At 41.4% G+C, this 144,179-nt stretch overlaps 5 protein-coding genes across 10 annotated transcripts in view; all 5 read right to left on the reverse strand.

Moving 5' to 3' along the window:
* The window catches only part of LOC133396109 (triple functional domain protein-like), a 59,991-nt gene extending 58,547 nt beyond the window's left edge, over window positions 1-1,444 (reverse strand). Inside the window, 1 exon segment of the mRNA XM_061665584.1 lies at window positions 1,203-1,444. Within this exon segment, the coding sequence (XP_061521568.1) occupies window positions 1,203-1,266 (64 nt within the window). The 5' untranslated portion in view covers window positions 1,267-1,444.
* Window positions 1,445-5,004: 3,560 nt separating this feature from the next.
* adcy2b (adenylate cyclase 2b (brain)) lies at window positions 5,005-58,091 on the reverse strand. 4 transcript variants are annotated; one of them, XM_061664272.1, is made up of 26 exons: window positions 58,075-58,091; window positions 47,110-47,637; window positions 38,442-38,639; window positions 34,764-34,925; window positions 32,604-32,753; window positions 30,562-30,710; window positions 29,514-29,625; window positions 27,875-28,002; window positions 27,093-27,251; window positions 26,631-26,763; window positions 25,127-25,297; window positions 25,006-25,046; window positions 24,852-24,932; window positions 24,590-24,659; window positions 22,586-22,683; window positions 21,090-21,174; window positions 17,650-17,790; window positions 16,931-17,083; window positions 16,258-16,442; window positions 14,954-15,038; window positions 9,948-10,106; window positions 8,740-8,886; window positions 8,486-8,593; window positions 7,431-7,545; window positions 7,227-7,351; window positions 5,005-6,696 (listed from the first exon to the last, which is right to left on the reverse strand). In XM_061664272.1, the coding sequence occupies exons 2-26, from the start codon at window positions 47,377-47,379 to the stop codon at window positions 6,544-6,546; spliced, it is 3,378 nt and encodes a 1,125-aa protein (XP_061520256.1). In that variant the 5' UTR covers window positions 47,380-47,637; window positions 58,075-58,091; the 3' UTR covers window positions 5,005-6,543. The 4 variants fall into 4 exon arrangements, with proteins under 4 accessions (XP_061520256.1, XP_061520255.1, XP_061520257.1 ...); XM_061664271.1 differs by lacking the exon at window positions 58,075-58,091 and adding an exon at window positions 48,252-48,305; XM_061664273.1 differs by lacking the exons at window positions 5,005-6,696; window positions 58,075-58,091 and adding an exon at window positions 48,252-48,305 and having other exon boundaries at window positions 7,261-7,351; window positions 8,496-8,593.
* A 198-nt stretch (window positions 58,092-58,289) lies between these two features.
* Window positions 58,290-74,942, reverse strand: LOC133395412 (terminal nucleotidyltransferase 4A-like). Its single transcript, XM_061664275.1, has 12 exons — window positions 74,004-74,942; window positions 69,986-70,109; window positions 69,314-69,360; window positions 69,076-69,196; window positions 68,168-68,275; window positions 66,119-66,247; window positions 65,734-65,941; window positions 65,514-65,640; window positions 65,315-65,418; window positions 64,380-64,564; window positions 61,561-61,719; window positions 58,290-61,471 (listed from the first exon to the last, which is right to left on the reverse strand). The coding sequence occupies exons 1-12, from the start codon at window positions 74,708-74,710 to the stop codon at window positions 61,217-61,219; spliced, it is 2,274 nt and encodes a 757-aa protein (XP_061520259.1). The 5' UTR covers window positions 74,711-74,942; the 3' UTR covers window positions 58,290-61,216.
* Window positions 74,943-77,678: 2,736 nt separating this feature from the next.
* Window positions 77,679-82,849, reverse strand: srd5a1 (steroid-5-alpha-reductase, alpha polypeptide 1 (3-oxo-5 alpha-steroid delta 4-dehydrogenase alpha 1)). Of its 2 annotated transcripts, none has more exons than XM_061664539.1 (5): window positions 82,402-82,849; window positions 81,797-81,873; window positions 81,038-81,139; window positions 80,269-80,419; window positions 77,679-80,188 (listed from the first exon to the last, which is right to left on the reverse strand). In XM_061664539.1, exons 1-5 carry the CDS (start codon window positions 82,710-82,712, stop codon window positions 80,122-80,124), a joined length of 708 nt encoding a protein of 235 aa, XP_061520523.1. In that variant the 5' UTR covers window positions 82,713-82,849; the 3' UTR covers window positions 77,679-80,121. The 2 variants fall into 2 exon arrangements, with proteins under 2 accessions (XP_061520523.1, XP_061520522.1); XM_061664538.1 differs by having other exon boundaries at window positions 81,797-81,963.
* A 397-nt stretch (window positions 82,850-83,246) lies between these two features.
* Window positions 83,247-94,100, reverse strand: LOC133395626 (importin subunit alpha-7). Of its 2 annotated transcripts, none has more exons than XM_061664698.1 (14): window positions 93,955-94,100; window positions 91,249-91,385; window positions 91,069-91,161; window positions 90,443-90,542; window positions 90,265-90,359; window positions 90,046-90,177; window positions 89,830-89,918; window positions 89,646-89,745; window positions 88,852-89,015; window positions 88,702-88,780; window positions 88,077-88,202; window positions 87,868-87,995; window positions 87,579-87,763; window positions 83,247-87,266 (listed from the first exon to the last, which is right to left on the reverse strand). In XM_061664698.1, exons 1-14 carry the CDS (start codon window positions 93,968-93,970, stop codon window positions 87,079-87,081), a joined length of 1,632 nt encoding a protein of 543 aa, XP_061520682.1. In that variant the 5' UTR covers window positions 93,971-94,100; the 3' UTR covers window positions 83,247-87,078. The 2 variants fall into 2 exon arrangements, with proteins under 2 accessions (XP_061520682.1, XP_061520681.1); XM_061664697.1 differs by having other exon boundaries at window positions 91,249-91,388.
* Between the last annotated feature and the right edge of the window lie 50,079 nt (window positions 94,101-144,179).

A 144,179-nucleotide genomic window follows, 5' to 3' on the forward strand; every position in this document is an offset into this window, starting at 1 on the left:
CTACCAATGCTCATTAAACCCCATGGAATTTACAGTTTATGGCCCATTGTTGTTGTCTTTTCCATCATTGCAGGCCTGTCAACACTTAACTGTTGTTACAACTGCAAAATCTTAGCATTCTTCTCAATGCCATGCAAGAGTGTAGCTGTGAAACAATAAATCAGCGCTCCGGATATCCTGTGGCTTCCCCTCATAAGTGACAGACCGTGATCTATTTTAAAAAGTCTGTTTTTAGCATCTTGTGCATTCTGTGCCACACTTATCTTATTAGCCTAACACACACCCAGGCTGCTGGATGTGCCACGCCATGTATTGTTTACATAGATCGCTCTGTTTGTGTTGTTTCGACAACACAAAAAGCAGCAAATTACCTATTTTGCGGAATGTTGAATTCAGACCAATCCCATTTCATCTGCGTTATTTGTTTCGCTTCGCAAAGAAGCGGTCGGTTCAGGGACATGCCGGCTTTGTCAACTCATTGGCGAGCTAGCCGTGCTACGTTAGCATGTGTTAGCCAGACAGGCTTGGCTGGCTTTTTAAGATGCTAACACCGAGCTGAAAAAGCTCCAGCATAGGAGTGCGTGTGTTGCCCTCGTCTCGTCGCCGCTTTCTGGGTTTTAAGCACAAACCAACTGTCAAGCGCGCACACAAAGCAAAAACGGGCGACTTAATAGTCGAGGCAGATGCTCGATTTCCTCCCCAATTTGTGGGTTTGGAAGGTGCATCGCACGCGGTTGCTTGCTGTACGCCCTCCAACTTGACTTGGGTCAAAACTCACATTGCTCACAATCTATTTCACACGTGTAACTTGTGTAAGTTTGGCTAGAGTGAAGCCAAACATGTTGGACGGCGTCTCCTTTTTGTAGCTGTTCGAGAAATGGTGCCACATCTTGGAAAAAGATGGGGCTCGGAACATTAGCACCCAAGCTAATGCATAGCTACACAGCCTTGATGTGGTTTAACACCGGAGAAAACTCGCCATGACAATAAAATAAAATAATAATAATAACACGTGAACATTTCTACGTTTTAAACAATGGTAGCCAATTGTTGTGTCAATGTATGACAGTGGTACCAGTCACTGTCGGCTTAAGTGCCCCCGTCAACCCCGCTCGATCAACTGTCTGGCACCTCCAAAATGACACCTCGGTCGGGGATAAATTGTCATTATCACCGGTGGAGCCCGTCCAGGTTGGGCATACCTGTTTTGAACGCGATGTCCCCGGCGTCCTTCGTCGTCTCCTCCGCTCCTTCCCCGGAGCTCATGGCTGCCACAACCCCGACCCCCGGAGCTCAATATGCCCCGATTAGATCCCCCCGAAATGGGTAAAAAGATGCGAGAAAATCCCCTCTGCTGCCAACCAAGGCGTCATTAAAGACACGCGGGCGGTATGATCGTATTTTACACGCTAATCTTGCCATCTGCGAGCCTCCATCTTAGGGGTAGCTGTTACCAAAAAAAAAAAAAAAAAAATTAAAAAAAAAAAAAAAAAGATGAACCGGGTGCACCGGGTTCTTACTCGAGAGTGAAGCCGAGTGGAGAGTCACTCGCACGGAGGAAAGGGGGCGGGAGGGGCCGCTGGCTGATCGCTCATCCGCGAACGACGTCAAAGCTACAATAAGGAGGACTTTAAAATAACCGGAACAATGGACGATTAAAATAATATATAGTCCATGCATATAGGACCCTAAAAAAAATGTCATTTGGGGCAAACTATAATAAAAGGAGAAAAGGTCAACAGTTTTGATTTACATTTTGTCTGTGGGCTTGCGCGCGCCTCTTTTGTCAACTGTGGGCTACTGCTGCCCCCTGCAGTAGTTCACTGGAACTGCAAAATCCATGAAATAAAATCGACACCCCATTTCTGACGTCATAATCCAAATGATGGACAGAAGTATTGGGACACACTGAGCACTTCATTAGGTGCACGTGGACACATAGCCACTAGATGGTGCTCAAGTACTTCCCCGTTTCCCTGGAGAAGAAAAGTGCCCAAAGAGTTGCCGTAATTATTGCTTTTATACGGAGTTTGCGACGGTTTCATAGACAGCGGCTCCGATTTACATAAATATTTAGTTGCGTCTCCGTCGTGAACCAAGGACCCTTTGTAAATTCGTTTTTGAATTGCATTAGCTTGCACTTTACAAAAATTCCACTAGGGGGGAGGCTAAGATAACTGACGCATCGCCACTACACGCCTCACCCTCATTCTTTCTTTTTTGCTTTTTTAATCTTTCTTTAAGCAGGTAAGGCAATTGAGAACAGATCCTTGTTGTATTAGTATCTATCTATACTCTCCAAAAAGAGAGAAAAAAAAGTTAAAAATCTATGGATACCAAAAAATATTGTATTGAATTGTATTAGTTTTTAATGTATGATTCTGTCATTTTTTTGGTCATTCCTATGATGATTAGGGATTTTTGAGGGTAGAAAGTGGGTCAAGGTTACTTTTTTTTATATACATACAGTAGTATATTATATATATATTTGGAAAAATAGTTAATTCAATCCGTCCATCCCTCCATTTTCTATTACTGTTTATTATTATAGGGTTGTGTGTGAGCCGGAGCCTATCCAAGCTGACTGTGAGCGAAGTCCGTGAAATATTCCGGGTTCGATTTTAATGTTCTCCCCTCTCTTGCTTGTGTTTTCTCCAGATACTCCGGCTTCCTCCCACAATTCCAAAAACATACATGTTAGGTCCTCCTCTCACCCAAAGTCAGCAGGGCTTCAGCTCACCCGTGACCCTAATTAGGACAAGCACTAGAGAAAATGGACGGTTGATTAACTGTACTCCTGCGTGTTGATTCCCATTTTGTCATTAGATTGAGCTCTTTTCTTTCTGTACCAATGACTCTTTCAATTCTTTTGACCGTTTTATTCTTCCGGTCCCCCCACAGGACTCGATTTGCCGAGACTGAGGCGAGTACCATTTTTAGTCAGTGGGGTTATTTATATCCCCAAGCCGAAGCAATTGGACTTCCTTGTCACCCATTACTGCAGAACCTATTCCTCACAGCGCTTCCAGGCAGGCACACTCTGTCGAGTGATCTCAATTGATTCCGCTGTCAGAGTTGTACGGAGAGAAGTCAGGAAGGCCTCCAAGGGATACGCGTTTATACACGACACTCCAGAAACTTTATCTGTGCTTTATTTTCATAGTACTGAATGTCAATTGCTATCAACAGGTTTCCTCAAGGATGTATTGTAACATCTCCTAATCTCCAATTAGGGTAGCGCTTCCTACTCGCAAGAGCAGAGCCCACAGAGGGGTGGGCGGGAGAAAGTGTCCATGAAGTCAATACAATTCTTTTCACCCGTGAAAAGCAGCACTTCAGACGCTACACTGTGTGTATGTGGCACATGAACACATCACACACACACACACACACACAAAAACTACCGTTGACATCTTCAACAAGCAATCAAGTAAGTGTCACTTATCATAAACTCATCTTTGCATCCAACAAAAGTCAATACAGCTCTGCTTACCTTTTGGCTTTGACACAACAGCAGATGGGGTGGGGGTGGGGGTGGGGGTGGGCGGTGGGGTGGAGGGGTTCTGTCTGATATTGTTTTCAACCAGTGTTTTACAATTCTTTATTGAGCCAAGGCACATATTTTACACAACAAAAGTTTCACTGAAAGTATGTATACTGAAATAATGTCATCTCAATTCGCAAATTCACTTTCTCAGTGCGAAACTAGGCCTGTTTAGCATTTAATTGTTCTGCCTGTCATAGATAGACTGAACAAAAATACATTATTTGTAGTAAATAGACTGTGGCACAGTGGTTGGGAACCATTGTTTTCAGTGTAGTCGGCTGTATAGTTATATTCCAATGGCATACCTCCTCCGTTGTTAGTCTGTTTATCTGTGGTTTTTGTGACAAATTTGGTGCCTCCTTGTGAGGGCAATCAGTCCATTTGGAGTAATCCTTGTGTGTCAAAATAAAGTAGCTCACACTGAGTTTCTGGGTAACACGCAAGCGCACACACACACAGCAGACAGCTCCACATTAGGACGTCTGTCTCTGCGCATTTAACCACTATTAAGAGCTTTTTGTCACATCTAAGTGTTTCACATGCAGGATGATGCCACACTGTTATTTATGCTAGTGGAAAATAAAGCCACCTGCGAATCAGTCACTGCGAGGCACAGACACAATGTGTTCTGCAGTGCAACACAGACAATGGCGCCCGTGCCTGCAACAAACAACACGCATTCTTCCATTGTTCACAAGTGAGACCTTTGAATGCAACATATTCCCAGCTGGAAATGAGCAAACATAACCTTTGGAAATAAAGACCGGGAACTGAATGGAAGTTGCGGTGAACAGTAGCATGGAAGTGTTTGCCTCGAATGTAATCATATTCCACATGCTTTCAGTAAAGTAAACAGAACATACTGTTGTTATCCAAGTCTGAAATTACTCATGTGGTCACGTGTGTGTCCCCCAAGTAGAACATGCCATAGCAATTTTTCCAGAGCTGAAAATAGGTAATCACGCATATTCCATACAATCATTCATTTGTGTTTGTGTCTGCTCCATGCACCACATGCACTGATCTGCTACACTAATTGTGTAATTCGGCAGCTTGGTGATGAATTGCTGTCTCCATGAGGGAAAATACAATGGAACATTTATGGGGGCTTTCCCAAACACATGCGGGAAAATGTTTTATGGTCCGATGAAACAAAAGTTAAACTTTTCGGCCAAATTTCCAAAAAGTTTGTTTGGCACAAAAAAAAACACACACAAAAAACAGCAACACACCTACATTGAAGCTTTAAAACTATTTTTCTTCTGCTGGAACCGGGGCCTTCGTCAGTGTGCAGGGAATTATGAACAGTTCCAAATACCAGACGGTGTTAGCAACAACAACCAAAAAAACCTTCATACTTCTGCTAGAAAGCAAAAAAAAAAAAAAAAAAACAGGTCAGGAAAAGCCTACTAGAACACCTGAACTTTATTTGGGTTACTCAGAGGCACTTAAAATGGTGGCAGGTCTGTGCTGACTCCTGTTTAAAATGAATTTGAATGTGATTGGTTAATTCAGAACACAGCCACATCACCAGTTATGAGGGACACTTATGCGACTACAATTATCTTTATTACTACTCCCCTACTCTTGAAAAACATACAAAAAATATCAATTGAGTTGTACAGGTTACATTAATGCTGGAAAAAGTTTTGAAACAATTTATCTTGGTCTCACTTTTTATACATGTATCACAAAGACCTGGTATTTGAATAGGGGTGTGTAGACTTTTCAGACCAAGATGATTATCTGATAAACCCCATGAAAACAAATGTTAGGTGTAAATATTACATATTGTGATTGTTTGAAGTGCCAAATACAAGTACATGTGCAATCAAATGTTATTTGACAATTATGAAAAGTATAATAAGCAACTACGAGGCATGTTATGTTATATACAAATATTTAATGAATACCAAAAGGGTGGCATGATGGGGTCATTAAAACACAGTGCAGCTGGTTTGCTTCGAGAGGGCAACAATCTACTTTTCTTCTCGAGCCAGCAACTCTTCCAACACGTCTCTAAAACTACTAACATTAATTCACATTCAAACTACCTGTCAGTGTGGGAATTTGTTGGCACCGTGACAACAAACTAATCTAACATTCAGTTGGAATAACAGTGAGCACACTGGTTCGGAGCAGACTGGGCTTCAATATACATTGCATGGACAAAAGTATTACTCCTACAGGAAGTGAACATGGAAGAATAAAATGGGGCTGGTCTCCCAGGTTTAAACGTAAAGGGTCCTATTTCCGTGACCGGTGTAAATCCAGCGCGGCGGGTGGCGCAACTGCGCGCCAGGGGTGGGTTAGACCGATGTTTTTAATTTCGTAGACCAGCGCAGCTCGGCGGATCTGAGAGTGGGCGGGGTGTGGCATTGTGATCAAAATCTGTATCGAATGTGCCAACATAGGGATTGAAATTAATCCAAAAAGACTGCTGCTATTTAAAATGTGCAAGGGTTCACTGTAGTCAATTTGAGCCCAGTTCAAAATTGGTGATTTACAGTTAAGTGTGACTCAAAGATGGGTCCATTCCAACCTTCCCAAAAATGAATGAGTGTCTCTCCTTGCTTTTGTCCATAAGAGTGTATACTATTTATAGAGCTGCCGTTGCTTGAGCACTGTGAAGCACTGCTCGCATCACTGGCATGTCTAATTAGCGCCGCACTACTTTTGTATGTTAACGCTTGACTGCGCCCCACGAGACCTGCAGTAATATAGCAAACATCTCTCCTCTCAAGCACTCCTCAATCCTCGGAGAGCTACCTGTCTTCTACACTCGAGTGGTGTGGGAGAGGGGGGGGGGGGGGGGCAAACACCCAGGGGTTGACCTCCAATGACATCGTACAATAGCGCAGTCTTCACAGTTGTTTGTCCAGTGAGACGACGGGGCCTCTGCTAATGACTTGTAGTTCCAGAGCATGACCAATGGTCGCTAATGCCACTTTGTGTTAAGTCTATTTGTGTTGTCCCCCCCCCCCCCACCCCCCCACTCAAGGCATGACAGTGCCTTGTGACAGCGATCGGGTCATCTCGGTGTGGACAAAGTAGGTTTTCAGCTCCCCTTTGCCCTTCACGTTGATGATGCCTCGACACGAGCACATGTAGCCGAGCGTGGATAAGATCTCGCTCGTCTCCTCCGTCACCTGCACGGACAACAAAAGAAGACGTTGGGAAAAAAACAAAAACCCCCAAAAACTGGTAAAAATCCACATAAATGGCAAACCGAATGAGCATTTATGTGATATCCTACTAGGGGCTCTTTTTCCTTACTAGTAAGACAATTCAGCACACTAGTAGAACAACTGTCTTAATAGTGATATTTTTTCCACTACTGCCTTCCAATGCAGTATGCACTAGTAGAATGATTACATATTACTAGTAAGACTAAGAATGTACACTTTTGTGTGCAGTGCACAGTTTGGCCACACTAGTAATGTAGTCATTTCACTAGTGCACTCTAGTTGTTTTACCAGTATGCAGAAATTATATTACAGGAGTGGAAGGCAGTAGTGGAAAAAAGACAGTTGTTCTACTAGTGCGCTGAATTGTCTTACTACTGAGGACAAAGAGCGTACAGTACTAGTACAAGAACAGTTCACTGCACTAGTAGGATATTGAATAACCGCTCAAACAGCTTGCTATGCACATAAGATTTTCAAAGAGGGGCTTCCACCTGGATTTTGCCCAGAACCCCCGTGGTCTCCATCCGACTGGCCACATTCACGCTGTTTCCCCAGATGTCATATTGAGGTTTCTGAGCTCCGATGACCCCCGCAATGACCGGTCCGTGATTTATCCCTGAACGGAAAAAAACAAACCTCGCAAATCAATACGTCGCAGGTAAGAAACGAGTGGCGCTCACGTGATATATTCTCACCGATTCTCAGTCGGAAGTCATTGAAGGAATGTTTGTTGATGACGTCGAGCTTGCCGACCAGAGCGAAGGCAAACTCCACCATGGTGCCGATGTGCATGTATTGTCTGTCATGTTCCTACGGGAAATAAAGCACATTATTCAAATACATCGTACATTTTTATTTTGCTTGAATCTTTATTCTGACCATAAAAATCTAACAACACATAACTCCAATGAAACACTTAACGTTAGTTTGCCATGTTCAAACAGGACTGGGAAGAAGTCCAGACTTATAAAATCCCACCCCCTCTCCATATTCTATTCATTTATATACCTACAGTATTATGCGTCCATGATAATAATACAATAATCATGATCATAATAATAATTACAATAATAAATAACATGATATATAAATGTAATTACTTAAATGTGACATTTAATGAAAATTTGAATGAAACTCACTCACGCGTCAATATTTCCTTAAAATGGCAATTTACTTTATGTAAACACATACACAGTGGAGATATTTCACTATTTTATATATTTCACCATGCTCGTGTTGTTGTTGTATCATATGCTATATTTGATAACTTTTAAAAATCAAATAGTAATAATGAAAATAATTTTACAAAATGACATGTAATGCAATAAAATCAAATAAAAATAATGGAATAAAATAAAATGCGACTGACTGGCGACCAGATCACGGTGTACCACGTCTCTCGCCCAGTCAATTGGGATAGACTCCAGTTTACCCCTGAACCATAATGAGAACAAAAAATAAGGAAACAAATCAATTAAAAGCCTTGCGACTAGTCCAGAGTGTAACCCACCTCTTTACATTTTTTTTTTAATTGTGAAATTCTTATCTTATGTTCGTTTTTCTATTTATACACAGTATTCTGTAAAGGTACTGCTGTTTATTAAATACTGTACACATATATATCTCTTAACAGAATATTAACCAAGTAGTCATAAAATGCCTCATTGTACCATTACGTCTATTTAGATATGCTGGTCAAGCATGAATCATTTGTGTGTGCGTGTGTAAAAAATGGAGTGCAAAAGCATGCCTGTGCGCACTCTGGTCCTGGCGTCAAGTTGAGTCCGGTGGCCGCCATGTAGGTGCTCCCGATGGTCTTAATCTTCTCCACTCCGCTGAACTTCGGCTTTGAAAGCAGCTGAGGAGGGCACAAGGTGGGTGGGAGTGGGGTTAAAGCGCGTCACATGACTTGGAGACAAACAGGAAGTCGCGCCACGCCGCTGTGTTTCCACACTCGGTCCCGAGAAGCTATTGTTTACTCTGGAAAAGCGGAACGCAGGTTACCTCATCAAAATCTGCTATGATCTCATTGAGGAGGCGGAGGCATTCGAGTCCTTCCTTGTTGACGTCCGACTCGGTGTAAAACTCTTTGAAGTCCGGGATGGAGGCGAACATCACGCACACGGAGTCGTACGACTGATGGTAAAGGTCCTGAAGACAAGTACGGCGCCTCTTAACACAGTGAACCCAGTGAGTGGCTGTGAGCTGTGGCTGACAGCAGCTCATGCGAGAGGGTGCTCATTGTGTTTACGTGCTTCACTGTTCTCCTGGAGTTCAATAAACGTCTAAGAAGTGCATTGGCAACTGTGGCTCTCCTTTCCCACAAGCGAGGGCATTATAGCATGTAAAGTGAACCAACGCTTTTCGTGGGCGGTGGTGAACGAGCCCTGCCGCGAATAACGCATATCCACTAGTAATTGGCGCCCCACCCCCTAAAAAGATTCATAATTGCTCATCAGTACCTTTTTCTAAATGAAACTGCTCAAGTCACTTCAACATAGTTCCGTGGAACCAAGATGGCGAAAAAGCACTTTGGTCTCAATTCAATTCTTCAAATAACTTCAACATAGTTTGTTGGCAGCGCCATGCCACTAAATGGAGACAAAAATAATACTTTGTTTTTCCACAAAGAACAGATAGGTTCCCCCAAAATGATCTATGGATAGGTGAATTTGCCAAACTTCTAATATGTGGGTGCTCACCGTATAATGTGATACAAAAATAAAACAAATACAACAAAATTTCAAACATCGAATGCAATCACACACATTGAAATGAAGCTTGTATGAATACAGCCATTAAACCTCTCTATAGTACCTTTTTACAGTTCAGTTGTCATTAACTTTTAAGTACATTTATACATTCACAGTGCATTTAAACTAACTTCTTGTTATTGATGTAATTTTTTTGGGTCAACTTTTTGTGCTATGTTTTTAAATGCATTATTTAAGTAGTTTTCATTCACCGGTAGGACCCCCTTTATTGTGTTAATGTTCAAAAAAAGAAAAAGAAAATTAGGAATACAATGAAGCCTCCTCATCTTCATTTTTTTGATTAACATTTAGGCCTACTATGTCACTGTATTTAAATGTTTGTCATTGTGGTGGTACTTGGAGAGCTAAGTATTTTTCAAGGTGGTACTTAGTGTACAAACTTTGAGCACAAGAAGTGCTGTAGCGCAAGAAGTGAGAACGACCAAGTCATCGGCTGACCTCGTTCTTCCAGTTGCGTCCCAGGAAGTGTTCGGCCACGTGGGCGGGCAGGACGTTCTCCAGCAGGACTCGGTTGAGATTCTCCATGGTTTCGATCTCCTCGCACTCCCGCTTGAACTTGTCCCTCCACAGGAAGTCCAACCTACAGTAATATTCATTCTGTTACAGGAGGACACAAGAGTAAAGAGACACCTGTGTCATTCCCAGACAGCACTCGGCTATGGATCACCATACCACACACAAAAAAAAAGTTAGGTGCATTGGTCTCCTGCATCGGAACGTCATGCTTTTTTTTTTTTTTTTTTTTTATAAATACGGGACTAGTTCGTTTTTATGGTTTGCCTAGTGGTAAGCACATCTGCTTTATAGATCTGAGGTTCTGGGTTTGATTCTTGTTTGCATGTTCTCCCTGTGTTTCCCCCTCCCCCCCCAGGTAGTCCAGCTTCCGCTCACATCCCAAAAATAGGATGTGTGTTAACTTCTTGGGTTAATTGAAGACTAAATTGTCCTAAGTGCGATTGTGAGTGTGTACACACATACGCTGTTTAGAAAAAAATAATAATAATCAGCACAAGATAAATAATTTCAAAACATTTTGAACCGTTAATGTAATCAATAACATGTACAACTCAATAGAAAAAAAACAAAAAAAACATGACATTTTTTCAAGAGGGGAAGTAAAAATAAACAACTACGATAATGTGGTTGCACAATTGTGCACACCCTCTTATAACTGGGGTTGTGGTCAGAATTGGCCTGCCACCAATATAAAGTGCCCTCTGATTAACCCCAAATAAACTTCTGTTGTTTTAATAGGTTTTTCATTACTTTTTTTTTTTTTTTTTGCTTTTCTAGTGCAAGAAAATTTCATCAGTTTACGGATTTAATTTACAACCCCAATTCCAATGAAGTTGGGACGTTGTGTTAAACAAATAAAAACAGAATACAATGATTTGCAAATCAGGTTCAACCTATATTTAATTGAATACACTACAAAGACAAGATATTTAATGTTCAAACTGATCAACTTGACTGTTTTTAGCAAATAATCATTAACTTAGAATTTTTATGGCTGCAACACATTCCAAAAAAGCTGGGACAGGTGGCAAAAAATGACTGAGAAAGTTGAGGAATGCTCATCAAACACCTGTTTGGAACATCCCACAGGGAACAGGTGGGTGCCATGATTGGGTACAAAAGGAGCTTCCCTGAATTGCTCAGTCATTCACAAGCAAAGATGGGGCGAGGTTCACCTCTTTGTGAACAAGTGCGTGAGAAAATAATCGAAGAGTTTAAGGACAATGTTCCTCAACGTACAATTGAAAGGAATTTAGGGATTTCATCATCTACGGTCCATAATATCATCAAAAGGTTCAGAGAATCTGGAGAAATCACTGCACGTAAGCGGCAAGGCCGAAAACCAACATTGAATGCCCGTGACCTTCGATCCCTCAGCCGGCGCTGCATCAAAAACCGACATCAATGTGTAAAGGATATCACCACATGGGACTCAGGAACACTTCAGAAAACCAATGTCAGTAAATACAGTTCGGCGCTACATCCGTAAGTGCAACTTGAAACTCTACTATGCAAAGCAAAAGCCATTTATCAACAACACCGAGAAACGCCACTGCCTTCTCTGGGCCCGAGCTCATCTAAGATGGAGTGATGCAAAGTGGAAAAGTTTTCTGTGGTCCGACGAGTCCACATTTCAAATTGTTTTTGGAAATTGTGGACGTCGTGTCCTCCGGGCCAAAGAGGAAAAGAACCATCCGGACTTATGGAGGCAAGGTTCAAAAGCCAGCATCTGTGATGCTATGGGGCTGTGTTAGTGCCAATGGCATGGATAACTTACACATCTGTAAAGGCGCCATTCATGCTGAAAGGTACATACAGGTTTTGGAGAAAGATATGCTGCCATCCAAGCAACGTATTTTTCATGGACGCCCCTGCTTATTTCAGCAAGACAATGCCAAACCACATTCTGCACGTGTTACAACAGCGTGGCTTCGTAGTAAAAGAGTGCGGGTAATAGACTGGCCTGCCTGCAGTCCAGACCTGTCTCCCATTGAAAATGTGTGGCGCATTATGATGCGTAAAATATGACAACGGAGACCCCGGACTGTTGAACAGTTGAAGCTGTACATCAAGCAAGAATGGGAAAGAATTCCACCTACAAAGCTTCAACATATAGTGTCCTCAGTTCCCAAACGGTTATTGAATGTTGTTAAAAGAAAAGGTGATGTAACACAGTGGTAAACATGACTCTGTCCCATCTTTTTTGGAATGTGTTGCAGCCATAAAATTCCAAGTTAATGATTATTTGCTAAAAACAATCAATCAGTTTGAACATTAAATATCTTGTCGTTGTAGTGTATTCAATTAAATATAGGTTGAACATGTTTTGCAAATCATTGTATTCTGTTTTTATTTATGTTTACCACAACGTCCCAACTTCAATGGAATTGGGGTTGTAATATGCAGAAAAAAAACATGCACCTAAATGTATTTGAGGATTAAGTTAGATTATATTTTATGTGTAATTTTTACATTTTATTTCTCCGTTTATACTTTGTGTATCTAATGGTTTCAGGGTGTATCCCACATCTCTTGGCCAAAGTCAGCTGGGATAAGCTCGAGCTCACCCGCAACCCTAACGAGGACAAGCTCTATTGAAAATTGATGGAAGGGCTTGTCTGGAGTCATGTTCTCTCGAAAAAACTATATAAAAGTGAATGAAACCCAAGAGCGTGCAATGTAGTTGTAGTAAATGAGCCTCCCAATAAGAAATAATGCACAAGCTCTTCTCTCATCGCTCGTGAAAACAGCGAGCGGGCCCATTTTGCATAAAAGGCAAGCCAATATTTCCTCATCCTTCACGCTTGAGGGACTTTTGTCTACATTTATACACCAGCAAGCGTCACCTATCCAGGTCAAAACCTCCCCGCAGTGTGTGTGTTTGTGTTGGAGACAGGGGTCCCCAGCTCCCACCGCCGTTGCGCTCACATATCGGGAGCTCCAGGCTACCCGCTGGCCGGCCCCCGCAGATTGCGTGATTGTTGTTAGCGCTCAATATGATGTATGTAAGCAGCGCAGGTTCTTCCCCCATTGTGATTCGAGTATGCCGCCAATTTAGCAGACAGGGAGAGTTTAAGCGCTGAGATATCAACATAGAGCATGTGTCTTGTCCAAGGGGAGAAAAAGTGGGCCAGTCCAAGGGTGGGGTGGGGGGGGGGACTGCAAACTGCTCATTGTAGATGCAGTTTCGAAAGCAGCTAACATGATTGTCAATAAGTTTTGCTCTAAATCGATGGAAAATGGCTCATTTGAGCTGACGGTGGAGTTTTGCAATGCAAATGATCTAAATTTGGCGATTAAAATGGATGCACTGCGTCCACAATATGCAGGATTAGTTTACGCATGACTCGGCGACACCATATTTTTTCTTTTTTTTCTTTTGCTTAACATCCATAATTACGTGGGCGATGTTCAAGTGCCAGACACCAGACAAGAGTTTATTTTGCATTCAGGGTTGTTCTCATCTACTTCATGCTAAAAAGCCAAGGGGGGGAAAAAAAAGATATACATTCAGTATATATAGTGGTATCTTATATTTATTCATATATTTTTTTATGTGTTTTTAAGTCTAAACACCCCTGTTCAAATGCCAGGTTTTTGTGACAAAAAATGAGACCAAGATAATCATTACAAAACACTGTTAATGTGACTATAACCTGTACAACTCAAATGGAAATGCAAAAAAAAAAAACAACAACCAAAAAAAATCTTTTTGAGAGCAGAAGTAAAAATAACAATTGACATGTGGTTGCACAAGTGTGCACACCCGCTTATAACTAGGGATGTATGTGGCTGTGTTCAGAATTAACCAATCGCATTCAAACACACATTAAATGGGAGTCAGCACACACACGCCAACATTTTAAGTGCTTCGGATGAAACCCCAAATAAGGTTCAGATGTTCCAGTGGGATTTTCCTACTTTTTCTGGTAACCCTTACTGCTGTTTCAACTGTTCATAATTTCCCTCACCTTGACTAAGGCCCCAGGTCCCAGCTGAAGAAAAACAGCCTCAAAGCACGATGCTGTCACCATCATGCTTCACAGTAGGCATGGTGTTCTTTAGGTGATGAGTAATGCCATGTTTGCAAACATACCTTTTGGAAAAAGTTCAACCTCGGTTTGATTGCACCATAACAAAATCTCCCAAATGACACGTGGGAGAAAATGTGTTGTAGTTCGATGAAACCAAATAAAAAGCTCCAACTTTCTCACGTACACCGTTACACTACACTGGTACTGTTCTTAAGTTGGTGGAGATGGTTCAACCCCAAACAGCATGCAGGTAGGACAACCCTAATTATAGGATAGTCTGTAGTCACACTACACATTTTGTTTCCAAAACAGAATGTCCTCCTCCCATCTGTTGACAGCGAATCAGAGAATGAGGACACGCTGAGCTGTCTGGACCAACTGTGGCTCTCCGAGGAGACTGTGCGCCTTCCTGGTACTCTGATACTCTGGAGGGTGCCCTCCCATCTGCAACATCTGCTCTGGAGTCAGCGCTGATGGATAGCACCCCCAAAATAAAAATGAAAATGTGTGTCATCTGAGCTTTTTATGTCTCACTCAATGTGGTGGATGTGGAGGAAGATGGAGGAAAGTGGGTCACACAAGCAACTCCAAAGCTACACTAAGATTTCATAGTATTTTGCGGATTTGTATGCTAAGCAATCCTGATTGACCATATAATTTTCACTTTAAAAATGTCTTAAGACACACCTCTTAATCCAGTGATTTCTAACTACTTGTTGAACCAAATTTTTTTAATCACCACTTAAATCTTAATCATATCTAATTATTTTGGCTTCCCACTTTGGCGTAAGGCGCAGTTGGTCTGACTTTGGTGTAGAAAAATCTGAGAGCCCTGACCTAAACCATGTCAAACACAATTGGGGTGAAGTATGACGTTTAAGAGCCGTTACTGACCTGTCTAGCCAACACCAGCAGCGTGATGAAGAAGATAAAGAGGGAAACAGAGCCCATGGTCTTTAGGTCCTTCAGGATTCCTGGTCTAATCAGGAAGAAACACAGTAACAGCATAGAGTCGATATCAATTCGTACAACTGACTTCAACACAGTTCCTTGGCACCAAGGTGCCAAAAGACGGCGCCACAGCACTTACATATGAAGCTCCTCAGCTCACTTCTACATAGTTCCTTGGCACTTCCAAAGCACTGCATGACGCTCTTCAACTTACTTCAATGTAGTTCCTTGGCACCAAAACCCACAAGATGGTGCCAAAACACTACTTGGAGCGCCTCAACTCACTTCAAGCTAGTGCCTTGACAGCAAGATACCATAAGATCATGCCAAAGCACTACATGGAGCTCCTCAACTCACTTCATTGGCACCCAAATGTCAAAAGATAGCACCAAAGCAATACATGACACTCCTGAACTCACTTCAACAAAATTCCTTGGCACCACATACATGGCAGGGTTGTCCAAACGTTTTCCTCCAAAGATCGCATGTCGACAAATGGAAGGATGAAATTATTTGAAATTTAATTCATCCATCAAGCAATTACGGTTGTTAAAAATGTCTACACACCCCTGTTCATATGCCAGGTTTTTGAGATATAAAAAACAAGACCTAGATAAATCATTTCAATATCTTTGTCACTTATAATGTGACCCATAACCTGAACAACTCAACTGAAAAAAACAAAGCTTTTCAAGTAAAAATAAACAAATGAGATAATGTTATTGCACAGGTGTGGACACCCTCACGTAACATTTAAACTAATTGTAGATTGAAGTCAGCACACACCTGCCACCATTTAAAGTGCCTTTGATTAACCCCAAATAATGTCCAGCTGTTCTAGTCGGCTTTAGGAGGATAGGTTCCCAAGCAAAATCTGGAAATCCACAAGTAGCAAATCGTGAATATGGGAGGGGTTATTGGACATGTCTGCGACTGTCTGGCAACCAGTTCAGGGTGTACCCCGCCTCCTGCCTGATGATAGCTGGGATTGGCTCCAGGAGAAGCGGCTCAGAAAATGGATGGATGGATGGATGGATATATAAAACCCTACTTTTAATTTGGATTATTTCCTTCTACAGCCTCAGTATAAACGTCCATAAAATAAAAAGTTAAGGTGAGGTGAGAGAGGAAGAACATCGATTATCTGTCTCAGCAGTGACAATACCAACTGTCAATGAAAAGTGAAAACCGCCTGTGTGAAAACCCTGTATGCGGCTGTCTCAGCTCGAGAGAGCACGCTCAGGTACCTGTCCAGCACTTGGGTGGTATACAGAGCTTTGCTAAAGCCGTCGAGCAGCGAGGCGTGCGTCTGGAGGATGATGATGTTGTAGATCACCAAGGCGACCAGCATCACCACCATCTTCAGCTCGTAGTTGATCCTCAGGAACACAGAGCACGACACCAGGCCCAGAATACAGCAGTAGATGAAGTACTGGGGTGGGGATAGAGGTACAAAACGTGTATTCGTTCCCTTGCTCAGTTATGACTGACAGTGAAACAGGCATTATTTTAACAAAAACTCTCACATTCTACAATTGGCTTGATCCTCTGTGGTTCTTATTAAAGGTACTTTTACCCCCCCCCCCACACACACACACAGAATCCCAGTTGACATTCAAATGCAGGAAACCTATTTTGTTTATTTGACATTAAAGAGTACAGTAAATAACTGTTACGTGCTACTCGGGATAGGCATCTTGTGTGCACATTATGAATTAATCAGACAGAAAGGGAAGCTTTTGATCTATAAGAATTCCCCTTGCATGTGAGACAAATGGGGGGGCCGGGGAGGGGGGATCTTATGACGCGAATCAACATCTCTGGGGTGAGTGAGTCTATTTCTTTCTTGCTTGCTGAGAATAAAGATCTAAATGATCACGACTGAAGCAAGCAAGCTGCTGTCTTCCTCAGAATACTTACTGGTAGATAAAACCGGCTTTCTCTTGCCAATTGAGACTGGAAGTCAGGCATGGAGCCATTGGTTAGATTCCCAGGGGGGCCGGCCACGACGCCTTCAGTTGAAGCCAATGCTGAAACTTCATCCTTGGATCTCCCAGGATCTTCTACGAAGAACTGCAAGCAATTCCAGAAGAAAAGCAGTAAAATCGGGCTCAAACCACCCAAAAAAATAGTAATATCAACAAGGCAGAAAGAATGAAATGTGACACGGTTTGAAGGCACCAATAAATTCGTTTTGGGTTGGGGATATCTTTTCACATGTGATAGCATTCTACTGTGAATTCCAAAATACATGACCATTTTTTGTACTTTCTATTCAAATAACGATGGCCACATCATCTAATTTAATTTCATTAAAGTGTTTATGAAGTGGCTGGCGAGTGAATTTCTTTCCCAAACTCATTTGTTCATTCATATTTTCTTACATGGTAATGAGGAAAAAATAAATAAATAAAAAAGCGAAACACACATCAGGCCTAATCCAAATGTACAACTTAATGGTGTTCTGGTTTTCACATGTGATTGAAGAACAAAGTAGTCGCTGCCGTCACACGTCATCATGCTGTTCGCCGATTCGCGACGGCAATTACAAGGGAAATGTGATTATGAACATCGCGAAGGAGGACAATTTAGCCGTCTCACAAACACGCAACAAGGTCCCATGCGTACGACGTTCTCACCATGTTGAAGACGGCCATTACAAGGATGAGAGCGGTGGTCGTCATGGTGAGGACCAATCGCAGCCAGGGATTGTTGGTGACGATGATGCGAGACGAAGTGTTCAACCAGGGGAAAGAACACACCGATCCCTTTCGTCCTTGCTGGAGACGCAAACAAACCATGACATGGAGGTGTGAAATCACATTTTATTGGTTAACTTGAAATGAGACGTATTTTATTGTCATTGTCGGGCTGAATCCTCGCATCTACAAAACCACAACTTTTCAGGAAATACAAAAACTTTTTTATGTTACCAAACACTGCATCGTTCAAGTTGGTATTATATAGTACCTTAAATGAATCATATACCGTTGTGTGCCAACGTAAACACAACACCACCCTCAAATAAAAAATTTTTAATCTAATTTATTACGCTGTCATTGATAAAATGGCAGGACACGTTGTAAGCACCAGCTGTCCACCGACGATACAAAATGCCTTCAATACTTCAAAAAAAAGCAAATTCCCAAAGTATTTTTCAATGAGTGATGTAAGAAATAAAATGAGCAAATAAGCAAGCAGTGTAATAAGCAAAAAGGAATCGGTACGCACTTACCTTTGGGCTGACGTGCTTCCTTCTGCATTGAGGCATTACGATGCTATCCATTTTTGACACAACAGGCTCACTCAAATTGATGTATTTTCTCTCAAAACATCCAGACTTTCAAACTTAAGGCGACATAATACCGCACAGCTCCCCCAGAGTGAGTTTTACAAGAGTTCTCGGACAGCTCAAGTGTCCAAGACAGTTCATGTTTCTTCTATTGAAGCTATTTCAATGCTTTAAATTGGTTAATGTTATAATGTGTAAAAATAACAGACGATATGGGGACAGACTAGTAGTTCTGGTTTGTGAAAAAATATGAATTGACCCGATTTGGACATACAGGGCTTCCACCCGGCAGTGACAATATATTTTTATACAATCTAAAACATTTCCCATGTTTCTTAACAATGGGGCTGTGACATTTTTGTCAAAATACCAAGGATCAAGAATCCTACTTTACACCCTATTTTTTGTCTTGCTGAAATCAGCCTGTTTTAAGAGCGAATGAGCCACTGCTCACTCCGCCCCATATACAGTTGGCTAATATTGTTACCATGACAACTAGGGGTGGCTGCATGTTGAGCCCCGAGTCTAAAAAAGTGAATGCGAACTGCGAAACCCCAATAAAGACAGCACGGATTGTATTTTCCCTTGTGGAGTCATCGCTTCATGTCAATAACTGTGCATATCCGCGCATGTGGTGCCCTGTTATGTCACAATCTGGTGAAATTCAGATCAACTTGTTCACAAGACACCCATCCATCCATCCATCCATTTTCTACCGCTTATCCGGGTCGTGTCGCGGGGGCAGTAGCTTTAGCAGGGACGCCCAGACTTCCCTCTCCACAGCCACTTCATCCAGCTCTTCCGGGGGGATCCCGAGGCGTTCCCAGGCCAGCCGAAGGACGTAGTCTCTCAAGCGTGTCCGGGGTCGTGTCCGGGGTCTCCTCCCGGTGGGACGTGCCCGGAACACCTCACCAGGGAGGCGTCCGGGAGGCATCTGAATCAGATGCCCCAGCCACCTCATCTGGCTCCTCTCAATGCGGAGGAGCAGCAGCTCTACTCTGAGATCCTCCCAGATGACCAAGCTTCTCACCCTATCTCTAAGGGAGAGCCCGGACACCCTGCGGATGAAACTCATCTCGGCCGGTTGTATCCGGGATCTTGTTCTTTCGGTCACGACCCACAGCTCATGACCATAGGTGAGGGTAGGAACGAAGATCGACCGGTAAATTGAGCGCTTCGCCTTTTTTCGGTGTGTTCACAAGACACGTTTTGAGAAATACATTTACTTGGTTGATTAATTTCACACGTCACGGGTCAGCAGGCACTCCAGAAAGTAATTCAGGTGACTAATACCTTTCAATTTGACACAGCTGACAGTTTTCAGTAGAAAGGAATTGCTTTTAAATTGTGTTCCGATCTCACAACCAGAACAGAACAAAAAAAGCAAGAAAGCAAATGTCTGGACTATTCTCACCCACTAATTTTACTTTGTTAATCTTCATTTATTTGTATTCCTATTGTAAGGTACCATATCAAGTCCCTCTTTTAACAATGGACAAAAGATTTCCAATTTCTATGACAACCTCATTGAGGATTCCCGTGAACGCCTTCTCAGCTTTTATTGAGAAAAACGTACTGAATTAATGACCTCTGAAAACCCATTAAAAACGATCCACTTCTAAGTGACATCTGGGTCACGCGTCAAGGTTATTGATAAACATTGGTGGAATGGAGGCGACCCACTTGCTGGTGGACTATAAACTCCCCAGAGAGAGAACTAGGAGAGTGATGAGTTCTTAAGGGTGTGTGTGTGTGTGTGTGTGGGGGGGGGGGGGGGGATGTGAGGGGTGTAAAGATCGTTCATAAAACATTCCGAACTGTTTGTAGCGTGGAAGTAAAAATGACTTGATTGTGATGACAAAAGAATCTAAATAAACTCATGATTTGGATCACTCGTATTACATGAAAAATACACAGAATTCTGTCGTAATTATCAACTCAGCAGTAGAACATTTTGTTTCATTCATGATCAAACAGTTTAAATTTGACTACAATACTCAGATCAAATGTCATTTACTGGCCAGTTAATCTCAGTCCGTCAGCGAAATTAAATATGTCCAAAAGTCCCATTAGGCCTTGTTGAAAAGCTTAAATTAGACTTCAATGGGGTGATGAGCTCTTTAGCGGTTAAATGAATACAAGTCACCAGCCACAACCTTAGGTGCACCTCTAATGTGATCCATTACAGACAACAATTCTGCCAACTATGCTCGATGTATGAATAGGTGTAGTCAGACAGGAATTAACTTAGCAATATGTTTATTATTGTGTTTTAAAATTGCGCTGCATCATATTGCTAGACATTGTTTAGCTTCTTGGGGAATTTGATCATAAATATTGTGCAGCATATTTTCATTTCTTTATTAGAAAGAGACCAAATTGGGATATTTGCAGTAGTCAACACTTCATTCTGCTGGTCCCAAGCCCAGAGGGGAAAACAAATAAATAAATAAAGAAAAACGCTTCTGTCAAAAGAAAACCCTTGATGGGACAACCCAAATGTCGTAATATAATCATTATAAGACCTCAAAGGGACATTCATTGTACACACTGCTGTATATTTTTAAGATTGTATATACAGTGCATCTGTAACTTACAGTATATACTATACATGTGATTTCTGAAAGAAAACCTTTCCATATTGTCATTATGGGGTGTTGTGTGCAAATGTTTAAAGAAAAAATGATGTCAAACTATTATGGAATAAGGCTGGAACACAAAATGGGGAAAAAGTCAGGCACTGCGAGTGCTTTTCAGATGTTCATTGAGAAAAGCTTGCATACCCACCAGAACGTGACCGGCAAAGCAAAGAACCAAGATCAGAGCCAACAGCAGGAAGGCCAGGCCGAAGGATATCCCCAGCACTGCAGTTCTACAGCACACACAAACACACACGTATGGAAAGAAGTTTGAGCATTTATTCGATAACCTTGATATCCAGCTTAAGCCCATGTACTAGTACGCTCTTTGTCCTCACTCGTAAGACAGTACAGCACACTAGCAGACTGACTGTGTCTTACTATCATGTTTTTTTTTTCCAACACCGGTGCCTTTTTTGCCTACTAGTACGCAATTCAACCTTACTAGTAGTGTGCTTCATGACTAAGACTACTAGGCACAACCAGTAGGCATGTGTCATGCACTAGTATCCTCCAGGACCCTACTAGTAGCACCAAAATGCCTCAATATTAACATGCAGTTGCTCTACTGGTATGCTGAAGTTATCCTACTAGGGGGCAGAAATTTCATAAAGTTGTGGAAAAAAACATTACTGCTAAGACACAGTCATTTAACTAGTGCACCCTAGAAATGCTAATAGAATGCTGAATATTCTTACTAGTGAGGACAAATAGCATACTGGTACTGGATATCAAGGATATCAATAAACGCTCAAACAAATTTATGGAAAGAAGACAACTTTGTCATACTGTACTCGTAGGACAAGTACATGTTAGCAGTGAGGCAAAACTGAATACTAGCTGACAACTGCTTCCTATCAGCACATTGAGAGACATTGTAAAATTCTACCAGTTAACATCTTGTGCTGCACTAGTAGTACTATTGGAGCAAATGTCAATTCATGCACGCTTGCCTAGTAATATGCAGTTGACAGAAATATCGTACGGTAGTGGAAAAAACATTACTAGTAAAATAGTCATTCTACTAGTGCGCTGAATTGTCTTACTATTGAGGACAGAGCGTTTTAGTACATAGACCTTAAGCTGGATTTCAAAGATGCTTTCCATACACACACATGCATACAGACACACACACATTCACAGCAGCCAATAAATGTAATGAAGATTTCTAATGTATTCCGCCCAGCAATCCATTTAGCAGAGGTAAGCATTTATCAGATTGTACTGAGGATCTATGCCTTGTTGTAATGGAGTTACTCCAACGAAACAGTCAGCCTGATTTAAGGAAGACCATCATAAAAGGGAATGATGTCACACCCTGGCCCTGCCACAAACAGAACAAAGGTTACAAAAAAAAAGAGAACGCCAAAGAGGGCCGAATTAGAAAATCGATAGCCGTTCAGATGCTGAATTACCCTGTTGGGCCGCCCAGGCAATAAATTAGCATGACTCGCTCTCCTCGCCGCCACATTTTGATTTACCTGATCTATAATCACCAGCAGCACGGCGTCATTTCATCCCAGTCTGTATTTTAACATCCGTCCTCCTGCTCCCCCCACCACCCGGCCTCTTTAATGAGTCGACTGGCGTCAAATGAGTTTTCTAACATCAATCTGCCGCCACAGTGTCGCCTCCAGAACTTACTTGGGCAAGACGAGGACTTGCACGATGAATATGCAGGAGAATATGAGGCAGGCGCACGTGATGTAGTACTTGAACGCAGGCAGGGTTGTTGATCTGTACTGTTGAGAGGGGATGGATGTGGTCAATTCAGGACAGACGCATGACTGAGAGGAAAATACTGTACGCCCGCTGGGGTAACGTTTACGGCCACATCGAAGTTATGGTTGCTCTCAAGGGGCTGGTTAGAATGTGGAAACCACATAAATGTACATTGACTTGGATTTCAATCATTTCGTGACCAAGCTCATAACTTAAATTTAATTGTATATAAAATATATTTCCATATTAAAAAAATGCTATTACAGTAATCCCTTGCTATATCGTGGTTCACTTATTGTGGATTCATTGCAGCTTGGATTTTTCTTTTTCTTAAGTCAGTATAGTGCAATTTCTCACCTTCACATCTATGACACAGTTAGCTTTATTGGTTATATAATTTTGATGTGGCAGCAATGACTCACAAAAGGTCAATTGGGCTCTTATTCATAGCAGAAAAATAAACCTTACCGAGTCATCTCAACTCATACATTTGGCAAGTTACCAAATTGTTTGAGGATTTAAAAAAAAAAAAAAAAAAAAAAAAATCATGACTGGAAAGTCACTGTTTGAAATACAAGCCACAGTTTTATGAAACAAATTCACAAATGCTGACCTTAGCCTGACAAAGCACACACTCATAACACCACCGACAGGAACAAATGCAAGTAAAGAGCAACAGTTAACTTCATTTTCTACAACTACAGTACTGTATTTAAAAACATCATCTGCTGTTGTTGTTCACATCACTCAAGCAGAGCTCAAAGGCATGTGCTTGTGTAGCGTGTGTGGATGTTGACTTCATTGAATTGCATATATGACCTCATTAAATTGCAAATATGAAACATTAATTTATATAATAAATAATTGGTCACTGCATCGCAGAATCAAATTATTGAGCGGTTTTCTAGAATGTCACCCCCACAATAAACAAGGGTGTACCGTAATCCGTTCCATCCCCTACATGTTTGTAATAAAGAAAAATAGAACTGCAAATTAAAATATATACATTAAAAAATTAATAAATCATAATAAACGGTAAATTAACTGGTTTTATAGAGTGTAATTAAGCCTAAAGTTACGCACATACACTCACACTGTAGTATTTGTGTGTTGATGTGTGCCTTTAAGGCGCGTGGCCTGCTGAGCGACCTCAGATTCCAGTTCGGGTTGTACGTTTACCACACGTTTAATTCTGTGTAACTAACAACCTGCTCCACGCTCTATGTGAGTGTTTTCATTTTGTATTTGCATGTTTGGCTGTTTGTCCCATTTAATAACTGGCTGACAATGAATCGGCCACTGCAGCGGCATAGCTCGCTTGTAACTCAAATTGTGGCTTGCAAACACAGAACTCTACATTTTCTACCAGGCTCACATCCTGTAGGTGAGATAGCCGCATGTCCCGATACTTTTGTTCATTTAGTGTATTTATCAAACTGGTTGCAGTGTGTCAAGTGGTCATTAAGAGGCTGCGGATTGCGGTGCCGTGAATTACACCGCTTCAGAGCCAAACCCACAAAAACAGACTTTTAATTACATCTGGGCACATCTGCCACATCCCGCCAAAGCAGATTCAACACCAATTTGTTATTTTCTTTTAATTGGCTGCACAGCTGTTGCATGAGTTAGTCATCGTGAATCGGGATGTATGGTTTTGCTTCGGAAGCAAAAACAACTCTTAACTACTTCGAAGACACTCATTAAACCCGAGGCAATTATCCAAGTACAGTACAAAACAAGACTTTTTAATTTAAATCCTTGATAAACACTTAAAGAGGATACAAGGGGAGGTGCAATGTTGGATATTCAGCATGTTGTTGGCAACTGGAATAGGTCTTTTTAATGCCCTCATTTCCACAAGAACCAATAATTGATTGACTGTGAGAACAATGGTGACTGTTGGTGTTTTATATGCATTGGCCTTACCTCTGTCTCCAGGGCTTTGTTGTGAAAGAACAATGAGATCCTCTGGATGTCCTCTGACTTCAGCCACTGTCTGGAGAGCAAAAGAACACAGTATCTATAAGGTAGTAAAGCCACACAACCTGGCTGCAAGTCATGCTTGGGATTTTAAATTGCTTAAAGGGTACACAAATGACGCTATTGTTCAATGTAGAACCATTAAAGACTTATGTCAGTACGGAATTACGACCGGGCAGAGATTCAAGGCTGGTACACGGTTGCTTACTTCTGTGAGTTGATGCCGTCAATGGTACGAATCATCCGCTCGTTGAGCTCTTCCTCAAACCTCCTCCTCTGCGACTTGGACCTTATTGAGCAAAGGGGGGTTAAATTAAACACCAAAAGTGAAAACGGAACCCCAAAATGCAATTCCACCTCACCTCTCCCGTCGCTGGAAGTGGTACAGCCCCATAGGAACATCCTGGCAAGACGAATAACACATTTGACACGTTTAAACCAAATAATGAGTATTAAGAGTAGTGACGGCATCACTGTACTGACGGTGGTGTTGATCTTGCCGTTGTCCGTGCTCATGCGGTGGTGGAGGTTGGCGAAGGGCTTGGCGGCGCCCCACGACTCCAGGTAGCGGGTCATGCGTACGGACGCCCGCATCTTGCCGCCGTCCAGAGACGGGCGAGAGCGCAAGCCCAGCAGAGGGCTGTGCTTCTCGCTCTGATGCCAAAAAAACAGAAATATCGCTTTTGTTAAATAGAGAAGAGCATTTTAGGGGTAATATTGCTGTTTCTATAGTCATGCTGCAACAGTTCCAGCAGGCGCTGTTGTGATCGAAAAAGCCTCATCGATGTGTAGGTGGATGGAAACAAGGAATAACAGAATATTAAGATGTTGCTTGTCGGTAAGTAATGTCGCTAACTGTGCTACAGTAATATTTGTACAATTGATGCAAAGTGAGAAGTATAGTGTTATTGACAGTGATGTATAATAGCATATTGATTAATTATAACACACATATGTACAGTGTTAAACATCTGTTAATATGCATACGATGCATGCATAATTGTATTATTGCACATTGAAACTTGAGAGGAATAAAACGTTTAAAGAATGAAATGTAAAGGTTTTAGTAATATTGTCTATATACCGTAATATAGACCCAACTATTTGTGTACAAACCAAGTTTGAAACCGATCCCTATAGGAATTAAAAGCGACACAGCCCTTAATGGCTGCGTTAATGCCAATCCGGGCGCAATGACAGTGACATTCAATAACAATGACTGGGGAGACTGCAAATCTCGTCAGCCAGTGGCCCCTATATGGCCTTCATCCATTCAGAGCTTCTTGAAAATGTCATCAAACGCTCGCCTCCCTTTTTTTTTTTTTTTTTTTTTTTAAATGTGTGACAGGATATTAAAGAGCTCATAAATGTGAATAGTGAGGCTGCAAAGTGGAGGTCCTGTCATATTCTGTAAGGAAATCATGTGAAATAATCATTTTGCCTGCTCTTTGCTACTTTTATGTGCATTCAGCCGATGAATAGACATGACGACAATAAAAAGACCAGATAGCTAAAAAGGACTTTACAGTAAATTGATACAGTGATGCTCTTCATATGCAGTGTGTGTGTGTGTGTGTGTGTGTGTGATATATATTTTATGATTTGTTTTTATTGATACGGGTGACTGTCACTGAAAGCTAAGATCATGTTTTGCAAATTTTTCTTTGCTTTTTAAAGTCATAACACCATTGAAGGATGAAGCCAGTGAGTCGAAACCTTAAATATGGTTTGTTGTGCTCATCAGGCATGGACGCTTGTGGTTGGCATCACAACAAAACGTATGTTCGCTTAAAAATAACAAAAAACAGCATTTTGGGTGTGACTTGACCACATCTAAATTTAATTGAATTAAAAAGAAGTAGTTACCTAAAATGAAGCCATAACAACCTATATGCAGTGCCTATCCAGTCAAGATTTGTAAAATCAATGTATGATGTGGAACGACAATTCCAGAACCATTCACAGACTTCCACGTGCTTTCCCTCACCTTAGGGTTGATGACCAGAAAGGTGACCACTCCATGTTCTTTCAGGTAAGAGTCTCGACTCTGTCCATCTCCTGGCTCCACCTTATAGGAGCCCTTCAGGTACTCCAGAGTCACCGACGAGATGTGCACCCTCCTGCAGAAGAGAAGCTCACATTTGGTATCCCTGACAACTTCTATTGTCATTTCTAGCTTTTGTAACCACCAGAAAAAGTCAATATTGTTTCCCTTAAAACAGAAACAGATGATGGTGATGCCAGGGTTATTTTTCAGATTCCTGTCCTCAGGCACCAAAGGGAACAAAACATTAGCAGCCCAGTGAAACAATGTCTTGGCACAGTCTGTACAATGGTAGAGTGGCAGAACCAAATTCTGTTCGAAAAGGCATGTATTAAAAACACAAATGCCACTTTCCATGTCTTCAGTATGCCTACGGCGCCTAATGTAGCGTGACTTGTGTCATACCCTGGCACACCTCCCGCCTCCATGTGATTGGCGAGCGTCACGTCATGTGACCACACGTCGTACTGCCACTTGCGGAGGCCGATCACGCCGCATAGGACGTTCCCGGAGTGAACGCCGACGCGCATGTTGATGTCGACCCTGGTGGCATCTCGAACCTTCCTGAAGGTGCGACGAACAATTTTTAGAGGGGAACTTCTCCCACATTCAGAAAACATGCATATTAGGTTCATTGAACACTGTCAATTGTCCATAGATGTGAACGTGCGGGTGAATGGCTGTTTGTCTACATGCGCCCTGTGATTGACAGGCGGCCAGTTGAGGGTGTACACAATTAGCTGGGATAGACTCCAGCCCACCCGCGTGCGAAATGCGGACAAGTGTTATAGAAAATGGATGTTTGGGGTACAAATGATTGTTGCCCACAAGTCTGCAAAGTGACCAGGAAAAATTTTCTGTGGCATACACAGAAAACACTTTAAAAAAAATTATATATATATATATATATATAAATCTATTGACCAAATCCTTTGTATAATCAGATTTATAATGCCACAGAATGTTTGTTTGAAGTAATTCATATTTGTTCGGACCAGGCCGAGGCTTATCATAATGAATTCACATTTTGTTTACTTGAGAGTTCACACAGAGCTCAAATCAACTCTGGCTTTCTTCCTGCTCTGACTGCCGTGTGTGTGTCTATGTGTGTGTGTGAGAGAGAGAGAGATGGGGGAAAGAGAACGAGAGCACAATAGAGAAAGGGAGAGAGAGATTTGGTATTTTACTTGATGGCCTCACACATATCCAAGCCCATCTTCACACAGTTCCTTGCGTGGTGAGGCAGAGATTCTGGCAGACCAGACACACAATAATAACAGTCTCCCAGGATCTTGATTCGCATGCACTCGTTTTCCTATTGGAAAGAAAGAGACAAAATGAAAGAAATGACTTGGAAGAAATTGTGCAGCTTTCTGATAAAGCTGTGCATATTTTTTTCTGCTCTTTTTCTTCCTATAGACCAGTGGTTCTCAACATTATTACACAAAGTCTTCAAAAAATATTTGTTTCCCAAGTAATACTATAATGGCTATTAAGATACAGTTGCATAGTAGGCCCAAGTGTTTATCAAAAACAAGGCAGGGGGTTTATTCCTAAAAAGTCCAATATTTTTGTTAGCCACTGTGACATTATGCAGTTTGAACGGCAACACTGCGTTTTATATATTGGAAAATAAACTGCACTTAAATAAATAATAGTAATTGTCTAATATGTTTTGTTGTTCATGTTTTAAATGTGTACGCTATACTTTGAGAATCACTGCTTTAGACACAGGCACATCCATCAAGGCCAAAATCACACTCCCACTCGCATAACATTAGTCCACATTCCACATGTGGGATGCGGAGCAGCTCGCGGCTGGGCCGGTCTTATATAACGGTGGCTCCGTCCACCGGCGGGCACCAAGCGTCAAGAGCCTGACTCAAGCGCTCAGAAGCCCCACGTACGCTCTTGCCGCTGACAGCCATCGGCCCACGTGTCTTGGAGGGCCGAGAGTGGCCGCAGGACAGGGGGAAAGATGGATTGATTGACCTTCATTTGATCGACGGCGCGAGACGGACTCTCTCCATGTTATTTTTAATTAACAAGATTGTTCTCAAAGGCGATCAGGCGGTACCAAACGAGAAACAAAGCCATTATTTCACGCCTTAATGATCTTTTACTTTCAAACCTTAAGGGAAACTAAAACATTTTCCAAGGCTTTAACATTTGTCACCTATTGAAATCGGACTGTGATGAGATCTGCTTTGTGTTATACAGTATGCATCGCAACATGTTGAAAAGGATTTTCCTTTGCATATACAGAGCTAATTTTTAAACTGATGAGGCTTAATAGATGGGATTTTTTTTCATCCATTATAAAACATGAAAACCTCACAGGATAACCAATACCTCTTTTCCAAAAAAGCATAAATACATTTTGATTATTAAAAAATAAATAAATAAATAAGAAAAATAATATGATTTCTCCCCCCCCCCACAAATTTTACAAACATTATTTATTTTAAACGTTGACATTTTTTTTAAACGTTGACATCTCTTTTTGGAAAAGAGCACTTCATGTAAAAAGGTAAACTGTATGTAAACATAAGACATTAAATACTGTAAATAAATTTCAAATAACATCATTTTGTGGTTAAAAAATAATAATATGAATAATGAAGTTAAATGTGATTGGCCGGCCAGTAATTAAATTAAATGTGATTGGCCGGCCAGTCCAGGGTGTACCTTGCCTCTCCCTTAAAGTCGGCTTTGTTAGGCTCCAGCTCACCAGTGACCCTAATGAGGACAAGCGCTCTAGAAAATGGAAGGGTAGATGGATAATTGAAATGAAATGTAGGGTGAGGAACATTTACGTGACAATACCTTCGCGATCTGGTCAAACTTTCCAAAGAGTTCATTGAGCATGTGCACGAGTTCCCCTGGTGCACAATCGCTGGCCAGCCTGGTAAAGCCCACGATGTCAGCATAAAGAATACTGCGGGAATCAGCAACAAACAGCAAACTTGAGACATTGCATCATTAATCCTTATCCTCACGGCATTAACCGCTACTTATCCTTCCATCTAATATGCACAGTAGAATTTGGGCACAAGACCGTTACACCTATGGGAAGTAATTATTCAAGTAAATATTGGATGAAATATGACATGACGTGTAGAATTATATGATAGCATTAAGCTAGTGGAGTTTTGTTTGACAGAACTATATGGTTTGGTTGAACATTTTGTTGTTTACTTTATATATACACAATGTTGAATAATTTATTGTTTTATTTGTCGGTTACAGTAAGCCTCAAATAGGAGTGAAAAATAAACAGCTTGAAGCAAGCACGCTTTGCCTCAAATTTGCAGAACTGTGTGAGCCTGAGTCTTTTTGTTTACTCAAAGTGATGTTATACTGTATGATAGTCTCTTATTTATTGACAAAGTGTGTTTCAAAGGTGTGTGTTTTTTTGGAAATACTCTCTCTATATCACAGTTTTTCACCTACTGTATTGGTTGGAACTTGAAGATCACTTAAGGACATTGTCATTTTGTTCCCTTGTTTAGGAAATCAGGTTTCTCGAGGATATTCCTTGGAGAGCCTTTCACAATAAGCCTTCAAGATTGTACCCGGTTTCATACATGAAAAGGGTAGGGGGGATAACAAAGTGACCTTAGGCTACAATGAAGGCAGATTAACTCTGATTTGATATTGTCCACGGCTACAATAGGAATAAGAAGATTGGATGTAGGGAGGAAAACAAAGGAAAGAGGGACGGCGGCGGAGACGAGGAAATAAAAGGAGATGATCGAAGATGGGAGGAGTGCCTGAGATGTGAGAGCAGGTCGGGAGGCTGAAAGAAATAAGACGATGAAGAGCGAGTGGGACATTATGTTACAGTCAGAGGAGAGAAGATAAAGAAAGTCACCTGACGTTGGTGTGCCGCTGCACGTAGAGGTTGTGGAAGTTGTTGCCGCTCTCGGTTCGGCCAAACTTTGGGCCCTGAAGCCGCTGGATGATCTCGGCTTTCATCACTCTGGCGATGTGAGACGGCAACAGCGACAAGAGCAAACGCTCCTGCGAAAGGAGAGGACGAGGGGGAAAGTTACGCTGTGTCGTGCTTGCAGACATGCTTGACAAAGGGAAAAGAACGTGATCCAAAGCATACCACATCGTGTGTCAAACATGGTGGAGGCAGAGTTATGGGATATTCATATTTACAGAGGAATGCACTAAACCCCCGAACATCAGATCTGTGTGGAAGATGAACTAACCATTAGAGCTCTCTGTGCTTGCCATTTTACCATTTTAGCAAAAATAGAAAAAAGCCCACTACACTGCACTGTAGTTAGTGAGTGGGGGGGTTGGATGAATGTTACTGTTGTGTAACCACTAAAAGTGTTTTGTTTTTTTTTGGAGTGGGGCTTTAATTTAATAGAATGCACATAAGGTGTTTCAGGCTGATGTTTCAAACACGTGTGCGTGCGTGTGCGTGCACGCTTCAGAGACCGAGTAGCCGCCTTAGGGGGTGTGACTCATAAATGCAGCTCAGAGCAGAGGGTCATTACACTGTTCACTCACACCACGGACTCATTTCCTAAAACCCAGCGGAAAGTTAACAAGATTGAGAGGTTGCGGGGTGCCGGCCTGCTCCAAAAATAGACAACTTTACCACCCGCTTCACTGCACTCCACTCTCACGTTTGATAAATGGACCAAAGCAATATTTAGTGAGTGGTAGGTAATGAATGGAATGGTGTGCCATTTCGCTTTTACACTGGAATTGGTGTATTGTGTACTGATGTATTAATATATTACATATACCTGTTCAATTGGTTGAATTTGCGTATGAATGTCTGTGTGGCAATATGTGCCCTGCAATTGGCTGATGACAAGTCTGGGGTGTACCCAAAGTTTCCCCAAAGTCAGCTGTGAAAGACTCCACCTCACCCCCGGTTCGAATCAGGAAAAGCGCTATAGAAATTGACGGATAGTCTTGAGTAATCCCAAGTGAGTGTACTCTCGGTTCATAATTTAATTCTATTTCTCATGCTGCAACGAATGGTGAATGTCAAGATTTTAATGTCAAGCAAATGTCACTGAATAAATGCCCCTTTCTGTACGGTATGTATTGCGAAATAACAAAACCAACCTTACCTAAACTTTATTGCCCCGCTGGGATCAATCGTCTTCCCAACATTAATCTGAAAAACTGAGCCCGGAAATATTTTGGAAACGAAGCAGAAGTTCACTCTGCTCTTGTATTATCTCTTAACTTTAAAATGTTTCCAAATTTGACTGGTTTTTTTGATGCTCTTATTTTCACCTTATCTGCGTGTAGTCTCTCACTATAAAGCAAGACTCTCTCGTGCTCCAGTTTGTTTGTTCACTGAGCAGCATGTCTGTAACCTCCGCCTTCCCACTTCTGCTTAGCGTGGACACACAAATGCCATCACAAATCTCCACCAAACATGGACTGTCGCTTTATCAGAAAAAAGATGGAAAAACAATAAAAACAACAAATTGCATCATTCACTTCAAAGAACCGGCACTAAGAACTGGATCCTTCGCGACCGACACATCAGATACAGAGACGAGAAGAGCAACAGAAAGGTATAGAAGTGGATGTCCTTGAAATTATTGGTCCATTCATGGATTAAAAAACCTGTTGTGAAATTTTCCTTTCAATTACTTTATAGAGAACAGTAAGTTGTGCAAAAAGCAATGAGACATTTTTACAGTTGGATATTCAAAAGGTTCAGAGAAATTAAAGATGAAAAATTAAGATAAATTTTAAAAGGTTATAGCGGATCTTAAGTTTGTCCTGAAATTTCACCCCAAAGCACAATATCACTAACATTTTTTTTTAGTAATGTATGTACATGTAATGTATGTACATCTATTTACAATATTACAACTATAAATATAAATCTTCAGCCTTGTATAGTAATCCCAGGGTTTGTGTTGGTACCTGCTGGTGTTTCTCAAACTCCAGCTTGATGGGGGACTTGATGCAGTTACAGGTGTCCTGGTAGGTCTGCTTGAGGGCCAGGTCCATCAGGTGCTTGTGGTACGCCCCCGCTAAATTACCGCAGGTGAAGATGATCACGTTGGCCAGGATCTGCGTGTGTGTATACGCACACAAATATAAAGGAACACTACATTTAAAAACGCGCACGAAGATGATGCATGTTTTCCCACTGCCTCCCCCCCGCCATGCCCGCCTACATGATTACCTTGGAAAGATAATCTCGATAAGAGCGCACACTTCAACCGCGCTTTTCCACCACTGTGTCAACTCAGGCTCTTTAAACTGCAGCCCTGCATATCAATAGGTTGCGCGTTGGTCCTCTAGCCGAGGGCAACGAGCTTCTTTGGACACGTTTTATTGTGAGCGCGTGAGTGCATGACTTTGGCATCACTGTGTGAATGTCTGGCCAACCATGACATTTTCCTCCATCTCTGGGCTTTATATAACATTTAGTGTCTTTATAGAGACAAACACAGCATTTAGCTCTGTGCTCTTTGTTTAAAAGAAAAAGAAAATGTTTGATTTGGATTAAGTGGACATAATTCACCAAAATTAGTTTTTGTTCGACACACGCTAAGTCCTCTGATGCTGCATTATTTGGACTTTACTTTAAGTACCGTGGTACCTTGACTGACAATTTTAATTTGTTTCGTGACAACGATTTGAAGTCAATAAAATTAGTTCTCCCCATTGAAATGTTATTCATCCGTTCCTGCCCTTAAAGAAATAAATGATGTTAAAAGAAAACACAAAATAGCATTGTATAGTAAAGTATAAATATTAAAAACATAATAAAACAATGTAAATATATAACAAGATCGTATAAAGGGCGTGGCCTAGTATGTGATGTCACTAGCTCTGACCCAAGCTGCTGTTGACCATTTACCGTGCGCTTAGTTCAGTGTGAGCATCTTCTCCATGCTCCTTGCGAGTGTTTTCATTTTGAATTCACGTTTAACTGTTTCCCATTCAATAAACAACTGAAAAATGGTAATTCTCTTAAAAAACAACTCTAGATTTCATTCCATTTTGATTGAAAAGTAACTCCTCATTTAAAATACGTATTTTTGTGTGTTTAGTGTGAGAATTTATTTGGTATTTTTCACCTACACAATTTTGTGGTTCTTTAATGTTTGAAAATTTAAGTAACGGTGTGGGAGGACTTCTGACAGGATTATGGATCCATTCATTTTTCGCCATACCATGATTTCACCAGAAAATCATGTGGGATGAAAGACATACAGTAACTCCTCATATTTGCACTTCCTCTTCTTCCAAACTCTTTCAACTGGTACAGTAGTCACAGGTAAGGAGGGATTCCTGGATGGCTACTCAGGTGGACCACACGACCCATGCAGTTTAAGTGGGAATTCAGCTGATCCCAAAGGAAAAGAGCAAAATGTGGAGGGGCGCCATCTTGCATGAAAATCAAGTCAGCATCACCCCAAGCACCCATAACTGGCCAGATATTCATCTTGCGGCGTGATAAGGTATCTTTCCGCATTCGCTGTATCGCAAAAAATGAATTGGACCCGCAATTCTGTCTAAAGGCATCCTACACACCTCACGGTTAACTGAAATTCTCCTAGAAGAACAAACGCATACAAAAAAGATAAATAAATAGAGCCACTGAGAACAAAAGTGGGCAAACACATTGTTTGTCATTTTCAAGTGGAGAAACAAATAGAGAAAAGGAATATATTTCAGATGAATACCAGTATAAACAATCTTTAGTTCCAGTTTTGACATATAGGGACAGCCCATGCATCTCAGTGCATCTGCATGTTAGTATACTGTAAATGAATTTTCTTTATCATCTTTCATGAAATATTGATAGATTTGACTGCTTATTGAGGTAAAACACTTTTAATGGCAGCCATAAAACTGAAAATCACCCTCCTGCAAAACAACAAACCAGTTAGCCCACTCTAGTTCTCAGTGGCTCAAGTAAAGATTAAATCTTCACATATTAAAGAACAAACACAAAAAAAGTGAAAAAAATTACAATTAATAAATAATTTGAGTATTTAAAAATAGGAAGTTACTTATCAAGCTCCCTGTAGATTTCAGGGGTTCAAAAGTGAGCAGTGAACATCTCACCTGCCAGACGAGAGCTTCCACATCCTTGGCGGTGGAGGCCAAGCAGACGCTGAGGGTGACGGTGTGGGACAAACAGGTGAGCGTGCTGGCCATGATGGCCCCTCTCATGGAGAAGGGCAGCATGGTGTACACGACAAATACGATGAATAGGAAAAAGGAGACCTGAAAAGAGAAAGACACAAAGGTGATTGTATTTGTCACATGTGCACAACATCGACACAACATGACTTTGGTGTCTGAATTGAGATCATCCCAAGAGTAATTCTTGTGTTTTAAGCTGTATTTTGTTTGAAGGCAGGAGACATTCTTTTCCTCGTAATCTCCAGAGCTTCTCTTTTTACCATCATCCGGCAATCCTTCTCTACTTATTCGATGATATCGCCAAGCCAATCTAGAAATTACATGTGGATGCTGACGCGCTGATGTTGAACTGAAATGCTGTAGAATGCAAGACTTTTTTTTTTTTTTTTTCCTCAAAATCTATTCATGGCAGCTCTCATCAAAGTGTGACTTCTGACATTGTCCTTGTGGACTTCCTCTGTGGTCAGCCCACCCTTTCCTGTTGTGATGGTGACCGTCACAGACAGGTCACCATTTCAACCAGATGAACTCTGACCTTCCTGCCTTGACTGTCTGTTGTCTTCCTGTGTCTTTCGGCGTCTGCTAAGGGTGACAGCCATTTGGCACAAGTGATCTGGCGACCAAGACATTACACATACGGCTTCTACATCTACTGTGCCGTGTTTTATCAAGCACAAAGAAGCTTCCAATATTGAGGTAAGTGATTGTTAAGGTTGACTGAGTTACATCTCCAGAAGACTTGAACACAAACAGTATAGCGAGAAAGAGGTGTTTCGTGTAGGCTTTCTGTTGCCATGGGAACCGACATTGCCAAAAAGGCTGACGTCACGTCAGAGCAGGCGGCGGCGCGTCCTGTGGATTGGTGAGTGCGGTGTGTGGTAATTTTGCTGGAATTGACGTTGGCAGTCCAATTTCAGGCACGTCACTCCCTGCCCCCTCCGAAGCCGGCTAGGCGCATTTAATCTCTGCCGCACATCCCACCTGAATGCTAATACGCCCTCCAACACCTCCAGATGGGAGCTGCGGCGGCCATCACCTGGCCTCATCCACCTTGATTATCTCTCACTCCCGATGTCGGCGCCTCTGATCACAGAAACCTGCGCTGAGGTTCCACACTATTCTGCTCTTTTACCTTGACACCTGAATGTGCGCAAACAAAATGAGGTGGACACCAGTGCTTTCACTAAGACTCCATTTCTTGTGGTACGGTGGTAAGTTGATACCCCAAACAGAACAAGCCAAAAAGTGCTATTGTATAAATTACTGTGTAGTTGGGACAAGGAATTTAGATTTTGTTTAAGTCAACAATAAGATGATGATAATTGATGTCAGTCAATCGAGGACGTCCTTGGTATTTTTCCCAGTTGTCAACTTTCTGTGCACGCGTTTGCCTCCAAACACACGCACGCTCACTCACGTTCATCCAATCACATTCAGACACTCGCTCATCCAATCACATTCTGATACCTTCATAGCCTCACATACAGTTGCAACTTGTAACACTTGACCAATTCACGTAACACAACTGCAGGGTGCAGTGAACTGGGGTGGGGCGACTAGGAGGAGGAAGAAGAGCTTGCCCTGTGTCTGAAGGATGAAGGCTTGAGCGAAACACTAGCTGTTGGTGACATTAACCGCTCATTTTCACAATGAAGAGGTTATTGATCGACCACTGCATGCCTTTGTTCTGTCACCTTGGAGTCGTGACAGTTTATTGTCTTTCTTTTCACTGTTACGGGAGTGCGTTCAGTGAATTCGCTGATGGCTGACATGAGCATTTAGGCTGCTTGTCAGCTTTCGTTAGCGGATGCTTTTTTTCCCTTGGGCATTCATAGCACTTGTGCTTTTGTTATACTTAAGAGGATATTTTTGCCAGTCTTATTTTTAATCAAATATTTCCACACGCTTGAGGCACCACTATTATTTGCTGCGCCGAACAACCACGTGTTGAGTTCAGCGAGGTGTTTGTGTTGTTAATTCTAAAACACATGATTGGCGATTAATCGACATTAAGCTGTAATCATCATTGCGCGACGAGTCGGTTCAATCTCAGTTGGCACTCATCATAATTAAACAGCGCTAAAAAAGGACACGCTTAGGACATTCCACCATGACGTCACACGTACTTCCGGGTGTCAAAAGCTGGAGCTTTCTCCAGTGCCTCCAATAGTCCTTCTCTACGGCCGTAGTTTAAATGTGTGAAGTGTTAGCTGAGAAGGAGATGGTAAATAACTATACAGAAATAGAAGTGTATGATCATTGAGGCACTGGCTAATTAATTGACTCTTCTGTCCCTTTGATTAATGGCACAGATGTGCTCCTTTAACAGTGGAATGGATAGCGTAATGTAGAACTGGTGTTGGTAGGCTAGCCATTATGTCTTGCTAAATTACTCAAAGACAACCCAACTAAAAAATTTAAACATTCCTGTGATTAAATACCTTCTCCAAACACAATGATGGATGTTTAGTTCCCAGTCTGTCCCTTTAGAAATAGCTACTCTGCCACCAGGCAAAAAACAATTTGACACAGTTGAAAATACAAAAACAAAAATGGAGTACCTGCCAAATATGTTTGTAAACTAGGTAAATGTTGCCATGTAAGTGCAACATGTGGAGTCTTCTGTGGCCAGGCCCTGCTCAGAAATTGAATAAAGCTCACTGCTAAGAAATTGAATAAAGCCCCGACTAAAAGGTTAATGGCGCTCGATGGGAGCTTGTACTGCACGTGGACATGACCGACTCTGGCATTCCTCTCGCACAGTCTGTTTGACAGCCGTGCATTTATCTATTTGTACGTATATGTGTGTGTGTGTGTATGTACGGGGAGCAGGTGAGCAAGCAAGAAGTCGACATGTTGCTATCTTTGTTTTCTTCTTTCAGACCTTTGTGTTATTAGCTCCGTGGGCTTCAGTAATCACCTACTGACAGGAAGCTGCAATTTTATGGAATTTCACTTCCTTCTTACTCGCTTTCTTTCTTATTTTCATAAATTTCCTGCCCGGTGAGCCAATACTTTTGCTTATAACAAGTAGATAGGTGCAGTGAGTGAGCAATAGAGTGATTAATAATTCAGATTTATTATGCTCCCACAGGTGGCTGATGATAAAAATATCTCCCGTCACGGAGGAGGCGGGGGGGGAGAAGAATCGTCACCGGGAGGAGAGGAAATTTGGACGTGAGCGCAAGGTGGTTCTGCAGGGGGGGTGATGGCGGCAGGTGCAGAGGACGGGATTTGATGAATATGTGGAGATAAGGCGTGAGATGGAGAAAATAGGATTCCCGAGACAGCGAGCGAAGAGGAGTCTGGCGCGGAGGACGAATGTGTCTGACAGCTCCTCTGCTCGCATCAGACCTAATTAACACTTGTCACATGTGGAATTAATTTAGACACACACGGGCATACACACACATAATGTGAATGCAAAGACAGACTGTCAGGCTGATGTGTAAAAACAGGACTTATCTGAAGGCAGGTGTCTAATAGAAGCGTAATAATGCTTAAGTGATTGAAGCCGACAGTTTTATCGCAACCCGTCTCCGCTCTTCTGTCTTTATGTATTGTGATGCAAACAAATTGCTCTTTTGGCTCTCTTACCTGGTCCCAGGGACTGAGGATCCCTCCAGAGAACATGAACAGGTAACCCATGGTGACCAGACACGCCCATATTAGGAGGGAGAAGAGGCGGAGCATACGCTTGAAAATCGACTCGATGCAGACTAGGATGAAGATGGACAGGAAGAGGAACAGGGCCGTGGGCACCGTGATCAGAAAGGTCAGATGGTCCTCGGTGTTCTGAGAAGAGAGAAATAAGAGAGAGTGGGGGACAGGTTTGCTCACTTACAAAAAAAAAATAACAGCGTCCAATTTATTTTAGGTTATTTATTGATTATGGTAATAGACACAATATCACTTAAAAATTAATGAAAATAATAAATAACAACTGAGCCAGGATTTTGGCTCCCACATATTAGCTGGTGGCTGTCAACAGATGGCCAAAACTCCTGATCTCAACTGGTCGTGTGCATAAACCATGCCGTACTACACCGAGCTACGCGGCCGAACAGGACTGACGTGGACCATCGGCAAAAAAATTACAGTTCGTCACTCGCAACAGCACACCAAGCATTGAACACCACAAATTCACTGATGCGCTGCAACGGAAAAACTAAGACCCCGTATAGGGATTTGCGGCTCCACATAGAATATACTGCACCATACATAGTATTTTCTATTAAATCACAAAAACATGGCACGATTGTCAAGGATGAAGTGGGTGGCAATAATGATGGAGAGAGTGGAGATATGTTTGAGAGGCAGTTGGCAATGATCGATCGCCCCATTCACTGACTCCATGGCGACAGACACTCTCCACGCTTTGCTTTCTTGCCACAGGTAAATATGAAATTATAAATACAGTCACACATACAGTATATACACATACATACATGCGCATATAGATACTAATAGATTAGTTGTTTTTTTTTACAATTTTTTAATATGAACGGAAAATTGAAGTATTTTTTTGACAGATTATCTATCAGGAGAGCTAAAACAGACTGTCACACGAAATTGTTATCATAACAGCCAATTAAACAGAATGCAACTTTTTCACCTTAGACCTGACAACTAACGTCGAGCGAACAGCAGCAAAGCGCAGAGTTAATGTGCTCTCTCTTCCTCGCTAGCTTTTTGCGTGCTAATGAGGACAGACGGTCCTCGCAGGGACAGAGGCACAATATGACACAAACCGATGAACAGACTGCGCACAGATCGGCAAACAGACAGACGGTCTGAGCCTGGAGAATGTGCTAGGGCATCACTTCTGTGCTCGCACGGTCAAAGTCAGCATTTTTGACACTGTCAACACACACACACACACACACACGCACACGCACACGCACACGCGCACACACACACAACACACACACACACACACCATCCAATTAATGCACTTGAAACATTTGGCTAAGCAGAATTATCTCACAGCCCATTAACTTCCTTGTCTTAAAATAAGCAATCACATGTCAGCAGAGGTGAAAAGTAGACTCTCATAAAATAAAAATTGATACAAACTTTGTACTTTGCGAAAAGTTAAAACAAATACAAAATAGAAAAGTAGACTGACATGTACTCAAGTACAAAAATAAAAATATAGTCAACTATATACAATACCCATTTTAATGACAAAAAAATAAAATCGACTAACAAAGTATTTTACATATATATTATATATATATATACACGTAATATTTTACTTTATATAATATTCTTTCATAAGGCTCTAAGAAAAAAAAAAGCTATAAAGCTAGCAGACTTTAAGGCACAGTTATGTGATCGTCTCTTTGTTTTATTTTTAGTTTGATAGTAAACTTCAACAGGGAGTGACAATCAACAGCTGGAAGCCTCTGTTTGGAGATTAGTTCGCTACGCTGCCGAACTGCTGCTTGTCGTGAAGTGAGTTAAGTTCCTTGCCACCATACAGTGCCCATATGTCAAATTTCTGCTGGCAAGTCACAGCCCCCCCCCCCCCCAAAAAAAAAAAAAAAAACATCAGCCCAACAACAGCTCGTATCTCAAAAACTTCCAGTGCCACTTGTGTATTTGCACTTTGTTACTTTCCACCACTGCATGTCAGCAGTTAGAACTGTCGTGCCTCTAGTGACTAATTTGGCTCCATGGCCAAAGAGCGAGCGGGAGATGAAGTCTTGTAAAGTGTATTAGTGTAATGTAGCTTCTGTAAGGTACTATGAGTCATGGTCTGGCACCGGGGTCCCGCGGGATCCGACTATGACGCCACTGCGCTCTTTCCAGCTCAAGTGCACAATAGAGTCCTGATGAGGATGGAAGTAAGACTCTGCGCTCACATGAGAGACTCCAACAAAGTCTTTTGGCTCTGACATTTTTTTGTGCTAATGTGTGCACTTTGTATGTTTGAAACTGATTTTTTTTTCAAAAAGTCATTTCCCCCCCCTCAATGTTGCACCGAGGGATGAGATTGCTTGCGTAATGTATTATAATTCCACCCGAGACAATTAACTCCCCCTTTAATCCACTCTGGCTGATCTGGCTATTATACTGGAAAGAAAATGGGGGAACTCTTGAGACAGGGCAGCAGTGGAATATGACAAATATGCACGAATATGATTAGTATTCACTTTTATCGGGTACAAATAAACCAAATGCATTATTTCAAAAAGGTGGAGAAGGCTGATATGGAACATAAATCATCACACACCATGTATGAACAATTACACACATCATAAAAAATGAAGACGTTATATTGTAGGGCAGTTTTATAACAAATCTTACTGGTTTTAATGTTGTGGCATAGATAGTGTATTGAAGGTGCAGGTTCCATTCCCAGCCAGTGCCCCAATACCCAGATACTGCCAGGCCGGCTGAGTATCTACAAGCCCCGATGAAAACTGTTTTTAATGTTGTGGCTCATTAGTGTAGTCCTTCTATTTAGAGTGTTTACACACACTAAATGAGGTCAAAACCCAGACGGCATTCTGCATTTTGTTAGCCTAACAGCATACTTATCCAAATATTTTTTTTACTTACTGTTTTTCCTTTTCAGTCATCCTGATTATGTTCATCCACAAAGGTCTAGTAAATGCAACTGAACCTCTCTCATTTTCGGAATTTTTTGTTTGTTTTTTACTTGTTTTCCAAAATGTAAAAAAAAAAATAATAATAATAATACACAGGCAATGATGCTATTAGGCTAAAGATTTGACCCTACATATCCTCATGTGACTGAATTCCCCAATATTAGATAGATAGATGTGGATAAAAATTTTGGTAACCTCCCATTTATGAAAAAAATAAAAACCCATAACGGTCACAGAAATAACTTGAACCCTTGCATATTTGCGGTTTGGCATTAGTGAATTCACCAATTTGCTGATTTTTTGAGAACATAATCTCACTTGCCTGTTCCCGGACCAAATATAAAACGAAAAAATCTTAATACAAATCTTGGTGCCGAGCTTCATTTAGTCAGGCCATAGCTTTTCAATGCAGTCCTATAGTCAATTTCAAACCTTTTTGGGTGCGTGTCAGTTACTCGGGAACTTCTGCTATTCGCAGTAAGTGTTTGGTTTTCCGACACTGGGCAACACGTTTCGCTCCAGAATACCATGATAGTCTTTGATATTTCATTGTACCTTGAACATGATTCATGACATGTGGCAATGCAGCCCAAGAATGCAACAGACCTTCCTCACTGTTTTCAAAATACTGTATATCCAGTTTTGTTGCTACAGTTTATAAAAAAACCAAAAAAAAAAAAACATACTTCCAGATGCTTTGTGAGTGTCAATATGCATTTTGCAAATTCCAGTCTTTTCATCCATCCATCCATTTTCTGTATCATTTCTCACGATTAGGGTAGCAGGACAGTGTCATCACTTACAAGTTATTTTTGTTTTTTTCTTCTTATTTGACGGAAGTGTACAAACAATCTGGAGCTGCTTTGTAATGTAGGATGTTTACTTCGTTTTTTTGTTTTTTTTCATTGGAATGTTGTAAATGCATTCACCACACCACCTCAGGGGACAATTTCAACTTTCACAGAGTGAAAGGATGAATGTTTGAAGAGCTCAAAAAGATATCGAAAGGCACAAGCTGTGTAATTATTGAGTGAAAAAAATATTATATAACCTTTGGAAATGCTGTGTTAGCCTGAGTTTTTTTTTCTTTTTTTTTGTGGCTAGTTAAATAGCGCAGCTAACGACTGTCTTCAAAGTCTGTTTTTCTTTTCAATGGCCACGTGTGAACTTAATTTTTGACATGTATTTTATTTTACTTTATACGATTTAAGAATATAACTGTGTAGCTGAAGATCTCAGCACACAAAGTAAGACAGCATAGGAGAAAGAGAAGCAGCAGCCATGCTAACTTCGGAGCTAGCTGTGTGATTAGCACAGTTGAGACTATGGATACATATTGATAATATACAATATGGATAAAAGACACTTAAAGTGTTGAAGTCCAAGTTTATACTGTAGTCCACAGTAAAAGGATGAATCAAAATAGATTTTAATAACTACCATGCATAACCTTACCTCTAAATGCCACAGGAATCATTAAAAAAATTAACATACCAATGTCAATATTTATGACCTTAATAGAAACAAAAGTAAACACATTCCAAATGTTAAATTAATCAAATATTTATCCATCATCGCTAGCTGACATGCGCGTTTGTCGACTTCTTCGTCATCTAGCGACTATTTTTCTAAAAAGCGACTCATCCAGACACCTAGTCAATAACGCCAAACATTTCCAAAAACACATTTATACTTTGCTAGAGCAGTGATACATCCTTCTTGGAAAGTTTTACCACAAAGTATGATGCTTCCAAGCCACACACACACACACACACACACACACACAAAAACGGTCGCCTTGCCTCACTTGTGCATTTTGAAATGAGAAAAGAGCGAGTACCAGCTAGAAATGCTACGCACATGCAGTGTTGTCAGATTTATGTGATACGTTGCGCAGTGTCAGTTTCTGGTATGTGCGACGTGTGCGGCTGCACAGGGCGGCATTTTTGCTGGGGTAAAAAAAATTAAATAAAAAGTATGTGAATTGGTTTTCTTTTGGCATCATGAACTGTAAATCATTGAAATTTGTATGGTGAATTTGCGCTCCTAATGGAAGAATATGGGTCTTTGAATTACTTTTAATTGTTCGAAGATCTCTGTCCTGGTACTTAAGTATATACTTATCTTTGGAGTGTACTAATGATATAAAATAAAATTAACAAACCAGGAAGCAACTTTGATATGAGGCACGTTTCAGTCATTCAAGGAACAAACTGGTCATTTATCATCTCAAAAATCCACTCACATATTGTTCATCTTAATGTTACCACGATGATGCCATGAAATCAGAGCATGTGGATGCCGCCGATCAATATTAACAAAATCTTTAAAAGGTACAAGCATTCGCTAATAATCCCACACCACCACAATTACCGGCGTTCGGTCAATTTAAAAAAAAAAAAAAAAAAAGAATGATGAAATCAATCGTGAACGTTATGAAAATGATGGCAGTTTTTGAGTCACAGCAATCGATTTCCATTGATGTCAAACTGTGCTGCAGAAGCCATTCGATTAAGACGGCACCATGCTGTGACTTGAGGAGCATACACGCATGTAAACAAATCTTACAATTTCAAGGGATTTATTTTGGCCCTGTAAATTGTTGATAAGCTAAAGAAGGAAATGAGAAACTTCCTTGGACAAACACACCCCAACAACAAGCACGTACCACAACTTTTTACAGAAAGGGTGGAGGGCTCTGCATCACCATCAAGTCCAAATTCACTCACAGGTCTGCTAACAGCGTTCCTTCATTTTAGGAACAATAGTGCTGCTTCGGTTAAGTTTCTGTTGGCTCGCTGATTTAAAAACAAACAAACAAACAAACAAAACAAAAAACGTACATCCTTCCCTCCTCTAAACTACTTCTCCATCTATTCCTGCCATTCTTCTTTTGTCCAGCTCTAATAACAACATGTCTGGCGGACTACACAGTCCTCCAATGGTAACAAATTGGAAAAGTAATGAGTGGGATTCATGTACATGCGCAAGGGGGAAATACAGTGACTGACGGGGGCAATGACACCTATTGATCCAGCGCAAATACAAGGAGATTGATTGTCTTTTCCCCCACCAGGAGCAAGATTATTATTGAGGTGACATGAATGCAAGAGAACCTCTGTGATGATGCAGTCTACAAAAGGTGATAAAATAACAAAAAACAAAGAAAAACAACAAGTGTGCATGCCTTTGTATGTAATTCCATTTTTAAAAAAAAGCATCACTTCATAGCCAATAGCTTGTGATTATGGTGTGAACAATAGCTTTCGCTTGACAAAAGCGCCAACGCCTGCATGGCCGTGAACTGCGCTCTCACGCCGCCTCTCGATCCACTTGGCAATCCCAGCGTTGCCGTTTTAAAGTGGCGCTTCACAAGTCTCTCGGCTTGCTGCGCATCATGAATTGCACACTCTTTGGGCTTTAGTGGCGTTTTTCTTTCTTTTAAAAAATAACAATTAAAAATAGAAGCACATTAATCTTTTATGTACACTGCAAAAACAAAAATCTGATTTGTTGTTTGTCTGCCATGATATTTCTTCTTACCAGGCTGTGTAAAGCATTTCCCCCCCTTAAAAATCAAGATATAAGTTGTTATTTATATATTTTTTTACTTGTTATGAGCAGTTTTAGCTTAAAATCAGAAACACAGTACTGTGGTGCCGTGAGGTACAAGTGACCCCACTTATGGGTTTTTCAAAATACGAAACACATTGGCTTTGCCTTCCGCTTTGCCGTCCGCTTGTCTTAATGCTAGCAATGCAAAATGCCGTAGACAGGCTAACAAATAGTTTTTAAGTGTTATAACCCTTTATGCAACAAATATTACACAAATGGTAAGGCAACACTTGTAGACAGACAATATAACAATACTCACCGGCATATTTTCTTTATCCTCTGTGAAGAATGATTAATATTGCCGCACTTTACTGATTTGTGACGTCCGGAACAGATTAATGGCATTTCAGTTAATTTCAATGGGGAATGATGATTGTTACGATCGCGGTCACAGAACAAATTAAACCCGCATCTCAGGGCACCACTGGAACGTGCCTTTTTTCAGCGCATTAGCATCTGATGGCTGCGGTGGGACTACCTACTGTCCTATTTGCCCCTAAAGACAACTCTCCTCCGTGCAGCCACATGCTCAACTCTTGTGAACTTTTCAGCTCCCACCAACAACAAAACTTGCCATACATGTTCCGACACGGCCGACACTAGCTCGGAGCAGAAAGCTGAATGATTTATGCTTCTGTGAAGAACTGACAGAACTGTGAAGCATTTCGTCTTAAACACAGACACGCAACACACTGAGTCAGATATCCATTTCCTCCATTCCACTCCAGTTGACACCCTCAAAATGGGTTCCAGTTCTTTCAAAAATAACACACTGATGGACTAAAGGCACAAGTTTATTCAACTTTAAGATAGTGCTATCAGGAGAGCTGCTGCCTTGCTGTGGGATTCATTTCCCCGTTTGATACGCCAAGGCAAAACTAATTCCCAACAGCTCACAGTCACGGTTGGCCCATTTTACATGGAACTATGGAACAATACGGCCTGGTCAGCAATGTTATGGATTATTATGGGGATTTATTAGCTCATGCTACAGGACAAAAACCGTCTTAATATTACATACCCAGTATATTATGAGTAATATTCATGATTACAATAAATTGTATACTGCTTTAAATTTTTATATTAAATCACTCCTTAAAATTTTACAGATAGTTATTTTTTTGTTTTTTACCATGCGTTTATTTTTTTCTATTGCATACGATATTCGAGCATGACAAGGATCTTATTTTTTTATGCATGCTTTTCTGTCCGTCAAAGCGCTTAGTAAACTTGTGTTTGTAACAGTGCTATATTATTATTATAAATTAAATTACATTTTATTTATAGTGCATTTTTGGGGTTTTTATTCATAATGAGGCATGCAAAAATACTCCGTGTGGTACAGGTGAGTAATACCTTGTATAATAATAATAATAAAAATGAATACAATGTATTAGTCTACATATTTTCAGTAGTTACTTTACAATTATTTTTTTTTTATTTTAAGGGCACTTTTGATTTTTTTTTATTTTGGTACAAGAATGATGCCAAAATACAGATATACTACTACTATTTCTAATAATAATAATAATAATAATATACATTCTCACAACAAAAACAGTAATATTATGTGATTAATAATTATCATTTAGTACATACAGAATGTATCTGTATTTAAACCACTTTAAAATGCATTATTTTGTTAAGTACACATATGGAATCATAAAATAATAAATTCAATTGCATTTGTAGTGTGCTCTTCATTTTTGTACAGACTCAAGCGATAATGGTAAACTCTCCTTGTGTGTGAAACATGTAACCAACTACAAAAGCACTGAAGCATCCCACAGTGGTGAAGCCAATGTAATAAAGAGTATAAAGAGACATCAAAGCTCATGGCAAAAAAATAAATAAATCAATCACAAAGCTACCCTTTTATAATTACACACCGTCCGTGTAAACTAAGCAATTCAATTTTAAACTAAGCTGTTCACGTTTAAACACCGAATTAACCCCAAGACACAGAGCGTGAACAGACAAGTGTAAAGTTAGTGTGAAGCTCCCCCATTTCCCATCCAGTGGCGCTCACTCACCAGCCCCGAGGCAAAGAAGACCACCAGCAGCGCCAGGCAGGTTCCCATGACGATGAGCAGCAGGAAGACGATGAGCGGATGCTGCTGGCTCATCCTGTAGTAGGACTCGTACAGCCAGTCCTGTCGCTTCTCGCCCTCGGTGCGCAGTTCGCCCCCCTGGAAGCCCGGGCAGCCCTCGGCACCCGGGCCGTCGGGCCCCTCGCCGCTCTCGCCCCCATCGCTCTTCTCCAGCAGGTAGCGTCCGCGGGTCCACAGAGCCTCCTCCCACATGGGTGCACGCCTTCCGGGGGGCCACCCGAAAGAAGTTTGGCTCGGATGTGATTGATGCACAGAGGAGTGGATGACGATGCCAGCACTTCCTCCTGCCCTGGGCTTCCCTCACATCCTCTCAGGACAGCATTACTGAGCCTCTTGTGGGCTCTTCCTTTGGAGGAGGTGGCCCCTCTTGGTCTCGCGTCCTCTTTCTCGCTGCGGTGTGCGACTTGGCCGAGGTGCAGATGAGGACTGGGAGGCAGTGACTGCGTGGAGCTGCGAGGGAGAGGGGGTGTGGGGGAATTAAAAAAAAAAAAAGTGTGTGAAAGGCAGAGAGGGTGTGTACCAATGTGGTGGGGAGGAGAGATTGTGTGCGTCTAGTCCAGAAACAGAAGATGGTGTGAAACTGGTTGAGGAGAGGATAGAAAAAAAGAAGAGGACAGTGTGTTGTGTGTGTGTGTGTGTGTGTGTGTGTGTAGAAGGCCCTTTGAAAATGAGCGGTTGTAACAGCTGTGCCAAAGCACAAAGGTGGCAAAAGTACTCACACTCTGTACTTAACTAGAAGTACAGACACTTGTGTAAAAATAAAAATAAAATAAAAATAAAATTAAAAAAAAAGACTGGTGAATGTAGAAATACTGAAATAAGTACAAACTTTCAAATGTGCCTAAGAACAAAAGTAAAAATTATTTTTTTTGTACATAAATATTTTGATAACTTCGCACAACAGTAAAAAAATTTATTATTATTTTTTGAAATCAAGAGCTAGCTCACATTAGCTCAGGCATTTATGCTATCAAAACGATGTGTTTCCATTGCTTTGCTAAAGTTGTGACCTGACTAACAATAAATGATTGACCTGCTAATGATAACTGAAAAATACACCTCACCTGTTTTTCTTTTCAGATTACATAGACTGCCACAAATGGCGAAAAAAATAATTGATGGCCCCTCCTTGTTTGTAATTGCGTAGTAAAGCGCTTGAAGCGGAGATGATCATAAAGCACCAAACACCCTGCATCTCACATGTACAGAATCATAAAGCCATGTTACATAAACAACTGTTTTCGGTAGTAATTATTCTACACAAATAAACCACCTTCACATAACTCTGTGGGCCACTAGCACGTTACCCAAATCACATTAAGTAATTAAACTCAACTTCTGGTATTTACACACAATCATTGTTAGGGAATACAGGCTAAGTGTAACAGCAAAGTAGACTACATGGGCAATTAGTAGCTGCATCAGGAGAGAAGCAGAAATATACTTACAATTTCACATTTGAGAGTGCATGAGGTGCATTCAAGGACTGATTATACCACTTACTAGTTACATGTTATTGAAATCGTGTTGTCATCAGCGGGGGTTGAAAAAAGTTGTTGCTATATACTTCCCAACAGTGCTAAAGCCAGAGTAGTGCGGCAACCTGATAAGATGAAAAGGGGGCAGAAAATAAAAAAAAGAATGGAGAGGAAGAGGAAAGGGAAACAAAGTCAGGAAGGTAAAAAGCCTTCATCAGGAAGAAAGAGAGAGCGAGTGTGTGGTGGAGGAAGAAGAGTTTCAAAAGGTGGGAAAAAGCTGCTAATGAGGAAAAAGTTGAAGTGTGATGATAGCCCGTGTCAGAGGAAAAGTAGCATTCCTCAAAGCGCAGACCAGAGCCAATGATGAACATTTTTTTTAGCAAAAAGAAGAAATCAATTATTAAAAAGTCAGTGGCTGTATTCGGAAGTGAGTATAGCAGATATAGTGCCAACAATGTGTCCCACAATGCATCTTGAAAAGTAGTAAAAAAAAAACTGATGGTCACTAAAAAAGCAATGTATCACATGACATTATAAAATTTTACTGGTTAACATAATAGCACTTCATTAGTACAACTAATATCGTCAATATCAGTTGTCAACCGAACAGTTTTGCTTGACTAGTAACATATTCTACAACAGTAGTATGCCAAAAATGTTTTACTAGTGTGCAGTAATGGAAAAAAAACAGTACTAGTAAGACAGTCAGTCTACTAGTGCGCCCTAGTCATTTTACAAGTGCACTGAATTGTCTTTGAACGTAATACTACATGGTCCTTTAAGCTATATATCAAGGATATCGAATATTTGCTCAGACATGTAGCGTAAAACAATCTAGATGAATACGAGTCTGTTTCCATTTTGGTTTCATCCCAATCTTTCCGGTGGTTAAGAGAAAAAAAAAAAAAAAAAAAAAAGACTGACTGTTTACTAAAATAAATGGCATTCCATGCTCGTGGGTGAGGAGCTGAGGAATTAAATTCCATGGTGATCCTTCCAACACGTTGATAACATTGAATGTCAAAATGCTGCAGGTGGTGGAGTCACGAAGACTCCCTTATAGTATTGATGAAAATATATCGATTGACCCTTGCGAGCCGGCACAGGTGACCGACTGGTTAGCACATCTGCCTCACAGTTCTGGGGACCGGGGTTCGAATCCCGGCCCCGCCTGTGTGGAGTTTGCATGTTCTCCCAGTGCCTGGGTGGGTTTTCTCCAGGTACTCCGGATTCCTCCCACATCCCAAAAACATGCGTGGTAGGTTGATTGAAGACTCTAAATTGGCCGTAGGTGTGAATGTGAGTGCGTATGGTTGTTTGTTTCTATGTGCCCTGCGATTGGCTGGCGACCAGTTCAGGGTGTACCCTGACTCTCGCCTGAAGGTAGCTGGGATAGGCTCCAGCAGCCCGGGACCCTAATGAGGATAAGCGGTAAAGAAAATGGATAGATGGATGGCCTCCATAGTTCATTTCCACTCCAACAACATTCAGGCCACAGATGCTCATAATACTCAGTAAATAATCACATTTGCATAAGAAACGTCATGGAAATCAGTCAATCTGTGGCAAAAAGCGACACAGCGGGAACTTTTCTGGACACTCCGCATCCAGCTGGTCAATGTAATGACTGTAATGAGCCCTTATCTTTTAGCGCAGATATGACAGATGCTGTCCTATTTCTCGGGTCGACAGGATCACACCGATCTCGATCAGATTATTAAAAAAAAAAAAAAAAAAAAAAAAAAAAAAAAAAAGATTTTTTTTTATTTATTTTTATAACCTCCCCGAGTGCACATGGGCCAGGGATACAGGGATGTGTTTAATTGCCTGTGTTTTCATGTTCCTATTTTTAATTATGTGTGTAAAAATATTCTTAAATGGCACAGTGCCATAAAGCCATTACAGCCTGTCCATTATATATATTTGTCTAAAGAGATTCTTCTCTCACTATTCCTGCTTTTAGCAAATACAATTTTGTAATCCTAGTTGACCTAAAACAGGAAATGTTTAGTCTGATTTCATGTCAGACAGTCAAGGAGGAAAAAAAAAAAAAGAAAAAAAGCATGTGTCTTTATAAAGTAATGGCTAAAATTTTTTTTTATTATGACTGTACCAAGTCTTATAATATTGTACTTTAGAAAAGCACATAATAATAACATAATGAAATAGAATGTAAAGAATTAAACAGTTTGTGCATTACGATTAATTCGTCACAACTCCTTCTGGTTTACGCAACTTTGCCACCAGGCGAAGTATAATAAAGTCTTGCAAACAAACGGAGAAACGTTTCACTCCTCTACTAAAAGTAACTCATAATCTGTAGCATTAGTCATTTTTCGCAGAGGATAAAGAATACATGCCTGAGTGTTGCTATATTATGTGTGTTGCTGCATTGTTCAAATTTCAGTTTCTTAAAAGTTTCGAACACGACCACATAAAAGCTGTTTCGTTGCCCATCTATGGCATCTTGCATTGTTTGTTAGCATTAAGGAAAGCGGCTCTTACTATTTGAGGAAATATGGTATGTACAACCCATTAATACACAATAATCAAGATTCCCGTGCCAGTCTGCATCGGAATTGTGACGCGTTGACGGCATTTAACTGTGAGCTGTGGGGCTGTCCCCCCACGTCCCCCCAAAAAACAAACAAAAAAACAAAACAAGTGCGACCCCCGCATTCCCCTTCCGTCAAGAACAGAATGAAAACATGAACACCCAATCTGCATACGCCTTTTACTCTCCCTGCTGCCTTTCCTTGAATGAGCATATGTGAGGCGAGCTAATTGGGCCTGCCTTGATGTAGCAGAAACCATGTTAATGAACTGGTTGACACGCGCGCGTACACGCGCACACCAACCGTTCATGGGTGAGTGTGTCTGCAAGTGTGAGAGAAGTTTGAACTGTGACTCATCTTGCTTTCTTCAACGTGTCCTTGTCTCACTGCGATAAAGGATTTTCATGGGCCATTGAACCATTTTACTCAAATGACGAGACCCACACATGCCCAAACAAACACACATTTACACACTGTCACACGCACACACAAACATTTACACACAGAAATACATTCAGATGTAGTAACACACACATTTACACACACGCACGGACACACACAGTTGCACACAGTCATTGTCCGTAATGCACACGGAAATACACACATTCACACGCAGTTACACACGCACACACAGACGCACACACATTCAGCTACACACAGACATACACCAACCCATTTCCACACACAAACACACATACATTTACACACAGTTATACAGTACATATGTACATACAGATGTGTGACACACAAATTAATTTCCACACACGCAAACAAGCACACGTTCACATGAATGAAAATGGCAGAACCAACGTCATGTAATTTTGAATTTTGGAAGAAGAAAAAAAGAAACTAAAGAAGGTGCTTAAAGCTGATAAATGGCCTCAAAATTGTGTGAACAAACAAACTCCGTAATAGCGCAGACTTCCACCAAAGAAAAACTAAGTGGAACTGATGCCCACCACCTGCATACAACCAGATTTTTGCTGCTAAGTTTCATCATTTTTCACTGTCAAACCACAGCAAGTGCCCAATCAAAAAGTGACCCGCACCTAAACACAATTGTCTTTCCCTATAGCTTCCTTAGTTGAGGTAACAATGAGCGATGTGCTTTGAAACCACATTCCGCCAATGTCCTGAATGCGTGTTGTGTTACTATAAATGGACTGAGTACACTACACTTAAGCTTTATAAACCTTGTCACAGACAGGTGCAGCAGTGCTGACCCCCATCCCCCACCACACACGCGTGCGAGCGCACACACACACACACACACACGTACAACACAGAGTGGTGACAGAATGGGACCACGTGGAGGAAGAGTGGCCTGTACATACGGATCCTGAATTAAACACCCTCGCACACAGAGTCGCAGTGTCACATTAGAGGACAAGGCGGCTAAGAATGGCTATGGATGGCCCGGGAGGAGGGCGTGCTGCCTTCAAGTGCTGTAGGAAATTGCACTACTCTCAATTAAGTCGGAAGTCGAAATATTTAACATTTAGAATGTAGAATGTATATATTAGTATAAAAATGTTGAGTGTGCACTCTACACTAATATGGACAAAAGGAGTGGGACACCTGACCAGCGACAAAAACATTATGCAGTGTTCCCCCGCTAGATCGTGGCTCATTGTCAAGTTGGGGGCCTTCAGTGTTTTAGCACGTTGTGCCACAACATGCCAGGTAGCACTGAGGTCAACTGGAAAACATGCAGCGTAATTAAGTGCAAGAAGAAGAGGCAGAGAAGGTACCTAACTAAACGCCAGTAATAGTTACTACAGAGTAGAGAGACAATATGCCTGTGAGTATTGTTGGATGCTCTGTTTGTATGTGTCGCTGCTCCCTATGCGTTAAAACAGCATTTATTTGAAGGGTTATAATTACCGTATTATCTATGCTCATTTCCATTAGCCCATCTATGGTGTTTCAAATTATATGTTAGCCTTAAAATAAATTATATGGTTTGGTTGAACATTTTGGTATTTAAGTAAAGTTTAGCTGGGAGTGAGAAACAGCTTGAAGCAAGCACACTGTGCCTCTTATTTGGAAAAATGCGAGGAAGAGTGAGACTTGCGCTAAGGAATACTTTAAAAAGTGTGTTTTAATAAGTTTAAATTTTTTTAACGCATGTGTGAGGTGTAAAACAACGAAAAAATATTTAGTCTCCGTACTGGATAAGGCGGCTTTTCACCTACAGTATAGCTGGTGGGTGTAAAACATGAACGGGGATTGGATAACATTGACTAATTACTTTTATGTTAACCTGTTCCACACAATGGGGCTGTTAGTTTGACTTAAAAGTATTGTTGGAAGTTGCTATGATGGCTTTTTTTCATATGTTCAACTGACAAAACACAACTGAGTGGATGAAACAGGTCAAAATACAGATATTAAAGGGAACATATGGAAAACATATTATATTTTTTTTTTTTACAGTTTGTATACAAATTGCTTGTTTTTTGTTTGGGTATTGCCAGTCAGTAGTGGCTTTTTGCAAGGTAAGCAAAGCTGTATTGTTTAGTTGGATGCACGGATTAGAGTTAGCTAACATTGTTAGCTTCTGCTAAAATGCACTTACTTGATTGCTCGTGCATGATATGGATTATGTCGCCTTTAAATAAAGAAGGTGGAAAATAATTCATTTGATGGCATTGAGGTCATGGCTCGTACGTTCTTCCACATATGTGAGTAATAAATTACTTGGTTAATATATCTGCTTCCATTTTTCCTGTACATGCACATTATTCGGTATGGTCTGCATGCATGTCGATCTTGTGTGCTAACATTTCCACACTATAGTGGTCTGATCAATGTGAAATTGTGCTCCATTTTTACCTCCTATTATTCCTCTTCCTGCCACCCAACAAAAGACTCTTCAGCCGTCCATTGCGCCGATTCGCTCGGCTCGCTTGTTAACAATGTGGTTTGCCGTCTATACCGGATAAGAGGCAGGCCTATTAAGGGTTTATTTATTGATTTATTTTAATAGAAGCGAGAATGATGAGAGCGAAGCAACAAGATGAAGAATAAAGCCTTGGAACATGCATTCATTCATTAACTCTGTGCTGCTCCATAAAAGAAGAATGAACCTGAAGAGTAAGTCTTATTAAAGTGATGGCCTTCGATAGTGTATTCGTTTTTACAATTGGACAAAAACAAACAAACAAAAACACGTTTGGTACACATGCACAAGCTATTACTTTCAATACGCAAATTTTGCCTTTACAAGGTTAATGATACAAATAATACGTTTTTTGGGTGATTTTATTTCGGGACATGAGGGGGACAAAATATTACAAACAGCTTCCAGTGTGAGAGCCGGTGTATTTTGCCACAAGTGCAAGCTACCATAACTTGGTCAACATAGTTGGTTAACCAACTAGAGTGGTCCTTGACCTATGCGTTTAATTCCTTCCATGACCACGCTCATAACCCGAAACACTCGTGTCTCAAATCATGATTCCCCGTTGGTGTGTTTTATTGTAATAAAAAAATAAATACTCTACAGTATAGTACTTCAAAACATACAGTAATAACATGAATAATATGCCAAGAATTACAACGTTCATGCATCATCATTTCATGTTTTCGTGCCCATTAACATCATGCCACTTCTTTAAGTGAGCATACCTTGGCCACCAGGTGGCAGTATAATCCTTAAATAATATACACAAAATGAAGAAGCTCCTCTTGGCTCTGGTTTTTTTCATAGAGCATAAAGAATACACGCCTGTGAGTTTGTTGAAATATTATTTGTCAAAGTGGTTTAACTATTATGACATTGATGCCAGTTTTGTTAGACCATGTATTTTGTTTGTTTTATAGTAAGTCTAACAGTAAACTTCAACTACAAATGACACACAGCTTGAAGCACTTGTCCTACTTTTTGAAGAATTGTTGACTGTTGAATCTGTTGTTTGTTTTGAAAGTATTTACAAGCAGAAAGTAAAATTAATCTGTGTATCCACCTGTTGACATACTGTACATACAACAGAAAAATAGCTTTGTGTTCAACTAAGAGTTCACACAAAGTAAATGTGAAAAAATTGGGACATAATAATCATTATTTTAGTATATATATACCTTTAGTGAGATTTTTGCTCTGTGGTGTGCCATGCGATTTTTCTTAAGTAAAATATGCTACATGCTTTGGCACCACACTTGTGGGAAATCAACAGAGGAGATCAATGGCATGTGTCCAACACAAAAGTCAATCAAACATTTGGAATGTGAAGAAGACGTCGAGGATTTGATTTTAAAGGCAACTTGCGACTACTGACTTACCGATCACATGCATGCAGCCGAGCGCACACTGGTAATTACAGTGTGAGGGCTGATGAGTTCGAAAATGAGCCCACCATGATGAGGGAAAACGGGCCTCATCGACAGCACGCGTCTGTGATTAAAGCACATGGAGACGGGCTATAAATGCAGCAATCAACAAAGCCAAACAGAGTGAGGCTTTGATTCCTCATTAAAACATGCACTCAGGAATATATGAAGGATAACGCCAATACCTTCTCAATAGAATGCAATGATTTAAAATGTGTTGATCCTTAGCCTTTGGACATAAGAGAACAAATCACTGACCACTTTCTGCTGCTTTGGATTCTTATTGAAAGTTGTTCAAAATGTTTTGTTTTAGTTTCCTGTATGAAAATCTGGAGAAGTGGATCATAAGGAATGTGATCTGAAAGCCAAGCAAATATGGTTCAACATAACTTTGTGTTTGATCTCACAACCTTTGCTACTGAATTCTACTGGAGATTGAAACTCTATGGATAAATCTCAGACTATTACGTATAGTATGTGATAAAGTGGGTTACAACTTCATTTTTCACGGAGGATAGGGACCGCGCCTTGCCGCGAATAGCGAAAATCCACAACGTAGTCCCACACAAGACTTGTATTTGGCAGTGCATACCACAAAGTGGCAGCATAGCACTTAAAATAGACGATCATAAAGCACCAACATTATCCATCTAAGGTCACTGATGGTGTGGTGGTGCAGTCGCCTGACTTCGGTGCGGGCAGCGTGGGTTCAGTTCTCTCTCAGTGACGGTGTGAATGTGAGTGCGAGTGGTTGTCACTCTCTATACGTGTCCTGCGATTGACTGGCGACCAGTTCAGCGTCTGGCCCGCCTTTCGCTCAAAATCAGCTGGGATAGGCTCCAGCACCTTGAACAGGATAAGCGGTATTGAGAAGGGATGGATTGCATGATGCATGTAGCAAGTACACAGTCATGAACCGATGTTACATAAATGACTGTATTCAGTAGGTAAATTATTCATCACAAACAAACCACCTTCACATGAGGCTCATCAATACTTTTCGCTGGCATACTAGCCTAAATATTATGCGAGCATTTTCTTCGATTAAACAAGGTTATGGCCTGGCTAAATAAAGCTCCTCACCTCTTTAGCATACTTCCTTGGCCCTAACATGGTACCATAGCAACATTTTTAAATGAAACAGGGCTTTGGCCAGAGCATGAAAATCAGAATAACGTAATTGTAATGAATAACATAACATAATCACACAAAAATATGCAAATAGGTGAATGCCGAACAAAGAATATGCAAGGGTTCAATGTAAAATCTTCATTAATTGGGAATATTTCACTTTTCTTTGGCAAAAGGATGATGAAAATTTCCCAATTTGCCAATCGAGATATCCAGAAAGGCCTGATGGGATACAACTACGACCACACATTTCTAATTTAATTAGTCAGCAGCCGAAGATGTGTGCAGTTTAATGTACCACTACATGTCACACACTAGTGTACACTACTCAGAGCCCAATTTGCAATGAGCAAAAATATACGCGTAAAGCTCCTACTCAAAGGATCCGCAGCACTTTTCAAGCAAGAGTCCAGTCTGAAACGCGCTTTGTTCTTAGCTCCAATTTCTGGATTATTATTGGACCGTTGAAGACATATTGGCTTTTGTTGTTTGTTCTGGCTTTGAAGATCCATTAATCCATTTTGGTATTTTTCCAATTTCACACTTGTTGTTTAGGATCACGGGTAAGCTGGAGCTGAGCCCAGCAGATTTTGGGCGAGAGGCACTGTAAACCATGGACTGGCCAGAGCCAATTACAGGGCACATGTAGACAACAACCATTTACACTCACATTCACAAATATGGAGACTTCAGTTAATCTATGTGCATGTTTTGGGAACGTGTGAGGTCATCCACACAGAAAGGCTAAAGGCGTGATTCCAACCCCAACCTGTGAAATTTGAGGCAGACGTGTTAGCCGCTTAGTCCTTGAGCATCAAAATATAAAACATTACCACATTAAAAAATTATAATACGTAACTATTTGACCAAAAAAAAAACACAGGCTTGATAATGTGTTGTTTTGTGCTTTATGTTATCAACCCTTTTGCGGCATACGCAGTGGCAACAAAGCACAAGGGCCTCATCTGGTGGTCGACAGAAGAATCACACTTTGACCTAGTCATCTGATCCAATTTTAGCAACCAGACACGACTAAATCTTGAAATTAGTTCTTTAAAAATACTTAAATGGGACACATTAGAGAGCATTTATTTTTTATTATCTTGTATACAAAGAGTTGGATCTCTGGACCAACATTACACAACTAAGTAAATCATATGCCCATTTCTGAAAGTGTGAGTGAGCCATCCTGCACTTCCACCCCACACTTATGTGGGCCTAACTTACACGATAGCAACCCCCACACCATGTTTCTCTGTCACTGACCTCTATGAAGTGCTTCCTCCACAAGTTAAAATACTTTCAGTGTTGTCACTGTAACGCAAGCTAGGCTCAACTTGCAACCATTTTAAATTAGGAAGAAAAGAAAAAAAATCTCCTTTAATACTTACTGAAATTCACTCTTCATGCTGATCTTTGCAAAGGGTAGTTTTATGATGTTTCAAAATAAACCTGGAAAGGTACAAACAATTTTCACTTGACTGTTGCAGTCATGAAGTAAAATAATTTACAAGAGTACAAATCAGACTTACCCCGAGTGGCAAACCTTGGAATTCAGAAAGCTGATCTGTGTGCAAATGCTAAGGACTACATCATCCTCATCATCATCAATTTACATAAAAAGCAGATGGTGAGTGGCAGTTTTAAAATGTTTATTTAAAAAATAAAATAGAAAAACATACATAAAAACGTCCAGAAAAAAAAGCCCCGAAACAAAAGCTGGCCCAGTGTTTTCTGGCTCACAACAATCGGCCGGGACAAAAATGACTGGATAAGGTAAGCCACACTTTTAAAACCCCTCATCATATTTGTAACAGAAGGGAGGTTACATTGAACCTTCATGTACATTGTAAGGGCAGAACCCCAGCGACTCGCTGTTGTCCTCTTGTTGCCTCACTTCAGAACACAAGGAGAGCCACAACATGTTTCCACGAGATAGGATACTGCAGGAAGATATTTGGCAACTCTGACTGCCCGTCGCTCATTTCATCGTCCCTTCCTCATAAAATCAGACGTGGGTTTAAAGACTTGTTTTAAAATTTCAGAATAGGGCTTGTAACCGAAGAAAAATGTGCTGTTCCAATTCAATCATAAAAGGTGAGAAAATGTGGCGGTAGAGTCAATAATGATTCGAATTTGGCTAAGATCATTTTTGTATGCCAATGTTGGTGATTAGCTCATGATCTATGTCTTCTAATTCCAATTCTTCATTGGGGGGTCAAATTGATGACCAGGTGGGCAGTTATGAGTGACAGGTCAAAGTTGCCGGGTGTTTTCTTCCGTGGAGGAAAGAAATAAAGGGGAGAGAAAAAAAACAACAACAAAGAGTTAAAATAGTGTAACAGCATTGAACATCGTAATGTAAAAAGCTTGTCTGGTGCTGCAGCGGCAGAGGGCAAGTCGCTCTCTGGGCGCATCCTGTCTGATTCCAAAACAGTCGCTCCTCACCCACTTTGCTAGGTCTCACACACACACACACACACACACACACACACACACACACACACACACTGCACATACTCGGACCCCAAATACGGATGATAAAATACACCCTATTCCTTACATTTGGTGTAAAGGTGTTAAAAAAACTTCTGGAGTGTCTCACTAATTTAAGAGGATGGGGGCTGTTGTTCAAACACACAAAGCAGAAGAATATAAATTAACTCCTGGCCAGTCCAACTGAACACTGTCTGTCGTCATTGGAGTGGTAATTGGTGGGGGCAACAACCCGCAAATGCACAAGACGTGACGCAATAATCGGAGTAACCCACTTGCATAGAAATAACACGGGCGTGCGTTAGTAGTGTTGATGGCGAGTCACAGCCTTGTCCTCTCTGTGAGCGTGCACACAAAGACACACACAGACACACACCGAGTAAACACAAAGAAAGGCATTGCAAACAATTAGCGGAAGTACCTGGCAATCAAATATACACAAGATTCCTGAATGGAATCAAAATATAATTCCCTTTCACTTGGGTCCTTGGTTTAGGAGGACTCCACCCCAGCCATCCCTTTTTTTCGCCCCGGACCTCAAATGGGAAGCTCCTTATGGCTGAGCACAATATAGTACTTGCCTGGGCACAGATTTACAGCTTTACGCACCTAAGGTCGCTCTCACAAGTCGGTGCAGGCCATTTTTCTAACCTATTTTTGCAATCCCCACCTTGGAAAAGGACAGTAAAGAAGGGGGGGGGGGGGGGGGGGGGGGGGGGCAGTGATGGAAGAAATATGGCAGCAACAGAGTCCACAAAGAGAAGATAGACAATCTTGAGGTTGCAAAAGCCAAGAGACAATTACATCCTCTCACCAAGATATGATGGCAGGCTGTAATTTTCCTGCCACTTGCCTCCAGGACGAGGAACTAAACTTCCTCGATGAGCGTCAGGCTCGCCTCGTCGAGGAGGGGAAAACGTGGGGCTTATTGAGAGATAAGCTCTCCTCCGCAAAAGTAGGGAAGAGGAGGGGTCTCGGACCTGGGCGCCATCTCACCAGAGAAACCCAAAAGGTTCCGTAAACAGAAGGTAAAAACGCTATAAAAATAAAATAAACTGTATAAAAATGCCTTTGACATATACACACTAAATTAAATAAGCATTTAAGTTCCAAAAAGGAAAAAAAAATATTGCACAAAATGGAGAGAGAAAAAAAAAAAAAAAGAAACTCTGAGCATTGGGACAGCTTTGCCGCGAGGCTCGAGACAGGCTTGCAAAGGCCAATGGCAGCTCCCACCAGTGCCAAAAAAACCCCCCCCAAAAAACAACAAAAAAACAAGACATGAACTCTTTAAAGAGCCGTAACCGAGGGAAGCAAAAATACTGACCGCAAAGTAATACTGAAACGCTACAAAGCAGTGAACAAAAGGTCACACTGAAGCAGAGCTGCAGGCTGTTCCATGTAGCGGCCGCCCCGGTCGAGTGAAAACTGCTGGTCTCTGTGAGGGGGAGTGGGAGGGGGACACCCGGTCTCTATCTGCTGGGGCTGACTGGTAGGCTGTCCCTCTTTCGGCGCCGCCAAGTGTTCCGGTGATACTGTGTGTGCGTGTGAGCGTGTCCGCGGGTTGCCACGGCCGGATTGGTGATGAGCGGCGGGTTGTGAAAGCCCTTTATGTTGAACTTGACAGGCGTTCTGGGGAGGACAGGGTGTGGTGGAGACAATCATCCAGTCAGAACATTTACATGACTAAAGGACTGATTGCCCTCTAAAACGAGGCTTTAAAATGCATGTTAACACTTTAATGCGGGGGTTGGCTAACGTTCGTGCTCAAGGGTCACATTTGATTTTTAAAATGAAAGCCCCACTCCTACAAAAAAAAAGGAGAAAGTGACATATAGCTTACTTTATGTTCTTCATTGTTCAACGATTTTCAATTATTGGAATAACTCCAGCAGCAGAGACTGAAGCAAACACAGAAAAAAACTGACCGCCTATGTGCGACTTGACAATGTCTCACACAGTTCAAATAGAAGTCACAATAAACAGAGGAGTCAAATCTTTGTGCCAAGATTTTACACATGGGGAAACAGCCTGAATTTACCTGAAAAAATACACCTCCAAACAAGAAAGTTTATTAAACACATGAAAAGGGGACAGAAAGAATGAGATGTGTCTGCAGCCTACCTTATGTGCGTGGCTGGAGTGGTGGCTGGGCAGAGGCTGGGGACTGGAGGGGGCGTGGGCATGGGCTGGGGGGGGCATGTGGAAGAAGGCGGGGAGACGGGTGTCGATACACACCTGTCTGCCAGCAATGGAGTGCATTGGGAGACCCCCGGGGAGTGAAGCGCGAGCCTGGCAAAAGAGAAGTAGAAGACAGAGTATGACTTTCTGCTTAATGTAATCCAATAAAAGCTATTACGATGTCACTGCTGCATGTCTACCTGTGAGCCAGGAGGCAAGAGCAGATGGTGTCCTGCCATTCCTGGTTTGGCCGTGCCCAAGCTAAATCCCGGTGGAAAAGCGAGGCCCAGCGGTGGGAATGATGCGTAGGGGGGCAAAGGGGGTGGAGGCACAGGACATGGTGGTGCTGAATCCGAGTCCTGATGAACGGACACAATTTTTTCCAATATTATAGTGTAGAATGTGAGCTTGGCAACCCCACGTGGACAACAATAATAACTGCACCTTACATGCACGTAAAATGCAAATGCAAAATCAATATTTATCAAATTACTCGAATAGCCGATGGGATATTTGGTAGAATAAATGATTATAAAATGATTCAATAGTTGCAGCCATAGATGTGAGTGACTGTGAACGGCGCATGCTCATTTTCCTACACTGCTACGGGGCACAAACATGAATTCTGAATAGCAAAAACAAATGGCCGCACAAAGGAAATGCAATCGCAGAAAAGATGGTGCCCCTGCTACCTCATTAGTTTCTAGTTCAGTTGGGAGGTTTTTAGAATGAATCCTTATCAGATGACTTTGTGTGAGCGAGTTTTATGTTTATTTTTTATTTTTTTTTTAAGAGATTGAAAAATCAGAGTACACAGAGTATATGTAGTTGAGTTATTCACAGCCATATTAGTATGCTGTAAGGGATCGTCAAATGTGCCGCGGGAAATACCTACTATGTGGTGTGTGTCCTCTTAAAAGTAATAAAACGAAAACGAAATAATTAAGAGTCATTAATTCATTTTATGTAAAAAATTTTAAATTATGTCACCATTTCATCAATGACTTAGTCCGAGTTACAGTCCTTGCCCAAAGTCAGTGAGCAACGCCTGATTTGTTACCGTGCACACCAAAGTGAAAATGTTTTTACATAAAAATAAACTGTATATTAATTGGAACATTTATTCAAACAATATTTTTATATATATATATATATATATATATGAATTAATGACCTAGTAATACATGTATGTAATTACAATATTAAATTAATGCCAAATTTGGATTATTATTTAAGAGCATTTATTTATCGATGATAAAAAAATCCATAAATAAATCCATATCCATATCGATGATGCACTGAGACCAGCAACTTGACCCCCCCCCCCCCCCCCTCACAGCATAGCACTGTGAAGAACAGCAGCTTATTGTGTTCACAGCTGTGTTTCATGAGCTTTTTAAGTGTCCTTCTAATGTATATAGATCCTTATGGAAATTGTTCTCTGTGAAAGTTTTCACACGCCCGCTGGAGAATGTTTACAACTTTCCTCCAGTATTTCTGGTATTTGTGCGAGGATTCGTCACGCAGATGCTCTGATACATGCGCGTCCAGCTGGTGGCTGTTGCGTGAAGCACCAGCGGGGATTCCTCCGGAACTGTGAGGATGCACAGCCGCCGTGAAAGCACAGCCGAAAAAGAGGAAATCTAAGCTTCCGTTCCGGCTATCATGATGGGAAACGTGAAGTCATTGGCAAATAAAATGGTCGAACGCAGCGCACTGATGAGAACATAGTGCGTGTTCGGCGAGGTCAGTGTCTTGTGCCTGACTGAGACGTGACTACAGTACACGAGGACTTCATCGAATGAAGTGGGTCACTATCCTGCTTCAGAACAGTACGTGTAGACAGACAATGGTAAAAAGAAGGGAGCCGGGATTGCAATTTTTGTGAATAAGAGGTGGCGTAATCCGGGACACTTTGAATGTCTCTGCACATTGGACACTGAACTGCTAGCTGTGTGAACACGTCCATTTTATCTGCTGAGGGAATTCTCTTCCAACATAACTGTGTACATTCCACCATCTGCTCCAGAGGCAATTCATACAGCTGTTGCCAGGTTACAGAGCCTCCACCCAGAAGCTCTTATCATCATCATCATCATCATCATCATCACTGGGGATTTTAATCAGAGCAGGCTAGGGTCACTACTACCCACTTTCTACCAGTATAAACACTTCACTACAAGAAGAAATAAAACACTGGACTTCCTGTATGCAAAAACCAAGGATGCATATATACAGTGTACATATACAGCTCCACTTGGTTTATCAGAATAAAGTCTCGTGCTGTTAACAACTCAGTATGTTCCTGTAGTTCAAAGGCTTACTGTAACCGCAAGGGTAATGCGTAGCTGCAGTAAGGAAGTGATCCACACGGGGACAACATGGATGAACACATGAACAGTATCACTGGATAGTTTACTTTCTGAGAGAATGTCACCCCCCCCCCCCCCAACCAGAACTGTGTGTCGTTTCCCCAACTACTAACCCTGGGATTACTTCTCAATCAAAAGAAGAGGGCCTTCGGATCTCGTGATAAGAATTGAAGAGTGTAGAGCGCTAACTCAAGGTGAGAACGAGGGCGATCAAGGGCTGTTATCGTCGTGTACTGGAGACCAAATTCCAGCAGAACGACATCAAATAGGTGTGGTGTGGTATGAGGCAGATCACAGGCCTCAAAACAAAAGATCGTCGTCAGGGAGTGTCTGTTGCTTTTTCAACAGATTCAGCTCTGTACCCCCTGCTCTTTGTCCCCACTTTACCTTGACCCCCTCAGTCTCCACAGCAACTACTGCACTCCACCCCGAGAGACACCGATGACGACCCCCAAACTCCCTCTCTTTCCTCTGGATTAACACGCCCTCACATGACAGTGAATGCTCACCAAATGAGAAGACAGTTGGAGCGAACACACCAAAATAAGGCTCCAGGACCTGATCACATGAGTGCTCGGGTACCCAAGGCTTGTGCCTAGCATATCAATATCAGTAGCTTAGGTGTTGTAACTAGTAATATTTCTCACGTTGTCTGATCCAGAGAGCGAGGAGACAGAGGAGGCAGAAGAGTGCTGCTGGGGACTGGAGATGGACATTGGCGAGTCTGCACTCTGGGGGGAGACCGAGTCCCTCTGCTGCTCCTCTGAGCCGATGCCACTGTCAAGAACACAGGTGGGGTCCTGATTCAACACCGGCTCCTTGGGAGTTGGCACTAGAGATGCAGAATGGAGTTAATGTTGGAATGGGAGTAAAGTCAATCACCGCTATATCTCGGTTCATCGTTCACACCTCTGCTACTGTATATCTTGGATTCTTTTTTTTTTGTACAACATACAGGCAAGTCTGAATTTAGACTGCCTTTAGTGTAACAAAGTACCCTGTTTAGCCATTTTAATATTGGCAATAGACGAGAATATATATGCCTGTGTTTATTGCTGTATGCTCTATTTGTATGTGTTGCTGCTCCATGGGTGTTAAAGTAGAAATTATTTGAAGGGTTATAATTATCTTAATCTCTAAACTAATTTCCATTAGCCTGTCTAAGGTGTTTGAATTATTAGCATTAGCAACATTTTGTATAAATATATAATGTTTAGTTCTCTTTTGTTTCATGTGTCAGTTTTAAAGCAAACTTTGACTAGGAGCGACACAAGCAGCTTGAAGCAAGCATGTTTTGCCTCTTATTTGGAGAACTGTGTTAGTGAGAGTCTTCTTTTTCATTTCCTCAAAGTGATGTGATATGATAGTCTACCATTTACTGACAGTAAGAGTCAGAACAGGCAGGAAGAAACAATTTTCAATGTGTTCAAATGTGTTTAAAACGTGTGAGAGTAATAAAATGTAATTTGGTCTTTCTATAGCTCAGATTTTCACCCATTTGTGGGTGGGTCTGGAACATAAGCCCACGATAAACGAGGTTTCATTGTACCACAAGTAGTACAAGAGACAGATTTGATTCTACCTCTGTTATCCATTCGAGCCAGATCCCTGCCACCCCACTTTTTTATGATCCACTCTCTGTAGTCGATCACTTCCTGGGTCAACCTGATTATTCTCCCTAAGGTGCTGTGAGGATGAATGAGAGAAGAGTTTCAGTAGAGTCCAGTTTTATTCATCACAACACTCTTCTATGTGCATAGGTAGATGGACTGGCTTCCAACCTTTCGGAGTCTTTATTTGGATAGGATCGGGCGAGCGGTGACACAGCGTGGCTGAGGACAGTGTAGGCGTAGTCAAACACCTGTCTGACGTGCATGGCACCGTACGAGCCCCTGCCCACGTCGTTGCCTGCATGGCGGGAAATTGGAATCCAATGTAATGTGTTTGCAGAAGTTTTAGTTCATTGAGTCTATTTGCTCTGATAGTCATAGATAAAAATACCTGGAAGCAGTGGATCTTCAATGCAGAGCATGGACGGCCTGTAACCGTTGGTCATGGCCATGTCGTCTTTGGCAATGTATGCACCTCCATTTTTGATGCGAATCCCTGTTTTCAAGTAGTTAAAATGGCGACCGTACAGCTCAAAAAACTCGATCAGCAGGACGCCCAAGTTCTCGCTGGGGTTCCTGGCATCAATGCGAGGATGAAGCTGAGGAAAGAAGCGTACAGAAACGTTGATTGCTGGTTGAACAGGGATTAACAAGTCAAAGACAAAACTGATAGTATTGAAGCTTTAACTATTTATTGTTACTCATAGTGCCACATCCTAATATCACAATGTACTTGGACAAGTTATTTTTCCTTCTGAAAACAAGCTCGCGAGTACCTGCAAGAAGCTGATGACCATGAGGATGAGGCAGTAGGAGCTTATTCCGCCAGTGAAGACTTCATTTAGATCTCTCTGCAGCAGGAACTGCTTCAGCACAAAGATCAGGTAAGGCAGCACCGGATACCTCTGAAAGTGGACGAGGAAATACAATAAGTGTTAGGAATACATTCAGATTATTTCCTTGGTGAATTGTTTGAACAAAATATGATGCTGTGGGCTATCACGTTACTGATCATTCTTGTTGTTCATTAAATAATTTTGTTTTCTCTTTTCAGGAATATGTATTTGTTGTGCTAAGTGGAATGTGAAAAGGTCTTCAGTGTTCTCCCCGTGCCTGCGTGGGTTTTCTCCGGGCACTCCGGTTTCCTCCCAGATCCCCAAAAACATGCGTGGTAGGTTGATTGAAGACTGTAAATTGCCCATAGGTGTGCGCGAATGGTTGTTTGTTAATATGTGCCCTGCGATTGGCTGGTGACCAGTTCGGGGTGGACCCCGCCTCTCGCCCGAAGATAGGCTCCACGGCACGCCCGCGATCCTTGTGAGGATAAAGCGGTACAGACAATGGATAGATGGATGAATTATATCCATACATCTATAAGGCTCCCTAGACATGTTATAATGCACTATTACTGTATGTTAAAAACGCAGCAGGCCTATAGACAGGAATTACAAATATACTTGTTCATTTTCCAATTGAAAGGACTGCAAAAGCCTGTGGCACTTTGTGTGTGTGTCTATGTGTCTCTGACTTGGCTGATTTTTTAAAGAGGCTTTCAAGAGGTGAGAACAAGACTGGAAGCTCCCTGCAAAGGAAACCTGCATAAGAGGAAGCCCTCCGCCCCTATCCGCCCTACCATAAGACTGCAGCAGAGCCAGGCTCCCTCGCACATTAACGACGCTCGCAGGGGTTTGATTGAGTGTGGCTGTCAGTGGCGGGCCTTCAAGCCGCGACACGCAATACGGGCAGAAACGCGACGCAACATCAACAAACGAACAAAAGCTAAAGGATGAGATCTTGTTGGAAGTTCAGCACCTGTAAATCCTGGGCTGTGCTGGCTAAAACAAGCATGACTAAAGCGGGCAGACATCCACCCTGAGGAGGAGAGACATTTTGAGGAATCAAGCTGCAATGTTGCCGACATGCAGCAAGCACAAAATATGTGGTTGCTTCCAGAATGAGGCAAAGCGAATCAAGTGTAATGCTTTGAACAGCTGGCCGGCCACAATTCAGAGAGGGGAATTTACAAAGTTCTATGTTTAGATGCCTTTCTAAAACAGTAATTATGTGACTCCACTGGCCCTTGGTTTGTCGCTCTCTTCCATTCTTCATTTCCATGACTTTCTTTCTAACTGGCATTTATTTCTCGGTCCAGTGGACAGTCCACAGTCAAATTTCCATAAAGTGGAACAATTTGGGAGCTCATCCAGATATTTTATGAAAAAAAATATCCCTCAAAAGTCAACAACAAAATTTGAGCGTTCAAACCATCATGTTTGACGAAAAGTCAGAAAATCTCAGACATCAGTTTGGTTCTATGTGTGTGTTTTTTGCCACGCCACGAGTGATGACAATGATTTTGACTATCGAGGCAGAAATGGAATTTACTGCAAAATGCATGGAAACGGTCTGTCTGCTCAGTACAATAGCAGCACATGCAATATAAATTAACTACACAACTTAGTTTTACCATGCAGATGCTAACAAATAGGATGTAGGTGAAAACAATGGCTGACTAGTGAAAATGGCTTTATGTAATGAGTACACTGCAACAAAGCAACCAAAGTTAAAAGACTTACCCAGCTGCCTGGTGTACAGGTATTCATCGGGTGGGTTATTTTACTTTTAAATGTTATTAAAACATTATCTGTACAGTCCATACAGGTTTTATAATGGCAGAAGGTTGAGCCTTAAACAAATTAATTTAACATTTATTATGGGAAAAATATTTTAAAATCTGAACAACTTGGTGGCCAGCCAGTGTCACAGAAGGGATTGTATTCCACTTTGGAGGTTCCTCTGTATTATAAAACAATGTGACATCTCACCTGAACATAATCTTTAATGAAGCACGCCGCCTTGACTCCAGTCTCCACGTTGAAGCTGATGTCCACTTTCACCTCTGTCTCCTGGTCTGTAAGCTTGATGATTGGCACCTGAAGGACGTCATGGCAACAGAATAGGTGAAATTACTTACAATCTGTGCTTAAGTAGAAGTAGATGCTTGTGTGAAAAAATACTCTGGTCGAAGTAGATGTACTGACTCAACTCCTGTACTTAAGGACAACTAAAAGAAACTGAAATGCAATTTGGTAATTTGCCACAATGGGAAAAAAATACAATCTAGTACAGATACAGTATAGTAACAAAGTATTTGCACTTCGTTACTTCACACCACTGCGCGGCGACAAGGGTTAGGGAACAATCGGAATGACATTCAACGTGTGCACGTGGGTGAGAGCGGTCCACGCTTCGGTGATAGGCGAACGTCTCAGACTTCCTAGGAGTAGGCAACAGTCTTGACACCAACTCGTCTCGTCAGCTATTCTCACAAAGTTATCTATGAGCGGGCCCGCCCTCACGCAAACAGATGGGGGAGACTAATTGTGTCTGCTAGTTTAGTGCACCATTTTTCCACTCCTCCTCTCAAAGAGATAAAGGAGTGATGGAGCCAAAGCTTTAAATTTCTGGCTGGCCACTTGAAGTCTAAAAAAAAAGGGGTTTTCTTGGCGCATAAAAAGTGGTGCCAAGTTGTGATTTGGCAGAGGTTCTTCCAGTTCCCCACAACGTTTCTCATTAACAGAGCCTCTCGTGCTTCTGCGATGTGAAAATGTTTGAAAAGAGCATCAAATAAGTTGATTACATGACTCCGTTTTTAATCACATCAGGATCAGGAATAGCTTCTCATCTGATTGCTTGCTTAAAAATGTGAAGCGCAGCGTAGCAGAATACTCACAGTAGCTTTGTCCAGCACTTTGATGGAGAACGGCTCAGCAACGTTGTGCTTGCGAAGAGCCTGCTCTAACTCTTGCAGCGGGGGGCGCTCCCACTTTCCAAAGACCACCAGGTCAATGTCGCTAAAGAGGGGGGGGGGGGGGGGGGGGGGGGGGTCACATTCCAAGTCAAAACAATGGATGGAAAAACACAAGGTTTACAATGCCTCATTGACAGATTCATGTGCACGTCTCTCTTGCCTTGTTGGAAGGTACAGTCCTGTGCTGAAGCTGCCAAATATTTGGACCTACAAAAGCAGGAACATGAAAAAATTAGGTCTTTCGATTAATCATGTGTTCCACTAGTTTTGTTGTCCCACGTTGACAGACAGGCTATGTAAGTGGACCCATAATCTGTCCTGCCCAGGGAGAAACTCTTCTTGTTTTGAGGAATCATTACTAAACCACTGGCCAAAATTGACTGCCTTAAATAACAACATTCAACATTTTCATTGTAAAGTCGCCATTGCATAACAGCCCCGTATACGGTGATGATTTACAGTCCATAATATCCAATTGAAATGTCCACACACTGCAGGACAATGCATTTCCGGGTTCCACTTCAGAGCAGGCCGACTCTGCCAAGTGGAGAGTGCTGCCAAACCAAGCAAACAATGGCGAGAAGAGAAATAGCTGTACTTCAGGGCTGCGAGAACCAGCTCTCCAAAGGGGAGCCAGAGTGGAGGTCCTTCCTTTTACGTCTGGGAAATACGACGAGGTGGTAATGGCACAAAGACAGCGGACAATTGATGATGGCTACAAATCAGACGACTGATGAGGAGCTTTGCCTGACAGCACGTGTATCAAAGAACGAAATGGTGTGACTTGTTTGGATTTCCTTTTAACAAAACCCTATTGATAACTGGAACTTACATCTGCAGTGGGCCACAGCTCCTTGATGATCCTCTCTATCCGGTTGACCACCTCTTTCCTCATAGCAGCCTCCTCTGGACGCGGAGACATGAAGTTGTAGAAGTCCATCACCTCTTCATGGAGTCTGAGTGAAAAAAGGACAACAGAACAAGCATTCTTTTTTTTTTGTGCTCACAACAGCATATAAACTCTAATCTACATCGAGAGGTGTACAAGCTGCGTCCTTGAGACGCAAGTTATAACTGTGGAACTTCCAGAGTTGTCCAAAAAGTGGTACAATTTGGAATTAAACCACAATTTTATGCAATAGAATGCCTCAAACAAGTCCAACTAAACTGTGTTTTCAATCCATCAATTGTGTTAGCAAATGTCTTTTTTAGAAAGAAATCCAAAAAGACATTACAATACTGAGTTTCCAAATTAAATTTACCAGGACTCTTTCAATTCCTTTATGGTATGTTTTTTATTTTTTATTTTATGCGACTATTATGGTTAACCCCCAGCATGCAGCAATGGAGATATTGTGCAACAAAACGTCCAGGCAATCTCTGGATGCAAATTACACATTTGCATTCTTCAAAAACAGAGCCGGTATAATGCACACACATTTGCAATTGTACAGACCTCGCCTTAAAAACAGGAGTACAGGCATCAAGTCTTCAATATGAATTCAAAATGTTTTACTGCCAAAGCTTTGCAGACAAAACGACAAACTGTTTTAAAAACTTTGGCCTTGAAAGAAATGTTATTCTTGAGGCTGAACAAAACCTACCACACTTAAAAGAGCAATATTTATGTCTTTAGCCATGATGTCAGCATTACAGACTGTTGTACGAACATCTGATCTGCATTTACTGAAGCAGCCACGTGAGGTGAATCGAGGACATTTCCAACATAACCACAAGGAAGCAGAAACTACGCTTGTCCAACATTAGAACGTTTGTACAGTGGAACCTCCAAAGCCGACTAACACTTTCAGAGAAAAATGTGCCTTTAATGTTATATTGTCAATATGGAATTGTTACAATGCGCAGTGTCAGCATATCTCGGGAGCCTTCAGCGCACCTCGATTAACCTCATTTCAACCAGCAGAAATTGTTTTCTCAGTATCATTATAGTTGAAGATAATCATCAGTAGTCATGTGGATGACTTGTGTCACTTGGTTCTGTTATGAAATGTTTAGCGTTGTTGCTGCTAGGTTTGTACTTCTTATAAATCTTTTGTCTTGAAAGGATTCTTAAACCAAGTTTTTAAGACATGTCTTTGGATCTTCTATGGCCGGTGCTGAACATTTGAGTTAATCGACTTTATGATGTTTGACAAGAGGGAGACTGGAGAGAAGATGTAGCTAAATTAGCATATTATGCTATCCACTAGTTACAGTAGCTTGCCCGCCGCTCACTATGACCATAAGGTAGAGGGAGTTAGGTTTGAACGTTTTACACTGCATTTGCGTTCGATTTCATTCTGCCGGTGTGGCAGTTGATTTGTTCTAAATGTCGACCAGCATCGCGGAACCGATTGTGGTACAGCATAACGAGGAAGATTTCTTAGCAGTCAAATGCCTAGGAACAGAGGGGCTCTGTTCCAGCCCTGTGGCCGCTCATTTTTTTTCTAAGAATGCACGCCATGGTGTCAGTGTGAAATACGGAACAGGGGGACTGTCACAATCTATTACTAAAGCCCTGCGGGACATTCAGTCGGTCGATGTGCCCATGCCTTGGTGAAAACATTCTGCCAGGCAGACAGTCAGACACTCGTGCAAAAATACCAGCAGTCGGATAGAGGAGCAGAGGTACTGATGTACCACGGACCAAATATCTTGTCATCACGCCTAGGAAATTACTAACAGTGCAAAAACACACTAAAGAGCATTCAAAATGTACCACTGAAGGCACCTCAGTACAAAAACAACGAGGCCCACGCTTGAATTGAGAAAAACTACCCTAGTATACTGTATATTGCTGGGTGATATGGCCTTAAAATAAAATCCTGAGCTTGTTTTTTTTTTAATAAACAAAAATCTGATTTCTGATTCTAGTCCGTCCCCTTCATTGCTAATGACTGATATTTTCAAAATGAATTTGGCCTTTTTTTCACCTTTTGGGATTCCTGAAAACCAAATAACCTTTGACAGTTTTCCTCCAGCAAGTTTTCTTTTTCCAAGCATTAACTTGCATCAACTTCCACTGAAAAAAATAAACAGACCCCCCCCCCCCCCATCGCTAATGTAAAAATAGGTTTTTTTCTTGGAAGAAAGTCCCTTTTATCAAAATGACCCTAACTCAATTAACATTTAAAACAGTTTAACATCATAAAAAGGAGTCATTATATCGAACGGTTTGGCTGGTCCCCACTGTTTGTCTGTTGTCAAATGTCGCAACCCCTCCAGCTCTCTCATGTAGAGTTGTCCAGGTAAGGCACGATAACCTTGGCAAACTATTTGCGGCTTGAAGCATACACCTCGTGACAAAAGTTACCAACGTGTCGCCAAATCACTGCATTTGCAATTTATGAAAGGACACCGTCTTTGGCAATGTTCAGCGCGATTGACTCCAGGATTGCTGGCCTTTCTTGCCATACGGAAAACAACGTTGTCTGTCTTAGCAGAAAACAAGCTTGCTGTTCGTATTTTGGAAAGATATCCAAAGAGGGGTGGGAAAAGTCGTAAAATTTAGCAACCAATTCGCTAAGTTTCTAACAATGAATTTGCTTTTGTTAACTAGCTCCACTCTGCTCGCAGCCATGTTGTTAGTGTTCATACACTAATCATTCAAGTCTGTACAGCACTCGTACTTAGGAGAAAAATGCACTGTTACTACACACCAATAGCACTTTACTAGCCTGGCATATAGCCTACATTCCAGAAAGAACTTGAAGCCATGTCAGCTGTGTGGAGATAATTGAAAGTAAACCCAGGTGACACCACTTCTATCCAACTGCTAATTGCGCTCTGCTCGGGCGGCACAGCTTCGTGACGGGTAAAGACATGTACGTGATGTTTTGGTAAGTATCACTTTGTAATGACACAGTTTAATTTGATAATTTGTAGTCTTGTAATTCCTTTTAGTCACCCTATTTTGTAGTTAATACAAAAGGTAACACGGCATTCTATGTGCATATCAACCAGTCTCTACGTTCGTCTTCATTTCTTATCTATATTACTTCTTTTTAAATAATGCCCCCTAGTGTTCAGAATGAGACACCACCCGTATTACTGAAATGCCTTGTGTTACAGGCTCCATTGAAACGTGTGGCAAGACTGTTTGACGAAACATGCAGCTGGATGTTCAAATGTCAGTAATGGCAAGTTGTTAATCTAAAAAATTTGTAGTAAAACGAAATCCAAGTTGCACAAGTTGTTTTTAAAACTATATTTAGTTCAAACGTATTCATTATAAGTGCAAGTTTTAACAATGTAATGTACTGTCTCATAAAAAGTGGTATCGTGCTTCTTTACCCTAAAACCAATGCAAATTGTGCATCTTGGGAGTCTTTCTTATATTGAATGGTGAAAATGGGACACAGTAACTAACTGCTGATACAAGTCACAGATCACCTCTCCACGCTTGACCCAAGCCCAAGGGTTTTCGCTCATTGTACTTCATTTACAAATAATAGGAGAACGGGATATTTTATTTGTTTGTTTTTTGGGTTTTTTTTTTCCCCCCCACGGCCAAGTGAAAAAAAAAACAGACTGTATAGTTTTGGCTAAACTAGTAAACACCATGCTCAAGCTAGTACCTACTAACTTGAACTTCCAAATCAAGTACGACGTTTAATATTTTAATATGGAAAAAGGTTTGTTTTAGTGTGTGTGTGAACTTTTTAAACTCAAAATATAACTTGTTACGAGTGGTGGGCTGGTGCGTTTACGCAACTAGCGTTAGCCGCCGATGCTATTCATCAAAATGCCATACGCCACTCACGCTGCGTACGGGCCTATTCAAACTGGAGAAGTCGTCTACCTGCCCCAGTTTGTAACGTAAACCCCCCGAAACAGTGTGTTGAACTCACCCGAGGACTCCCGGGTTGTAGTTTCTCGTCTTCCAGGGCGTCCAAGTGCTCACGTGGTTGCTATTAGTGCAGTTTGAAAGCAAGTAATTGACCCCGTAAGTGCTGGCCTTATTGTCACTTTTCCTCCGGCCGGGGTGGTGAACGGTGTGATGAGAGTGGTTGACGGCTACAGAAGGGGCCACCTGGTGACTTTTAACGCACAACTGCTGCAAATGGAACATGTGACGGTTGTGATGGAGGAGGTGTTGGTGGAGCCGGTTGTTGTCCGTGTTGTCACCCAGGGCGAAGAGCAGGCCGACGTTTTTATTCCCAGCCGTGGTTCTCTCCAGCGAGCAGCCGGAGGGGGGACTGTCCGCCGCCCGGGATTCCAGCGACGAAGAGCCAGCCTTGGGGCTAATTGCCTTCCCTTCGGCTGCGTCGGAGGCCGGGCTGAAAAAGTTGGACAGCGCCATGCCCAGGGAGGATATCGCGGCGTCGTTCACACAAGCCGAGCCGCCGTTCATGATGCTGCGATGGCCGCTGCCCAGGCTCTTGCTCGATACCACGGCATTTTTCAACACGTCCAACGCGGCGTAATTGACGCACTGGTTGTGGACGTGCTGCGCGGAGAGCGTCCGCACTCCCTGAGAGGTTTCCCAGACGTGCATCCATAAGGCGTTCGCCGGTCCTTTCTGTTCGGGCTGAATCCAAGCTACCCTCGGATCCATTCAACTTGGTTCTCCGGTGACCCCCCCTCCCGTGTTGGGTACAACGCCAGCGAGTCCGTCGTGATGCCGCACGCCGAGCCCCCTCAAGCCGAGAGATGCCCCTACGCCGTCCCGGGAAACACGAAAATTAAGCGTGAAACCGAGTTCGGACCATGGGGAAAGTAGCCCCCTCTACGCCGCTAGATAGGGGGAAAACACAAGCTGATTTCTATTGGGATTCAATATGGCGTAGTCTCTTCAAATCCACGCGCATGCGCGTTCGGAGGGGATCCTTATTCAACGACCACTACGCCCACTCCTTCGCAAGGCAGGCGGGGGTACTGCAGCCACATTTCAAACACCTATTATTAAAAAAATTAAAACATCAATAAAAACGTTTTATTTCCACCACCACTGCATTACGATTATGTTAAATACTTCATATATTGAATACTTAAGATACTAAATTGTCATTAGTCGCACAAAATGGCTTTATTTTAGAATACATTACAATTTGAAAATAATCATTTGTGTAATTATATACAATTATACATTGTATTATATTTTTATTTTGTATATTTATTATTAATACATGTATTACTAAAATGATATAGTTTGCAATTCAATTGTATTTATTAATTATATATGAAAATAAATGTCTTTGTTTTTATTCTTCATATTGATGGTTGATACATGTAGTAACAATTATACAAGCAGTATATATATATATATTATTGATCGCAACGTAATTCATGCAGTCTTTATGATTTGAAATCATGTAGAATCAGTAAAAAAAAATTGTTAAAAAAATAAATAAAAAGGGCAAAATGTGCAAAGATTTCCAGCAAAACTTAACTCATAACCCGAATACATGAATGATGATGGAATATGAAATAGTTATGTGGGTCATAATCTCGACCTCTTTATATCCTGCTCACGTACACTTAAGGCCGCCCACTGAATATAAACCGACCTACTGAAATAATCATATTTATAGGTAGCTCCGTTCAAACACACCCATTCACAGCAGGTGGTGTCATGCATCACAAAGCCCCCCAGTAACAGCCATATTCCAGCCTGCATGTTTTCCGCCTCAACTGTATGATGGAGGCGAGGCATAAAGCGGCAGCACCTTCTGGGAAAACGAGTATAATGTACACGATAAATGGGGAGTGAAGGAGGAAACCTCTTGCATAATGGCTACTCCAGACCCTGGCCGCTCACGTGTAAGCATGTGACAGAGTCAAGAGAAAAAAAAAAAAAAAAAAAAAGACCCCGGAGCAAACTATGTGTCAGATAGGATATGCATCCGTCTCTCTTCTAACACACCCATGAAGGCATGCATGCACACAGCTGCTCACTCCCACTGTGTAAATAGAAGCTTGCTTTCCCCTATCTCCTATCTTTATCACAAACCGCAGCGTGCACAGGTATCAACAGCATCAGGTTACGAGCCTTTTGCTGATGTGGTTTGCAAAGGCTGCTTTGCCTCACTGTCATGGTTTACAGGGATTACCCACATTGGTGAGGGCCGGAGAGAGGCGGGAGAGTATCTTCAGGAACGGGCATAACAGTGGTGTACAAGCAGTGATGGATTCATGCGGTTTGTCTTCAGCCTACAGTATGTGGCGTGAATGCTAAGGAGGCCAAACGCATGTTCCGAATCATGTATTTAACCCATTTTTAATAGAACAATTCTGCAGCTGTAAAAGGTTATTTCATTTTGGAGCAGGAGTAGTGGTCGAGACAAATTCATGCAGCTCCAGGCAGTGTTTCTGTCCTTTAAGTTAGCCAACTGTATTTGTGTTGGACTTGCTTTTCCCATCCATTTCTCCTCATTAGGATCACAAGTGAGGCTGGATACACTGTGGAGGGCCCATCGAGACAAACAGTCATTCACAGCTATGAATAATTTAGATTCTTGAATGAACGTAACATGCATGTTTTTGAATGTGTGAAGCCAGAATACTTGGAGAAAAAGTCACACAAGCACGGGGAGGACACACGAAGCCCGCCGCCAAGATTTGAACCCAGAATCATTCAATTTTGAGGCAGATGTGCTAACCACTGGTTCACCATCCTGCCCTTGCTTTTTCCAATGTTGCAAATTTTCTATTTTCGACAAAACCCAAGTCAACAGCGATGTTGTGGGTACACGTCTGCCTCGCGGTTCAGGGTTCAAATTGCGGTTTCGGCCTTCTTGTGTCATGTGTGAATGTTCAGTTCTGTTTTCTCTGGGTACTCTGGCTTCCTCCCTTCCATAAACATCCATGTTAGGTTCATCAGGGCCTTAGGTTTGAAACCTGTGCTCTAACCTGTCCTCACAATTGTGTGAGTTTGAATGCTTGTTCGTCTATATTGTGCCCTGCAATTGACTGGCAACAAGTCCAAGGTGTACCCTGTCTCTCGCCCTAAATCAGCTAGGATGGGCACCAGCTCACCTGTGACTCAAATGAGGATATGTTCTGTAAAAAATAGATGGCTGGATGGACAAATCCTAAACTACCAGCAAAAACATTTCTTTCTGAAAATAAAAATGGTAACAGGAGGAGAAAAAAAATAAATAAAATTCCAGTCAAGACTTCATTAAAGGACTGTGACAGAAGCTCAACAAATAATAAAACACATAGCCGGGAGACGACCCAACTGTTACACCCCCTTCCCCTTCGCCATGCATGTTCAATCAACTAATATGCTCCCTTTCAATCCTGTAGGCGATGCGGTGTGTAGAAGTATGAATACTGCATTTGGAATCAAAGCACAAACCCCATAATTGCCAGAGTAAATCGCTGCCTTTGCGCCTGAAGACATTAGTAATAAAGTCAAGCGGGATAGTGGTCATGTAATTGACACAAAAAAGACATGGCGTAATTGACGTTCAAACCGCCTTCTGTTTTACACTAAACAACTCAAGTCCATGTGTTGAAATGATAAAGCATAATTTATTTCAAATACAATGCATTAAAAATACAATTCACAATGACATAAACTTGGCTAAAGCTGGGTACAAACATACTGATAATCGGGCCATTTTTCTTCTCTTCCGATCAAAGTCAACACAGGCCCGATTATTGGATGTCTCGGAAAAAATTATCGTGAGCGATTATCTTGTGGTGTGGGTAGTGTCGAGACTGATTTTTCCTCCCTGATCTGCTCAGGAAACAATCACGTTACGTGTGTGGTGTGCTGTCTTGGTTATCTCGAGTACGGTACTCCACACACTACAAAAGCAGCAAGCGCACACTTGCCCATTTTCACTTTCTTCACATGTCGGGAGGGCTTTGTCCCATTTTAAAATAGGTTAAGATGTTAAAAACAGGTATGTTTGTACCATTGCTTAAGACAGTGGCTCCTCTGTTGACCCGAGTGAAGATTTACGGAGAAAAAAATGCAGATGGCACTTGCTGCAGGCACACCGTGGGAGCTCAAGCTTCAGTTTACACTTCACTCCGTGTTGCCGCCGTCTAAAAGGTCACTTACATATAAGTTTTCCTATAAATGAAGAAAGTAACTCCAGCTGTGCTTTTCTCTTATATCAGTCCCCATCCTCTTTTTCTAATGCTACACTATTAATTGTCATTTATGTGCAAGCTTCACGTTTCCCTTTAGATAGCGGCAGCCTCTCATAAAACATCCACGATTGTCGTCAACCTCGACGCCGTTCATTTCAGGCGCGGCTGAGTTATTGAGAGCTTCCCCCCCACACGGGGTCCATTTGCAGCGCAAGAGCTAAGGACGGACGGGCCTGCTACAGTTACAGACCGGAGGCGTGATTACGTTTCATTTCGTATTTTTATGCTCACACGGTGACGAGGTAAAACAAAAAAAGATGTCTTGAGCTGAATGAAAGGTCCCTTATTCATCGCTTCCAGTCGAGTGGATGTTAAATGGTGAGGCTTGTATGGTGTGTTGTTTGAACATTTTATTTAATATTCTACTGGTGCGCTGGATTAAGAATGAAAAGTAGTACACTGCAAATAGATGCTCAAATGACTTTGGGTTCACTAGTAGAATGACGGTGTCTTACTCTTGTTTATTCCACTATTAATACCACTTTTGGAGTGAAATCTTACGAGTAAACTATTGCACTGCTCTAGTAACACTACTAGGCCCAACTAGTAGGCATGTGTCTCGCAATAGTAGCCCCAAAATACCCAATAGTAGTTTTGCCTCAGTAGTAACATGTAGTTGTCCGACTAGTATGCCTAAATTGGTTGTGCAGAAATGTCATACAGTAGTGAAAAAACATTATGAGTAAGACAAAGTTTTTATACTAATGTGCTAAATTGTTTTCCAAGTATCTTTCAAGGTGTTACAAGAGCGTACTAGTATATGGCCCTGAAGCTGGATTTCAAGGATATATAATCAATGCTTAAACGGCTTTCCATAGGCTGGTGAGGTAGAAAAATATGAAATGCTAGCTCTGCTGTAAACACGAGGATTCTATTGTTTTTAAAGGTATCGTAACTTCCAAGGAGGCGAAGGAGCCGGAAGTAGATGACTTTTGAGGTAAAAAGAGCCTTAAACAGTCATGAGATGCAGTTGATAGAAGTTCCATACCTGTTCCAAAGGTGGCAGTTATGCACATAAGTAAGTGGGTGGACAAAATGAGGAAGTGCAACATTCTCCCCACCTGCAGAAAAAATTCAATAAACTCCTGAATTTGCAGCAAAGTCGAATGGTTTCCCTCTTGGCTTATGTCACACCTCTCCCAAAAAAGGTTTGTAGAAATCAGTCATATAGTAAAAAAAAAAATCCTATATAGTGAACCCCCGCTCGTGGTTCATCGTCCACCCCCCACCCCCTATCGGGGATTTTTAATCCATCATTCTTAATGGGTTTTTACAGTATACAGGCAAGTCTGAATTTGAAGTTGCGTGCTTTCAGTGTAGTAGACTACCACGTTGTGAGGTCTACTGGAAAAGACGAAACCCTAATTTAAAAAGTCAAGCGCAGAGAGAATATATGTCTGTGAGGACATATGCTGTTTGAACGTTTATATTTACTGTAACATCTATGCTAATTTCTGTTAGCCAGGATATAGCATTTTTTATTATTTGTTAGCATTAAGCTCGCGGAATTTTGTTAAGACAAAATGACATGGTTTTGTTGAAAGTGTTTGATTCTATTTAGTTTTATGTGCCAGTTTTAAAGTAAAATTCAACTGGGAGTGAAAAATAACCAGCTTGAAACGAGCACTCTTTGTCTCTTATTTGGAGAACTGTGCAAACAAGCACGAGAGTGAGGCACTAAGGAATACTTCAAAAACTGTGTTTTAATAGGTCTATACTGTATGCACTTAAAGTGTGTTAAAACTATTAAAAACACTTTATTTGTTTTTGTCTCTCTATATCTCAGATTTTCAGCTATCGCTGGTGGGTCTAGAGCGCACCCCCTGCAATAAATGGGGGTTCACTGTATTTGAGTATTTTCTAAACCAAAAAAGGGATCAATGCCTTTCTTGTTTTCGGGTAGTCTTCAAATTTAGCAAGATACCATCTGGAAAAAGCAAACATACGAGATTGTCTATTAATATTGCCTGCAAGCAAGGGATCTACCGAGTGTGTTTGTCTTCTTACTTGTGGTGGGCAAACGCCCTGCTGCTGAGGACCACTGCGGTGAAGATGGCGAAGGCCGCGCTGTGAACAGATTGTCCCGCCAGAGCGAAACCCGTCCACTCGGTTATCTCCCCGAAGAAGTTGGCGCCGGATACGTACTCGAACATTCCACCTGTGGGGGCGGCACGGCACACAAATGGGCACAGAATCTATGGAGCATAATGGAATAAAATGTACCACACTACATGCACGTTACAGGAGACGTATTATGAAGAATTTACTTTTTAATGGCTTGTATACAAATAACTGGATTTGATATTTGGACTAATAATAATAAGCAGAACAGAAATGAGTTTTGTTAAGATGTCTATTAGTTGCTTAAAAGCTCACCTTAGCTCTTTCTAAACGGACAGTATTGCTTTGGCACCATCTTGTGGCACCTTGGTGCCAATGAACTCTGTTGAAGTGAAGGGAGGAGCTCTATTCAAATAGCTGATCGCCCTTTCTAATAGAAATGCAGTGGTTTGCCGCAATCATTTGGCATCTATGGGTAATTCTAAAACTTTTTTTGGGAGGAGACAAGCAAGACAAGAAATAGGGTACATAAAGTGTACTATTATTATTGATCCTTGGGTTACTTGGACAGAAGCATGTCACAGACATGTTATTAAGAGACATGAGAATCATTTTAAGTTGTGGGGGAAAAATGCATAATAAGTCTCCTTTCATAATAAAGAAGACTTCAAAGTAACAGATACATGCCAGTTGTCGCGTGCCAAAACCATTTTACCTCTGGGGATCTTATATCCGCTCTCTCCGGACCTCCTCAGATTCCTCAGGATGTGGTCAGAGTGCAAATTTGTCAGCCAGCCAAGCAGCCACAGCGCCGAGCCTGCAAACAAACCAACCGAGAGCTGCTTTAGCAAAATATCAGACTGACACAAAACTTGACAGCAGCCAAACAAACCTGTTCTAGTCACAGAAGGTACTATGTAGTTGCACATGCCAGAGTTGACCAGCAGTAATAAAAGTGTGCCGGGCAAAGCAAATGTTGTGCATTTATTCATGACAACAAGCAATCAGACTGCTTAATGAATCAATATGAACTACAGTACCTTTTTAAGTACAGTTCAGTTGTATTTAGCTTTAAACTGCAATATAATAATTGAAGTGTGCCAACATTAAATACTTATCATTTTTAATCATACATAAATGTTGTATGATGTATTTACATTCATCCCACTTTACACTGATTGCTTCACAATAGCAACACAGTAGCTAGTCTAGGTTCAAATCTTGGCTCAGGAGCTACGGGAATAAAGTAGTAATGTAATGAGGGAATTTTCTTTTTTTGGGGGGAAGAACTCAAAATGTTATGTGACGACAGATGTGCTAACCACTAGTTCACCGTGCAAACTACAACAACAGTAACTACCTTGTTAAATGAATACCTCTCAATACAATACAGTATTATAATACTTTTATGAACTGCTGTACGGGAAAAGCAGAGTTCAATTCCTCCCAATAAGTGCTGAAATGTGGTCCATACCTGCAATAAAGCATGGATGCGTCACCCAGTCTGCAGGGTACTCTGCATAGTGGCTCAGATATCTGATCTGCATGAAGCTATTATAGGTGCAGAAAACAACAGCCAGGACAAAGGACAGAAATGGCGTCGGTTTACCTCCTCGGATTAAAAATGGATAAATAAGTGACCTGCAACAGAATATGTAATAATCAAAAATTCAATTAGTGTCCAAGTAACACTCATAGATACAGAGCTGTGCTGTAGTATGTACAGTGGAGGGCAGCAAGAAAATTTTTCAAGCATCTATTCTGTAGTTGAGATATTTATTTATTATTTTATTTATTATTGTGTTGTTGGTTTTTTTCTTCTTCTAAATAAAGCTCCTCCCCTCACTTTAACATAGGTCCTTGGCCCCCAAGATGCCACTCGATGGCACCGACGTAACACTTTCACAAAAACAGCAAATAGGTGATTGAGGGTTTCAGTGAATGAGGAAGGGTGGTTTTCCCCCAGAAAATCCGCAAATGGGCTAATATGCAAATGTGAATGCAACATACGGGCGTTCACCACTGTACTGCTGTGTTCAAGTGTCCAAACATGAGTGGCAAAACCAGGTGTTTACCTACCTCTGTGTATAGTGACACAAAAACATGGCAATGAGCAACTGATTTGTTAGCAGGGAACTCTTCGCCGAGGATGCCCACACGAGCAGACATATGGGCAGCAGGAAAGCGGGCAGCTCCTGGACAAACCACGCCAGTTTCGCGTTCACCGGGAATCCGTATGTGCTCGAAGCGTACCGCCCGTACGGCACGTTCAAGAACAGCAAGGAAACAAACGTGCACGCTGCCATTAAAATCATTAAGTAAGCCATGCAGTCCAAGATGTACTGCTCTTCCGCCGAAGAAGAAAATAACGCCGATAGAAGGCTGTCCATTATGGCGGTGTGTTGGGGATGGAAAAGTCAAGCAATAAATAATAAGTAATGGAAAATATATTTTTAAAAATATAAAACGCCCATGTATAAATTATGGCAGCTTTCACTACAACACACACGCTGCTTTGTAGCTGAGCGGCGACAACTATGTCAATATGCCCTTGTGATTGGCAGAGCACAGCCCCTGCGCATGCGCACTTCAGCCCACTAAAGAAAAGGAAAAAACCTCTGCCAGTTTACGAAATTTATAGGGGACAATATTCTTTTAAGCGTTCTACACAATAGAAATAATCGAATGTAAAATTTATACACACTAGGTGAGGTATTATTTATATGATTTCACGTCGTCGTGCCTGTAGTTCGTCCAAATGGAGTCTCCATACAGCGTCCACAGTAGTTACTTCCGTATGTAACAACACTGACATCTAGTGGCTCACTAAAGTCAGGGCAGCCGGCACAACAACCAAACGGAAAAAAAGGCTTGACTTTTAAAGTGCGGAAATAAAATAGAAATCGAAACAAAGTATGCACAAACTTTCACGTCTTTATTATTATTTTTTTTTTTGCACAGTATCTTCATTTAACATTTTCATATCTTGACATTTTCTTTACATTTTCTCCATGTCTTTTGTTTGTTTCATGTTCATGTTTGTGTGTCATGTTCAGTTGAAAGTGTTTCTCGTCACTCATTCATACCGTCGGTTAAGTCGAGTCGAGTCACAGTTTATAAAGATGGGTCGTGTTTGGAGCAAATGGAAGGGAAACAAAAAGGAATAGAGAAAATAAATACACAAAAAGAAATGAGAAGGACCAGAGCAGACAAGCTGAGGACTGGTCAGTGATGTCGCATATATGAAAAGTTGTAGACAAACATTGTAAACATTTGTAGCGTTAGTACATTACATGCTGTTGGACTTTTGATACAGATGGCAACACTTTCCAGGACGGAAGACATAAAACATCAGATTTGGGATTTTCCGTGATTCCATCTGGAACATGATTTCCTGATTACTTGGCAGCTTTTTCTTTTATTTTGAACTCTAAACACAATTATCCAAAAATATATCTTTGAATATCCCACACAGGAAAAAGCTGAAAAAGGCTTCCTGCTGCCTGTTTCATGCCTATTTTTCCTGCCACATATTCCAAATGAGGCTTTTTTGTCCACTTCTCAGAAGTGAGTAGAATTGCATGTGAATCCCTGTCAATGTATCACAACATACATATAATTAATACCTTTTCACACAGGGGTGGGTGACCATTTTGGCTTGTATTTAATTCTTTGAGTCCTCATATGAAGACATATGACGCACCCATAAGTTTTTTTTTAAATTTGTATTTATTATGAGCATATTTTGAGATTCATAAGAGTTGATCAGATCAATTGCTCTGTGGCCCACATGCCGTAGGTCCCCCACCCCTGTTAGAATGTAAATCGCCATGAAATCTCAATGTCAGATTTTTCTCAGCGTAGAAAAAAATATCAAGTATGAGAGGAAGACACGTTTGCTTCCAGAGTGCCTGATTTTTGGACATTTATTGCAGTCTCGCGGGTTGGCGTCCGTTTGATTAACAGACTCCCTTGCCAGTCAACTGGGATTGATCAATAACAAGAGAGGGACTTCGAATGGATACATCACAGCCTTCGATTTCGGGAAAGGAACTTTGGTAAACTTAAAGGTCACTACCTGAAATCCTCCACTTGCATGGACACTACACATTAACCTAGAAACAGCCACATGAAAGTTATTTCCTGCAGCTTGGCTAAATGCACAGTGAAACCCATTAGTAGACTGTAATAGTAAGCGGGGAGAGAGCAGTTAAATGCATCAGGATCACATAGGACACTTGTTAATCAGGCGCCCGCAGAAAGGAAAGCCACCTTTTTTGATAATGGCAAAATAACTTCCCCCCCAAAAAAAGTAAGGAAAACAGAGCAGCAATGTTTTTGCACAGTGTGTGTGCACATTCAAGTAAATAAAAGATACAATATATATATATATATATATATATATATATAAAGAAAAAAATAATCTTGAAGTCAAAGACAACAATATCCAGTCTTTGTTGGTCAGATTGGCACTTTTGTGAATAGGAGTGCATCTTAGCGGAATATAACTCTCTTCCTGCTCGTTTTTTTCCTCGACAATTATTAGCACACAGAGTGCAGTAATTGCCATGAAACTGAAGATTCTCAATAAATCCTGCTCTACACATCTGTCATGTGGAGGAGGTAAAGTAAGCTGTTGATGCTCAATTTGTTATCGTACTTGCACCTCCGAAAAAGGGATGGGAAACCTGGTCACACCCCTGTTCTATAGTTTGTTTTTAAAGAGCACACATGCTCTGTGGAGAACATCAAGAAGAGTTTGTGATAAACTGTGTGGTGCTACTGTAAATGAAAAAACAATCACGAGTATTGGAGAGTCGTCCTTGTCTGTCCACAGAACACAGAGGCTCCGGCACACCGATGGAGGACGAAGTCACAGAGTCAAGCAAACTCTTCTTCGCAGTGCCGCTCAGTCAAAACTTCACACGATCCCAACACTACTTCTGCTCTGTACGAGCCTGCATGCCCGACCCACACGTCGGCAAATTTAAACCATCCAAAAGTCGCAGTGGCTACAAGCAATCACTAAATGAAGTTTCCATGTGTCCTTTGTACCTTGCAATATTCCGATAAAAGTTTGTGTCAGAACAGTCATAATATTGCAAAAAAGTTGTTTTTTTCCGAGAATAAAGCCTTGATTCATTTGTAAGAATAATAGAGATTCCAAGAGGGCACTGCCCAAAATAACTCTCCATTTAGAGATTCTGTGCTTTTGTGGGGAGTATTAGGGCCACACTGGAAAGAAACCCTGTTAGTTACATTTCACCATAAATTGTGGGGGGAAAAAAAAGCATTGCACTACAACAAAAAGTTTCCCATCGCTTACTCCACTTTAGTGTATCAATGCCAAAAGAAAAAAAGTTTGAGAAAAAGTTGTGCAATTCTACATGAATAAAGTTGTTTTTACACGTGTATGTCAAAATTCCAAGATGTCCATAAATACAACAGTATAGATGCTCCTTTATTCAAAGACCTGCCATATAGTCAGTGTGTCCCATCATAATCAAGATTGTCAAGTCTCATATTCCCCCCCCGCCCAATGTGGCCTTAATACACTGTTGTACTTTCGGACTCAAAGATTTGGCTTTAACTTTATAAAAAGTGCAAAATTGTCATGGAAAGGGAAAAAAAAAAAAAGTAATCTAAAGTTGTAACTTAAGACAATGGAAACTTTTTTTTTTTTTTTTTAGCTTGCTAATAGCCACTCATCTGTTGTGATGTGCAGTGTTTGCAGGTGTTGTATGCAAGTGTGTGTGTGTGTGCGCGTGCAAACAAATACATTAATAATCAATGCAAAAAAAAAAAAAGGAAAAAAAAACGATGGGACTACACCTTGAACGGAGTGCGACCATCCCGTGCCGTGGGGCTACGCAACAGCAGGGTTACATTAGAACCATACAAATCCTTCTCAACTGGTGATGCAAAACGCCTTTAATAAGCTATACATCCACTAGCACTATATAGTACGACACCACCACTTCTACCCGATAATGACCGCTTCCTGCTATGCGAGTGAGGCACGGGATTGTGCAGAGACAGCCACGAAACCATGCAACCACGTGAAACTGGGAAGCAGACCTCGGAATTGTCTCCTTACTATAAATATCCGCTCATCTAAATCTATATTTGCTTTTATTGCAGCCACCACGCCCAGATTTTTCCATGTTAGATCACCTCACAATTCTAATGTAATCCTATTAATAACACAGCACACGACAGACATTTGTACGCTAACTAAACCACCTGCAGGAAACCTTAATTTTCATTTAAACACATTATCTCACTCAGAGCCTTTCGACATTTTCTCCTGCCTGCCTCTACAAAAAAAAAAATCTCAGTTTAAAAAAAAAAAAAACAAAAAAAAAACACTTGCTCGTGACCAGAATCCCCTCCTGCAGTGGATTACATAGATTCCTTCTCTCAGCCACGCTGACAAGTACTTTCCATAAAAGAAAAAAAATAAAATATGTATTTGAGGAGAGAACGTAAAAGGGAAAATAAACTTTGAAAACTTTGTTTAATTGCACTGTCAGGATGTCAGGCTGACATCAAGGAGGTGGGTGTCTCAAAAACAGGAATGGAAATTAAAATGTCTCCGAATCATCATGCCTCCCATGGAGATACCCCCAAAGCGAGTGGCAGAAAGGTGTGTGTGCTTGCTTTAAGTCAGGTTACTGCGTCAGACAACAGAGTTATGACATCAAAACACCGTGTCCCCCTCCTCCCCAATCAAATGGACGACCATGAACCTTATCCTTATAGTTGGAAGCCCTCCATGGGCGCCTCCTGCTGGGGGAAGAGGAACTGCTGGTTGTCCTGATCCACCTGAGGGGCCAGGCTGCTGTCCTCATCCTCCACCCCAAAATAGTGCTCGATCAGGTCGAAGGCTTTCTGGTAGATCTCCTGGTTCTCGTGACTCTGAAGGAACTCTATTTTGTCCAGACCTGAACGGCAGAAAAACATCAAGTTGGTATAACTGTAATGTAGAGAGATACATCACCAGAACTTAAATGATTGTATTGGAGCCAATTGTATTGTAAGATGGAGTATTAGGTATATAAGAATAAAGTTGTATATGTCATTCTGAAATATACAACTATACTCCCCACACAACTAGATGTTTGAGCCGTGAAAATGCGCATGCATGCGCTCTAAAGCTGCAACGCTTGCCTGACAGTCTTCATCACACACTGCCTGTCAAATTATTTTTTTTTTTGTGACTTTATATTCGTATATTTGAATTTACTGCCCAGTACCGTAAGCTTCTTCGATGAGGCTGCAGTAGGGATTAATGCCTGTTCCGTGGTTCTCCTGCTTGGCTTCCTGCTCGCCCAGCCGCAGGATGTTCTCGAGGCCGTTGAGGGCCACCTGGACGATCTTGGAGTCCATCACCGTGAGCAGATCGCACAGCGGCTTGATGCAGCCCAGGTTCACCAGATACCTAAAGTGCAGACACACAACAGCAGATTAAAAAGAGTGTTGACGCACATTCACAATTGAACCCAATGAGAAGTAAAGCCATCCAAATTTGAAATAAGTCTGGACCTGATCTGTTCTGGTGTTCCTCCAGAGGTGGCATTGGATATTGCCCATGCGGCTTCTTTCCTGGTCCTGAACTCTGCTTTTTGTAGAATTTCAATCAGCACTGGAAAGATGTTAGCATCAATGACTGTCTGCAAAAGAGAAACATAAAAAGATCAGAACTGAGGAAGGACTAGAACCACCAAGTGACAAGTTCCGTGACCACATCCCACCTGTATCTGCGCTCGATTTCCGGCCGTGATGTTGGAGATGGTCCAGCAAGCTTCTTTGCGGATTGACTCTTTGGCATTGCTCAGTAGGTGCAGCAGACAAGGCAGGGCAGAGCAGTTCAACACCACCTGCACAAAGCAACAACAGATGCAAACTTAACCAAACCATCCATCCATCCATTTTCTGAGCCGCTTCTCCTCACAAGGCGTGCTGGAGCCTATCCCAGCTATCATCAGGTAGGAGGCGGGGTACACCCTGAACTGGTTGCCAGCCAATCGCAGGGCACATATAAACAAACAACCATTTGCATTCACATTCACACCTACAGGCCATTTAGAGGCTCCAATTCATGCATGTTTTTGGGATGTGGGAGGAAACTGGATTGCCCGGAGAAAACCCATGCAGGCACGGGGAGAACATGCAAACTCCACACAGGCAGGGCCGGGGATTGAACCCCGGTCCTCAGAACTGTGAGGCTGACGCTCTAACCAGTCATCCACCGTGCCGCCCTAAACCATCCAAACATAATCCATAAGCAGTTTCCCCAACCTTTGAATCAAGGCACATATTTTACAATAAATTCTCACACCACATTTTGACAATGTTCCCTTTCCCTCAGACTCTCACCTGCGTCTGGATGTCATCTCCTGTTACAATGTTCCCCACAGCTCTCAAGGCAGGAGAGGCCACCCTGTAGTCTGTGTGCCTGCAAAGAGAAGCATTGAAACAACAGGCTGGGAATAGCAATAGTGGGGCAGTGCAGTGACGCAGGCTTACATGAGCAGTTCTATGAGGCGCCTGCAGACTCCGGAGTCAATGACGGCCTGGATTTTGTCGTTGGGGCCATCGGAGAGGTAGGACAGCGCCCAGCAAGCGTCTGCCAGCAAGTCTGGGTCGCTGCTAAATAGAAGTCTGGAGAGTACCGGCAGACAAGGTGACACCTAGAAACACACAGGCAGAATAGATTTGGGATCAGGAACAATCTTTCACAAGACAAGCAATATACAGGACACAACGTTCGCAAAACACTTATTTATTTACTCGTAGAATTCTGTGATCAAACAAAGCATCCATCACAGAATTATCCTCCATTATTTATTGAAAAACTCACTGCTCAGGCCAGACCTGTCTAATATAAAAAGTATGAACTACATTGAAGTGAGTTGAGGAGCTTCGTGTAGTTAGTTGCTGCCATCTTGTGACATCTACAGACAATTTTAAACCTTTCTGGGGTGCATCAATTACTCGTGGATTTCCGCTTTTAGCGACAGGGCACGGTCCCGGTCCGCATGAAAAGCATTTTAATGCTCTTTTTGACAGGTCACAAAGCCAAATAAGGTAAACAAAACATGAGCCAACCCCGCAGTATGATGAACAATTATAAACACTGTAAAATATTATATATATGGATGGATGGATATAGTAATCACATTAGTACTTCTCTGACAGCATTGTTATCTTTTTAAAGACAGTTTTATTTATACTAGTCTTGTATTGGCTCTGCGCAGGTGCACCTAATAAAGTGTCCAGTGGGTTTACTTGAAATAAGTTTTTTGACTCATAACAACAACCATTTCAAACGTAGGTGGAGGGTTTTTTCCTCTGCAGAGATTAGACAGGGCCCACACAGCATTCCTGGTCATGGTCAGTCTAGTGGATTTAGTCAGAAGCCTGCAACAGTAATGACAAACAAACAAAGTTTAAATGTTTTGATATACATTTGAGAATTTGAAAAAGGTTAAGTAGCTACTGTACACTAATAGCGGTGGAAGGATGTTGCAGCTCAACACGTAGTCCCTGCACAAGGCACTGTCCCCTGCGATATTCCCCAGAGCCCACACAGCCTGAAGGACAAGAATTCCACACAAACAAACATGTAAATGTGGGTGACAACTGGTATGTCCACACAATACAACACACACACACACACACACACACACACACACACACACACACACACACACACGTTACCTGCTCCTGCACATCCTCAAAATCTGAATTTAGGAGTTCTATGAAGATGGGCACAGCTCCAGCTTCAATCACAGTCTTGGTCTGCATGGATGTGCCTGATGCGATGTTGGTCAGAGCCCAAGCAGCTTCGAACTGCAAAGACACACCAAGTGCAATTAAATGTATTCATCCGTTAAGCCTTTGTCTTTACGTTCATCAGTAGTGTTTGTACACACTGACCTGTAGTGTACAGTTGCTGCTCATCTTAAGGAACTCCACAAACCTCACGACGACTCCACTTGTGTTTATAACTTCATCAATAGGTGGGTTTGGCTCTGAAATCAACACAGGGAAAATGAGACTAAATGTTCTGTTGGTTCCCCTCACTGTGACATCATCCAAGTTGCACAGCACACACCTTTAGAGAGGAGTTTCCTGAACTTTTGCGTGGTGGCGAGTTGAAGCTCAGGGTCCTCTGAGAAAAACAACTCAACCATATCTCTGGTGATGACTCTTTCCTGCAACAACATACACGAGCACAACAACTACTCATTACAAAATATACTGTAGGATGCAGCTCTTTCATTTTTTCTTGAGACTCCATTTTCCCACAGGAAATGATACATTTTAACAGTCTTACCCACCATAAAAGTGGAACAATAATTTATCAGTAAATTTTTCAGTTTTAAAAAAAAAAAAAAAAAAAAAAGAAAAAGGACAGGGTTGTTATAAATCATTGTCTTATATTCATCCTTCCATACATTCTGTTCACTGCTTATCCTGTTCAGGGTTGCAGGGAGCACGGCATGAAGCTCCTCAACTCACGCCAACATAGTTACTTGGCACCAACATGCCACAAGATGGCGCCAAAGCAACACTTTCATTGCATTGGACTGAGCACAACCGGCAACTTTTGAGGCCCCCCCTCCTTCTCTAAACTGTTGGTCAAATTCCAAATTGCACAATTTCAAGGCCCTTCCGCTTTATTCCCAACCGAGAAGAGACAAAAAGAAACTAACATAATATAAATAAGCAAACACTCACTGTGACTGGTAAGCTGAGCTGCGAGTCCACTAGAGGGCTCTCCAACATGGCTTCCTCTTCAGTGAGGATGTCCACGTTCCTCCGTTTGCAAAGCTTGGAATAGAAAGAAAACAACTGTCACCTCTTAAAAAAATTAAGTATTATACACAAGGAGGTTAAATAATATGAAGTTTCGGGTACCTGTTGTTCGCGTTTTTGTTTCCTGAGCTGGATGCCCTCCTCCTCTCTCCTGCGCCTCATCTCCTCAGGGTTCAGCGCTTTGTTCTTGTAGCGGTTCATCCTGTAGTTGTTATCCTTGGCCGGACTGGCTGATGGCTCTGCTAGACCACAGACATAAGTTATAACAAATTTATTTTGAGAATACGACAGGGACAAAGTTGATACATCTTCAATAACAGGACATCATGATGAAAGTGGTTGTAAACAGGCCTTTATATAAAAAGACCTTTAACACACAGTCTGCAGAGTTAAATCTCAGAGTTTGCATAAAACGCTGCCTACGCAAGACAAAGTGATCATTCTGACCACACTGCCAGCAGTCGAAATGGTGCCAACACTGAAGTTGTGCACATTGAGGTCTTATTTCAGGACACACGCACACTTACCATAAAAAGTGTATGCACGTCTACGACAGAAAGGTCCAAAATATTTGGACAATTGGAAGGTAGGTACTAGAAAAGTAGCGCGATACAGCACCATCAGAAATGGAACAATGCCATGTGCATTTAGTAACGGTCCTTTTAGAGAACAGCTCATTTTATTTGTATTCAAAGATGTCCAATAGTGTTTAAAAATGTTCAGTAGCTGAGCTGCTGTGTCAATATTTTATTTTAGTCTATCAAGGCAAAATACAGAATATAAGTTTTCTTTAATATCCACTACTCCCTAATATTATACATGAATGAATTAATAAAAATGCAAAGAATGAGTTTCCATGTTTTTTCCCCCAAAACATACACACAGTGCAAGGCCATTGCAAGGGTTTATTGGTTCACGCTATCATGGAAACTATGATATTACTACTGCGTTAGTGATATAGAACAGGAACGAACTCTATGGGGAGCGTCACATGACCAAAACCGGAAAACAGGTTAGCCGACTTCCTGTGTATGCTGCAATAACAAGCATAACTACAGGTTGATGACAAGATGGTTTGAAAACAAAATTGCTCAAATTTTGCTTTCTTTATGACTGGTGTTTTCTGAGACCATGGTCCTCAGTCGGAAAAGGGTGGCGTGCACTCTTCAGGTCGGGGATGAAATCCTGCCCCAAGTGGAGGAGTTCAAGTATATTGGGGTCTTGTTCACGAGTGAGGGAAGAATGGAACGGGAGATCGACAGGCGGATTGGTGCAGCGTCTGCAGTGATGCGGACTTTGTATCGGTCCGTTGTGGTATAGAAGGAGCTAAGCCGAAAGGCGAAGCTCTCGATTTACGTTCCTACCCTCACCTATGGTCACGCGCTGTGGGTCGTGACCGAAAGAACAAGACCCCGGGGACGACCCAGGACATGCTGGAGAGACTACATCCTTCGGCTGCCTTGGGAACGCCTCGGGATTCCCTCGGAAGAGCTGGATTAAGTGGCTAGGGAGAGGGAAGTCTGGGCATCCCTGCTAAAGCTATTGCCCCCCCGACCCGACCTCGTCTAAGCGGTAGAAAGTGAATGGATGGATGACTGGTGTTTCTGGAAAAAAAGTTAAATACATTATCATTTATTTATACAAACACAGTAAGCCTAAACATTGGATACTGTCATTTTTGGTCGCTCTTGAAGACATCCTGTGTAAAACAAAAGACAGTGCAGTCGTATAATATTTCTACAGTTGCTTTGTCCCGGTCTCCTGTCATCGGGCTCCACCAGTCACCTGGACCAGAAGGAAGTGCTTCAACCTGTTTTGCCGAATTAGGAAATTGCTTGTTCATAATCCCTATTCCCAATCAGTAGGCTGTGAAAAAACATCAAGTGTGCTGCGGTAAACTTTCCAATTTCACTTAATTGGTCCCAAAATTATTTATTTACGACAAACAATGTATTTTTGATCATCTCTCTATGCCAGCTGTGTATAGTGACAGGCAGACCAATTAAATTATCTTTCACTAGATGGCAGTAGCAGATCCATGATGAACCTGGGCATCCACTTTCTTTGACCTATTTGACACTTCTTTTCATGTAAACTATGTAAACTCTTGGCTCAATAAAGGTTGGCTTTGGGAAACACTGAATTACTGCGCGTTCAGACTTAATCTGTAACGCCGTAGGAACGGAACTCCATCGCGAAACGAAGACCTCTCGAATTTAGAAAATGTCCAATCAGAGTATGCCACACAGGGTATATAGAGTTCTGCATTATGCAGAGCTCTAGTAAAAAAAATCCATTTCATGGGTATGTTGTTTTAGAGTCGATATTTCGCTTTTGTGGAGGGAACGTTAATTGCACAAGAGCTGTCAGTATTCACATGAACGCGTTGGTTTAAATCGAGCCACTTGGCAAGAGTCATCGAACGAGCAAAAGTGTCACAAACTGCTTAATGCGGAACATAAAATTACTTGAATGGACGAAAGAGAGACAGACTTGAAACACCGAATTGAATCATTTGGGATTATTTGAAACATTCCAGAGAGCCGAGGAGGGCTAGCATAACGTCAACTAAGCTAATGTACGCGTGAGCTGCTGCGCGAGTGACTGCTGACATGCCAACGTATTTATGCCAACTAGTTAACTTTTGAGTTAACAGTAAAAATGGCGAAGTGGTCAATAGTGCCCTGGTTGAACTATAAAGTGCCGAACGACATTTTCAAAAGCATTTACCCCATGACGACTTAGCATACAGCTCAGCGTACGTCTATATTAAACCAGTGGTACTAAAAAATAAATAAATAAACTCACCCATTGTGTTTTCCATGTGGTTTATGCGTTTGACGCAGTGTATCTGCTGGAAATGTAGACAACTTTAAGCCACTCTCGTTCTGCTCCTGTTGAACAATTTGCTCCGGTAAGTTCAGCAATATGTCTGCCGCAGGCGGAACCATTAATATAACGACCACTTCCTGCCACCAGAGGCCCGCACTATTCAACAATTCCCTCAAACGCACCTAAGATCCCTATTTCGTTATATTCACCCAATTATAGTGTTTAATTTTTAACATCTGTGTCGAGTTTCGAAGGATATGCGCTGCAAAAAGAGTAAAATTTTACATCTTATTGAGGATAGGCGTGGCTCGTTGGTTTAATTCTCACAGAATCACGCGAGATGTCATAAACCTGCAAACCCCGTTCAAAGGCAACAGTGACACTTGCTGGAAATTTGATAGAACTTTTCAAATGCAAACTGGGAATATAATAGAAGACAGAAAAGAAATACAACTTTATCAGTTGGTTATTATATTCTGCATTCATCATTATTATAAAAATTAAGCTGTGCTAGGTTGCTGAGGCCTTTTAGCTCAACTGTCAGCCCACTCCCCTCCTCAATACATTCCACAGTAGCAGGAAGGGTCACTATGGTTATGTAACCCAGAACACATCTCAGAGCCACAAAATAAAGTTCTTGATGTTCATACACTGTCCTTGTTTTAGTATTTGTTTTGGGGTTGCACTTTGTTATTGTTTTTAAACTGTGCATAATTAATTGTCTTATGTTTAGCACTTTGTTTCAGCTGCGGTTGTTTTGAAAGTTGTCTACACATTAAATTGAGCTGAGTTCGCTCTCGATACATCCATCCATCCATTTTCTTCAGCTTATCCGAGGTGGGGTCACGGGGGCAGTGGCCCAGACATCCCTCTCCCCAGCCACTTTGTCCAGCTCATCCCAGCCCAGGCCAGCTGAGAGATGCAGTCTCTCCAGCGTGTCCTGGGTCATCCCTGGGGCCTCCTCCCGGTGGTTAGGGTTAGCACCTCCAAATCTGAGGCCCTCTTCGGGTCGGGGAAGAGATCCCGCCCCAAGTATCTCGGGGTCTTGCTCACGAGTAAGGGAAGAATGGAGTGGGAGATCAACAAACGGATCGGTGCAGCGTCTGCAGTGATGCGGACTCGGTATCGGTCTGTCGCGGTGAAGAAGGATATAAGCCGAAAGGCGAAGCTCTCAATTTACCGGTCGATTTATGTTCCTACCCTCACCTATGGTCACGAGCTGTGGGTCGTGACTAAAAGAACAAGCGGCCGAAATGAGTTTCCTCTGCAGAGATAGGGTGACTTCTATTTTATAAATGTGAAGCAGACGTGTTAACTACGAGTCCTTCTAAGCGCCCAAGACAGAAATTCTGTGTAGAAAAATAAATAAATAATAATAATACAACTACATTGTTAATTAATAATTAGACATCAATAAATAAATTAAACACATAATATATTCATACAATTATTATTATTTTTTTTTTTTACTGCAAATGGATGCTTTGTTTGATCACATTTGTCTTCCACTATGGTGAATCAGCTCACTGGCACAAAGATGAGTCAAATTTTTCTCTTTGGCCTCTATGTGGGACACCAAGGCCAGCGATAGCTCGGTAAACATCACTGAAATAGATCATGTATTCGCAGACGCGTCCAAGGGACGACGGCGACTCCCTCGGCTAAAAATGAATCCCACTCCGTCCGTGGCAGTGAGTTTCAAAGACTCTCGATTTGTGTTGGATTCTGTTGCCAACATTTCATCTTTATAGGAGCATGTCTGTATTTGTGGAACGTTACTTAGCCTCGTTTGGATTGACGTGTGCTGAATTCTTGAGTGCAGAGGAATCACTGGAAAAAACAAAAAACAACAACACAAAAAACAAGCGGGTCCAATCGCTTTCTGAGATCAACTACGCAAGTGTGTTTGGCTTTTTTTGTTTGATGCCACAACAAAAGGGCATCATGAGAGTGACGAATGCAAGTGTAACGATTACATAGAAACAGACATGGCGTTTACTGCAAAAAAGGGGTTGGCTGCTTGGTAATATGAATAATATATGATGAAATATCAATTACATACACAAATGAACCTCACCAAGCAGATGCTCATTGAAATACACTTATTTAATTCCAGAAAGACCTTTAAAGCACCTTGTGTATACACATGAAACATGTTTCATGTTGTAATTGTCCTCCAAAATACACTCCCCAGTGCCCCCGGAGTGTTTTCAACAAATCAAACATAAAAATGTAGCATTACACACATGTGGTCAATTTGCCTGGAGCAGATGCTTCTAATTTGCCGTGCTTTATTTATTACCATGCAGCATGGGCCTGGGAGCTGTTGTGTGATGTAATAGACAAGAGGGGGCAATGTTGCACAAATAAAGCACAGGCTGCTGCGAGAAAGGGCGTGGGAGGTCAAGTGATCAGCAGCACAAAGAGAATCCTCCTAGATACTTTCCATTTATTGCCATTTCTCCACCCAGCAAACACTGTGCACAGATCCAAGCTGTAGATTTTGGGATGAGCCGCAGGCCGCACCCGGCGTCGTGTTGGCACAGATAGACTGCTTCTTCCCCTTTTTCTCATTTCAAGGCTTGCTGAGGCACGTCATACATGGGCCGAGCGGCAAAGGTTACACATTAATCAATGCCACCGCTTTTGGGACGGAGTCATAAGACCGAAGACGAGAAGCATAACTGAGAACTTTCAAATTGAAGTTCACGAGGAAGAGGCCGTTCTGATGTACTTTCCCCACTCACCATTCGACAGGATATATTCCCCAAGTCCTCATTCAAATTTAAGCAATCAATCAATACCTAATCTAGAGGATCACTCAACAGAACGTTATGTGTGTGTATGCTACTATTTTTCACTGCCTGCAACTATATTTCATACTGCTGACCTAAACGTACCGTACATATCATTGGGTACACTTTAAACAATGTTGTGGAATCCACTACAGTGCATCCGACGATATTGCGGTTCAGTTTTCGTAGCCCCGCTCGATCACAGTTTTTTTTTTTTTTTTTTTTTCCGGACCGCGCCTACCTGCACTTCAACCATTTAAAAAAATACATTTTACAGATTTTTACATTAATATACAGTACATACTGTACAGTATTTAAAACAAATATGAGTTAATATGCAGTAAAAAGTGGCTGGATTCTCATTCCCTTGGGCTCTGCAGGTTCTAAACCTAAACAACACCCCCAAGCTTTGAGAAACATTTGATTAACAGTGCAATATTTGTATTACTGTGGTTGTAGTTTACAGTGGTGTGGTGGGGGGTGGGGGGACATCACAAACCTCACATTATGGTGTAGTTCTATACTGCATCTACTATCACAATTACATTGATTTGACCCAAATAATTAATAATTGAACGCCTTGTAAACCTTGCTCGGGAGTTATCTGCTTATTTTGTTTTCCATACGGCGGAGATAATTAGCAGACATAAGGAAGGACCCTTCCAGTCTGCCTCACTAGCGGCCTTTGCTAAGTTCAGGCTGGGCTGAGTCAGCAATATTGAGAGAACCAATTTGCATATTTTAGGTGAATTAAACTCACCAATTTAGCATATTAAACATGCAGATGTCAAATTAGGGCTAGGTGAATAAATTTCCTTGATAAAATATAGATCATTATTTCTTATTACACATTATTTTTAATGAAATGTGTGAATGTCTATGAATGTGCCGAACCCCCTTAACAATTATTTCAGCTCTGAGACGATATTGTTCATATGTATGTGGGTTTACTGCTCCTAACCAAAACATAAACAGTCTCTCAAATGAATTAAAGAGTGCAGACTTACTGCATGTTGCAAATGATTATGCGCTATTAAAAAGTCTCTTACCTACATCATCTTTAAGGTTAGATTGTGGTGCATGATGGCGGCACAATGTTGTGTGTCCATGTTTATGTTGCAATGCTTATTTCTTCTGTCCAGTCTGCCTCACTTCTCGCTCTTTCTCACAATTTCTCTAGAATAATATTTCGTTTTAAACTCCTGTTTCACTTGACATAAGATATAATATACTGGTTACTTTGTTTAATATTGATCCAAAACCTCTTTGTTTGGCTCGTAACCGGCTTCTACTTGCGGAAATACATTGCTCAACAACCAATTTCACACGAACAACGGCATTCTTAATGATCAATTAATGCTATTAATGTGCTAGACCACACGTAATAATACACTGCGGGCGATTGATCTCTGCAGGTGGATAGCGCTAAGAATAAAGCATCTCCTCTAACGGCCATATCAATGAGCTGGGTTGGTTGAAGACCCGCAATTGATGCTTCTGAAGACCCTCTTGGTAGTTTGACCAGTGTAAGAAGGAGCCATTGGTTAAAGAAAAGAGCAGAATGAAAGACTTCCAAGCACCGTGGTCCATGGACAACTTCTAACTCCTGACAGATAGACTACTTTCTCCTTCACCGCACACATTGGGGAGTACAAACTCCATAACGAGTCATCGAAATCTGCTTAGTTTTGATTGTGCTTGTTTGTGCCAATTGGCTGCATTGCAACGGCACCTTAATTCAATTGCGTGCACTATGATAGGACTAATTGGGTATATAAATGAGTTGTTCCACAGTGGCTGAACGCTCTAGGACACCAAGCATATTAAACTACCAAGTTGTTTCAGGAAAAGAAGCACCTAATCACTACATTAAAACCTACGGACCACCTACTCTCCTAAAGCAACAGGCCTGACAGGTACTTCAATAGTGTACTGCACTGGACAGTGAAACCCTCTGTGACAAGGAAATTGACCCAAACTTCCAAGGAAAACGTAGTCCATAATTAGAACCTAAAATCCAAAGGATAAGGCAGCTGATCTCCCTTGCATCTGAGTCAGCATTTGTTCAAATTGTTTGTCTCGTTTTCTTTGACTTTGTTTTCAAACAGCCTAAAATCCGTGTTTCTGAAATGCGGGAGTAAACCACTAAAAGCCCGATTAGACGGATAAAACTCACACAAGCATTGGGGAGAACATGCAAACGCCACAAGATTCGGACCCCGATCCTTAGAACTGGGAGGCAAACGTGCTCACCATGCTGCACCACACACCAATTGACCAATGGATGGGGATTCGGATGTGCTTCGAGGTTTGTGCACAAGTACCCGGCAGTCGAGGGGGCGTGGCGGGTAGTGGCTCATTTGCATGAGACGGGACCGCCCCTTAAAACAAGGGTGCCCGAAAAAGAGAGTTCAAAAGTGCCGTCTTTCTTGATCCTTGGGGTACTTTTATGAAAGCACACATACATGTTGATAAGAGAGCTGGGTTCTGTTTTAAAATGTAGAGAAAAACAAAAATCCCCTCACTTAGAGACCACTCAGGGTTTCTTGAGGACCACCAGGGATTCGCGGACCACACTATGAGAAACCCCAGCCCTAGGGGGGTAATATAGAGAGAGAGATAACGCCACGGAGACAGCGGAGCGAGCTGTGTGTCAGCGCATGTGGTGCACAAATGGGCAAAAAAAGGAGATATGTCTTTATAATGTAGTGTTCAAAATTCACCCAGTGCCGTCTTTCCCTGACTTTTTGTTATCTGATGAACGGCGCCCTCCGCCCGCTCTCTCGCCGTCTCACTGTCTGCTCGCTTGGCTTTGTGACATCTACCAGGTGGCGCAGCAGATAAGTAGGATGCTGACTAGGTGATTTTGGAATATTCCTGCGCATCATTCGATCATTCCTCTTGTGCGGTGGAGATTTGTGGGAGCCACGTGAATACTAAGGAGTAATTCTCACCTGAAAGGATAATAGACGCAGACGGAGACAAATCTTTTGCCAAAGTGCAAAAGCACGGTCTAAAAAAAAAAAGGAATAATAATATGGAGGGAAACATCTACACAACAGAGCTGTATAGATCTTGCTTTAATTTGATGTGTCTATCTGGGTTTTATGCTGCTATGCTTCATTTACATTACATTAGCATTTTGGCAAAAGGCAAAACGTTTGTAAAATATTGTGGAACTTCCTCAAGTGTCTCCAAGACTTTAGCTATACTTAAATTGATTTTCTAAAATTGTAATGAGTGAATGATATTCACTAGCCAGTCATACCATTAGGTACACCTGTACAAGTTAATATGATCTAAGAGCTATACAAGCTATGAGAAATGTAAAATTGATCAAAAAGTCTGCCTTTACAAATCTCGTCCTGTTCTCAATTTTGATTAGGTTTGCGAAAAAAATTCAAGTTGGAAACTTTCCACGGAAATAAATACGATAAACAGGGGTTCACGGCATCATCTTTGTAAATGTGGATTATTTTTTAAAAATTACACTGTACATAGCCATTTATAACCTTGCAAATACAAATGTCCCGGAAAAACAAATGCTTGTGGGCATGTAACCTTGCCCTTGAATCATTGTGCATTTCCTGACAATGATATGAATCTATGAAAAACCTGCTTGCATACATTATTTTTCTGTTGCTCTCCAATCATCCGCTAATTAGATTTACACAATTGATTCTCTAAATCCCTGATATGTCACAATAATGTTAAGCTTGCAAACAAAAGTGTATTGTTGTGCAAGTAATGGGACAGAGGTGCAGGTAGCGAATGTTGGGAGCAAAGAAGATGGAGAAACCCTTTCAGATAGCGCTCACATATAATTAGCCGGTGAAGCTTTTGATGTGTCTGATTAGTTATCAGCAGAGTAATGAGCCACAGCCAATTAAACATTATCCAGCTCTTCATTCCATCACTCAGTTGCGACAGAGAAAAGGTCAGCAGAGATGGCGACTGACTCATAAGAGTCAAAAGTGAACGTAACTACATCCAGTTACCAGTCAGCGTGTACTCCGCTTAACACACCCCGCATGAAAGGATCATCACTCAGGATAGTGTTTTAGAGACGTGATAATCAGGCCTTTGGTGACTTTGATCGGAAGGGGGACAAATGCTGAATTCAGCCTAACTAACACGCCCCACAACACAGAATGATTGCTCAGGATAATCTTTGGAAACATCCGATAATCGTGCCTTGCCTGACTTTGATCAAAATGGATGAAAAAAATACACAAATCCACCCTGATTATCGGTATGCCACTTAAAACTTCCCACACCACAGCATAATCTTTTACAGACATCCGACAATTGGGCCTTCGCTGACTTGACGAGAGGAAAAATGCAAAAATGTGTCCTGATTATTGGTATGTGTGTACTCCAAGATAGGACAAGGTGACTGTAATCATCATCTGATGTCAGACGTAAAACATCTATTACAAGTATATATTGAAAAAAAAAAAAAAAAAAAGAACTGGACAATGTTTATTTAAAATTTTTTTAAAATCTTCTTACTGACCAGACCAAAAAAAAAAAAAAAAAATCCTGTTGCCTCTCATGTAGTTTCTGCCTCCTGTTAATTAGATAAATATACTTGAGGTAAGGTGCTGGTGGCAGACTGGAATGATCCGACTGCTGTCCAGGTCAGTGTTGGTGTTATTTACCGAGCAATGCGCGTGTGTCCATGTCTGTGTGTATTACACAGTGCACTCGGCCCCTCATTACCTCTTCTGTCCAATCACAGGGGGAGTTTTATGGCCACAGCAGTGAGGCAGCGAAAGGCCCATGGCGAGCTAGTTAGGCGCTATAACATCACCTTTACAGCACCTCCTGTCTCACATCAGGGCGCCCAGACTGAGAGGTGCACTGAAAAAGCAGGACACATCATTTGAAGGCTTTTCTGTAGCATTATGTGCAGAGGAGGGACCAACACGGCAGTAAAAAAAAAAAAAAAAAAAAGAGCCAAATGCAATATAAATAATAAGAAAAACAACCCAGACGTGCAATTACCCTTGAGGGCTAAAAGCAGTTCGTCGCAGAAATCTGAAAAATAAGACAAAAGTATCGCCGGTAAATAATAGCACTTCTTTTTACACTTGGGTGACCATTAAGAGTGTGCGTATATTAACGCTGAAGATGTAAAACAAAGACCTTTTCAATAGAAGTTAGATTTAATGCAAATTAGCATCTTAATTGCTTAATACATTTTAGTTCGAATACACAAAGGAAAAATTGTGAGCTATCACCTGGAACCAGAAATAAAAACACTCTTTCTCAATTCAGAAAAAAATGAGCTGTCTGCTTTTGTGGTATTTGAATTCTTTTTTTGTTCCGACCAAATATTGTATTCCATGTCCTAAATTATTCATCCCTATTCAAAAACAACAATGACCTTGTCAATATGTTTTTTTCATGATTTTGTTTAATATTATTTTACACTTGTATGACAGTTAATAATGTTAAAATGTTACAACATTGCCTGTACAGTTAATAAACCTTTTACAACGATGACAGTTGGAAATTGAATTACTAAATTGTAATGTGCATTATTTCTTTTGGGAAAATTATCCATCCATGCATTTTCGATAGTGCTTCTCCCATTCATGCTCGCGCAAAGATGGAACTAATCTCAGGTGATTTGGGATGAAAAAGGCAGGCATAGAGACAGACAACCACATTCACACACTGTCACAGTAAACCACTAAAAGTTTGTCACTTGGGGAAAGTTTTCCTAACAAATCAACATTCTGGAATTGAGTAAGTTTGATCATGTTTATTTTATTGCCTGCCTGCCATAATGGAAAAAAAAGAGAAAGTTTCCAAAGAGTAAGGAGCTACACTTTTAATTCATAATCTCATCTCCTTTTCTGTCATGATTCCAATGATGAAAGTACTCTTAGAAACACCTCAGAGAGATCATAGCGACACTTTTATTTATTGTTTTTTTTAATCCAATATGATCCATGCACTATGAATGGATCATTTTACAATTCCCTGTTGTTGTTTTTTTATAGAATCATTTTGTCAGACAGGCCATATATCAACCAGAGGATTGTGGGCAAAGTCATGTTAAAATAAAAAATGTCTCTTGCTCTCTTTTCTTTCTGTTTTGCTGCTGCCAACGCCCCTCTGTGTCTGTACCATGGGCCTTTTATTAAGGGATGGAATATCCACTATATCTTAGCGCCAATATTCCCTTGGGCGACACCCACACACACACACACGCTCACGCTCACTCACACACACACACACACACTCACACACACACGTATACACAGCAGTCAAAGAAATGACAGAAGCTGGGGAGCAATTAGACTTTTTTTTTTTTTTTTTTTAATGGGAATTCCTCTCCAATGCAGCGTGACGTTCCTCTCGACGAAATCTCCAAGTCAAATATAGGATCTTTGATCATTTTGTAGCCATATGGTGCCTTGTGAGGATCTCAGCAAGGTAACGTCCACGTTTTTATTTAGGGGCATTGTAATGCTCCACGAAGTAAATCTTAGCACCTTTAATAGCAGTTGGATACACGATGTGGACAAAAGTGTTGGGACGTACTTTGACTAAAAACAGAGAAAAATCCCTCCATCCATTTTCTGTAGCTAATCAGTTGGCACCTACCTATCCCACATAAAATTGCAAACACACCTTTAGCATGCATGTTTTTGGAATGAGGGAGAAAGCTGGAGTAACTGGAGAGAAAAAAAGTGTGCTAACCGCTAATCCACCATGCTGCCAATATGGAGGAAAATCCACCCATCCATTTTCTATACAGGTATATGGATCAAATGTATTTGCAGCTATAAACGTTGCGACTCTTCTGGGAAGGCTTTCTACAAGATTTTCATATGAGTGTGTCTGGCTATTTTCCATTCATCCAGCTTCTTGATCACATGAGTTGGAAACACTAAATACTCTAAATTGTATTTGTAAAAAGTATGGCTCAGGGGTAACTGGGGAGGTCTAGTCCAATTGCTCGTAGATTATAGGGTATGCGCTTATACATTCATATACTGTGATTCGGAGCTAATTTGTGGACATGTTGCTGCACCATGTTATTTTATTTTTGTGCCAAGTCATAGAAAGTTGCCTTCCAAAGCAAAGTGTTGTTATTGCAGGACAATGTTGTCAAGCCCAATGCCCTGAGAGCATTTTAGAATACTGCTGACTTGGTGAGTCTGTGTTGGTGTGCAATGTAGAGAGACACAGGGAGAGAGGCAGGTCGCAAAATATTAGGGCAAAAAAAGGCACACTGTCCCTCCACTCCACTTACACTTCAGTTAAATTTACTGTCTTGCCGCTTGGCCACACTCTCTTCGGAAATAAGAGAAATAGGAAAAAACCCCAAAGAGAAAAACAAAAGCATCAAAATTCTTAACAAGGATTACATTTAGAAAGTTTTTCTATAGTTTGTGTCTGTGTGTGTTTTCTCACCAAGTGCAGCCCCATAGCGGCATTGGTTCTCAACTGTTGTGCACTAATGTGATTGTTGCGCCACAGCTTAATGTAAACATATTGTTCACTGTGCGGGTATTAATGCACACACACGTACACAGCAACTGAAAATAAGTCTATTATTTTGTGAATCATATTTCCACAAAGATGCATTTATTTACTCAACTGCAGATAGGGGAAACTATCAATTGGATGAAATTCATCAGACCGATTGTTTACGTGACTCTGTTAGCAAATGAGCTCAAATGGGCTTGGATGTAGAACCTACGTATGTACAGAAATTATTATACGTTTTTCGTGATGGGGAAAATAGGTGTTTATTTGTCATTAGGGTTAGTTAGGGTTTAGGGTTAGGGTTAGGGTTGCAATTAAAGGCTAAGGGCTTGTGTACAGCTAGACTGGGTAAAGATCCAGAGTCCCTTTCAAGTGATGGCTAGAGTTTAGGTATTTGTGTTTGGTCCATGTGCCACATACACACAGCGCAGTGTATAAAGTGCAGTGTGTGTAAAAAAAAAAACTACCCCCCAAAATAAATAAATATATACATATATATCTTCTTGCCGTATTTTAATGAAAGCATGTACAGACATATAAAAAGACATGGGAACTGTTTTAAATTGTGAAAAAGAATATCCATATGAAGTGGATGATGCTTCCGTGTTAATGATTTGGGACACTGAGGAAATTCACTAGTTATCAAAAGTCTCTAAAGGAGAAGGAAAAAAAATGGAAAAAAGAAACAAAAAAGGGGAAAAGGGAAAAAAAAGAAAAAGAACAGTCTCTAAATGGTGGTAAAATGAAAATATGGCATTTATGATGAAAAGTAAGTTACGACTCATCAGACTTATTATTCACCCAGTCTTAACATCGTTGAAATAGACAAATATTAAACATAGCAGGTCCCATCAGCCCTAAGTGTATGGACAGCACACGACCATCGCAAGTCGCACACTGAACTCAAAACTCTGTTGGTTAGCCTCCAGAAATAAACAGTGCCTGCTAGACTCTCCACTGCTGTTATCCACAGGAGGAGTCATTCCTGGGTTGCGTGGCGGTGCCGAAGCGAGGTCGTGGGGGTGTGTCGGCGGAGGTTGCGGCACACCCGCCGAGTGTAAAAATGTTGCTGCGAACCAGACGAGACGATTGCTGAAGCGCGCGCGCGTGCACACGCACGCATTCACTGAAGTGCACAGAAACAGGCCACCAGCGAGCACAGTCTGTCGCTTTTTGTACACGGACATGACTATGACCTACTAAAGGAGATATGTTATGCAATTTGTTCCCACGAATTACAAGAATTACAGCACCTTTTACCCACTGTTCACATGCCCTCTACTGTGGGGTGTGCCAATTCAAGTTAAGGCTTTGCATTTTGGCATTTTCACTTTATTGGGTACAGTGTAACTGGTCGGCAGTTAATCGTAGGGCACATATCGACAAACAACCACTCACATTTACAACTGTGGACTTTTTATGGTCTTCAATGAACCTAACATGCATGTTTTTGAAGGTTTCGAGGAGACTGGAGTACCCGGAAAATTCAACCACTAAGCTACTCACGGACTACTTGTGTATACACTAGTACTCACAAAAAGTTAGGGGTTGGACTTGAGGATGAAATATAAGGATTAACCTAAAACAATTCATTTGACCTCTCAAAACTTTGAATGTACATGTTCAACATCCAACAATGTTTTGAACCTTTTTACATAATTTGCTGTTCTCCAACAAGATGCTAAAAGGCAAAATTCACAGCAGGTGTTTGATCAATGAACGGACCAAAAAAATTTCCGAGCATTGTGTTTATATCATAATATGGTTATACTCCCAAACTGTAAATAACTTTTTTTTTTGTTAGTATTTCTGATATTTTAATCTACGACGCTGCAAATTGTGAGATGCCTAACTGATTTTCCTATGATCGTGACAATTCAATGTAATTCTCGTGTCTTCTATCCTAAACAGTCAGTTTTCACATTATGAGACCGAGTCAAACCTTAACTTGATCAAACAGGAAGTTCACAAGAGAGTAGTGGCACTGAGTTTAGAGTGCCACTTGGTGTCATCGGCGGCTTGCAACAGCGATGCAGAGGGACTGGAAGAGTCACAGATAGGTGTGCAAGTGGATGTCCTGGGAAATTTTCATGGATCAAACACCTGTTGTGAATTTTGCTGTTCACCTTCTTGTTAGCAAAATGTGCAAGAAGTACTGATTCATTGAATTATATGTGAAATTCAAAAGTTTCGAGAAGGTCCCGTTCAACTATAAAGGTTAGAGTGCATTTTTGGTTTATCCTGAAATTTCACCCGAAAGCCCAATATCCCTAATGCTTTGTGAACAGTATATATAGGGGACCACATTGGGTCCGTGGACCACACTTTGAGAAACACTGATTTCAATGGTCCTGAACAACGCGCTCTATCTCCCGTGGGGAAACAATCAGCTCTCGGCCTTTTATCAGCGCAACGGAGCTCATCTTTTTTTCTTTGACGAATAGCTGAGAGGATTTCCACATTGAAGCCATTTCTCATGCACAGATGAAGACTTAGATTAGGGTGTGGCAATGATAGGAATGCATTGGCTCACAACTGTCCATACAGATTAGGGAGCTGTCGCGTTCCACATCTCTCTCGCTGTCTCCGAGTCATTATAACGATGCCTGTTTGCGACCCCATCCTCCTCTGTGCAAATCCCGCTGTCCGCCCTTCCACCTCGCCCTCGCTCGATCTCTCCCCTCTCCGTGCGACCCCTGTCTATCCTCCAGTGCCATTCTCATTTGCCTAAATCTCTACCCGCATCCTGACACGTCGGCACACGTCTCCATCTGGGTGACATTTCCACAGTCACGCCTGTCACGCCAGTCACGCCGCTCGTCTCACTGCCAGTGAGGTGTCATTAATGTGTTGAGCGTATTGTGCTTAGCACTAGAGGTGTGCACTCATTAATCCGCAGCCTTTCATTCGGCAGCAAAAGCACGTGCGAGTGTTTCACGCGCATGACTGAGCTGGAAATAGTGATTAGAATGAGAGAGCATCTAATTACATGGACATGAAACCCTCCTGAAATTACTCCATCAAGCTTTCCATCTCCAGCTTGTCAGCAGCACATCATATTGCCTCCACATGCTGGTGAACTGCGGACCTCTGCGATGACAATTCTGTGACATGCGTCTCGGTCTGGTTCTCAGTATCTCTGTGTGGGTAATATGAGTTCACCATGTACTGTATAGACCCTGTGAATCAGAAAGGAAGGAGGAGAAGGACGAGATGAGAAAGAGAAGGCGCTGGCACAGTGCCGATTAAATGTAATGGTAAATGTCCCGTATCAGGTGAACTGACCCTGATATAAAAAAAAAAAAAAATTATGCGTGGATTACAACTAAGGGCACAAACAACCATTCAGAATCTCACTCATTTGATTTTGGCGACCAGTTCGGGGTGTAGCCCCCCTCTCGCCCGAAGATAGCTGGGATAGGCTCCAGCACGCCCGTGACCCTAATGAGGAGAAGCGGTACAGAAAATGGCTGGATGGATAAGATGCTTGGATTTGATGATGAAACACAGAGGACAGTCACAAGATACGCTAATATTAGTTGTTTTACGCAGAGGATTAAGAATATATGCCTGTGAGTATTGTTATACTGTCTGTCTGCATGTGTAGCTATCGTTTAAATATAAGAAATTTTTTTTTTAAAGTTTGTCACGACCGCAATATCAATGCTAGTTTCGTTAGTTCGTCTATAGCATTATGCATTATATGTTAGCATAAAGTTAGCAGACAGTCGTTGGGGAAAGTTGGGTTAAATGCACAACATAATTCTCTTTGTTTTATGATTGACAGTAAATGTCAACTGGGAGTGGCAATTAACAGTTTAAAGCCAGCAGTTGGGCTCTTTTTTTGAATAATGTTCACCATCTGCCAAACCGCTTATGAATTTATAATGCCAACGTCTAAGCACTTGCATCTCAAATATTTGCTCACAACTCAAAGCAAAAAAATCCGTCAAATGCCAGTTCGTATTACGAAAAAAATCATTATTCGGGTCACCCGTAAATTGAAGTGCCACTGTAATTGGAGTCTTCAATTGAGCTTTTTACCAGATACCACTACAGACATGTTAACACTAGCTGTTAGCTCTTTGTAAAGATGATAAACTGTAAAACTTATTTGGGATCAAGACAAATTGCTCCCGTGCCAGGCCTCGAACTTCATGCACGTGTGTCAATTCCCTTAGAAACACCAGCAATCACATCCTCAGGGAAACAAATACTTTGAAGCGATAACTACTCTCTTACATACAGGAAGGGCGCTTTACATTTTAGACTATTTTTTCCCCCATTTATTGACAGATGGATCATTTCCTCAGAAAACACAAGTTGTGTGCAAATAATTGACAGCTCCCAAGTTTGATCTTGTTCCTCGCCGACTCCCGCTGGTGAGAGAGCCACCAAACATCTGGTGCCTTGCGGAAAGTGGGACGCAAAAGTGTCACACAGAGACACGGGCGCCCAGCTCAGCTGAGGTTCAGAGCACTTGCAGAATGTTTTTATTTTTATTTTTTTTTCGTAAAAAAATTAACTTGTTGGTTAATTTATCCATTCAGCAACAAGCCAGCTGCTGCTTTCAAAGTGTTTTTTTGTTCTTCTTGTGCACAAACTTTTTGAAAGATGAGATTTGAACGCCGTTTCATCTTCCAGCCGTCGTATCTGCCATGCGATCGCGTATCCGCCTGAGATATTTTTCCTGGTTTTTCGCTGCAACTGGGGCACTTTTGTTTTTGAGACAGACAAGCAGATTACATCTCAAAATCCAACTAGGCCTTGCAGCAAAACGCGCTAGTCATGTCAAATATCAAGGCGACTGATCCGACTTGTGAGCGCAGGCCATTTCTGCGGCAACCTGCAAAGAATACGTTTGGGAGCTTCTCGTCAGCCTCCTTCAGTGTTATTTTTCATCTATCTTTAGTTCCGCTTTTTTTCCACAGCGAGACGTGACATTTTCCAAACAGATGGGCTTTAATAAAACATTTTGTATCTGCCACAGAAAAGGGGGCCGCTCGACGCCGGGAGAACAGCTCAAGTTGTTATTGTGACGGCAAAGCCAGAAAAGGCTGAACGTGACAAGAAGTAGAGCAAAGGAAAAGTCTTACATGTGTGGAATATGAGGTGATGTTAAATGGTTTTACTCGTGAATATCAGACTGCAATTAACCGATACATACGAAAATATAAATAAAATATCCAAATATATAATTTTATAATCAGACCTGCGATTGACCGGCAACCAGTCCAGGGTGTGCACCGCCGCTCGGCCAAAGTCAGCTGTGATTGGCTCCAGCTCACCCGTGACCACAGTGAGGATAAATGGTATAGAAAATTAGAAAATGTAGGGATGGATATATATAATCAATTAATTTGGAAAATACATCACGAATAGGAAAATAAATTAATTCAATGAATTAAAACAAATTCTAACAAATAAATATGAAATCTACTGACTGTGGATGAAATGGCAGTTAAAATGTCTTTCTGGTGGGGTTTTCTCATGCCATTGTAGTGTGTATATGCGCAACAACAACAACAAACTATTTTGGCTTCTGCATGTTCAGGTGTGATTCTATTTGGATTTGCCAGCAATGGTCCTGTGTGATGGCCAATCAAAACAACATCAGACATATTTGCAGCAAAATGAATTAAAGCCTGCTCAGCCGTGAATTTCTTTTCAAAGGACGCTCAGGGTGTCATTCTGGTCAGTCTCTCTTTCTGTCACTCATTCACACACACAAATGCACGCACGCACACACACGCAAACACAAAACGTGACATAGTAGATTTTCTGCCAACCAAACAGAAGACAAAAATGATTGAGCAATATTGTTTTTGATGGACAAAACAAAGGAATGACTGTCTAGACGTGTGTGTGTGTGTGTGTGTGTGTGTGTCTTTTTCCTTCTGGAGCAGTGAGGACTGTGGTATGATTGCACACCTAGCCCACGACAACTCCTTTCAAATAAAGTGTCGATATTTACGTTATCATACACATTTAACAAGCATTCACCTCTACAGACAATTGAGAATCTTGATTCCTTTTGTAAACATCTAGGACAATTTACAGTTGTTAATGGAAATGTTGAGTTCGTGGTGTGGAGGTGGACAACTTTCTGATGTATCGCTGCCTCCACAGTGTTGTATATTTTCATTTTTACAGTGGATATAAAAAGTCTACACACCCCTGTTCAAATGCCATATTAAAATTAGATGAAGATACATGTTTTCAAAACTTTTTCCACCATTTTGAAGGGGGAGTGAAATAATATCATTGCACAAGTGTGCACACCCTCGTATAGCTGGGATGTGGCTGTGTTCAGAATTAAACAATCACATTCAAATTCATGTTAAGTTCAAGTCAGCAACACACCTGCTACCATTACAGGGCCTCTGATTGAGACTGAGAAGTTGATGCACATAATTTGCTTTCGCGGGCCACATAAAATGATGTGGCGGGCCGGATGTGGCCCCCGGGCTTTAAGTTTGACACTTGGCCAGCGTGTCAGGCCGTGAGTGGGCGGGATGGATTGGGGGCCAGGGCGAGCCGGGTCACATTCGCAGGGGAGCGCAGGATACTTTAGCCCCACCGATAAAGACGCTGAAAGGCCTCGGCTCGTCACCTTTGACTTCCGCGTGACCTCGTTACTGTGGGGACAGCTAGCAGCAAAATCTTTCACCTTCTATTATTCTTGCAATGTGACATCAAGATGACTTTCTGAATAAAATTGAGCCTGTGCGGTGGACGCACACACACACGTACACACGCCCACACACACATTCACACACACACGCACACACACAGGCACATACACGGTGACCACTTCATCAGGTACACATCCAGATAATTTATAATCAAAAATTCAGCATTTGCAAGGAGACTTTTACTCAACAAACTGAAATTAATATCCAGTGGAAAGTTAAAAATCACACATACTCATCAAGCACTTAGAAGCAGTATACATTTTACTCAGTGCTCCTATTCAAACAGATGGACTGAAATGCATAAAAAGTTACACAAAAAAAAATAATCCAAATGAATGGGATTTGTTCTCAAAAGGTTGGCTAATACTGTCTTCAGCCGAGAGTCTGATCAAGTGTATGGTTGTCTCATAAATTTGTAGATTCTGACTCTTAATATCAGTGCCTCACCAGCCATGAACCTCTCGGCACGTCATTGCTTTTAAGGTACATTTTTCAACTTTAATTTCAACTTCACCATCTTTTATGTGTTCCATCTTCAGGTTAAAAAAGGTGGCAGTGTGCATTCAAAAGGTAGCATGCATTAAACCCTGCTTCATTAACGATGTGACACGGAGGCACTAATTCAAACTGAAAGGTGCGCACACACACGAATGCACAGACATCTGAAAATGACAGATTTTGATTAATGATGGTAGCAGAAGAAACGGCGTCGGAAATGTTCAACGTAAAGTTATGACACTTTTATGAAAACACAAACACGCGCACACCCACACGGTATGACTTGCTCACCATCAAATTCCAGACTACAAACCATGGCTACTGATTACCGCCATCTTATTCTGTGGTATGCTAAAATACATCCCTCTCTGATCAAATAACCTTGAGCAAATTCTACTCCTCAACTTTCATTTGAGCAACTGAGTGTACACTTTGTGTGCGTGTAAGCGTGCGCCTAGAATTCAAACGACCATACGTGGTTGTATTGCGATTCCCAAATCTTTTTGTACAAATAGTTTTTTTGGTTTTTTTTCCCCCCCCCGTCTCGCCGCTCACAAGCCTGTCAGTCAATAGCCTCCAATTACGAATACAATACACTCAATTGACTCGACGGGCAGCGGATAGATTGCGGTGTGGAAAACTATTACGGTGGTGCAGGGAAGCGAGCCCCTGGAGTTTTGTGTGTGTGTGTGTGTGTGTGTGTGTGTGTGCTGGGGTGTGTCAGACAAAGGCTTGAATAGAAAGACGCAGTCAGGAACTAATTACTTTTTGGACGGATGTGGAATAGTGGCTGTGTTTAAAAGAGGATGCATGGATGTCTACATGTGCATGCATCCCCGGCAACGTATGGACAACACAACCACCCACGTCTATGTCAAAAAGTAACATCTTCCCTATTAGGATGCCTTTTTGTCAAACCCAGACAAGCATAAAAAAAGAAAGGACACAGTGATAAAAAGCGTGAAAGACAGGTATAATATTGAGGAAGATCTGAAGACATGGTGATGAAAGACAGGCGGAGATTGCTTATTGGAAAGCGGCATATCTTCATAAATATGCCGGAAACGAAAGCAGTGGAATTCTGTCTGCCTGTGTGCTGCATGCTCAGTTTCCCCTCCATTAATATCACATTCACACGGTAGAGGAATCGAACGAGTCCCCAGATGAATTCCTGCTATTGATGTGTTTCTTCACACTAATGAGCATTTTGGAATGTGGAGTCAAGGCCCGCTGTGTCATTGTGATGCTCATGAAGTCGTTGTCCAACTCTGGGTTACGGATTGTGTAAACTCACTGGCTTCAACATCAGGGACACCGGCATATGAGATCCAAAACAAGAGCGGGATGATAAATTCTGCCATTCTGTTTGTTGGTTCGTTTGCAGGATCATAGCAAAAATGGCAACTGATTGCGAAAGGTGGCACAAAACCAAAGAAGAGCCCTTTTAGTTTTTGGAGAGTTGTGAATTTTTGCTTTGATTTGGGAGCAAATATTTGAGATACGAGCACTGTATGGTGGCAGTGAAGTCAACTCACTTCACAACAAGCAGCAGTTCGGCCGAAAGTGAAAAAAAAAGAGGCTCGAGCTGCTTATTGCCACTCCAAAAAGTTTACCGTTACACACACTTCAAAACAACCACATTAGTTTGTGTAAAAGTCCATATAATAGGAAACACCAGTGACGGGCTAAATTATAGCATAAGTGTCGCTTTGTTATAACCCTTTAAGCAGCGGATATTTGAACACAAACGAACACATGTAGACAATACTCAAATTAATATATTCTATATCCCCTGCGAAGAAGGACAAATATTACTGCGGTTTTCTGGTCTCTACCTGTCTCCATGCATATCCGTATGTCTGTATGCATATCCGTATGTCTGTATTATACAGAAGGAGAAGCACGTCTCTTGAATTGTAGCAAAAAAAGTGGCAAAAACTGTTGAATTTCTTTACATTCTATTTAATTGTGTCATTGCTGTATGTTTTAATATTATAGATTGCTAGTGTTATTATTAAAAACACGGTACAAACATTTTTTTGTGGGAGGCTGGAACAGAATAATGACATCTCCATTCATTTCAATGGGGAAAGATGCTTTGAGATACGAGTGTGGTCATGGAATTTGTATCTCAAGGCAACACTGTAATTGACTCTGTAGTGTAGATTGTACGCTGGAGGACAGGAATCGACTTCTACTGCAACTAAACTGGAAAACTAAGTGAAAAAAAGAAAGCTATAGCTAAGATTGTGAGAAAAATATCATTCCCTGCGTGAAAAATATATATTTACTTGCAAAAATCATAAGGATGTACTGAAATTCTCATCTGATCTCAGCCAGTTCCGAACAGCGCTATGATGTTGGGCAAGTTCAACATTAAGTGAATGGATAATGTCTTTATGTGACATAATATTCATCTCAAATTTATGATCTTCCATAGATGCTCCATAGCTCTCTCGCTTTGTGCCTTGGGGGGACGTTTTTTTTTTATTGAGCAGTCTTTACATTGGCTTTATAGGTGTGTGGCATCATCTCCTTTCAATATGTCAGACAAGCCATGGCTCGATTTTAGCACTCACGAGTCCCAACAGAAATAAATAATGTTGGAAAATAGTTAATAAGATTTTTATGATCAATAAAACATCAGAGAGGAGCTTTGATGTCAGTCATTGCGGGCGTGTTTTGATCAGTATTAATCTAAAAGGAGAATGATGACTGGCTGCTTTCTGTTTGTGCCCCTGCAGACTTGTGGCTCGTGTTGATGTGGGCATGTCCATATAATGTATACGTGTGCGTGTTGGCTGCTGAAGTTGCAGTGGCCAGTCGGGAATTTTCTTTCCCCAATAGCGACTAATGTAAAATGCATGCTCTGTGCTTCTTGTGCAAAAGAACACTGGAGATTTGCACGTCTGTGTGTGTGTGTGTATCTGTGTGTGTTATGAAGGTGGTGGAACACTGGGACGGAAAGACAAAAAGAGAAAAAGATGAAGAGCGAAAGATACAAAATATTTAAGAAAGAACGATGAGCCCCTTCGGACACAGTGAAGAAGAAGGGGGGAACACAAATAAAAAACTAAAGTGATGCTCTCATGCTTCACTGACTTTTTGATTCCGAGCAGAGCTGCAACACAAAATATGTCTCAAAGTGATTGAATCTTGACCAAGTGCAAAAAAAAGACCCAAAATGGAAAAAAAAATAAAAATAAAATACAAAAAAATAAAATAAAAGGTTCTGGAGCCTACTGTAGAATTAAATTTCATTATTTTCTCATAAAATACAGTGGGAAAAATATGAAAATATTGAGAATATTGAAAAAGTGTCAAATAAAATATTAATCCAAAAGTATATTTTGACTGAATTTCCCTAAATTATGACGTTTTTTTTTTGTCTGAGGCTAATAAAATACAATGGCAAAATATATAAAATACAGTATATTGAGTTAATTCAAAATTATCGAGATCAAAACGATATTTTGTCACTGAATTGATTAAGATATAAAGTATTCATTATTCTCTCTTTTTTAAATAAATATTTCCCAATTTTTTTGTAGTTAAAATTTAAATTATGAAGTCATGTTTTCAGTCACACTGATTATGGTGAAGTAGTGTTTGGTGCATCTGCCTCACAGTCAGGAGATTTGGGTTTGAATCCCAGTTGGAACAACTCCCCATGCATATTAGGTCAATTGAAAACTAAATTGTCCATAGGTGTGAATGACAGTGCAAAGAAGTTGTCATTTTGAAATTAACAAATTAATCTCATTTGTTCTTCAATACAATAGTTTTTGGCAGGTACTACATATCTATGGAATCAGATTAGTGCCAAAAAGATTCACCCGAAAAATGTTAAATCGTATACGTGACAACAAGATTCACACAAAACTTTTTAAATCGTATACGTGACTCCATCTCCTTCCTCCTGCACATTCCCTCAATGGGAGCGTCTTCCTAATTGTGTGCTGAGATTCCTTGTCAGCCAGGGACGGGGACGATTTCTTCTTCCTCCATCCAGCGTGATTGAATGTGTCTGCTCCATGCAGAGGCGGCACATTGAGCCCGTCCACGTCTGTGGTCGGCTGATCATTTTGATTTCCCCAGTTGTACTTTAACCACGCCGCTGCCATTTTGCACATTCCCATTGCCAATCTGAATGTGCAATCTAGTCTCTGTATATATAAAAAAAAAAAAAAAAAAAAATCTGCCTCTCTTCAATGGAGTGGAAATAACTTTTCCAGTGGGGCTGAAGGATTGTACTGTATAGACATACACTACAATCAATGTGCAAAACGCTGATTTATATACATTAGAGTTAGATGAAAAAAATAACAGAATGTATTTGGTAATATATTGATAACATATTTATCCATCCAGTTTATCCACATTCAAACCCTTTCCCACTGCACTTAGCACACTAGCGCGCACTGTCAACCAACCCATTCAATGTGTTTGTGCTGCCACGGTTGCAATGGCGCAGCGCTGTGCCAAGGAGGCGAGCTGTGACAACATCTTTGTGCATATAGGAGAGGTCCTGGCAGAGTGATTTCAGAGTGACAACAGCTAGCTACAATCCAACACTTGGGACAACACTCCAACAGGCTGGCAAACTACTCCCTGCTCAACCTAAAGTATACATTGAAGTGGTCTTCATAAGCTCCAGCTCACGGACAAGCCTAAACTCCCCCAAATCACTGCCATATCATTCAAATCGGATGAGCTCATTCCCTTATTTAATTGCTTCTCATCTCTTTTTCCTGCTTATGAGAAGCAAAGCAGGACTTTCAGTGCTAACAGTGACAAACCCCATTTTGTCGAGCTGTTTGGTCGTTTAGCAAGCAGCGCCAAGAATAGGCAAACTTAGGAGACGGAGACTCGTACCCGGATCTCCTGACTGTTAACTACCTTCACAGGCTCAGCACATTCAACTGCTACTATTCATCAGAACATATATGGGTCATAACCTCAAGTAAACTGCAGCAACTTAAATGATTCAACTGATTGCTAAGTGCAAAGGACAGCCAGTTCATTCTTCTCCCGTTAAGTTGCAAAAGTATTGCAATTTCCTGCAAGCCAGCATCCTTCATCAGAGGACTTTGAGCACATACAGCAATGACGTCGACAACCTGCTGCTTTCTGTACCTTTGACTAATGATGCTTTTAATGAAAGCCGTGAAAGTAATTGTGCCACACACGTTGCGAGGTGATGGACTTTTATGTGGTTCTATTATTAAGACTGCATCAAGGCGGACACCTGCTGGCTCCTTTTCCTATTTGCTACACGCAGCTTTGTCGAAGCATGAAACACGGGTGCCTTGACGTTTTTCTTGGGCTCTGTCATATAAATTGTGGAGAGTACGGGGGGGAAAAAAACTTTTTTGTGTCTTCTTTTCATAGATTTACGTAGCTGCCTACCGCCTATTCCTAGCCAAACCTTAAAGCCAAAGTAATCGTGACCCCAACTTTACGCTAAACCTTAACCCTAAACCCAAACCCAACTTCAACTCTACACTAACGTTGTGTGAGGATCTGTTAGAATTGTAGTACCTTCATCTTGCCCAACCCCTGATTGGGTAACTGACTGAAAAGTGGCATGTCCTATAACGTTTGTCCATATACAGTGCTGCTTTGATTTGGGAGTTTATTTCGCTCTGTAACCACGCAAGTAACTCAAACCACACAAATCAACTTTCCCCATTGAGTTGAATGTGAATGCCATGAATTCCACAAACGAGTTTTACCTTAATTCTTCCATTTTCTTTTTTACTTAATGATATTTTAATATAATTAAGTAAGCACAAGGCACTTTAAACTCAACTTTCACACATTAATCTCCATTCTCTTACCTGCGTTTTTGAGCACCCCTGTCCCAGAAGTGTTGGCGTGTGCGTCGAATGCCGATGATGGAGTCGAGTGAGGCCGATGCGGCGGTAGCGGCGTCGTGTTGTCCTGTTGGCCTCGTCACACTCACGCCGGCAGCGCGGAGGAGCCGCGACGCGCCCTCCGGCCCTGCCCATCAATTATAGATGGCACGGACCACTGAGTGCAAGCACGACACACACAAAGGCAGACACACACAGGTGGCGATAAGTCAGTGTGAAAATCATGGGAGGGAGGAAAAAAATAAAATAAAATAAAAATCAACTATTGTAAGAGTTACTGCATAGCAAACAAATGAGAGTGTAATAACTCACTTGCCACATCATTAGGGCAAGACACCAGGGCAAGCCTCGTTCCAGAATAACAGATGGTGAATGTGTGTACAGGAGTGTTTTATTGCCGGAACAAGAGTATGAAGTCACGTGTGTTCGAAGCATTTGTTGCTGTATTTTTTTTAAACATCAGGCATCTAAGCATCTGATTGCAGGATACACACTTGTGGCAATGTACTGTTTCACTGGCTTCTGGGTAAAAAGCACAGGAGGATAAATGCAGTATCTTCTGTTACGGCAGTCTAAAGGCAGTTTTTGCAGACTCTCTGTGTAAAAGAGGTTCCCGTTTAATAGTTTATCACATCTCAGATGTCATAAGACCGTGTATCGGCGGTTGTAAAGACTAAGCTTTGTTCACTTCGCTCACCTCACGCTCTCCCCCCCATCTACCTTTGAGTTTCCTGAAAAAGAGAACAAAAAGCCGGTGTGATGTATATGCCGGGATGCTTGGCATTCATTAAAGCATCGATCAAAGGTTTTAACGCCATGTTCTATTCATAGAAGGCCATTAATCACCTCGGCAGGCTGAAGCCTCAAAAGAGCCCGTAGGCGCAAAACTTTAACGCCGAGACCCCTTTATTTGTGAGTGAGATCTGAACAAAATGTGGGTGTTAACTTTGAAAACAACCCCGCCGTCACTGCATATGCAAATAGGTCACTTTGCTTATGAAGTCGCACTCATGACGGTGCAATCTGTTGACAAGAGGTGCCATCTTCATTTGCACATCACTTGTGTGATGTGTTTTTTTCTGGCAACTTTAAGGTACACACACATTCACAGTACGGCTGGGCATGTCCCCCCCCCCCCCCCCCCCCCCCACCCCACCCCTCCCCTAAACTGATGGTGTATCAATCAGCCTCTCATTACATTCCTCAGTGTTACTCACACCATTAGACAGAGAGAAGAAAATAGCACAATTGTGTATTCAGCATCATTCCAGTGTGGGCCTGCGGGACATTAATGTGCGTCCAGATGGATTTGCTAAAAAAGAACATTTTCAAAGTCAACCAGTAGTTTGTGGATGGAAATAAGAAATGCAAACATGCATTTGTGATGAAGCAGGAATGTTGCTATTTTGTAAAATAAATGGCACTGAAATGGAATGGGGGGATGAAGTCAACCTGGGATTTTTCAACAATCCACAGGAGTGGTGCCTTAAGTTAAATTTGTTCTGTGAACAAGCTCGCAACTCAAAATACTTGTCTCTCAAATCATCTTTCCCCATTGAAATGAATGGAAATGTTTTTCATCCATTCCAGCCTCCACAAAAAAAAAGTTTGTAATGTGTTTTTATCTAACAGTAAGGCGCAGTAATATTAGTTATTCTTTGCTGAGGATAAAGAATATACACCTGTGATTAGTGCTATATTTTCTGCCTGCATGTGACGTTCCCATTTGTTTACAAATATCCATTGCTTAAATATAGTACTAGAACACCTATGACAGCAAAGCTCAACTCGGAGTGACATTAAACAGCTTGATGTTTCTTTCTGCCAAACTGCTGTTCGTTTTAAAGTGAGTTGAGTTCACTGCCACCACATACATAGCGTTCATATCTCAAATTTCTGCTCGCAAGTCAAAGCAAAAAATAATCCAAACGACTGCTCATCGTTGGCTCACTCGTATATCAAGGCACCAAAGAGCTGTAAACATCTATGTCCCCCTTTCTTCACTGCATGTAAAAGCTGGTATTTTTATTTTTTATCCCATTTTCCGTGTTGCTAGTTGATATAAACACCACTGACATTGCATGACTTTGGAGGTACTATCTGAGCTGTAAAACATGCAAATACAACGTGCATTTCGGATGAAAGTTTAAAAGAGCCTTTCCCACACTTTTGAAGTCACGCAACACCCTCTTCATCATCCAGACAGAGTTGGAACATCCTTTCAAACACCCTCGACAAAGGTCAAAACAGTCATTTATATGCTGTTTCATCGACAAAAGATATGATTATGATGCATTGCACAGGCTGTATTTGGACATGTAGAATTCATAAGTGGTTCTATGTCAAATAATATAATATCTGCTAACAAGAGGTGGGAATTGAGCAAGTGCAAGTTTTTTAAAATTAAATGTTGGAACCGGCCTCCCACTGGTGTCAGGAAATAGGGGAAAGAAGAGACCTTATTAGTTGCTGAACCATGTTATTTTAATGACCAAACTGATGCGAGACTTCTCAGAAAGAATCTAAGAACGTTAAAGAAGAAAGAATTGGAGGAGATGGAAAAAGTTAGGAATGCCAAAGTTTATCCTGGGAGGGAAGAAAATGGTGGAAAAGAAATTACAGAAAATCCAATCCTGCTGTCTTCTTCTCGAGTATTCCCGAGATATGCAGCCTTCGTTCATGTTAGTAAAAAGATTTAAAAAGGCATGCTTGTTGAACAAGCTTTTTTTGTCATTATATACTTTTTTCTTTAATCATGCCTTTACATATTTTAATGTGTTTTAGCCCTGTTACATCTTGTTTGGTTTCATACATATAGTCTGCAATAATATATATTCAGGACCATTTTTACTTTGTACCTGCTCTTCGAACGGTTTTAAGATGATGCATCAATAAATGAGACATCATTCAGTAGTGGGATAGGAGAAAACCAACACGAGAAAAAGTAGAGAGCCATATTTGTCATCCACAAAGAAATACGTCCTTTTCTCCCTTCAGTAAAAAAAAAACAGGTAGGATGTGTATGCATTAAGAAGTGTTAACTGCTGAGCCCATTTGAACTCAGTTGCTAACCAAATCAGCAGCACTTCCTGCATGTAAACAGTTTCAGATAAATTTAAGTGTGGAGTTTCTTTAACACGTGCTCTAAATCTTTACCCAGTACACAGATCACTTTGCATCACGTGGCGATGACGCCTAGAACGACAATTAGCATTTGTGATCGCTCCACAATATTGTGTCCATGTTCCAGTCTGATTCTGTTATTTAGTGTATTTCTTCATGATGGCATAGTCCTTTTTATTTGATTTCAGTTTCACTTCACGGACATTGTAATTTATAAATGTAATAACATTTGCGGAAATACAGTACAATATAGATTTTTGGGTAGGGATGAGTATCTCCATATCGTACATACACAATTGCATGATATTAAGGCCTTTGTCTGAGCAATATACTGTAAAAGCATGTTTCTAGCTCCTAAAGAGCAAAGTTGAACGCAAACGGGGTCGCAGTAACACATGAAACTCTGTCACACCAGCAGGAGATCACCATATTTTTCAGCAAGTGGGCTAATTTTAAGAGATGCGGCAGAGACGACAGTGCCAAATTGAAGCTCGTGGAATGGCAAGTGAAGACAGGAATAGCCCTCACTGAATCACAATGTTTATCCGTTAACACAAACAAAACAAAAATAAAAGACGAGCGTGGGAAGTGGCATATCTTTGCTCGTTGCCATTCGTTGGATGTACGAGTGGCATCAAGACCATATTTTGACACCCGCACGTTACCTTTCATTTGACATCGCTACGCTAGGGGAAGGTTGGAGCAGAATTGCTGTGGCTTGCAAACGCTCTTAAACGGTTTACTTGAGTGCTTGTGGAAGACAACCAGGCTCCAGTTTTGCCCTCTTCTTCCCTTCCTTGTTGTTTTGCCTTTCAGCAGAAAGCAGGTTGGCCAATCACAGCGCAGAACAGACTCAAGACTCTTTCCTAGCGACGCTCTGGTGAATTCATACATGCATTGATTTTCCATAGCGCGTGTCCTCCTTAGGGTCAGGGGTGAGCAGGAGCCTCTCCCAGCTGACTTTGGACAAGAAGCAGGGTACACCCTGGAATGGTTGCCCATTATGTGTTAGCATTAAGTCAGCAGACTTTCCATATATGAAATTATATGGTTTAGTTGAACATATTCGTCTTTTAATATAAAAAGTTTAGTTCCCTTTTGTTTGTGTGTCAGTTTTACAGTTAACTTCAACTGGGAATGAAAAAATAAATAGCTTGAAGTAAGGACGCTTTTCTCCTGATTTGGAGAACTCTGCGAGGTAGTCTTCTTTTGGTTTCTTGAAAGTGATGTTATACGATAGTCTCGCATTTCTTGACAGCGAGAGAGTAAGCGCAGACACTGAGGAATACTTTATAAAGCGTGTTTTTAAAAAGTATAATTATGCTTTAATAACTTTACGTGTGTTTTAAGTTTTAATGCGCTTAAAGCGTGTGGGAGTGGTAAAACCATCAGAAATAATGCTTTTTTTACGGTCTCTCTATATCACTGTACTGTATATGCTGGTGGGTCTGGAACATGATAAAACACTGGTCAACTTTATTCCTTAAAAAAAAAAAAGGAATAATATTTCAGGAAGTACTGCACATACAATGACAGCGCCATGTTAGATCCAAAAATCTTGATGGACGTAGCAACAAGTGGGCAGTCCTTAGCAAAAAGCTAATTATTCCAATTTCCCACCATCCATCTCTCCATTTTGGAATTGAGGCTCGCTCGGTGCTCATCATTTCTGTCGAGCACTGATTCACTTCCGCGCAGCCCCCTTCTCCATCCATCTCGGCTCCTCCTCCCATCGGTCTCCATCAGGAATGACTTCTGCCACTCCACGTCTGTCCGTGCATCTCTTTCTTATCCTCCTCCAGCTGTGTGCTTCTGTCTTCCTCCATCCATCTCTCTCAGGGTAAACAGACAGGCGCGGTGCGGTTCAGGCGCTGCTCTGTTATTTATAAAAACAAAGGCTACACGTGCTGAATATGATGATCAAATGCATCAGCGCAGAGTAATTGTATACAGGAGACGAGACGCTTTCATCCTTAGACTTCTTTATTTAATCATCAAGACGCATTGTTTGCTTGTCAGTGAGAGAAATGACTTAGTATGATGCGGTGCAGTTATGGAACACAGCAAACTGAAACCAACTTGCCTCAAAAAAAAAAACCCAAAAAACTTGTATGACATAGTTGTACAATAAGAAAGTGTTTATATTTAGGTCCAGAAGTATCTGTTTCGTGAAAATATGGCGCATAGTACAATAGTGGTTAGCACGTCTGGCTCACAGTATGGGTTCAAATCTCGGTTACACCGGCTTTCTCCGAAAACTCCAAAAACATGAATGTTAAGTTCATTGGAAGACTCTAAATTGAATGTTTGCGTGAACGGTTGTTTGTTTCTAAGTGCCCTGCAATCGGCTGACAACCATTTACCAGCATGCTGATTGATTGAGAGGAATCGCATGAATTCTACTGCCTCATATTCATGTGCGCAGAGTCCGTTTTGAGCACCCGCTGACTAAATATAGTTCCTTGGCCAATAGGGCGTTAATGAAGTCAAACTGAACCCAAGACTGTGCGTATATCACGCTGTGAAATTTGACATGAGCATTAATTTTGTCAAATTCGAGTTGGAAGTTATTACCTGGGAGCGACTCACGTTATTAAGATGAACATAATGACCGGAATGAATGAAAGGATGTGGGGGAGAAAACAACTCATCATATGAAACGAGTGAAGAAGCCATGACCCTTGCAGACGGAATGCAGGAGGGACAGAAGTCCCATAGGGGAACACGTGGATGTATACTCTCGGACCGTGTGATTCTTTACATCCAGTCTTTTTTTCCCAGCGAACCCCCCAGCCAGTATAAATCATGAATCATTTACAGTCTCTCCCTCAGGAGCATGTGTTGAAATATTAATGCTCTCCATTCAGATCACACAGCCGCCCTGACCTGCATAGCGGGGTCTGCTCCCCCAAGGCTGCCGTGCCTCTCCGGAGCACATACAAAACACTTGCCTGGATCATCGGCATGCAGAGATACGCCACGTCTAAACAGCCTCGCCGTGAAGCACACCCCTAAGATGGATATATTAGCACACAGGTGCAGCTGCCCGGTATATATTACTTCAAATGTTGGCCCACGCACGATGTTTTTGCACACAGAGATGTGAAAATGTTGCCTTCAGATAAATGACGGACCATAAAAAACATCCTCATTTCTTTGTCATTTCTATTACCTGCGATAGCTGTGAGCAGCCTGCTCAGGTTTGTAGACTTGCTTCGGGGACCGTGTCGGCAGCTGGAATACATAAATAACATTATTAGCCAGGTGGTCCAGTGGACAAAACACGCTACGAGCTTCCCATTTTGTCTTCCACATGGCTATGACCCGTTTTAACAGGATGCTAATGACAGCTTTATCAGAGCCGTGTTGCAGAAACCCTGGAAGCACTGACTGTGTTGAATATATTATGTCGTATATGCTAACATTTCTGCCTTCACAAAAGTAATAATGCTCACTGTCAGAGTAAATGAACAATACAATGGTACCTTGACTTAAAAGTTTCATTTGTTCTATGAGTAATTCTATTCAGTCATGTCAAATAAATGTTGAAACCAATTGAAATGCCATTAATCCATTCCAGCCCCTCCAAAAAATATATACATTTTTTTGTCTTTTGAAAAATAGTACTGTATTGTTAAATGTAGACATAAAACATAGCGAAACATAATAAAAGATAATGGAAAAATATAAACTTGTTTTGGAATGTGTTCAAGCCCACAATACATTTGTTTGTGGTGTGCAGGAGCCTGGAGACAGTTACTTAGCAGGTTTTAGTGCGTCCTCCATGCTCCTTGAGAGTGTTTTCATTTTGTATTTGTGTGTCTGACTGTTAGTCCCGATCAATAGATAGCTGAAAGTACATTAGCAACTGTAGCTCTCCTTTTTTTTCTTTCCACTTCGCTATGTAGTTGAAGCTTAATCTTGATTGAACATTTTCCATAATTTAAAAAAAAACAAACAAACAAAAAAACAGCAACGGTTCGTATCTTGAAAATCTCGTATGTTGGGGCACTTGTAAGTCAAGGTATGTTTATCGTTGTCATGTAGAACTGTATTGCATTATACTGACAGCAGTTTCTAATATTTTGGTCATTTCATTTACGCAGAGTGTGTACACACATACTGATACACGTAAGATTTTTAATTTTGCTGACTTTGAGGGCAACAGAGGTAAAATGCTGGAATTTGGCCCGATTGTCAATATGTATGTCCTACGCTTTAAGCTTCATATATTAAAGTCAAATATTCGGCAACTCTAAGCCAAGCCTGAGAATAATAACGACGAAGAAACAAAGAAATTTCAAGTATGGTGTACTCGGTGCGTAATGACACAAAAACACACCGAAATGTTGTCTTTAGGGCTTTCTCCTTGGCATATTTTCTAAACACACAGAGCAGATAAACATTAGCAACATATGCCACAACTGTGCTCGACTAAAGCATGAGGACCCTTTTCCAACTGCCAACAAGCCCAATTAGTGTCACCTCCTTTCCACATCAAGGCTCACTTTCTTCCTCGGATTCCCTCTTTGTTCACACCTATAGAAAAAAAGTCCTACTCTTTGCCCCCTTCTGGCTCACTCACATGTCAAAGTATTTGCTGTTTTTTCCCCCCATTCCTAATTTGGATTCTTTCTTTTTCATCACAGTTTGAACAGCTCACTCCCCAATGCACTTTTAATAAGGCTTGTGTTCGGATCAATCCAGCCCAATCGATACTTAATATTAGAAAGAAGCGCCCGGCCTTTTTACTTGCACAAACTCTGGCATATTGCCTAGGAACGTCTGCGCTCAACCTATTCACACCAAACCTAATGAGATATTGAATTGGCCTCAGCTACGCTAAAGGTGCACCCAACACTGTTCCCTCCACAATTGGTACATTTCTCCTCCAAGCACCTGATAATATTTGATCAGGGGCTCATTTTTCTTCATTTGTTTCATCACATCCAAACAATGCAAGCGTCGCGTTGACTGAACATCCCTATGGCTCTAACGCAACTGAGTTGAGCTGCGTAATTGATATTCTGCCATCTGTTCCCGATGATAAATGAACCCTGGGCCACTTGGCTCTCTGCGCTAAAAGCATTTACATCCAACTATGGTTTTTTTTGTGTTTTTTTTTTTTTGAAGAGGCTACTTTCAAAACCGAAAACAAGAACAGAGTCTCTCAAGACAGTCCCAGATCTCCCATCAAGCATGCATTACACGCCGAAGTGTACTGGTTGTAATGAGCGGGCAGCAGCCAGAATTTAAGTATGTCTTACTTGGGCTGTATAATTTATCATGTTAGAAGCCTGAAGCTTTTTAATGGTCTCCACTCTCATTATCCAGTCTGTTTTCTCATCGTTCCTTTCAGAGCGTTCCCCCCCTAATGGAGAGACAAATAGATTCATATGAGATGGTAATTACAGCATTAAGCACCAGCATTCGATAGAACAAAACAGGCTGGAGTGACTTCGCAGGACACGAGCAGCAGGCTGAGAGTCCAACAGTGTCGGATTACCCAGCATGCTTGTCTGTCAACCTTGTTGGGATCTGTTTCCTGTCTTGGTTCTGACAGATGAGGCCTACGAGGAATCGTACGACTTAGTCGAGAGGTGCTAGGAACTGATTTCTTGTCAGTTCAGACACCAATTCCCTTTCCCTGTCCCAAAAACAAGCTGATGGAAGTCCTGAGGAGGTTTGAGGCATCAGAAATAGTCTGCCTAGAACAATGTCCAGATATCCCTGACCCCAAAGATTGCCTCATTCTATGTGAAAAGTGACCCTAACGAGCTGTTTTGCTACAAGACAAGTGAAACACTGACTGGTATGCACGACAGTCATTTCACCCACCACGCTGGGCAACAACATTCTATTGTTGTCCACCCCCAGGGCACACACCCACCGAGGCATGAATAGGGACACCCCACACCTAAAAATTTCAAACTGAAGAAACCTTTTGTAATATAGATGAATAAATAAAAAATAACAATCCAGTTACCTCAGTTAAACTTTTTCGGATTCTCATTGTGATTTTTATTTTGGTAAAAGACTTGGAGAAAACATACAAACAGTAATGCCAGGTCGCCATTATATACTTCGTATGACTCCATTTTCTTCAGTTGGCCCGTTTTCTGAAGGACTACCGTTTCCTTCCATGTGATGACCAGTGGAGTCAAAGGTTCAGGTGTCCTAGCTTTTGACCCCCATACAATGGATTAGATTTTTGACATTGAACATGTTATCAGCACTGATCTTTTTCCAATAAAATTGGGGAGAAAAATAAATAAAAATCACTCCAAGTAGACATGATTTGTCAGGATAATCTTAAACGCCATGAGATTGGCCTTTGATGATTTATAAGGGAGGGGCGTTTGGCTCAAAAGCATCAAGATTACATTTGTTTAGTCTTTAATCTTGACTTGTTCCCAACCCCTCAAAGTCTTGGTGTTGACTTGAACTCAGTTCACGTGCTCTTGACTGCAACAATGAGGGCTAATCGTTGTTAAGTTCTTTGGGTGGCAGGACTGGGGTGCGTCCATCCATCCATTTTCTGTACCACTTTATCCTCGCTTGGGTCGCGGACGTGCTGGAGCCTATCGTCATGCTAAAACCAAAAAGTGGGAAGCATACGTTTGCCCATAGCGTCTTGGTATATTGAACCATTAACATTCAAGGGGATCTAAAGGACTCCAACTGAAGGTTTTATTGATTAATAGATTAGGGTTGCTTAAGGGGTGCACCTTCACGCTTCTCTCCGTAGCAAACCAGAACTATGTTGCACTTTGACAACATTTCCAACTGAACTTCCTTTGAATTAGACACTTAAGTTGTCCCCGAGGTATGAACACCTTCGCTTTGCCCAAGAAACAATCGAGTAACTGACAGCATTGTCAAGAACAAAAAGTAAGTGTACGAATACAGCTTGGCAAAGCCCCATGTGGTGTCGAAATATTAGCATTGAAAATCCACATCCCTGCCAGGAGGAGCTCATGAATAAACAACACTCCTATTTGTATAAGCATCCCTGCGGAGTCCTTCCACTATTGCGCTGTTGTACTAACTAGCTCTGTTGCGGGAACATGACAGTATCGCCACAACACGTGTTCTTAAGTGATTCAAATTCAGTCTGCCCTTGTAGGCCTTGCTTATCAGTGAGTATTTTTGGTGTTTCTCAGCCACACTGATGGTCACTGGGGGCAGCTGCGGATAGCAGATAAAAACGGCATTTTCCGTCGTCATTGAGCCTGCACACATCGATACTCGCGCATACCACAGAATGTTTATCAGGGCGGACTGCTTTGTCCTACAAAAACTGATTCTCTGCAATGTATTGGAGCCTTGTTCTCTTATCTGAAGCCCATTGTTGGAAGACTGCGGTTATTGGGTTTTCCCAGGAGAAGACAGGAAGAAAGGGAAGACTAGACAGTTTTAACGCTTAGTCCCATGAAACACTCCCAAACATTGGTCACGTTTATGAGATTAAGATCCTCAGACATCTTTTCTGGGTGACACATCACCAAAAATTCATGCTTTATGTCAAAGTGCACCGTAATTGAATAAAGAATTTTAGTACCACAGCATAAGCAGTTAAAGTCACAGCAGAGACAAGCTCAGAGGGGATGATCCATCTTTTATTGCACTGGAATATGTGTGTGGAACCCGGAGTTGGGTTTATTTTACAAGAGAGAAAGGAAGCCTGGGAGGTATGTTGGATTGGTTGATTGCTTTACACCTAAGTCACAGTCCGCAGGTGAATGAACTATAGGGAGGGTATCGATTTCCACCCACACCGCTCTCATTATCTCTCGAGAGATAAAGTTTGCAAGCGAGGAAGAGATCCTCCAAATTCCAAATACCTAAAACCGGTCCAGTGTACTTGACCTTGCAAACTTTCCCAGCTCGCAGCCAAATAAAGTTTCCACGTCAGCTCCGGGCTCTGTGAACTAATGAGGGCTTGCCGAGAGAGTAGCGCCTGCTATCTGTGGGGCCTTGTTGTGAAATTAAAGGTCATTCTCACTGGATGAGCAACCCTGATACCAACCCCTCCCTTACTCGCATCTCACCCCTCCCTAGCCAACTGGGAAATCAAATGCCGTTAGACCTGAGAGGCCTCCTTCATCATGGCAGTCATTATCATCCGAATCATCACCCCAGCCACGGAGCATCATTTAGCCTTCCCATTTAGATTCTCACCAGCCGCGTGTCAAAGAGACCCACCAGTGACAAGGTGTCCGGCAATGTTGGGAGGCTTCGGGGAATTATGCAGGAAGGAAAGCAATTAGTTACCCTGATAGGGAAGAAGATTCAAAGGCGGGGCCTGTACAGTAATAGGAACAAGGAAGAAGGGGGAAATTCTGTTGGAGATGGAGAGCTGAACGACTTATTAATACGACTAATGAGGCCACCGGAATTAGCCCGAGATGTTTCGCTATGCGAAAGGAGGGCTGGAAAGCGGACGCCTTAATGTTGCATTTGCCGCCCAGCAGGGGGCGACTCCAGTGGTGAGCTTAATGAGCGACGTGGGCTCAGGAGGTTGAGTGGCCATTTCATACTTGGCAGGTTACCTAGTCGACCTCTGGTTCCCCGAGATAGAGCCAAAGTGTCCTTCAGACAGACCTTGAAATTCTCATTGCTCCGCGCACTAAGGAGAGACATACATGGCTATATATTTTTTTTTTGCTCTGAAAAGGGATGGATGGCTGGATCACTGTATACACTGTATTTTTATATTTATATGTAAAACAATGACATAATAGAAGAGAATGTAAAGAAATTCAAATTTTTTTCTAAAGTGTAATTCAGCTGAAAGTGTCACACGTACACACACTGTAGTACGTTGATGCATGCCTTTAAGGGGCGTGGCCAGGTGAGCCGTTTACCACGCACTCACTTCAGTGTTAGCATCTGCTCCATGCTCCTTGCGTTTTTGTTCGTCCAGGTCAATAAATGATTGAAAGTGCATATGTGACTGTGACTGTGCCCCCACCCCACACACACACTTCACTCGAGCACGTTGGGGCGCTCCTAAATCTAGGTACCACTGTACCCAGATAGTTCCCAGATATATGACTTTATTGAATGTATGAGATGTACTTCAACTCGTTTAACGAGAGAGAGAAAAAATACCCTGTAAGACACTAAGGACAGACACTCACATTCACGCCTACAGACAATGTAGTCTTTCATTAACCTAACATGCAAATTTCTGGAAGATGGTAGGAGGCCGGACTACCGGAATACCCGGAGGGAACAAGCAAACTGCACGAAGACGTTCCAATGGAGATTTAATGTTAACAAATTCTTCGTTTTGTTCTCTGTTAATGGGTTGCAGTTTATGTTGACAGAGTAAGATCATTTTTTCCCCCCTGAAAAGTGCACAGAAATCACAGTTTAGCAAGAAGTTTTTTTTTCTTTTCTTTTTCTTCAACAAGGGTGCCCACTGTAAGACGCAAAGAGTTTTGAGGGATGTCTTGTGTTTGAAAAGCACCAGTGATTCCTCACAGCATGGCTGGCACTAATTAGTCTCGCACACATATTCCCCCAAAGGCCCCTGTGACCCTTTTGCTCCACACCGACTGGGAAGTCAATCCAAGATGAGACAATGATGGGGGGGGGGGAAATAAATCTTGGAAGACAGAAACACCCAAGAGATGGAAATGAATATTCTTTTTTGTGTGTGTGTGTGTGTGTGTGTGTCTTGAACTACCAACTTCATTTACATTTTGCCGATAAACATTGGATTCCAACAAGACAACTTTTAACATCACACAATCATATAATTAGCATAAAGTGGAAACAAAGACTGGATGCTTAATTGGCATCCAATTTGCGGCAGCCACAATTATTTTCAAAGACAAAAATGATCTGTTTTGTGTTAAGACTGAGTCAGAGAGTTATCTGTAGTATTGTGGTAATAGCAACATGAAATTAGCAAAACTATTATACTTTTGCTGTCCAATGTAAAGCATGTACAGTGGTGCCTTGAGATACAAGTGACTTAACCGAAGTTTTTGAGATACGAGCCGTCCTTGGCCGATTTGTTTGCTTTGACTTGCGAGTGCAGGCTTGAGATTATGAGCACAGTACGGTGGCAGTGGCAATGGCACACATTTAGAGAACAAATTCATCAAAAAAGAGATTTCAAGTTGTTTATTGCCACTCCCAGTTGAAGTTTACCATCAAACTGAACATAAAGATGACATCTTGTGTATTTAAAACAACCACATAGCTTAGCCTTTCAAACTGCTATCTTAATGGTAATCCGAGGCGGTGGGGCGAGGGGGAGGGGTATGGTCAGCGACGCGGGAGCAAAATGCGGGAAACCCGGAGCGAAATGCTAGCTTTAATCAGTCTCCTTTTGATGTGAGTTAACAAGCAGCAACCTCCTGCTTGATAAAAAAAGACAGAAGGAGGAGGGATCAACAAAGGGTGGCCTAACCCCTGTGGGATGTTACAAGGGTATTGGGATGGGGGAAAGTGATTGACTTTAGTCGTAGAGATAGAAAGGGAAGGCAGGCAATGATAAAACATTCCAAAGCCCAGTACTTAAGTACAATTTATCAGTTATTTGTGCTTCGTTAGCATCAATTTCATGGTACTTATACCCTAGAAATAGTGGACTTTCTACCTCATTACATTTTTAACATTGGCTTCTAGCTGCATTTAGGATTTCACTCAGTATAATATGAAACATATACCAGTTCAATATTCGCATCTTTTTGTCTCAGTTAAAAAGCACTGCTAAATGGGGTCACTTTTCCTCATCCATAAGTGGGTTAAATTAGGTCTCATAAATGAGTGTCAAATAAACTAAAAATTAAATAAGATTTATTTATTTATTTATTTATTTTTACAGCTAAATGAGACTTACTAGACACTTTTTAAACAGTTCCCAGATATATCTTTCAAATTCTTCAGTCGAAAGATGAAGAATTGGTTGACATCACTTGGTTTTGAGGTGCATAATTTTTAAAACAGCTCTTGTAATCGATTTCATCAGGTTGTGCGGATGCACCTAATGCTGTTGTTGGTATTGTGGCTATTTTTCGTCATACAGGATCTTTCTTTTTAGGGGATGGAGGCAATAAGGAAAGGTGAGAATGCAAAATTACCATTGAAGCATACAATACACAATGCTCGTGTTGGGATTTAGTGTGGTCTTTTTCTGTGGGGTGGTTTGAGATGAGGAAAGTGGGTGTTCAGGGGTGGGGGAGGTATATTACAGTGAGTATAAAGTGGAAAAGGAAGGCAGAAGTGGTTCACTGGGGAGAAGAAGATTGCAGGTTGTTCTGTTAAGATTTTACAATGTAATCACAGGGAGGTGGGGAGAGAAGGGAGGCATGGGCGGTACTGGGGGAGGTGGGTGAGGGGGCTTGTGTGAGTGTGTGTGCAGGGGCCACGAGAGGAGAGGAGATGGAGACAATGGAGGAAACTAATTTGCTCATTTTAAAACACACAATAAAAAAGAAAAAAAACAAAAGCCTCCTCGGCCTTTCTTTCCCTTCATCAAGATATTAATTACCTTGAGATTATTCATCACTAAAAGAGTGCACATAGCCTGGAAAAAGGCTTTTTTTGCGACTGCTTACTAGCAAGTATAAACCCTCACTGCGACTGGAAAGACCAAGAAATGCTGAAGAGAAAAAGGATGCGCAGCAATAACCCACTTCTTGTTGCATACAACAGAAAGACTCAGAGGAGTCGACTGCAAACTCCTTGGCTTCTACTTTGATGATATTTATAGACCAGACAGATTTTTATCTTCATAAGGATAAGGAGCAGGTAGAAAGGTGTGGATTTGTCCCAGAATATGTATTTGTAAATACTCTTTTATTTTTGTATAAATAAACATGTGCTCCAAAGAGCAGGACACACATACAGATGTTCTCGTAGTGAAAACAGCAGAATAAATATGATTTACCCTAAATAACATCAAGGTTGAGATGTTGCTATTCTAAGAAATCAAGATCTTTACCAGGAATGATGAGAAGAGTCTGTCCAGTATTTGTTCTCATCATTTTTAGAGTGAAAAGTTTCAGGAAAAGGTTTTCTGCAAAGGAAGTTAGCGTTTTCTTCCCCTATTGTTTGCTTATCAGCAGAATTACACAAAAACTGCAACATTTCCAGAAAACTTGACATTGTGAGTCATTTTCTGCTAACTTCTCTGTGAATAATGCATGATTCTTAATTAATGGGAAAGGGTATTCAACAAATCACCATTCTGAGTCCTCTTCTGATCGTATTCTTGTCATTTCTTAATATCCTGCTTTTACTCATTAAGCTGGGTCCGCACATAGCATTTGTAACATCTTAACCAATCTTTAAAATGAGAGACCCCACACATGAGGAAAAAAAAAAATCTTCAAGTGTGTGCTTACTGCGACACTGCGGTTGCAAACGGTTACAAAACCGTTTTCATTTGTATTGTGAATGACTTGTGATGCACGATATACAAACAGTGGCTCCTCTATTTATGCCCGGCAATAGTGGGCACTTCAGGTTGTTTCCTCATTGGCTTACATCACAATTTATGGAGTCGATCGTAAATCTTGAACTATTGAACATGTTTAACATACATGGTTGTCAGACTCCACTGTTGTCTAAACAGATCGGGGGGTAAAAAAAAATCAATCACTCTTAACGCAACACACACCACAGGAGAATCGCTCACAATAATCTATTGGAGGTATCTTACACTCTTGCTTTTTTTTTAATTTTTTTTTTTACATTGATCGTGGCTGTTCTGTATTCAGTACTCGAGGAAATTGACCAACATTGACTGACGTTATTGTCATTTACATGTGTGAGTGTTCATCTACCATGTGTGCTTCAAGGTTAAGATGGCTTTTTAATTGTTTGGTCATTTTTAAAGATGCAGAGAATTATGAGAATATAAAAATTAAAGGTGTTCAACAGGACAACCTTCTCCATCCCATTCCAATCCTCTCTTTGCTGAACTAAGTTTTCTTAAAATCTTGCTGATGATCAGTAGCTGGTCTTATGTCAACTTGAATTAATATGCGAAAAACAGTCTGTGGATCTCTGTTTGTTTAGCAGCCTTTGCACCTGTACATTAAAATGCGTTTGCATGTTTCATTCATGTTTTATCGTAAGTGAACAGCTGTGCCGTGTTGCCGCTATATTGATATGCATCCGCTTCATTAGGGTTCTTTAGCTTCTTCGGGTGAACGGATATAGCCGTGTCTCGTTAGACATCAATTATTAAGATGTGCTCAGATTGCTGATTTGAAGAAGTCTACAGAAAGTACTTTTCCCGCCTTGGCTATTACGTTTTTTTCTTTAAGGTGCAACTAGAGATTGAGTTATACACACACATCACTTTAAACTGCATTATTGTTTCTTTAACTGCTTGCTCCCAATAACTACTTATATCCAGAAGCCATAATCACTGCTCGTTTTTAATTCATGATACCAATCCATGTGATTGAATATTCCGTCTCAAGTCCAATGTACATTTCTGAGATACTCGGGAAACTGAACGCTATATTTCTGTTTATGCTCTTTAATCGCCTGCACGGGGGAGAAAAAAAAACAAGGCATGTGGATGCTTGAGTTGAGGAATGAAAAGCTGACAGACTGTAAGTATGCTCACTGGGGTACTGATCATTAAGCTTGCGAAGGAATGAAAGCAACGACATGGAAGTGGACGTGAGAACGAAAAGAATGAAAAATGCTTCACAGTTGCGCTACGGGCGGCAGACGTGGGGTCAACGCTATCCGGCGCGCTAATTGTAACATTCCAGTAGCCTTCCATCACCATGCAAACAAGGAGAGCAGCAAATTACCTTCATTAGGAGTGTTCGTTTCTGGGGTTTGGTTTCCAAGTTACGGTGCCTAATTATTTTTGATCATCCTTGTTTAAAGAGGCAGAAAGCTTACGGGGATGTATTTTTAATACAGAGGAGGAAAAGGTGTTCAACAGGGCACCTTTATAAAGCTCTTTCTGATCTTATTTTTGGCTAAGTCACTCAAGGTGACTTTTACCCTGAAATTCCCTCGCTGGCTACATTCCCAACTGGAGATAACAATTTCCTCAGAGGATCACGGGATGAGTGTTATTATGCGAGGGAGAGCACGTGTTCTCAGTGTCATTATTTTTTAATGACACTTGACGGACATTGAAAAATAACACCCTCTTGATTACAGCTCATTTTGGAACACATGCCTTGCCTTTGACTATTTTAGCATGGAGACAAAAAAAAGTGGGATTTATATAGTATCAATTTATATATGTCTGCTCTGCCATCCTACATTTATTCTACCAGATCAGAGTCCGTCCTTTTCAATCTGCATGCAAATAGCATATTTTGGGATTGCATGCAATGCGGGGATCAGATTTATGTGCTGGAGGTTCAGGTGAGCAGCCCACAAAACAAATGATTACATTATTATGCTAGAAAGTCAGTTGGGGTTGTAGTAGATCCGACTAAGTTTTACATGAAACTGTGGGAACGAAGGAACTTTAAGGGTGGGCTGATAATTGATTAATTGATGAAGAATACTGTGGATTGGGTGGAAATGATTTTTTATTTATTTTTTAAATTATTATGTCAGTTAAGGCAAGACAGCGACCAGGATTAGGGCTTGTTGATCATGTGTAGCGCTATAACATACCTGTTTGCCTTTTCACAATTACAAGTAAAGGATTCTCTACCACTTCAACTAATCATAAAACATGAATTATTAAAAGTTTAATATGAGCTCTTGTAATGGGCTTTTGGTCTTCACTGCCTGAGAATCATTTGGAATCTATATTTACCAAGATTGATTTAAAGGAGCTGCTAAAATTGAGCACATCACTGGAAATAAAAATAAATAAATAAATAAATAATAATTAAAAAAGAATAGAGGAACGATTGTTTTATGCCATTCTGGCCAAGGCTACTTCTTGTGTGTTAATTGCTGTGTTTAAGACACATGAGCAGCATCTTTTGCTCCATCTGCAGTGCTTTTGTGTTTGCCGACACTAACAAACCATGCTGGTGGCTGGCGTCCCTCAGTGAATCGGCGACGTGAGACTACCAAAAAAGAAGACGAGGGTGGCTGCTAAGGCTTTTACAAAAGAGCCCTTGATATTGTTCCATGTTTTGTGTAATGGCGACTTTGAACAGCTTTCTCAGGAGATACGGTCAAAAGCCCGACGTAATCCCCCCTCACCATGTCTATCTAAGTCGCCATCAGCATCACTGCTACAGCTCTAAGATGAGATAATCACCCCCCCATGTCTTTATTCCTTTTTATTCTGGTGGCGTCAGAAGTGTACTGCTAATCGGTCACATGCGTGCAGCACACACGTTCATGGGTTGCATTTCGGGACGGATGCAACAACTTTGGAAATGCATTTGCAAGATTAGTTATGCCTGTTGTTACATCAATCACACAAATAGTGTGACGTTAAAGCGCCATGACACAGGGGAACTTACAATGGCTTATTTGAGTCACTTACTGAAAAAAAAGTGATTTAAAGTCGTCATGACGACATTTAATGTTGACAGGATGCGATTTAAAAAATGATGAGATTAAAGTTATCAAGATGAGATAAAGTCAACAATTGAGGAGAAGATCCCGGTTAACAGAATTTTAACAAATATCAACAATCAGACTACAAACTGACAAACATATCTACTTCGTGGCAATGGAGAGAGCACAGTGGGAAAGAAAAGTCTACATACCCCTGTTCAAACGGCAGGTGTTTGTGGTATAAAAAAAAAAAAAGACCAAGATAAATCACTTCAAAACGAATAATGTGACCTATAGAATGTACAACTAAATTTAAATTTTCTATTTTTAACAAGGGAAGTAAAAATAAACAGCTAAAATTAATGTTGTTGCACAATTTATTATGGCTGTGTTCATTAAAGGGGTATAAACTCACACCTGCCACCATTTAAAGTTCCTCTCTTTAACCTCAAATAAATTTCAAATGTTCAAGTAGGCTTTTCCTGTCTCATTTTTGCTTAGGTTAGCTTAAGAGGATGTGCAGACTTGTGTAACATTATCGCAGTTGTTTATTTTTTACCTCCCCTTATTGAAAAGATAAGAAAAATAACAGATGAGACGAACAGGTTATAGGTCACATTGAATGGTGGAAAAAGTTTAGAAATGTCTTTTCTTGGTCTCATTTTTATTGTCACAGAAACTGAACAGGAGTGTGACGACTTTTTACATCCACTGTAAATATGAGCATTATTACGTTGCTAATACAACTAATCCAATGGAGGCTGGGGAGTTTTGCACACGACCGTATAACAATAAAAATGTGTTTGATCTTGTGGACTTTAAAAACAGAAATGTTCTCCACCCCTGAAATATTGGGTGTCACTGATCAGACGAAATTATATTCCATACTCAAATGAACAAAAGCTCATTCTGAGTGATACGATCTCAATTAATTCCAATTCAAGTCAGCACATGATCGCCCCTCACTGGATAGCCGGAAAGGTCAGGACCAGTTCGAGCTTGCGTTCCATCGCTGCATGACACCGCAACAAACGACTCCTCTTTTTGCCATTGAGCACGTACAAGCAGACTGAATTAATGAGCAGACCTTCACACCACTTAGTCACCATTTTCAGCAACAAAGCCTTTCAGTGTGGCAGGGGGAGAAAAAAAATGTTTGTCAAGTAGCCAAGCGCTCAGTTTGTATTTTTAACAACCGCCAAGGTTGCGACCAAATGGTAAACGCTTTCCCTTTCTCCTTGGGATTTAAAAATGAAACAGGAGACATCTTTCTGTCTTGATAGAGTTCATCAAAACGCATTAAAAACAAACAAACAGAGAATGTAGTGATCTTTGTGTGGGCGGGCGGGAGAAGGCTTTTATTCGGTGAAATGCACAGATAATCAGCATGTTGGCCAGTTGAGCGGTTGCAGGGCAATTTAGCCATGAGATTGGACCAATTAATCTCATCGAGGAGGGAGGGGGCGTGGGGGAGGGACGGGGGGAAACCCTGAAAGCTACACAAAACCACATTAAAATTGCACATACTCTAAACTGCTGTACCACCTTGCTATAAAAAAAAAAAAAAACAAGACGAGAACCACGTCAGCTGTGATGGCTAGCATCAGATAGGATGATCGGCGATGCTCACCAATGTGTCGTGACAGCCATTTTGATTGAATACGCACACACACATACACACACTCGCACACAGGCTGTCCACAGTCGCTAATGAGGAGCCAAAGGGGGCTCTCACTCAGCAGCCAATTATTCTGTCCCTTCGGAGGAACAGTGTGTGTGCGTGTGCACGTGCGTGCATATGTTTCAAGCCACTCCGGTTTCCTCCATAACGATACAGCGACAACAAGCGTCTGATTTACATCATCGTTGTGCTTCACTTATGTCCATGAAATGTGCCCTGGACAAGGACTGTTCAACCGCACTCAGCGGATGTCTGCAGCATTTGCGTTGTTAGCAAAGTAAGGACAAAGTCTTTCAAAAAAATTGTTTTTTTAATGTTGCATACGTAGTGTATACATATATGTTGTGTACTGCGATTGGCTGGCAACCAGATCAGGATGTATCTCACCTTATTATTTCTACGATGTGAATGAATATGTATGAATTATGAAAGTGTCAGAACTGTCTATCATTATTATTTAAAAACAACGGGTAATGGGTTTAATGAGTTGTTAGGATCATTTCTGCACTTGTATTCACAGAGTTTGAAGGGCAACACATAAATTGTGTAACTTTTCATGAGGCTGTTTATGTTTGTACCGTTATGCACTTTTGTCTTTACTGTTATCCAAGACGTGTATTTCAGTGTGCCACCACCATTTGCCTTGTCAATAAGGATTGCCTTTACTATGAATGCCTAAAATGTTAAATCATCAATAACTTTGTGAAAATAGTACTTTAAGTATGGTTGTTTCAGCATGGGAGACATTTTACCATGCAAAACCATGGTGGCATAAAAAAAAATTGCGAAAGCTGTTTTTGTCTTTACCATTATTAATCCAATTATATGAAAACGACCCATATGGTATTCATGGAATTCTATTCTTGACTAGTTTGACTAATCAAACAGAGTATTGTGCATGTGATAACTTGCAAATTGAAATGATGCAGGAGAGAACAACCATTAGACTGAGAATCAACAATCAGTTTACATTGACAAGATCGACTCACTTGGAAATGGTGCAAAATGTTGGCGAACTGTGCTGTACTTAATCATTTGATGAAATAATGTGTTGTTTTGAGAATGTACTGGTAATTTCTGTTTCAAGAAATGAGCTAAATCTACGGTGTATAACTCTCAAACTTTATTCCCAAAATGTTTCTTGTGTTTACTCTTAAAATTATAAAGTTCTCTTAATTCTAATCATGTAATATTAAAAAAACAAAAAACAAACAAAGACTGCAACTTTCTACTTCTAAAATATGACCGCATTTTCTTTTAACATTGCAACTTTGGATTTGTAATACCTTTATGCTTGTACTATTATAAATTTATTCCTGGAAATGTGCTATTTTTTCCTTTTTTGAGGTTGTGGGTTGGAGAGGCCGGAATCAATGGCTTGAGAGGAAACGCTATTTATTTGATGACCGCATGCCAAATCATCAACATGTGCTAAAATGCTCAATTCCACATCCAAACAGGTGTATTCTTCTACTGCTGTGGTTCTTAACCCGGGTTCGATCGAACCCCAGGGTTTCGGTGAGGCAGTCGCTGGGGTTCAACGGAGGACTCAACAAACATCGTGTGGGCGTACGTGCGTGTATCCGTAAAAGCCTTTTTACACTGCATTTTGAATGCCGTTTTCGTGCCGTTCAAAACGCAAACGCTGCGTCAAGGTCGGCCTTTACCATTGCGGCGCTGCGCCTCGACTTGAAATGCTTTGTCCTTTTTTTAAACTATCTTTATTTAACAACATTTCAAAGATACACTTGAGTTGATAGTATTGCTGTCGAGTCAGACAGCGCATCCAATAACAAGAGCCCAAAAAATCTACTCTTACCCATGAATCCTTTTTGAGGATTGTAGAAATCACAAAGACAAGGAACAGATTTTAGTGTGAATTTTCACAACGAAGTCCATTCCTCTGATATGAGACTGGCACTTAACAAGGGGAATGGCAGCAGCAAAATTCACATTCACTTACAGTCAATTTTCCATTGAGTTGATTATTTTGTGTGAAATTCATGTTTTGTTGGTTTTGTTCTTTTAAAACAAAACCAACTTTTTGTGTGTGTGTGTGCAACTGATGCATGGTTCATTTTGTCCATGGCCTGGATGACTGAGAATCAACACAGACAATCAAATACACACCCATTTTGAATTTGAAATAAACCATATTTTATTTTTCAAATCAGGAAGGGTTCTGTGAACTCCAGATGAAACTTGCGGGGTTCTGTACCTCCAACAAGGTTAAGAACCACTGCTCTACTGTGTGTGCGAGTGCTTTCCACAAGCTCTTACCGAACACAAAGGGAACACTCCCCCTTCCTCTGTTTCTTTCCTCATTCACTTAAGGTCATTTAGCCAAAGCATGGTGAAAACTGTCAATTAGACATGTCTGAATGGTAATTTGCATGAATGAGCCTGTCCGTGTGTGAGCCTGTGTGTGTGTGAGAGCGTGTGTGTGTGTGCGTGATTAGTGCTCGAACGGATGCTTGCCTGGTAGGAGCACGCAGCACTTCACACTAATGCTCTCGTCCCATCGACATTACATGCAGTCAAATCATTATCATATTCAAAGTGCAATTTAGTCGTGACATAAAGACTCCACTCCAGCAGAGGTACAAGAACAATGTTTCCACAGTGTGTGTGTGTGTGTGTGTGTGTGTGTTTTCAGGGCTTCGTGAGCTTGTCAATAAGCGTTAAAGGACTCCAGAAGAGCAGATGATTCTCGGGGCTCTGCCGTGACCCTCGCGACTCGCCATGTAAAGTGTTGCAGAGCGAGCCATCACAAGCCATCCGTCAATATGTGTGTGCGCGTGTGTGTGTGCAGCGTGTGTGAGTGAGTTCGCAGATTGCAAACGTGCAGCCAAAAATGGCGACTTGTGTTGTTTTGAATGCGAGATGCCCCCCGGTGCATGCGTGTAAAAGTGCGGAAATTCGTGGGTATTCCGAGGCCCCGCCGGGCATCACGTGGCCATTCCGATCCCATCGAGTTTGCGTTTAGAACAAGAGATTGCCCGCAGGCTCGCCGTACGCTGATGCTGCTTTTATCAGACTTCCACTCCGAGCTGTGGGCCTGTGTTGATGTATCCGACTCTTGCTCTTTTATTGAGGGCTGATGGAAACTTTAAAACGGATTATTTCACACGAGCTATGTGGCGTTGATAAATGACTGATATCCATTCATCCATTTTCTATCGGGCCTGTCCTCGCGGCTGACTTTGGGCAAGTGGTCGGGTCCGCCCTTGTCTGGTCGCCAGCCAATCACAGGGCACCTACGGAGAAACGACCATTCACGCTCACACCTATGGACAATTTGGAGGTCACTTTATCCTGGCAACAGAATCAACTTTATTCTTTTAACATTAGCAATTATTTCATGCAATATTACAACTTCACCAGGGCGCAAAAAAACAAACAAGCATTCAAACTCACATTCACGCACTGAGGACAAATTTATCGTTGTCAATGAATGTAACATGGAATGCGGGACTACCTGCAGAAAACCCACACAAGCACAAGAAGAACATGTGAACTGCACACTGTCATGTTCTAATGGAGCTTCAAACCCGGATTTTCTTTTAGGCCATTTTAACCAATAAGAAACATGAAAAAAAGCCATTTCCAGGTTTCATACCCATTTTAAAACAATGGTGTTTTTTTTTCTTTTTTTTTTTTTATAGTTAAGTATGTAACAAACCCAGTGTACTTTCTGATTAAGCAGCAAAAGCCAGAAAGTTTTTCCACAGACGCCCCCACATGGGGTGGTGATTTCTCTTTTTGCTCTCAGCTATAAGGAACCAAACAAGCATCACATCCCGTGATGTCAGCAAGATCTAAAAGCACCACACAGCGACTAACATCTGAGGATTATTTCATGGCAAAGCCATAAAGCATAACAGCGGCGTGGCGTACACGAGGAGAGGGGGAAAAAAACAACAACTCATAAACCATGCCTGATTTTATGCGGCGGATGCGCAGCGTCAATATGGGAAGACGTCGCCTCAAACGCTCTTCCTTGGGCTGCCGTCAACTTTCATTGCGCAGCGAGACGTTCCGGTGTCAGGATGCGTGGAGGCTTTCTGGAAAACAGTCAAGGGGTCGAGCGTCCCTCAAATGTGTGCTTGACCCTGCTCACGTTTGTCTCTCTGGGTGCCACCGTGCTGACGCAAAGCAGCAGGGACAGACGGACTTGTCGTCGACCTCCAAAGGACGACGCTCTCGGGGCGTCCGTGAGCTCCCGATTGAGTTAACTCAGATAGTTGCAGCGAATGTAACGCTCATTGACTTGACTTTTACGCACTATTACCACGCAATGTGGTCCATTAGGGCCATTTTGGTTGAAGTGATGTCGGGGCTGACACGATACACAATACCTGGAGGGACACCGCACAGTCTGGATTTGCACTACAGGCCTAATATTATTAACAGAGATGAAACAGAATTGAAATTTCCCATCACGATTATATGGAAAGGCGTTTGAGCATTTCTTCGATAACCTTGATATCCAGCTTAAGGTTGATGTACTAGCGTTCTCTTTTGCCTCACTAGTAAGACAATCCAGCACACTAGCAGAACAACCAGGGTCCACTAGTAGAACCACTGTCTTACTAGTTATGTTTTTACCACTACTGCCTTTTACTACTGCGCTATGGAAAGCTGCTCAAGCATTTATTCAATATGTTTGATATGTAGCTTAAGGTCCATGTACTAGTATGCTCTTTGTCCTTATGAGTAGGAGAAATTTGGTATACTAGTAGGGCAACTATACAGTACAGTACTAGTTGACAACTGCATGCTACTTGTGCTATGAGTAAAGTGCTAGATGCTAACTAGTACAATTGTATGTCGCTTCAGCGTATAAAACGTATTATTGGAAAGCTGTTTGAGAATCTATCAGATGTATCTTAACGTCCATGTACTAGACACTCGGTCTTTACTTGTGAGACAATTCAGGGCATTGGTAGAACAACAAAGGAGCACTAGTTGAATGACTGTGTCTTACTTGCAACATTTTTTTCCAGTAATGCATTCCACTACTGGATGACAATTTTGCACCCTAGCAGAACAACTTTGGCGTACTAGTAGGACAGGTTACCAGTGAGGCAGAAACTGCGCACTACTGGACATCTGCACTAGTATCTGACATTTGTACCAGTAGTATATAGTGACATTGTAAAGTAAAACAATTCCTAATTGTGTTGTTTTTTGTTTTTTTTTCCCCCTTCAGCTTTTTGACAAAGAGGAAAAGTGGTGAGATGGGTCAAACGTTGAGTAATTTTACTTTTTTAAAAATAGTATTATGTAGTGGTTAACTGATTTACTGACACATATATGACAGTTAGGAATGTTAAAATGTTATTTAAAGCAATGCCTGTAGAATTATATCGTGGTTTGGGGCTGGAATGAATGAACTGACTTTGCATAACTTCCATTTGGAAAATATGGTTTTGAAATTAGAAGAACTTGGAAGTCAACCAGCGTCACGGAACGGATTGTGTTCATCTTCGGAGGTTCCGCTGCACTCTATGCAGTTTTCAAGAAGAGGATCTATTCATGTTGCTTCCACACGTTCTCTTAGTATGGAGAGAGAGAAAAAACGAAAACACTTTTGGAATAGATGATCGAGGCTTCCATTTGAAAATGAACTTTTAACCGTGGCGTCTCGTATCTTCACCGTCAACTGACTCACGCCGCAGACCTGAATGCATGTCTGCCTTCCTTTGTTCCCACGCATGCTGTCACCCACTATGTCACCTACAAGCTTCTTCGCACGTTGCTTTCAGTACACTCTTCTTTCTGGGACATTTACATAGGTGCAAAACAACAGATAATGGTTGTTGTTCATAAATAATGCAAAAGGACCATTGGTACCTGCACGTGCGTCTACATTAGCCGAGAGTGAAGGTTACTTTGTCAGCACCGAAGCTCCTCCCTGACATTGAAAAAAAGACCCAGAGATGAAAGTTTCACTCAAACGCCCTCCATCAGGTTTTAATCTCCCGCATTGTGCTCCTCCTTCCACTCGAGACGGAAAAATGTAAAGGAGACAAATGACTTGTGTTATGGCGGAGGAAAATGACCCTTCCAAGACATATTACACGACGTGTGCATACATTTATTGTGGGGAGAAAATGAAATTTCCAACGTGTTTGTACGAGAGGATGATAAATAACGGGAAAGGAGGGCTTTCCGTGACATTCGTTCCGGATGGTTCGACATTCCGTACAGCGTATAGCGAATACTCGCCTCCGGGACATCCTCACGCTGTAATCGATCGACAGAGAGAGAATTACAACGAAAAGATAACGAAAATCTGTTGCGGGGAACAGGCTATACGCGCCCCTTGTGACATGTCAGAAGATTACAGGGGGTGCGTGGTTTATGACAGTATTGATATATGATATTGTGAGATTACAAATGCACAGTGATCTGGGTATTTGGTAAAACTGCATGATCAAAACCGATAGCTACATCTCTGCATTGAGGTGACAGAGACTCTCCACACTTCACTCTTTAGTCACAGGTATATATGAAATTCGTAAATATGGTTAAGTATTATTGTAAAACACGATAT

Source organism: Phycodurus eques, chromosome 20 (genome assembly GCF_024500275.1).
Source record: "Phycodurus eques isolate BA_2022a chromosome 20, UOR_Pequ_1.1, whole genome shotgun sequence".
Taxonomy (NCBI): domain Eukaryota; kingdom Metazoa; phylum Chordata; class Actinopteri; order Syngnathiformes; family Syngnathidae; genus Phycodurus; species Phycodurus eques.

Bases quoted from the DNA above. Each gene is read 5' to 3' on its own strand.
- adcy2b (XM_061664272.1), bottom strand. From the start codon at position 47,379: ATGTGGGAGGAGGCTCTGTGGACCCGCGGACGCTACCTGCTGGAGAAG. The intron at 34,926-38,441 runs GTAAGAGAGCCA...TTCTCTTTTCAG, and splicing joins TCCTCAGTCCCTGGGACCAG to GTCTCCTTTTTCCTATTCAT. The intron at 24,660-24,851 runs GTAAGCAACCGT...TTTGCTCTCCAG, and splicing joins GACGGCATCAACTCACAGAA to ACAGTGGCTGAAGTCAGAGG.
- LOC133395626 (XM_061664697.1), bottom strand. The intron at 90,543-91,068 runs GTGAGTGTTTGC...ATGTTGTTGCAG, and splicing joins AGCTCAGCTTACCAGTCACA to GAAAGAGTCATCACCAGAGA. The intron at 87,764-87,867 runs GTCCAGACTTAT...TCTGCACTTTAG, and splicing joins GGAACACCAGAACAGATCAG to GTATCTGGTGAACCTGGGCT.
- srd5a1 (XM_061664538.1), bottom strand. From the start codon at position 82,712: ATGGACAGCCTTCTATCGGCGTTATTTTCTTCTTCGGCGGAAGAGCAG. The intron at 81,964-82,401 runs GTAGGTAAACAC...ATTCTGTTGCAG, and splicing joins TTGTGTCACTATACACAGAG to GTCACTTATTTATCCATTTT. The intron at 80,420-81,037 runs GTAAAATGGTTT...CCGCCCCCACAG, and splicing joins CGGATATAAGATCCCCAGAG to GTGGAATGTTCGAGTACGTA.
- LOC133395412 (XM_061664275.1), bottom strand. From the start codon at position 74,710: ATGGATCCGAGGGTAGCTTGGATTCAGCCCGAACAGAAAGGACCGGCG. The intron at 68,276-69,075 runs GTGAGTATTCTG...GACGTCCTTCAG, and splicing joins AAGTGCTGGACAAAGCTACT to GTGCCAATCATCAAGCTTAC. The intron at 61,720-64,379 runs GTGAGAAATATT...TCCGTTCATCAG, and splicing joins CGCTCTCTGGATCAGACAAC to GACTCGGATTCAGCACCACC.